General features: G+C 41.0%; 4 protein-coding genes, 1 long non-coding RNA gene and 1 other non-coding gene across 13 annotated transcripts; 4 read left to right on the top strand and 2 right to left on the bottom strand.

Annotated features, from left to right (window-relative positions):
- Positions 1-32,422: 32,422 nt before the first annotated feature.
- On the bottom strand, positions 32,423-62,860 carry TBK1 (TANK binding kinase 1). Of its 4 annotated transcripts, XM_087767652.1 has the most exons (21): positions 62,804-62,860; positions 58,408-58,528; positions 56,485-56,625; positions 55,552-55,681; positions 54,787-54,968; positions 53,804-53,964; positions 51,770-51,880; positions 49,812-49,991; positions 48,074-48,270; positions 46,764-46,822; positions 45,488-45,579; positions 44,983-45,084; positions 42,482-42,560; positions 41,493-41,614; positions 41,289-41,365; positions 40,894-40,933; positions 37,439-37,540; positions 37,252-37,348; positions 36,089-36,195; positions 35,711-35,782; positions 32,423-34,987 (listed from the first exon to the last, which is right to left on the bottom strand). In XM_087767652.1, exons 2-21 carry the CDS (start codon positions 58,492-58,494, stop codon positions 34,936-34,938), a joined length of 2,190 nt encoding a protein of 729 aa, XP_087623778.1. In that variant the 5' UTR covers positions 58,495-58,528; positions 62,804-62,860; the 3' UTR covers positions 32,423-34,935. The 4 variants fall into 4 exon arrangements, 3 of the variants coding, with proteins under 3 accessions (XP_087623778.1, XP_087623780.1, XP_087623781.1); XM_087767654.1 differs by lacking the exon at positions 56,485-56,625; XM_087767655.1 differs by lacking the exons at positions 56,485-56,625; positions 62,804-62,860 and adding an exon at positions 62,740-62,781.
- On the top strand, positions 62,814-74,632 carry LOC148054551 (uncharacterized). Of its 2 annotated transcripts, XR_015706947.1 has the most exons (5): positions 62,814-62,948; positions 64,100-66,030; positions 66,445-66,541; positions 68,234-68,388; positions 73,959-74,632. It is a non-coding gene; the product is annotated as an uncharacterized LOC148054551 (long non-coding RNA). The 2 variants fall into 2 exon arrangements; XR_015706946.1 differs by lacking the exon at positions 62,814-62,948 and having other exon boundaries at positions 63,039-66,030.
- XPOT (exportin for tRNA) lies at positions 68,942-98,525 on the bottom strand. 3 transcript variants are annotated; one of them, XM_087767651.1, is made up of 25 exons: positions 97,729-98,525; positions 93,428-93,561; positions 91,531-91,613; positions 90,336-90,392; positions 88,722-88,791; positions 87,280-87,498; positions 86,520-86,704; positions 85,982-86,150; positions 84,430-84,666; positions 84,060-84,098; positions 80,896-80,958; positions 80,061-80,185; positions 79,578-79,722; positions 79,310-79,429; positions 79,046-79,140; positions 78,184-78,253; positions 77,505-77,743; positions 76,718-77,003; positions 74,651-74,840; positions 73,274-73,390; positions 73,072-73,187; positions 72,533-72,580; positions 71,057-71,128; positions 69,856-69,912; positions 68,942-69,413 (listed from the first exon to the last, which is right to left on the bottom strand). In XM_087767651.1, exons 2-25 carry the CDS (start codon positions 93,485-93,487, stop codon positions 69,387-69,389), a joined length of 2,889 nt encoding a protein of 962 aa, XP_087623777.1. In that variant the 5' UTR covers positions 93,488-93,561; positions 97,729-98,525; the 3' UTR covers positions 68,942-69,386. The 3 variants fall into 3 exon arrangements, with proteins under 3 accessions (XP_087623777.1, XP_087623776.1, XP_087623775.1); XM_087767650.1 differs by lacking the exon at positions 97,729-98,525 and adding an exon at positions 97,513-97,613; XM_087767649.1 differs by lacking the exon at positions 97,729-98,525 and adding an exon at positions 97,204-97,489.
- Positions 98,526-98,651: 126 nt separating this feature from the next.
- On the top strand, positions 98,652-102,363 carry RPL18A (ribosomal protein L18a). Its single transcript, XM_087767656.1, has 5 exons — positions 98,652-98,771; positions 99,205-99,384; positions 100,014-100,143; positions 101,682-101,791; positions 102,217-102,363. Exons 1-5 carry the CDS (start codon positions 98,754-98,756, stop codon positions 102,307-102,309), a joined length of 531 nt encoding a protein of 176 aa, XP_087623782.1. The 5' UTR covers positions 98,652-98,753; the 3' UTR covers positions 102,310-102,363.
- On the top strand, positions 100,758-100,889 carry LOC148054550 (small nucleolar RNA SNORA68). The gene has a single exon (XR_015707131.1). It is a non-coding gene; the product is annotated as a small nucleolar RNA SNORA68 (small nucleolar RNA).
- A 1,659-nt stretch (positions 102,364-104,022) lies between the features above and the next one.
- Positions 104,023-114,367, top strand: KICS2 (KICSTOR subunit 2). Of its 2 annotated transcripts, XM_087764085.1 has the most exons (4): positions 104,023-104,352; positions 106,495-106,568; positions 106,647-106,783; positions 111,610-114,367. In XM_087764085.1, exons 1-4 carry the CDS (start codon positions 104,118-104,120, stop codon positions 112,424-112,426), a joined length of 1,263 nt encoding a protein of 420 aa, XP_087620211.1. In that variant the 5' UTR covers positions 104,023-104,117; the 3' UTR covers positions 112,427-114,367. The 2 variants fall into 2 exon arrangements, with proteins under 2 accessions (XP_087620211.1, XP_009461499.1); XM_009463224.2 differs by having other exon boundaries at positions 106,495-106,783.
- The last annotated feature ends 469 nt before the right edge of the window (positions 114,368-114,836 follow it).

Raw genomic sequence — 114,836 nt, 5'->3', positions numbered from 1 at the left:
GGTACACTGGCCATGGCCACGGCCACTGGTCATGAGGCCCTGTACGGGATATACGCTTCCCATAGAGAGGATCCTCTACCGTTTTCCCAGGCACAGAAAGACAATATAACTGGCTTAACTTACTTACTTCCTAGAGAAATGCTCCAAGAAGCCTGCTAAGAGAATTTCTAAAAAGACAGTGAAACCATCTTGTTACTGGAGTGGCCCTGGGGGGGCCTGAATTAGACCAGAAGATGCAACCAGATGTGCCTTCTCCTTCAAGCAAGTGAGTACGGCCTGCTGGGAAGCAGGCGGTCTCTCTCATTCAATTCCTGCTTTCTACAGCTGTTGCAACCCACTTGAAAACATTAGCAGGCAAGCATGTATAGAAACAGCAAAAGTTGAAGACTTTCAAGTCCTGGTGCTAAAACTAGGCTTCAAGATTTATAATTTAAACACCCACACAGAATTGGAGTCATCATCAGAGGCAGCAACACTCACAGAGCACTCAAAAAAAATTTTGGGTGCTCAAAATCTTGGAAAAATTAAGCCATCATTATGCAAGTGCCATGGTTAGAAAGCTGCAGCATTGTGTCAATTTTTCCATTGCCCATTCCCCTCCTGCACTGCAGAGAAGCTACAAAATCCACCTCAGTTTCCTTCCTCATGCAAATACCTGAACTGCCCTGGGTAAGCCACAATAGGTGAAGTATCCCTCTTCATCCTTTCCTTGCACAATAATAACAACGAACAGAATGTCTGATATACTGCTTTTCAGAAATGTAAGTGATGTTCACGCTTAGAGAAGCACTACACCAAACTAAAAAAAATAATTAACATTAAGATTATTAACTTTCATAGCATCTTAGTATCTAGACTTGTAAAGTAGAAGAAAGAGCACAGAAATCCATGAGGCTTTGAACAGGAATGCAAAAGAAGCAAATGAAAGCAGAAGAAGACCAGCTCATAGAATAGCAATCATTGTATAAATGCATTTTTTCTTCAGCTTTGCTAAAACCTTCATCTTTTGCTTTCACACAGCTGGGAAATATAATTTAGATTACAATCTTCAATTAGTAAAAAACAAACGAAAGCCTCTCAAATGCTCATCTGTCACTACATCTAATATACTCACACATTTTACTAGTTAAATAATAGTCTAAGAATGCTATTTGTGATAAAACCCTAAAATTGAAGCTAAAAATCAAAGGAATATAATTATATATTATATATGTAATATACATATTATATATGTAATTATATAGGTGGTTTATCAAGAAAAGTTAAACTGTGACCTATCTGTAACTTTAAAGAACTGCAGCTTTTTTAATACTAGTCCATGAAAAGTCATTATCAGATACACGACTGTTTATGTTGAATACTGCTTTAGTGAATGGAATAATTTTGAACAGATAAAGTCATACTGAAAAACTGACTGCACCCATATTGCCCTTGATGAAACAGGATGCACTGGGTACAGGAGCAAGTTTTATATTACAATATAAATCAAATGCAGACACAGCACTTCAAAACATGCTCAGTTTAATTGGTTTCTGTGAGGACAAAAAAAAAATCACATGTCCACATACGACACAGAAGTTACTTCTCATGTTTTAACGACTATTTGGAAATGACGGTATTCTTGGAAATGCGTATCTGAGACTGCTGTTTGACTTCTATCTCTCTTACTTCTGATCAACAGAAATAAGAAGGATTACTCTGGATCCTGACTAGAGGATCAGAATTTCAAGGCTCCTCTTCAGAAGAGCAGGACATTGTTAAGAAGACAGTTGAAGTTTGTTTCCCGCCCTGCACTCTCACCAAGCCAAAAAGGGCACCTCAAAGTTTTTGTGCTTTTGAATCACAAGAAATGATTGATATGCATTTACATTAATTTTGTAAAGATCCCTGTATTAGCAGTTGCCTTTTCTTTCTGGCTGCTAATTTTTTCAATCCTGCATCCTAGCATTGTGCAACCCCGAACATTTACATATGCAGCAGATAAACCCAAATCTCTGCCAGGCTTGCAACCCCATCTGTAACAGCCACCTCAGCAGAAGAGATGCTTTAACTCTAATAGAACAGTCCAGAATCCAACCGAAAAAGCTCACCAGGTTTTTGTCTGCAATCATCTTACCAAACATGAGTTTGGCTACTGCACAAAAAAATTTCTGTATTACCAGAGATAATATGATATTAGGATAAGAAGATTCAGAGTTGTTAGACAACTGTTTATCATCTAGGCAGGCAATAACCTGCCTTTGCCACATTCGGAGGGCATTACATTTGCGAAGCAGAAGGGAACAATTGGCCTCTTGGTGAGAAGATGAGAAAACTCTTTTTTCAGTGAATCACTGACCGAGAACTGCAGGGAGGCCCTGAGGAGAAGGTGAGGTATAAAAATCAGCAACCTCCATGAGCCTGGACTGCCTAACATCCCTGCTGCCCAGGAACACATGGACCACATCTCTGATCACGTGTGCCAGGTAGCATAAAATTGGGTAAAAAATAAATTTAGCTTCTCAACTCCAAAACAGGATGGAAAGACAGCCTAAACCAGATTTTTTTCAGTTTCTGCCGCTGGTACCTTTATAAACCTCTAGAACCCTGCAGTCTATTTTAGAGCTTCTAAATATTTATTTTTGTATGATCTTATCTTAACGTGGTTTGTGCCAGAGGGTTGGCTAGATAACTGGTAAACACCAAGACACGAGTTCTATGGACACAGTCATCCTTAGCAGGGGGGTAGTGAGACAGACTCACCAGGACTGACACACCAGGGCAGCTCGCCAGCCTGCCCGAAGAGTGGAAGGAGACATTGCCATCTAGCTGCGCGCTGAAGAACGGGGATGTAGGAGTTTGCATGGATGAAGCATCTTTGAGTGACCGCTCTTAGCCAGGTAAGCTTGCTGGCAACCACTACAGAGAAGGACCCTGACCACTGCAGGAGGATTGTCCGCTCTTCATGCCAGCGACTGGAAAAACCATGCGTGACAAAGGATTAATGCCCGTCTTCAGCTACTAAAATCTACCCTGGTTCTCAGATGCTTAAATATCTCTGAGCACCTGGCCCTAAGTGACGTGGGAACATAAATCCCATTGATTTACTCTGAAGCTATTAAAGAATTAAAGTCAATGTAATCTGTTTGTAAAGCCTGTTTGTATTGTTATCAACATGACAAGCTCAGCCTCAGGTCCTCTCCCTCCTTCCAGCGCTTGCCAACAGGCTCCAGCTAAGACTTGTCACAGTAGACTCTTGCACAAACCTGGGATCCTATACAACCAGCCTATAAACAGGCTAACGCTCCTGAAAACTCCTACACCTCTTTTGGGCAGATAACACTCTGCGTGCAGTCCTATTTACAGTCACCTCTCCCACAGAAACAGAACACCCAGTGTTTGCCAGACCACCCTGAAATAATCACAAAATCTGTTTGCAAACAAGGCTGAAAACATTTACTTCATTTAATCAAGGTAAGGGTTAAAACATAAATTTGCAATAGTGGAAACACTTTAAAAAGCAAAGCACAAGACAAGAAAATACAAGTTTAGATGATATTTACTACTCACAATTTCCCTTATCTGTTTCGGCATCACAGCTAGCTGGAGAGCCGGGCCACGTCCCCTCCTGAGGCTACCCAGGGCTGTCGTGCTTTTGGGGGCTCTTAGATCTACCTGCTTCTGGGAGGGAGGCTGAGGGGCACAGGGCTGAGCTCTCCTTCCCCAGCCTGAAATTCCCCCTCCCTGTAAGGGCTCCCCTGGGGTTAACCGGGCACGGAATTGCCACACAGTAATGCCTGCGTGTGAAGGAGAGGAGATGCCTCATTTCTCCTTCCTCCTTAGGTCCTCTTGATATACAAGCATCCATGGCATTCTTCAGTTAGTTTAACTTCCAGCCTTTAAGCTGACTGCTTGTTACAACCTTCCAAAGAAATGGTCTGAATTGCAACACATACCTTGAGAAACAAGCCTCTTGGACTGATAACATTCCTTTTGCCCTGAGCTTTGACACCAAACATGAAATGATGAAACCAGGAATGGGGGGTTTCAATCAAGCAAGCTTCTGCTTCCCATGTACCTGGCTAGTTTTCTGAGGTCCTCTTCTAGGGACACTGTCACATTCTGCCAAAAACCTTAAGATAACCTTAAGATGTAGTAGATTTTTTAAACACCCTGTAGCACTGCAATTCCTACTGTCTTCCAAAGCTCCACACATGGACATAGCAACCTTTTAATAAACGCAAAGACTAGTAAATCATACCCACGCTTTGCAGCAAACATGAAGGGAATGCATAAGCGCTCAGCTGCCGCTAGCACCTTTCCAGATGAGACCTCAGAGAGGTAACTGCTTGTCCGAGCCAGCAGACAGAGCCTACAGCTCCTATTTCCCCACACCCGTTAGGGGCGGGGAGGCCGAATTCCTCTGTGCAGTAACTTCAGACAAGGGATTAAGAGACAAAACTCGGCAGATATCTTGATGTATCACCTTGTCTATCCTTTCATAACAGACTTAAGAAAGTGCTTTTGTACTGCTGGCGCAGCAAACCACGCACCCAGCACATCCAGGCTCACAGGAGAAAATGCCAGCGAAAACCTGATGGACCTGGAGAGTGACAGGCTCTACTGACCATGTGTGGCAGTGACAAAACCAAGGTACCAGAAAGCAGCTATGTTTCTTCTTCAGTTCAAGAGGAAAAGGGCTACATTTCTGGAACAGAAAACATAAACCTTATTCTCTGTTTCTGATGTTAACAAACTGCGGTGAAGTTATGCCACAACAAGAAAAAAGAGCCCTGTAAATAAAATCCTAGATTCAACCTGCCCTGGAAAGCAACTTACAATAATTTATTTACATTTGATTTCCCATAGAACTACTAATTCTTCCTGTTATGCTTATTTGTGTAAGACTGCAGTAGTCGTTAGGTATCTCTACAAATCACTGAGCGGCACAGGGGAAGAGCACGGGGCTGAGCCCCTGGGCAGTGGCTGGATCGTAGCCCTGGGATGTGCCACACGCAGCACCCAAAGCCAGGCTGGAAGCGGGCAGAGGGATGGACACCAGCGGCTGCCCAGCCAGTGCCAGCTGCTTCTCTCCACCTTTTTCCACCTGCTCCATGAGGCCAAGCAGCTGGAGAGGAGCCATGGTGCTGCACTGAGCTACGCTTGCAGCAGCAACATGGCAGCAGAGTGGCTATGATGGTAAAACAGGAGCTACAGCCCCTTTCCTCTGACAAATCTGCCCATTGGCATTTGGACTTTAACTACCAACCTAATCCACTGGACCCAGTACATTCTATGAAATGCTTAAAACTAGCCCAGGATGTCTTTAAATTCATAGAATCACAGAATCATTTAGGTTGGAAAAGACCTTTAAGATCATCGAGTCCAACCGTTAACCTAGCACTGCCAACTCCACCACTAAGCCATGTCCCTAAGCACCACATCTACAGTCTTTTCAGTACCTCCAGGGATGGGGACTCCACCACTTCCCTGAGCAGCCTTTTCCAGTGCCTGACTACCCTTTTGGTGAAGAAGCTTTTCCTAACATCTGATCTAAACCTCCCTTGGTGCAACTTGAGGCCATTTCCTCTCCTCCTATCGCTTGGTACTTGGCAGAAGAGACCGACCCCCACCTCGCTACAGCCTCCTTTCAGGTAGTTGTAGAGAGCAATATAAGGTCTCCCCTCAGCCTCCTCTTCTCCAGACTAAACAACCCCAGCTCCCTCAGCCGCTCCTCATAAGACTTGTGCTCTAGACCCTTCACCACCTTCGTTGCCCTTCTCTGGACACGCTCCAGCACCTCGATGTCGTCCTTGTAGTGAGGGGCCCAAAACTGAACACAGTACTCAAGGTGCGGCCTCACCAGTGCTGAGTACAGGGGCACTATCACCTCCCTGGTCCTGCTGGCCACACTATTCCTGATACAGGCCAGGATGCCATTGGCCCTCTTGGCCACCTGAGCACACTGCTGGCTCATATTCAGCTGGCTGTCAGCCAACACCCCCAGGTCCTTTTCTGCCAGCCAGCTCTCCAGCCACTCCTCCCCAAGCCTGTAGCGTTGCATGGGGTTGTTGTGACCCAAGTGCAGGACCCGGCACTGAGCCTTGCTGAACCTCATACAGTTGGCCCCGGCCCATCAATCCAGCCTGTCCAGGTCCCTCTGTAGGGCCTTCCTACCCTCCAGCAGATCAACGCTCCCGCCCAACTCGGTGTCATCTGCAAACTTACTGAGGGTGCATTCGATCCCCTCGTCCAGATCATTGATAAAGATATTAAACAGAACTGGCCCCAATACCAAGACCTGGGGAACACCACTCGTGCCAACTGGATGTAACTCTATTCACCACAACTCTTTGAGCCCGGCTGTCCAGCCGGTTTTTTACCCAGCAAAGAGTACGCCCATCCAAGCCATGAGCAGCCAGTTTCTCCAGAAGAATGATGTGGGAAACCATGTCAAAGGCTTTATTAAAGTCCAGATAGACAACATCCACAACCTTTCCCTCATCCACTAAGCAGGTCATCTTGTCACAGGAGATTAAATTAAATTTTTGTAGGGAACTCAGAAAACCCAGCAGCCCAGAGTCCAGAGTGGTGAAATCCCATTCTCCAAGGGAACAGAGTCTGAACAAGGACAGGGCCATGGGTGCACCAGCTCCCTACGCCTGTTTTTCCCTTTGTGGCTGCTTCAGAAAATACATTTGAAATCCACCTTTGACAGAACTAAAGGCACCAGATTTTACATTCAGTGGATGCCTGGCCTGGGAACACATGGCTGCATACAATTCTGAACCACAAATGCGATGCAAATGGGATTACTTTCCATTGAAAGCAATAGAAGAATTTCAGTTTAAAAAGTAAAAAATTGGTCTACCTGTCACGCTGCTATTTTGGGACTTACACTTGCTCTGACTGTTAGTTTCTTTCCAATGTTAAAAACCTAAACAAATAGGGAGAAAAACCCTTCCACCTTAAAAAAAAAAGTGAACGCTCTGTCCTGTATGCAAAACCAATAAAAATACTGCTTTTTGAAAGCGTTTACTCTAGTGCCCTCTATTGCTGAACCCCCAAAACAGCCAGCACAAAGGTAACTCACAAATTAGCTTTTTCCTTTGGTTTGCCTTTAGAAAAAACTGACCAGAAGGTAAGAACTAGAAAGACAAGTATGGCTTAGGCTGAGCTGCCTGCGCTGCTGAGGAGCTGTGAGTTAAGAAAGTCCCTCTTCTTGCTGGAATTAATAGCGGACAAGAGGTACCATTTTCAGTTCACGGAGGGGATGGATTATAGAAAAGTGGTCCTGAGAGCTCAGAAGAGACCTGATTTACCTGCTTCACCTGGCCACAACATTGGGAGTTCATTCTGAATTGCTGTTGAAGGAAGCTCTATTAGGAGAGATAAAAATAGCAATTATATCCTAGCAGGATGAAAGCCAGGCCTTTAACTGACAGCTCACGTGCAATTTCAATACTTGAACTTTCTGCTAAACAAAACCTGCAGTCTGTTATGTTTAAATGTGAGATGGGGAAAAAAGTTGAATCAAACTCATCAAATTAAATGAAGCTTAATACAAAAATATCTGAGCTTGTTGGGAAAAGCAGCTGATCATCTCTAATGCTGAGTACAGCTCAATTCTGAGCATGCTTTTGTATGCTGCATCCAAGCTCAGTCTATGTTTACATACCAGGCTCTCATGTTACATTAGCTCTTTAAAACAGGTAATTCCACACTACTAATTTATTAATGTTCCTCTTCATAAATGACCAATCCACAGCTTTTATTTCACATGTTATAGGTCATCATTCCCACCCTGATAGTGGACCTTGAAGCAGAAGTACGGGAGAGGTGCTTAGTTTACTGCATACAGCTGGTTATCCTCTTTTCTTCCTCTTGTCTTCCTATGAGCTCCCAGGGCAGCAAAGGGACGCAGTGGAGAGAAACAGCATCTTCCAACCGCTATTGCTTGACATCATTGGCAAAGGAAACAAGAAATGTGGCAGCAGAAAAACAGAAAGTAAAATTAAATCTTCCAAAGTACTTCAGAAGAACAAGCCCACAATAGGCATAGGGTGTACGAGCAATTCCTGGTGTTACTGACATCTCTCATGTGTTACGGACATTCACATTGGTAATCCTCATCCAAGCAGTGACTGGGCCCATGAGATGAAGTTCAGTCTCTGAACAGATTTTTTTCTTACATTTATCACAGGCTTATGAAAATCTTAATAACTCTCTGGGTACAAATCAGGATTTTCCTTTGGAAGGGAGGCAGAGTAGGCAAAGAAATTTGTCTTGTCTCATTTAAAACTGGTAGAGCCAAGGAAAAAGGAATTTAGTGGGATGCCACATTCATCTCATCTAATTATCTGACAAACAGAATAAAACAACATATGATGCAATTTTCAAAAGCCACATGACTGGTAAGAGCTGTGAATGATAACCACTATGGAGAAAAACATACCATGGATTATCGGAACACCAACAGTATGCATCTCCCTCGGAAAAATACAGACTCACAAATAAGGGAAAAACTAAACAGTTATTTAATGGATGGAGGATTACACAGAAATCAACAACAGTGAGAGAGGTTTACATATTCCCTAGCCTTTACCAGTATTGCACTTGAAAAACACAATAACAGGTGGACCGGGTTAGACCAAAGATCTATCTAGGCCGGTAGCCCGTCTTGGGAAGAACCTGCCAGCAGATGCTTAGGGAACATGCATACGAAACAAAAGTGAATTTCGAGTGATGGTTCCCCCTTCTTCCCTTCTACTCTGCAACTTAAAACCAATGAGCCAGAGGCTGTATCTGCATCTTTTTAGTTGATATCCCTTGATGTCTCTTTCCTCCATGAACTTATCTAATCCCTTCTCAAATACATTTATGTTCCTAGTCTCCTAAACATCCTGTCTCAGTCAGTTCCACAACTGAATTACATGCATGCGTATGCATGTGAAAGAGTAGTTTGTTTTAAGCTTCTTGTTTGGCCTTTTCATGGCATGGCCCTGACTTTTACGCTATGAGAAATGGTAAATAACTATGCTGTTTTCAATTCTCCACACTGCTCTTATTACTACAGAAGCATATTCTCTTGCAGCTGCCTCTTACCAAGCGGAAAAGCCCTGGTCTGTAGGAGTTTACGAATCTCTTTGATAATCCAAAGTCTTCTCTTGTATCTTCAAATACTACTATACCCGTTTTAAGAGGGCGAGGTGACCAAACTGCTTCATGTGACATGTGGGCACAGCATGGCTTTCTGGGTTTTCACTTTCTTTCTTTCCTAATACTTCCATATATACAGTTCCCTTTTACCTTGAACATTGGGAATAGTCTCTTCAGAGAACCGTCTGCATGATTAATTCTGTTTTCCAAGTGATAAAAGCTAAATTAGAAGCCACTGCTCTATATGTGCAGTCAGAGTTTTCCCCATATGGTTTAGTTTGTATTTATCAACATTGAATTATGTTTTACTGCCCAGTAACTCAGTATGATGTGTTTCTTCTACAGCCTTCTACAGTTAATTTTAAACTACCCTGATGACCTGTTAACACTGACATCCCGCACCCATCTTCTTTTTCATTTTGTTAATAAATGCTTTTTTATTGCAGATGGGGGCACAGCTTCCTCTAGAACTAGGTTAGTACACTTTTAAGCAAATCATACAAGAAAAATTAAATATATGTATATATACTTAAAATGAAAAGAGATAGGAAAAGCACATAAAAAGATGTTTTTGAAAAGGAGACTAGAAACTGAAATCGTGCTTTCACAACACAGAGGATCTTTAAACGGCACACTTCCATTAATAGTCTATGTATTCTTAAATGAACGTTGGACACAGGTTATTAAATGACGATTAAGAACATTCAAATCAAATGGGCTGAAATGTCCAAAGTCGATGAACACATACGAACTGAAAGGACTGCACCGAGTCCTAATGCAGGCATAAAACGTGTATGTATGGTCTGATGGTAAGAGGCCATCATCTCCTACCTGCTTCCAGTCTGCTGCAGTATCCTACCCATCTCCAGCACTGTGTAAATCATAGCCATGAACTAGACATTCAGGAAATAAACAGACAGAACAGCCTGAAAAAGTTGGATCAGAAGTCTTGGTTACCAACCCCAGCAGGTCCCAGCAAGACGCAACCTTGTGTTGCTGGATCCATGCTCCAGAACAGCCACCTGCAGTCAGAAGCTCACCTTGTCTGCTACCGTGTTAGGTTTAAATATAACTGATTTACATCCAAGCTGGCTTCCACTGAGACAGTGTCCTTCTGCTCCCTCTCCCAAACACAGCTAAATAATCCTTCAAATGATATTCCCTTGGAGGCAACCATCTTGTCCACCCATGTGAGCTTGACTGCTCCAGAGCCACAGTTGCCAAACGCCCCTACACTCCATTTATCATCTGTGCTGGGCCAAAACCCTCCATCATTCCCAGAGATGGAGGGGGGTACTCCTTCTGAGTACCCCTCCGCAAGCTCTGCAAACCCTCGCTTGGCCTGACATATCCACCACACCACAGAGCATTGCTCCCATGCACAGTGCAGCTGATCCTCAGAAGAGAACTGGGGCCTCAGTGAACTGTGAGGACTTTTTTTTTACTAAAAAGACAGGAGACCTATAGGTGCTCACTGGACAGTTGCAGGTATCCACACAGGAGACACAGACCTGACTATGGGGACCACAGAGTTGTGACACGCCGCTGGCCTGAGGGAGAAGGGGAGGCAGTGGCTTTCACCAACTGGATTTTGACAAGAACACAGCAATACAGCGACATTACCTGTTCATTAATTTCCCAGCTACGTAGTCTCACAAACGCTAGGTATGCTACCTCTACACACCCAAACTATTCCCAGAATAACTCGATTAAAGAGGTCACATAAGGACACAGGTGCTTACAGCATCAGCCATCATATGTTAGCTGGCCAAACATGAAAATAAGAAATTAATTCACAAATATTTTAAACTAAGCCATTCTAAATTGACTTATTACACTAAAATTATGTTCTCCCTTCCCATATGTGTTATAGATCTATTTTTTCAGCTGGATATATTTTGGAGAGAGAGTTCAAAGGTTGACTTTTATCTTTGTCTGATCAGTTAAACCTTTATATGTGAATTCTTTTAGGAGGTAGCAAGTTTAAGGGATATCACCATACCTCTGTACAGGTTTCCATTTATTTTATATGCATAACACATATTCTTACATAAATATAATTTTATAGTGGACGCTTGACCATTCTGACCAAAAATCCTTCAAAATCAATAAAAATACTAACTTTAATATTAGAGAAGGACTAAAGGGGTAACATACTAGAGCAGAAAAGTCACAAAAAAACCCCAATCAACAGTGAAGGATAAAAATCAACTACAGGCTGTGTGAAATACAGTTATTTTGTCAATAAATTCTCACCTTCTGCCCTCTGAAAGAGCCTTCCAATGTACCTAGCAGGACAGTAGCTCAAATTGATGAGAATCCTCCCCAGCCGAGAGCTGAGAACATGAGCCAGTAGGATTTGGCAAGAAACACGACTACACAAAATTGCCCACCTCAGACTGACTTAATTTGCTTTATTTATTTATTTATTTATTTATTTATTTATTTATTTATTTATTAGAATGGCTTCAAAGCAAGCAGGGTTTACCTCTGGGGCAGTTCTGTCAAAGTAAAAAAAATGACAGCAAGCATTGTGCTTTTCGTGTGTGCCACAGGATATTATGGGATGCTTTTCTGAACAGGTCTGAAATCTGCTTTTCTCCTGTATCAACCCGAAAAATGTCATAAAGGTTTAAATCAATGCAGTTCATGAGGTCATCTCTGCCAGGAGTGAGCATTAGTTGCTTCAGAAAAAAACTGCAAGAAACAGTAACAGTTGCAGGATCTGAGCCGCAAAATTATCTCAAACTAAACCCTAATTGTTAAAAATTAGCTTAAACCCTGAAGCAAGAAGATTTATGTCTCCTTCAAAGCTTTTCTTGTAGCTTCAATTGTCATAATATTGAATATTCTCATTCTTCCAGACCCTCTTTAAATCTTGTTACATTCCTGACCTCAGCAGCATCCTCTGGTAATGAGTTCCACAATTTAATTACCTGCTGAACAAAAAATAAAAAAAAAAATTGCTTTTATCTGCTTTACATTTTTCACCCCTCACCTTATTCCTCTGCTCTGAGACAGAGAAAATAGGAGCTACTTGTCTATTTTGATATTTTTGATCATTGCTTTCTATAGTCTTATCGTGGCCCTCTATGATAATTTCTTCTAATTCCTTTGTGTTTCAGTACCCCTCCCTGACTTCTGGTTATGTACTTTATCATGATAAAACTTGTAGTCACATGATGTGTCAACACAAATTCTATGAAGATGTCGTAGGAAAAAATCCAAACACATTTCAAAGAAATAAAGGCTACAAAACCCTAAATACTACATACCTCAGTTTAAGCCTCTTACAAGATGTTATATACCCATGATTAAACTAAAGGCACTGAAAATATTACCAGCTATATTTAGTGTATTCAGAACCACATCTAAGACATTATTTTAGTCCTTCAGTAAGTAATTTAATCAAACCACTTACTAAAGAGCACCCTCGAATTTTCTTCCTTCTTTTAGAGCTTAGAAAGGAGCATATTAGCTGTAGGCAGTAGTCTGTGACCAACAATGCCAAAGTATCCATCCAAGGACAGGCTGGAAAACTAAGGATTTTTAGGAACAGCAACCTAATTATGTTTTGATAGTTCTTTCTAAAATTGCATCAAATGCAACTTTCTGAACACAGTGACTCACAGCAGTACTAACTTCATTGTCATACTTACTTAAAAACTAATTTTGTGCTTCAGCAGATTTTGTTTCTGGGTCAGGCAGAGAGGACCAGGCACCAAGGTCAAGGCACCCTGAGACACGGAGTGACAGAAGCAGAATGAAAGCAACAAGTCTGAGGGTACTGTGCCAAGGCACAGCGCCCATCTCTTGGTTCAGATGATGTATGATATCATAAAATCTATGACAAAGCGTATTAGAAAATGTAATCTCTATTCTTCCTAACACATCCACATCATGAAAGTTTCAGCTTTGCTGTTGTTAAAACATTAATTTATTTGTTACAGCATAAGTGGCTAAAAACAATCAGTAAGTATTATTGAAAGCTTTAATTATCATCTGGGTTATTCATCTGTGGAAAAAGCCTAGCAATGCAGAATTGTTCTGCTGGCTCATCCTGGCTGACCCAACCAGAAAATTGTGTTAGTGCCAACACAGGAGCAAAAACTGGCAGAAAGACAGAGATAAAGAGGTTGAAAACTTGAGTATGCTGGAGGCAAGGGTAAATCTCTTTGTGTACCAAGGTAATGAGATGGTCACTACTGCTCAGACTAGGCTTATGTGTTGGAGAACTCTCTCAGAAGGACACAAGAGCAACTTGGTTAAAAGTTACAAAAATGTGGTGTTTCAGAGTTAAGGAAGCATGTGAGTAACCTGGTAATTCCTCAAGAACCCAAGCAAAATTCTGGCCACTCAAGGAAAAGTCAGAAATGTTCATGGACTTCAGTGTAGCTAAGGTTTCATACCACTTGCTGTCTTTGTAAAGACTAAATAGGAATTGCCCGTGCAAACAGGAGCTGTATCCCCTCCCCTGTGAGAGGAGCACCAGGGCTTCAGCTTCCAGTTTATTACAGACGTACTTGATGAGATTGGCTTCTGTAAAATTATGAGAAGTTTGAATTGAATTTTCACACTGAGTTTTTTTTCTGCTTGGATGCAACCCTGTGCTAAAATGTCACATTTCCACCGAAACCACAATTTTGTGATAATCATCTCACTGCACAGGTAGAAAAGGACATGTAGGGAGCTTCTGACGCTATTCCCAAATTCAGTTCAAGAAAGATGCTAATACATACATTAAAATGGGGGTAGAAAGGCAACTCTTATTCAAACCACTAGATGTGGAGGGAGATGGGAGAAAAAAACACAAAAAATATTATTTTGAAAGCACTCAAAGTTCACGTTGTTTCTTGTTACAAGTCATGGATGTAACGATTCTTTTGTAGTACTGAGGGAAAAGATAACTGGCGTGTAAACAATTTCACATGTGTGTAACTCAGCTAGCAATTAAAGCTCTCAATAACATTTATTGATACTTTCGAGCCACTTATGCTTTTACAGTAACAAAAGAGATGCAGGAATGATCTGATGTGTTATGAGAACTCAAGATGATCTGATGTATTAGGAGATTACCAATATTCAAACAGAGGTTAATTAAAGCTCTAGTTTTAGTCAAGGAAAATTTCACCACAAACTTCAGTGACCTGGGATTTCCCTCTGGATGTTTGAAACTCGTGGACTCCTTCACATGGGAAGAAGTCACATGTCATTTAGATATGTGGCCCAACAACGTTTCTGTGACAGATTTCAGATGGTCCAACTTGGCCTTCCCCTTTCAGAGTCACAAATCTGTTATTTGAAGTACAACACTAAATCGCTCAGCTGCAGAACTGACCCAAATCCCATCCCATGCAAATGGAAATTTGGTGTTAATGTTGTAATACTTGCAGAATTGACAAGATCACCACTTCGGTCAAAACAGTCCTCGTCAAAAGACAACCAGTCTTGTATAATTAGTCCTTTAAGAAGAACAGAATGAACCCAGCTTCCGAAGCTGTGGCAGCGTATGTTCCTCCACCCCGTCCCCTGAAAATACACCTCAGCCCCAGCTTTAACAGACCACTCTAGAGGGACACAACAGCCTTTGGGCCTTCCTGGTGTTTATGAGAATGCTAATCTGAGAGATGCAAACGCTTCTCCGCCAGGACTGGACGAGGATCAAAGCACTGAGTTGTCATTAGGAGCAATGCCTTTTACTAACCGGTGAGCTGAGCGGTACTGCATTTCAGCTGATAAAATGGAAATGAAGGACAGTGCATCACTGCTGAACACAAGCCCTCTCTAAGCCACTCATTGCTTTCTGTGAACGCTGGTAAAATGAGTTAAGGTCTTCAGACAATTCTGTCTTCACACAGCCTTCTAGATCAATTAACAGATTAAGGCAATTCCAAATAATTTTCTGGCAGGTATTTGAGTCACGTTAGAGCTCCTATATACATACCTAAAGGGAGAAACAAGGTCTACAAAAACAAGACATTAAATATCAGTGACATGAATATTAATATGAATAAATTATATAGCTGCAAGAGAATTCTTCATCTGACCAAGCCTAATGAACCTTCTATTGCATTTCCAAACTATTTTTACAGTTTTGCCTAATGAGCCTCAGAGAATGGAAAAATGCTAACGATGCTGGCCTGGAGAAGTTAACGAGCTGAACAGAAATAAATTATTTTTCCCTTTGAATTTTTTTTTAGCAGGAAAAAATGTCTTAAGAAACATAGCAGCAGACTTACCAGCAGACCTCCAGAGAAGTTTTACTGTTCTCCTCCTCGAACTGCTCAACGATTTAGGAAACCAGTAAAAAAAACGTGCTATCCTCCTGATGGTTTTCCTCAAGTCATTTCTTACTGCCATAGCTGAAAGGGCTCCACAGCTACACCAGGAACAACAGACACATGTATCCAGACAGAGGAAAGCCCATGAATACCCACACAGAGTGCGCTCGCTGTGAGCTCAGCGTCAGCCAGCACGTCTCAGGACCACCTGTTAGTCCTAAATCCCCTCCCTCTCCGTCACGCCGCTCCGAGCCCTCCAGACCTCCCTCTTTATTACGAGAAGCAGCTATATTAATAGATGCTTCAGCTAAAGAAAGACCAATGGTTCAGAGTCTTAACCTGGTACTGTCTTTCCAATGATGTTAAAACAAGACATGTTTTCCACAGGAAGGTTTTGAAGGGCTCATTTGTTCATCTCTAGCTACCTTTTCTAGGTTGTAAACAAATAAACGCCAAAACTGATAGGGACAAGTCCCCTTTCAAAAGCCCTTGATTTAAATCAACAGGATTTTCTCTAGAGAGAGTGCTTCTCAAAGACCTTCTTATGAAGGTTCTTAGCAGTAAATTTAACAGAGATTTCTACAGATACACAGGGTTTTAAAATGCAACTTTACTCTTAATGGATTTTAAGGCAAACATAAGAGTCAGATCATTCACTCCCACGGTTTGCTTAAGAATAGAGCATTTATCAACATATCGCTATCCAAAGAAATTAACGGCACCTCAGTACTTAGACTACACGTGCTTCAAGCACGATACATATTAAATTGTAAATCCAGAGATGCTATGAACTAATATATGCCCCCCACAATATTTATCACCAATTCTAGCACACGTTTTTTAACAGCAAGACTATTCAACCATTTCCCAAGCTTAGTATGATTTCCTCGACTATGTCACAAGTTTCTCTTCAGCTTCTCACATTTTATTTGATTTTTTTTCTTCTGCTAGATCTGAATGGTAGAAAACACTGAAAATCAAGACTAAGGTAATTACAAAACAAAGATCCTTTTATATCAACCTTTAAACTACAGAAAGTAAGGGCTTTGTTACACCAGCTATGTTCACAGAACGCCGTTAATAACTCTTCTAGTATTCACAATGTATTTTTCTACGCCAAAATATGTGAAGTATTTAACCCCATTTTATACATCTGACATTTTTAACATACTGCTGCTTCTCAGGACCAAGCTAGATAGATTGCATTTCCTCTGGTCAATATGTCTCTGAAAACAAATAAACATTTCCATTTATACTGTATCTGCCACAATTCTTCAGCCAGTGTCAATGAAAGAGCAGAAGGCAGGACTCAGGCCGCCAGACTTGTCTCTTGTTCGAGCTCCACCCCGTCATACCAGCAGGAATTTAGTAGCAAAGTGACGGTTTTAGCACAAGTAGGAGGTCTGCCACCCAATCCAGCACATGCAAGGAGCAGAGTTAAAGGCCCAACAGCTAACTTGTTTCTTTCAGGAAACAGCATGGGTTTGAATGTTTAAGAGCATCTGCCAAATACTGAATCAAGCAATGACCTTTTTTCCCTGAAATTTATACATATAAAAATTTAATGAAAATCGAAGTGGCATAAAAAGAACCCCATATTATTTCAGACCATAAGTGAATATATGTTAAGAGGACTAGTTTCATAATTTGACAAAGAATCCATAAAGATATGTATGATCTTTAGCTGGATATGAAGGGCACAGGAATATTTTTTCATTTAACAGAAAACACCAATACAGTACTTTTGTTATACTGGTATTTTATGAGGCTTAAAAAAATATGCAGTAAAACACATCAGAATATAACAATATAAAGGGGTAAACTGACTTTGCTGATGAGGAGCCTGTGGAGGTTTACACCTTACAGTGTTTAGTGCCTTACTGGATCAAAAAATAGGCAAGAGCATAAAACATTGCATATTACTTTAAGGCAAACAGAACTCATTCTATAAAAAAAAGTCAGTTGGATGAATCTGACAATTATGCTATGCAACAAACCAGCTAATGCCAATGAGAACATGGACCTGAATTCAAGCTGAACTGAACAGCAGTGGTAGTTACCCTTGCAGTAATTTCATGACTCCTCCATCACCTTACATTTCTAGGCCGTAGTTAGGCCAAAACGTAGAGCTAATGGACGACAGCCTGTCCCCCACAGCTCACAGATGAGGGGTCTGTGATGATGAGGGGGGTTCCTCTCAACCTGGACTGCTAGCTTTAGAATCTGAGCCACTGTGCTCTGCACAGCAACGAACCGCTGCCAGCCTGCATCAGCTGCATCAGCTGGGCTAGGAAGAGTTCACATAGCCCCTCCTAAGACAACTCTGGTTGCTTACATTACACTGAAGCATTACTAAAGTTAAGAATTCACTGTATTAGAAAGGTACTACACAGAGCTACATGTGTACCTTTCAGTTTACTCTGATGAAGAGATGGTGCATGGAGATGCTTTCCAAGAACGACAGAGGGACCTGAAATGTGAGTGGAGTCACAGTCTTGATCCCTGCCTCCCTTTAAGGAAAAAAGCCATGTAAGGCTTTTTCCTGCAGCAGATTTCAACCCGCAGGTCATACTCTGCTCATCTAAGCAGTGTGCTGGAGGAGGGGAGGCAATGGTTGCTGCCCGCGCTGCTGTCCCACCTGCCTGGGAAGGGAGGTGAGCAGCTGTCCCCTCTGCTATGCAGGCAGCCTCTGACCTCCTACCTCCCCGCAACGGTGCAAAGGTCAGATCTCGCAGGCAGAAACGGCACGCGCAGACTCCACGTGTGTGCCGCCCACCCCACGTGCTCTCCAGCCGCGGGCCGGGATGTGTGGGAAGTCACCACCTTGGCAGGAGAGCCGGGCACACCGCGCTGCTCTCAGCATCTGCCACACAACCCGCTTTCCGCATGGAAACCTGTGCACAGCACTCAGAAAGCAAAGGGGTGCCTGTGAAACGTCCAGCGGTTTAGACACATCCCCGTCTACCCCGACCTACAGAACTACACAACGACCCCGTGGCTGCCTTACTGTAGCCATCCCATACCCACTGCTGGAGCTGAGAAAACTAAAAAAAACCAAACAAACCATTGCTGTTACATAAAATACTCTTAAATGATGAACTGTAAACAACCAGAGGTGTCTGACTGGAAATATTCTCTTGGAGTGTGCCGAGTTTATATAGTTTTAAAGAAAATTCTTTGCTGAGAAGCATTTGTTAGAGCAATGCAGCAGTGCTGAGATAGCATAAAAATGCAGCCTAACAATGAGGAGGAGCACAGGCAGTGGTACCAGACGGGGGGCAGATGCAGAATTTCCTCTGCTCTGGGGCAGAAGAGTATTTTTCCTCAGTGAGGAGTTACTGCCATTTCCACTCCTCCCAGCTCTTAGGCAGCAAGTGACTGGGATGAGCAAAGGATTTCATTTGCTTTGCCTGAACTGGAATTTCTCCATTTAGTCTGGTTTCAGGAACAAAGATCCCCACAAACCTACTCACACTGGGATACTGCGTGTAGGAAAAGCTAAACCTATTAAGGAACATCTACTTGCCTGCATTAGCAAATGTCTCTACCAGCTGAGCTCAAAATGAGGTTTTGCTTTCTTTGTAGGGACAATAATGTACTTGGAAAACAAGGTGGTGTCTTTCCAACCCGTCACAGTGTGGGTATGTGACACTATGCTATATGCCACACCGGCAGGCAGAGTTCAGTGTGGCGAGGTATTCAAAAGCCAGTCTTCTCATGGGTATTTTCCATATCAATGGAGCTTAAACTCCCAGAGAAGAAGGAAGAGACTTCCAGACCTCCATGGGCTGTTTCCCTTCACTTTTTGTCTGACAGAGATCTGAAATGGACTAAAAGATTTTAGCAATCCAGAACTAGGTTATGCAGAGAAACACTGTATCTATGCACTGGACAGAATTGAGTGTGTGAAACATATTTAACTAGAAATTATAAACAAAAGCTGTGAGCTTCCTTAAACCCTGTTCAGCTGTGTGTCAGAGCAAACTTTATCCAAGTAGCAAGAGAGGGGCCCTGCCTAACTAGTCCCTGGGCTTCAGCACTACTGCATTTGCATGACACTGTCAAGACACCGTATCACAGATTTCATACTAAAACATAATTATAACATCACCATGTGTGACAAAGCTATGCAGTTGCTAGGAAGCTTACAAAGAACACAATACAACTACTAAAAGTAAAGAAATAAAAAACTGCTGTATTTCAGCTTCGTTCAGCAAAACTAGCATAATACTTCCGATTTCCAGCTCAGCTGTTCATCCCTCCCTAATCCTAATAAGTAGCTATATTTGTGAGCTTTCTAAAAAAACTTTTGATTCTCAGCAGCTGTGCATACACAAAAAGAAGGGATTAAAAATTAACCAGTGATTGGCAATCTGCGACTTCCAAAACCTTGCCTTCATTTGAAAGATGGAAATTGAAGAACTGTAGTACTCAAACTGATGTAAGACACATTTGTTATCAGATTTAATGACCTATTACTTTGCAGATAACTAAATAAGGTTAAAATAGAATTGTATAGACACCTTTTTAGCTGTGACATCAAAAGTATTTCACATGTTCAATCCTCTGTTATCAAGGCTCCCAATAATTCAAACACCAACAGGTAATAAATGTGATATGAAAGTAAAGAAAACTGACAAAAGAGAAGGGGAAAAATGTTGAAAACCTTACACAACGGACTACGGATGACAGTTATGCTAAGAGACAAAAATACCGTAAAAAGATCACGCAACCCAAACCTTGCTGCACATCAAACTGAACCACCACCAGCTCTATATCACTAGAAATTTCCATCCAACAGTTTTTTCTGAAAAAAATGCTTCTAAACCAGACAAATTGCTATGATTAGAATGACTTTTTAAGTAAAAGAGCATAACATTTGGATGAACACATCCAAAATGGACAGGAAGCAAATGAGCATTAAACGAGCATGAGCAGTTTCAAGCCTTTTCCATAGGCCTAGGGAAGTCTCGCTGTACGAGCAGGTAGTTGGGCTTCGTCTAATTGAATACAGATGTCTGCAGCTGAGCTGGTTGTCATGGCTCCCTTTACAGTCAGTAGAGAAAGACCAGTGCCTCTTGGGCATATTTATTCCTATCTTGCAGTAAGACTGTAAAATCCATGAGATGAACTGTGCCCTGCACCGTTTCTGGAGAAACCAGGATGCCACCGTGAAAAGCAGATCGGAGGCTGGGAGAGTATTGGTCCTTCTCGGCGCTGGCTCTGAGCAGCAGTAGGGACAAGAAGCAGTGTCCTGACTCTTCTATGGCACACCTAGCACATCTTAAATGGAAATCCCTGAGGTTTTTCATGTATGCCATCTCTGTCAGGGATGGAGGACAGAACCCAGAATGATTGAACCCAGAGCAGACAACCAACAGCTGCAGGTCTGGTTTCAGAGCTCTGACATACACACAGGAGCACTCTCCAAATACATCGGGATTTCGGTTCATTTTCTTCAGGCCTTAAGTGCTGGTTATTCAAAATAAAATACGTAGCACAAATTCAGCCTATCAACCACGTCTCAAGGTCCTCCGAGATGAATTGCTTACTTCTACAAGCTACCTATTGGGGAATAACTGGATTTCTCCCCTTAAGAAGTAAGAAGTAGTAGGAAGGTTTCTTCTGAGCAATAACTCCAGTGAAACACATCCTGGATTTTGAGGAAGAAAATCACAGTGCCAAAGCACATTTGTTCACATCTGGTTGGTTCTTATTTCACTCTACAATATATTACACTATCATTAAATATTTTCATATACTGTTACATGAAAAAGAATATCTCTTCATGTATTTCAGCAATATTTCTGCTTGATTCTTTTCAGTATTGTCTGTTGTACCATACAGTTGTTCCCTATTTCATTTCGAATACTTCAACCTGTAAAATTTGTTGTAATTTGCTGTATGTTCTCTTCCAGATGCTGGAAATGTGCAGAGGCAGACAGGACCGGCACAGTACCGTGATGAAAGTGAGTGTGTGAGAGACGGCATATTGCTGTGCTGGTCCAGCTGAGCATCGGGAAGATAATGCACTCCTTCCCGGAGACTGCTGCTGGTACCATGGGATGCACGTTATCATTTTTAATGTAGTTTGGTTACAGGCTTACTGTATGTATGTATGTAGGTTTGTGTATCAAAATTAAAGTTGAATATAAGTTTAAAAAGCTAAATGCAGAGAATAGTAGTGCAATGTGAAAACAACAAATTAGTGTTAATTTTAGCTATATAGTAGATATACTAGTAGCACTAAACTCAGGAAAATGATTGAACAGTCTTTAGGAAAACGACTTTTGTACATACACAGCTGCACAGAGAAAATAAAACTCAAGGCTAAAACTGGAGAGAAGATACTGAGCTTCCTTGTAACATGGTTTGACACATAGGATTTGACTCAGTGGATGATAGACCAACTTGCCTGTGGGCTTCGGGTGACTTTGTGCCAAAATTAGTAGACTTCTCAGTGAGAGCTTGCATGGAACTATCGCTAAGGGAAATCAGATTGGGGAAGAAAAACAAAAACGTGTTAAATGTTGCTAGAACAATAAGTTTATTCATCCTAATCTGATCTGCTTAAGACAAAAATGATTATTTTTTAGGGTACAAGAAAGCTGTGAGCATCCTTCTTTAGATCTCTGCATGTTGTATGACTGATTACATGCCGTTTGCACTTGAAGATGAACAAGGGTGCACCTCGTACATTTATTCTCTCTTAGACGAGCAGGATGTTTCTTATTTTAGCCATGGCAGCTATTAGATAATAGAGTGATATTTCGAACTGGAGTATAAGAGAAAAATACACAAAAGAGATATTGCAGAGCTTAACTTTCATTGTAGCCCTTCATACTTTTTTCCAAGCTCCTACACTCACTGTCAGGCTACCGCACCCAAGCTACTATACATGACATGCTCTTCCTTTACCAAGCAAAATCAAAAAGGCATTCATCAGTACTCAGTATGATGTGGAGAAAACAGGCATGTCTAGCAGCTCATAAAGCCACCCGGCCAAAAACAGCATCGTTATTTTCTTTCTGTTGCGCACACTGCTGACCTGCATTTAACTGTCTGGATAAAGAGATCCATCCAATTGTGCTGGAGGTTTCTGGTCAACGCTACTTAGCAACAGAGAGAAGAGATGACTGCCGTCACTGGACAAGAGCTGAGCTTGGCCAGTGACCTCCTGGGTAACCTTGAAAAACTCATTTCAACTCTCAGTGCTTTCATCTGCATCTGTTTTGCTCGTCGCACTTCAGACCAGGGGCTGCTTCTTCCTGTGCAAGCACACTATTACGGGCTTAGTGTGGCCAGCAGCTCCTATTGCTAACAGCAAATGCAAAAAAAAAAAAAAATCAGAAAAAAAAATTTAGCAACAAACTATGTTATCAAATTATCAAAAAATACATTATCCAGTAAAAATTTTGGTTCTATCTTTCCCCCCTGTGTATTAAAAGCACACATATTGGCAATATGTAAATGGTATGCAAGCAATGTGACACAATGTAATTGAAAAGACACCTGTATCGTTACTTCCCACAATACCCCAAACTCTTGGCCAAGCAGTGCTAACCACCTGTTGAACTTTGAGCATGGTAGGACTGTACAAAACGAACATCGAGACACAGCAAGCTCTCCAAGGCTTTCACGTGACAAGGTCAAGTTTCTCCTTGGCTCCCCAAGGCTTTCTCAGCCAGCAGACCATCAGGAGGTATCGCACTGGTGAGTAACGGCAACAGTTTTATTACTAAGAGCTGCTTTGCTTTTGTAAACAGATCATTGCTTTGATGTTTTATTACTCATCTTGAAGACACCCTAGGTGATGAACACTGCCTGCAGAAATACCTATTTTATCACTTTTTCATTAGCGGACTCCTTTCTACTCCTGTACCAGCTCTCAAATACCAGTTTGTTAGAAACCAAGCCTTAGGGCATCTGGCCTCCTTGCACCCTGCGAGTGAAATGAAACGCAGGGTACCTCGATGTCAGGGTGCCCTGGGCAGGGAGGGCACTGCCCACTCACAGCAGCCTCTGCGGGAGCTCCCTACAGAGCAGCTCCAAAGCACGTGAGGAAACCCACGCAGCATTTTCAGAGCCTTTCCGTGCTGGCACCCGAATGTTATGGGGTGATTTTTTAAATTTTTCTCTTTGCTGCTATGCAACCTGAGTAACAACTGCTTGTATTCTCTGTAGTCTCTTAGGGTTGTATCTGAGACTCCCAAACTCTGAAGGACACCATAATTAATTATTAACCGTTCATGAGGTGGTAAAAATGAGAACAAAGAAAGAGATGCTCAGAGAATGGGTGAAAGCCTCTACGTATGAGAGTGTACGGCTTAGGGGTGGAAGACAGTCCTCACACAGGAACAGAAATGTCAGCGGCCAAGAAAACAGGACCCACAATAACCAAGGAACTCGGTGAGGAGTTACTGTTCTCTGCAAACAGGGGGAAAAAGGGCTCAGCCTTGCAGCAATGGGAGCCTTGCTGTGGCTGCAGAAACCACAGAAATGCCCCAGGAGGCGGAGAGAAACTGAGGAAGACAGCAAGCATTACTCTTGAGAAGCAAGCTCCATCAAAGCTGCTTCTTGCTCTCCATTTCTACGTCTCTTCCTTCCTCCCTGCACCGGGCACAGCAGCCTCCAGCTCCGCCAGCCCTGCGAGCTCCAGCAGATGCCCCGTTGGGGCGGCAGATCACCCGCGCTCCTTCAAACCCAAGAGGGAGGAAAACGGGGCTTTCTCTGAGCTCAGCTCCACCGGCACAACCCAAACACTGTTGGCTCCTGCTGCTCCAGCCCCTATAGATTCTGAGAAAATTTGGTAATTTGGGATTTAAAAGAAAATATAGAAAATTTTGGGAACTGCGCATCGTTAAACAACTCTCCGCAGAAAGAACGGGAAAGGGAAGCAGGCTCCCACTGCCGCTATTTCTAATCTGCCCCCCAGTTCTCACTCTTTAGATAAAACTGTCAGAGGCTCCTTCGACCCTGAACAGTTCTGGTAATTCAAGTTCGTAACTCTAGAAGTAGCTTTAGCAACTTAACCCCCTCATTACATGTGATTAAATATGAATGTAGTCCTACTGCAGAGACAGCAGACAATGTGTATCCTCTTCTTTAAAAACATGAAAAAGTATGTTACACAAATTTGATGGCCAAAAATATATCCTTCTGAAGGGAAAAAAAAAAAATCCCTGCGTTTGCTCCTTCCCTCCACATCTCATCCTCATTTCTGTAAGGGGGAAGCTATTTCTTTACCATTCCTGACAGTTTTGAGCCATTTAGATAATATACCTTAATTTGTTCTAAGGGCATAAAGGCTTGGATTTTTGGTTTGGGTTTTGTTTGTTTTTACAGATACTTAAAAAGCCCTGTAGTATGAGAGCTATACCACATATTAAAACATAATGCTTCTGTTCTTCAACTGCACTAAAGCAGGAGTCGGCTACTGAATATTCAGAGCCACTATAAAAAAAAGTTAGAAATTGAACAAGGCCCCCACCAAAATACCCATTTCAGCAGAGAAAAAAACAGAACACCCTGATGGGCCCTGAAACTGTGCAAACAAAGTCTGAAAAATGGGTAAAAAAGACATAGAGAAGATTCAGTGAACAAAGCTGAAATGACTGCCCAGTAGATTTGAGAGGAAGAGGACACTTGCAGTGTTATCTGCTCCCATGGGCTCCTGCACCTCTGCAGAGCACGTTGGAACTGGAGAGGTTTCTGTGCCGGGACAGGGGTGTCTGCCTGTGCACAGGTCACACTACACCCAGGTAACGTTACAGGCATTATGCCACACCTATAGAGAGTAATGCTGTAGGCAAGGAGGAAACAGGCTGAGGGACATCGCTTTCAACTAGCATTTAAAGGATACCCACTGACCCAACGCTCATCGATTGCACCTTTATAAAGGGCTCCAACCACCAGAAATCTGACAGAAATATTCTAATTTTTCCTTTAGCAGGCAACTCTTTAAGGGCAACTTAACAAATACTCGTAAGCCTCTGTTTGCTTCCTGAGGTCCTTATAGTATTACAATGTACTGGGTCTCCTCACTCCTGCAGCCCCACCAACCTTGGCACATAAACAAAATACATACACCAATACATATGCTGTTGCACAGGCAACATACAGTTGGTAAGAGTAATAAATATCAGTTCATAAAGGTCATGCTTTTAACAAGACCATCTGTGAATTCCCAGTCGTGCCCAGTCGCTTAATACTGGAAAGGAACAACCTGTTTTTCATGGTACCTCTAAATGCCATCTGCTTAAAAATCTTCAGAAAGTTTGAACCGAGAGTCACGTAGGACCTGTAATTTCTCTATATTCTCTTAAATGAATAACAAAACTTCTGAAAAGGCCTAGCAACATTTCTGTTTGGTTCAATGAAGAAGTGCATCTGAAATGAAAGTGTCAAAATGCAAGGTAAGAGAAAAGTTACAGAAATGAAGTAGGAAGTGTAGAGCAAGCAGTCCACAGTAATTCCTTTCACACCCCCGCCACCTATGTACACCCAGTCCGTTGACCAGAATATGGGGAAAATAAAACTGTTCGGAGAGTATTCCAAAGCCTGGCAGTATAGACTTTCACCTAAAACCATGAGAAATGCCTCATTTTTCAAACGCCAAATGATACGGTGAAACAATGCAACAACTCCAGGGCTGCTACGCTCCATCATGCTACACACCATGAAACCATCAGTATGATACAAGAAACTGATAATTATCACTCCAGAGCACTCTCAGATTGAAAGAAAAATTGAGTGTTAGAAAGGAAAAACCACCCTTTACTGTATGTCATTTCATTGGTATAAACCCGAATAATCCCAACTACTTCTGTTTCAATTGACTTTGTGCAGAGAAGTCAGGCCAGGCAATGGCGTTCTGCATCTGCACAGTATCACCAGGTTTTTACCCCAAATAATAGAGGTGAAAAGGTGAATAGCGGAGCAAGTCTGGACTGCTAAACCAATTAAGTCTCTCTTGAAAAGGAATCCAAACAACAGCAAGAGCTCAAGATACTACAAAGCATCCTTTTCAGAGGTATTTCATTACACGTGGCTTTCTTCCTGGGCTGAGGTCCAGAAATATCATCATTGCTTTATTTTTTTTCCAAGTTGCTTGAATAATGTGCACCTTGTGCACTGCGTTGAAACAGATGATCATTCATCTCCTTGAACTCTTTTTTTGCATTCTGATCTTTCTCCCCCAAGTTACATGAAAGTATTTTTTCAATTTATTAGCAGAAGCCTAAAAACAAACTTATGAATTACAAACAAAAATCTCACAGAAGGCAGAAAGACCTTTTCTCGGTGGTTCTTTATTCACTCCAGTGGTCCCACCTCACTTCATGATGTGTAACAAGGAGTGTACAAAAATCCAAAGACGACCACAGCCCCATTGCGAAATGATGAAAGAAAAGTCTGAAGCTGAGCTCAAGTATCTTCCCTGTCCCTGTGGGGAAGGCGGGACAGAGACATTCAAAGGAAACCCCTGCTCCCATGAAGATGTCACAGATCCTTTCTCTCAGACAGAAAAAAGCCTGCACCTAAATACTTTAAAATGACTCCTTTGATGTGCCCTTTGAGTACTTCCCTATCCCAGAGGGAATTTCTCATGCCTTTTAACTCTTATCACCAAATTCAGCACCTCTGACTCTGACCTTGTTTGAGAGCAACGATCTAGTGAGAACTGACTTCAGCCAATATTCAAACAGGGTAATTTAAATAAATATAATACCTATGTCTTTGTGACTCAGAATCATTATGACGATTTAGTATGCAGCTCCCTCTTTATCAGCAGTGGACCATCTGGAAGATGCTGTTGCATCTTCCTTTTTAGATGACATAAAATATAAGTCCCTACCACTTGCGGCCTCTGGAAAACACAGAAATATTTGGGAAACTTTCAGCACTGTCACAAATTGCCAGGCAGCTTAAAATCTTTGAAAGGCACTTGCAATTGTAACTTGAGCTGTAATCTCTGCTTCACAAGTGGATACCCAAAGGGGACTGTGGCATTTTCAGCGGAGGCTACCGCAGTGGCCACAAACCCAGCTGTAGTCCTGGATGTATCCGCTGCAGTTTTTAAGGCCAGTTTAGACGCACTTTAGATGTTGAGCACAGCTGTGCCTGCTGGCTTTTCGAAGCAGGGGACATCTTCTGTATTCACTTACGGAATAGCCCGTGACCAAGGGTGCAGACTGACGTCTGGCCACAGAGCGGACTTAGCAGCTCTGAGCTGTGAGGGCAGCCGGCCACACGTTCCCTCACGCCTCTGAGCTGTCCTGACGCAGCCACCGCTTTCGTTGCCCTCAGCCAACTTTTCAGCCGGATCTGTTCATCAGTCTGGCTTGCTGGTGTGCCTGCGAACTGGGAAAGAACGCAATCCTTGTGTGCTTCAGCTACAGTTTCCTTTCATCTCCATACCCCTTTACAGCTTTTAAGTATTATATTCATGCTAGGTCATAAATGTTGAATGCTTTCTCTGCTACTTAAACAGCAATTTAAGAGAGCAGCTTGAAGTACTATGCCTCATAAAAATGGAGCTTGTCATGAAGGAGAAGGAAAAACATTGTAAGCTGTAATCATCCTGAGAAAACGTTGCTGGAAGATATATAATCCAATGTGACACCTGAAGTTCTGGCCACAGAGCATTTGATCATTAAAAAAAGAAAAAGGTTTTTAAGGTCTATTTTCACATCAGTGCACTATACATCCTGTCAGAACAAATGGTGCACTAACTTAAATGATAAATAAAAAATATTTCATTTTCACAGCCAAAGTATTTCCATTCCAACTGGTAAATGTAAAAATAGAACTACTGTAAGTGTAACAGTGAGAATATTACATCATAACAGAAATTTTATGTCTCAGCAGAGGACAGTACAAGGTTATTACATCTCCCTAGGCCAGAACAAAACAATACGAAAAGACTGACCTTTCTGTCCCACCGTGGGTTTCAAATATCATCTGTTAAACCAAGGCTCAGTGACGTAAATCAAAAGCAAGCCACACACCTTAACATGTCACTCCGCTAGGGATAGCACTAGATTGTCCGAAGAAGCGGGGGAGCGCGGCAGCCGTGGGTGAGGAACGGCCAGTGAAGCGAGCGCGCCCGCCGGGTTCCACGCCGAAACCACTCGCGGGGTCACCACGAAACCCAGTGACGTGGCCAAATGCTCTTCAAACCAAGGGATAGCGAAAGAGGACTTTTCACCAGCACTAGATTATGTATGTTCGCCTGCTGTAAAGAGCAGGTGCTAGCAGGTGAATGAAATCACTGTATTTTAGAGTACACCAGTGGTAATGAGAGCTGAAAAGCAGAAAAGTTGTTTTCTACACAGGGAAAGGAAAATGCACCTTTGCCTACGATGCATCAGAGCCCAGAGAGCGAAAGGACACGTACGCGGTGCATACATGGGGCGTGCCATACTCCAAGGCACAGCCTCCTCCTCCTCCCCGAAGGACCAGGGAGAAGACCCCATGGTTTTTGCCAGAGGTGGGAGCCCACAAGAACCCTTTGCAGCCGCAGTACCTACACCCCCTGTAAGATGTATTACCGTCCCGCTGGGCGGAGATGGAGCGCTTTTACCTGGGTGACGCTGCGCCCACGCCACGCCGTCGCCCCACGCCACGCCGTCGGGCGCGAAGGGCGCGGCTCACAGCCCTCGTGCTCCAACGCTTCATGAGGGGAAACCCAGGCTGCCGCTCGGGCCGGGCGAGGCAGACGCTTCCAGCGCCCCTGGCGCGGATCGGGAGACGCCGGAGCTGCCCCCCCAAGCCGCGTAACCCCCAGTTTCGTGAAACCCGGGACCCCCCAGCCTCCCCCGAGCCCGCCGCCAGCGAGGGAGCGCGGCCCCGCCGCGGCCCGCCCGCCACGCCCGTTTCCCGCCCGCCCGCCGGGGCGCTCACCCGCGCAGCGCAGGCCCTGCGAGAGGACGAAGCGGCAGCAGAGGTCGCACCACGTTCCCGCCGCCGGCGGCCCGAAGCGGTGCGGCGGCTCCGGCGGCGGCGGCGACTCGAAGATGGTGCGGACGTGGCGGGGCCGCGGCGGCGCCGGGCGGCGGCGGCCGACGCCGTACGCGGGGCCCGGGACCCCCTCCGGCTGCGGGAACGTCGCCCGCGCCGCCCGGCCCCGCGGCGGCTTCCCCCGCCTGTCGCCCGGCGCCGCCGCCATGCGGAGCGGGGTGCGCCGGCCGCCGCCTGCCTCTCCCCGCCGAGCGGCCGGCGGTTGCCGCCTCACGCAGATGACACCCGCGGGCGAGGGGAGCGGGGCGGCGGCGGCGGCGGCGGGGTGGGGGCGCCGCGCCACACCGCGCCCGCGTCCTCCCCGGACCCGGCGGCCGCCGCCGCCGCCTCGCCCCCCGCGTCCTCTCGGCACGAAACGCCGCGGGGGGGAGCAGCCGCGGCCGGGGGCTCTGCAGCGCTCCCGGGCCGCCGGCCCCGTTCCCTCGAAAGCAGTTGATGTAACCAGCACTTCTGCCTGCCGTTTTCAAGGCATTCACTCTTGATGTCTGTTAGCAACAGAAGACGTGAAGCGTTTCCAGGAGGTGCGTTTGACTACCGTGGATAAAGCAATTAAGACCTAATATCACGCTGCTTGGGGCGACTCGGGCGAAGTTTCCACGGGCAGCGTTCGGGGGAGTCGCTGTCTTTGGCGGCGGGCGGGAGGCCCCGGCTCCGCCGCCCCCGGGGCGCGGGGGGGGAGGCGGGCGCAGTGCGGGCCCCGGCCCCGCCGGTCGCTCCTCCGAGCCCAGCCTCCCCTTCTGTAGCAAGCTGGCAGCGAGTCACAGCACCGTAAGCGAGGTAAAGCCCGGGTCTGTCAAACCCACAGCTTCAGAACACGTTGTCAGTGAGCTTACTGGTGCGTTCGGCTGTCGCGTCTCCTAGACGTTAGAAACTTCATCTATTTCAATGCAGCCTTGCACAGATTTTAAGTGGTATGGATGTAGCCCAGCCGTAAGGTGTTTTCAGGATGTGGAGATACAGGATTTATGAGCAATTCACCTGCACGTTCATGCGGAGGGTTCCAAGGAATGAAAGTGCAAAAAAAAAAAAAAAAAAAGTGAAGTCTTTTGACCTCATTTCTTTAAAGATTGTAAACCCCTCCTGTCTGCCTGAATCTGAAGCTGCTGTAGGGCTCCCATGGCCGTCAGCGCGGGAGCAGCAGTACGATTGTGCCAGCATCATCTTCTCGCACCGTGAGTTAGCAAATGTGCCTGCCAAGCAAAGCTACGGGCTGGCGTAGCGAGGTGCCGAGCTCGGCTCCCCCCAGCACGGCACAGGGCCGCTCGGCCGGACGCGCTTGCTCACAACCGGCTCTGCAATTGCTGACAAACCCCGCATCGTAGGCATAAACGTGCTTGAGGATGCCGAAGCTGGCACAGGGGGAGCTGGCAAGAGCTGGTGATGCACTTTAATAGGTTCTGATTAAAATGATCTGCCCAAGTTACTTAGAGCAGCTAGTCCGGGAAAGGTTTCCCGTGGCCAGGCAGCGGTGACACAACCCGTACCTTGACGGGAAGGCTGTGGAAGCCCGGGTGGTCACAGACTTCACTGGACGCTTGTGTAAGTTTTCAGGAGCAGAATACAACTTTGAACAACTGCAAACACTGTGTGTTTGTAGCACACCAGCAGCGCTACTTGTTGCTGTCAGTCTTCCTTGTCAACAGGAAACAAAGTTCTCCAAAAGATGCGTGTTTACAAGTACAACTGCTGCTGGCCAGGCTTGTACCAGGGTCAAAATAGCCAACTCCACTGGGGGATACTACCCCACCACATTTTTTTTGATCAGTGGAACAAATAACCAAAAAAAGCTGTTTAGCGCACAGAAAATTAAAAGGTCACACGCAGCCTTGCCAGTGGCAGAATCGGCCACAAGAGCTCCCAACAGTTCACCTGTTCCTAAAAGCCCTCGTCAACCAGTATCGCTCAGTTCCCAGAACACTCTCTTCTGGCACTTGACTCTCTTCATTATTGGAACGATTTTTCCAAACTCGTAGTCTGGATGTTTTTGTTTTGTGCACTACCATTTATATTCATAATCTCTAATCTTTTCACCACAGACACGGTGGTGAACGTTGATCTTCCGTACCAGCCTTTAGATGACTGAAAACTTTTGCTCCCCGCTTCTTCCAATCTTCTTTCAGCCAGCCATCTCCCATTTTTTCCCAGTCACCCTCCAGTGAGTTTTCCAGACCCTAGCCATTCTTTTTTTCTCCCCTAACTTATCTTCAAGCGGCCAGTATCTCTTTTTAATTTTTAGAAGGCAGTTTAAAAGCGCCCATCGTCGGGCTGCTCACAGGTAAGGCAAGTTTTCCTCTGCACAGACTGGGGTGGGCGTCCATCCCGCTGATTTTCAGGTCCCTAGCTAGAAGCCGTCACTGGATTAGCTACCCCAGCATGGCTAGCCAAACCAATTACCCTGCCCTCCCTGGAAGGGAGATCACAGTAACTGCAGGCTATGCAGCTACTGAGTAATAGTTCTGTGTTTAATTTTACCCAAACAAGTTGATGCGACTGCAGTTCATTCCACATCTCCCCTCTTCTAGGCTTCAAGCTTAAAAAAACCCCAGAAGTAATCTTTTCCGTTCAGCCTTTTTAATCCTTGACATAGTATTATATCCAAAATTATTCTGTGATTACCACTTCCACAGTGATTAACTAAATTAGTGCTGATTGAGCTCCACCAGTGCACTGTTTCACACCGAGCAGAGACTAGGAATTTTGCCACCGTTACAGAGAACGAATACTGCTCAGAACACACGTCAGCAGAGCGGTGAAAAAAATAAATAAAAAGGATTAGTGGCTCTACCATATAGCCTATGCTAGTGATTCCGTTGTACAGGCCACGTTTTCTGGACAGCTGGCTGGTGCAAGCTAAGCTGCAATTTGCTACTTCAGATTTCAGGCTTTGTCTTGTCCTTGAGAGGAAATAAAAATTATAAGGTAATACTGAAATTAACAGAAAGTGAAATTATGGAAAGACACGGAAGTAAGTACACACCGTACAATAAGTGGTTGATGATGTATTTATGTCATTAAGTCATTCACTCATGCATTTTCACAATTCATATGAAGAGAGGTTTGTTCAAGTAACAGATAATTAATATACTAAGCTGAACCCCCCAAAACAGTAAACCAGCTTCAGGAGGAAGAACCATATATTACTTTCTATTACTTCTTTTGGCAAATCAGTAGCATGACTGATAGTATCAGGACACTTAGTTTGAGCCAAAAATTGATGGTACAATACGCTACGCTTTGACTTGAAAAATCTATTTGCTTCCTAAGAACGTGATCAGTAGATTATGAACTGACTACTGCAAGTGCCTTAGCTACTGCTTAGTTAAAATTGCTTTAGAAAAAGAAATTTTAGCGAGATTAAGATTACTGATGTATTTAGCAACACTAAAACCAGCAATGTTTAAAATGAACATAAAATATAACAAAACATTTTCAACCATGTAAAAGAATGCTGCGCATACTTCAACATACAGACTATATTGTTACTACAATGAATGTTCTTTTTCAGACTGCTTCAGTATAAAGAAGTTGAAAATGATATATTCCAATCGACACTTGATTTCTTTCAAAATTAGGAGCCTTTGAACCAACAAAGTGTTACAGACATAATGTTGGAAAAAAATACAATTTATGCACGGTTTGAGAGCCCAATTCTTTTAACACTTATGCATGTGTTTTACTGACACTTGGTGAAACTGCATGAACAACGAACAAATGCACAAGCAGGCATTAAACATTCCAGTTAGACATGATTCCGGTATTTTAAAACAAACGGTTAAGAATGCCATGGCTAACCAAGGAAAAACATATAACAAAGTGTTGCACTCCTTTTGCATAGCTAGAGTTTTGGGGGACAAAGCTTGCAAAGAAAGAAGCTGCTCACGTAGGTGTAAAAATATCTGAATTCCCTTTTAATATTTGATTCTCCAGAACACTGGAAAGCAGGTCTCGGACATCAAGGCAGTGAATTTCCTCTTCTTTTAACAATGAAAGAATCAATTATAATCAATTATAAATCTCATAAGTTTCTGTTCAAATATTTTAAAAAAATGCAATGGAAATGTTTTGTTTTCTGACCTGGACAGGGAATAAGCATCACAAAATTATCAGATGCTATCACAGGTTACCGCTGTTTAGTTTATACCTAAATGTTTCACCACTAATTATAGAAATTTCTAAATATAGTTGGTCCAGCTCTTCTTACAGATCTAATAGAGCAACTAGAAGTGCTATGGACACCATTGAACATCCATGGCCAGGTTTCCACAAGGAAAGAAGGAGTCCTGCAATGTTTACTTGTTTCAGACGAAAAGCATGCAAGTACACCTGTAGGATCCAAACAAAGTAAGGGGTGTTTTCTGAGTTTTTGTTTGTTTGTTTTCCTCTTCTCCTTCTCCTCTCCTACACGTATTTTGGAGCAGACTGTTCCATTCTGCAGCTCTGCAACCCGATCGTGTAGTACTGAAAGTAGTAACTACCGATACCGGAAAATAAATATATAGTCTTACTAAATTTTCCAGCTAAGTTTGGTATCTGTCGTAAGTCAGCAGTGGGTGCAGTCCCTTTTCAAGATCTAGAAGGTTAACTTATTTTTCCAATATTCAGTTACCACTGAGGCATGATGCTATCTAGTCTACTGACTGCCCACAAATTCTCCTAATACTGATTTTTAACCTTTTTTAAAAATTATGTCTGCAAACAGGATTCTGAAAAAGTTATTTTATTTTAAGAACCCGCTTCTCTTGTGGTGAACAACCTGATTTCAGGGAAATTCTGAAAATGCTGTACTCTTAAAAAAAAGTTTTTACCATTCAGTCTTGACAACCTGGAGTGCAAAACTTCCATATACAGAGCAGTCAAATGATTACAGACAACATGGCACCAAATACGGAGAGGAACTTAAAAAAATATCATGAATTTGTTTTCTCAAGTAGAAGTGAACTAACAGTTTGGATGTGAAGGAAAGAGAAATGCATTTCCACTCTGTCCTATCTGCGCTTTTAGTCCCTATTCACACTTATGTGAAAAGATCTCATTTAAAACAGTTGTCATGTTCTGTGATGATCAGAGTCATTCAGCTAGGCTCCAAAACAACAGTGGTGGTTAAAGGAAACCCAAAACACCCTTTAAGACTATTCATAATGTTTAGAGTTCTGCAAGTCCTCTTGCAATAAAGACTAAATTGCATTCTGAAAAAGGGGCAATATTCAAAGCAAACAAACTTCAGTTTCATCAACAACACTTTTGCCTTTAGGACTTCGTCAGAGATCCTCCAAGGGGCCAAATTCCCTGCCAGAAGTTATTCTATTCTAACATTGACCAAAAAAAGATATATATTTCTTTTATATTTACATATTATACATATTTACATTTTTTTAATATTACAGTTGCAGAGGGGAAAAAAAAACTGGATACAGATTTATTATCTGCCTTTAAGTGTCCCAACAGTATTTTTTTCCCTTTGAAAAAATTTACAAGTCCTCTTCTGGTCCTTTGAAAGCTAGATACAGTCCACGTTCCGCAGGCCACCATCCATAGTCAAAGCACCAAATCTAAAATGAAAAAACAGTGTATTCTTAGGTGATTGACTAGATTATAGAATCCATCCTTAATTCATTATAATTTATTTATGGGTTTTTCTTTTCCCTTGCTGCATGCCAACACATGCATTTGTATCTAGATTTTGTATGTGAAAAGAAGATAGAAGAAAGGATACTATGCTCCAAGTATGGGACTGGGGGTGGGGAACAAAACAAAACCAATTCAGCTTGAAGCTAAGCTCAGCTCTACCAGCAATTTACCCTAAAGCTTTCAGGAGATCATTATTTTTATATATTTTACCATCATCATAAGAAAAAAAGCAAAGTCAGTCTGTATGTGATAGTGACAGTACCCTCTCAGGATTATAAGAAATATGTTGGCCTCTTTCTCTTCACTTTATTTAAGCAATCTGAAAACTGAAAAATCATTCATTCAGATTGGTATAATTCCATAGTTGTTAAAAGTTATGACTAAAAGTGAGGAGTTAAAAGGAATGAATCTGTCTGTGCAACGCAAACATGCCACGACTGCTGTGTCAGAATGATTTTACAGTAACATTTCAAGGTTTTGAATACATTCTTTTTTTTTGTTACACCTGAGATCAACGGTTCAAAAATATATTTACAGTTAAAGAGATTACAGAATTGTCCCTTAGTGTAAGTTCTGGATCTACAAAATGTACGAAATTAAGCCTGTTCCTAATATCAGCCCAAAAAGAGAAAACAATTGCTTGCCTTTCCAAAATGTGATTGTTCTCAGCCAGCTCTTTAACAACCCCTTCCATTTCCTCCTTTAGTTTCTTCATACTGTAGTAACAAGAAGCAAAAGAAAGGTTAAAATTTTTATAGGGACAGTTATCTGCTATGATCACTCACCACCACAAAGCTTTCAGCAATTTGTCGTAACATACAAAATAAGGGACAGATAACAGGTTGGTTATTTACTAAAAGTTTCCAAACCTGTACCACCACTTTAGCAATATAAAGTTTTTTCTGCAATATAAAATTCTTAGTCTTAATAAAGCAATCACTAAGTCAACTGTAATTTTTTTTTTCAATTCGCCTGTATAACAGGTAGAGAATATTACATCAGTCCAATTAAGAAGTTCTCACCCAAGAGTCATTTCCACTAATGTGTTTGAGCTTGGATAGACTGTATTCATTGTATGTTTCATCCCACTGGAAGCTGCAAACATTTTCTGCGGCAGAGCATCTTGTAACTGCAATAGATAAAAAGGAAATGTAAGTTACAATATAAGCTGTCATATGTATCTTGATGTCCACTTTAAAATCCTTCTTTAAATTCTTCATCGCTATGATGCCTCATAAAATCATTACAATAGTAAGGTGGCTGATATTCCCCAAGTTGAGATCATCATGGCGAGTTTTGTACTGACATGACCTATAGTTCCCTGATTTGTTCCATCTTCTTAGCTGTCTTATACTTCGATAATAAACTCTCAAAAGGAAGAATTATCTATTTGTTATGTTTGTAGATATCCAAAGGCAACAGGATCCTACTCAACAACTGACTTCAGTAGTGCTACCAAAATACAAACAAATAACAAGTAAAATGCTGCTGTCTACCGTTCCTTAACTGCTTTTACACCTATCAGGTGCTTTTCTTTCATTTATATTTCCTTTATAAAGAATAATAATTTTACTGCATGAAAATGCTCTTATTCTTTCAATTTTGAGGTAATTCTGATAAGTTTGCATCCCGCAGAGTCACCGTCCAAATTTTAACAAAACATTTCCTTTCATGTCACCAGCAGCACTGGTTTAGCATGTATCCTTAAGCATGTATCCCTAAGCGTGTATCCCCTAATCCTGAATATGGGAGTAGTGTTTTTATGCTTCGTAAGAGTATTAAGGTAATCCTCTAGGTGCTCAGATACCATTATGACAACAGTTACACAGAACACTTCTCAATGAACCCACATCCATTTGCACAGATTTTTTTGGGGGAATGCTAACATTACAAAAAAACAAACAAACAAACAAACAAACAAAAACCAAACCCCACCAAAACAAAACAAAAAAACCCCCACCAAACTCCAAAATCAAGTCAGGACTCAATAAATCACACCACTCTTTACGCCACTCTGACACCAGCATTGAAGCTACTATAGACCAAATACTACGCCCATGCGGCCCAATATTTTAATACAACTGCATTAATGTAAGACTTACTATAAACAACACTATTGACATTAAACAATGTGGAACAGTCTTTTATCTATGCAAACACTGTACATAATTTTGAAGCATTCTACCTCATTTATATAATCCTGGTACTTGGATACCTCTTCTTCAATATCAAAACACTGGTTGGTGAGAGCCAGTAACTGCTTCCTTGTGTGAAGCATTTTCCTAAAAGAAAAAAAGTTTTCTTTTAAGAGTTTCCTTTTATAAAAGTGGTGCAGTGAACATTACCAAATATTAAAGAAATCAATAGCTTGCCTTGTCCAGTCCTCAGCCTTGTCCAAAAACGCATCATACTTGCTGACGCATTCATCTTTGAATAGAGCTATGGCTTTTGTAGCATGCAAATACAACTTCTGCCTGCAACACAGAAACAACCGGAACAGTGTTAAACTGCTTTCAAAACCCTGTTCCTCTAACTTACTTTCTGAAGCTTGGAGAAGAGGTATGTGGACTTAAAATCCCTTCAGCCAACTTTATTCATGCTGTTGTAACGTATAAGAATTCAACACACTGCATGAACTGACAGTTTATGTTTCAGAAATATTCCCTAGCAGGGAGAAAAAAAAAAATCTGAAGCATTTAATTGCAATTATTTGTATATGAACAAACGGTCAAATGTCTTCTCCGAGTCAGCATTTATCCAAGCAGGTGTACTTAAGGAAAAGGGACTCTAAATGGAAAGGACAGAAATCCTTATTGTTTCTTATTTGCCTTCTGCGGACACTTGGAACTTCCAGCATATATGAATAATACTTTGTGCTGAGTAATACACATGCAAGAAAAAAACAGGACTTTTGTGTCAGCTTAAATCTATGACAAGAGAAAAAAGCAAGCAGATAAGGACAGGAAAGCAAAACAAAACCCAGTTCTGGTTAGTGTCGCAGACAGTAATCCCAGTGTAACTGCCTTACCATGCTATGCATTGCACCAGTAAGCAAAACTAAGGGATACTGGGACACTACAGTCTAACACCTGCTTCTGGTATTTCATTAAGTCTTGCATGATAGCTATTGGTTAATCAAATTCTGCCTGGAGTGTAGCTGGATTGTCATCAGGCAGGCATACCTGTCATTCGACCAGAAAAAAAACCTGAACTGAGTGCTGCTCCCTTGTCTATCTAGTGGTAAATATTATGAAGGCCAGCCTCTGTTGCCAACGGCACACAGTTCTTAACACAAAACACTGCCATTTCTCTCTGGGGTGAATCAAATAAAATAAGATGCAGTTAGGGTCTCAAAGATACTGGAACAATCCCAATACTGGAACCACACTTGCGGTAGAAAATATACCAGTATTCAAAACCATGAAAATGAAGCCTATTTATTTAAAGTTATTCACATATTAATGCAAGGACACATTCAGTAGTAGAAAAAGCCCTAAAATTTCTTTAATCTGCCCAAGGGAGTGCAGTTTTAAAATGAGCTATGGATTGTGTCCCAACGTTTGCCTGTTTTCCAACCATATCCTTAAGAACATATGATGAAATTATCGCTCACATTAAAGTTCAGTTCTGTGCTGTTACAGGGCAATGATGCGTCCAAGTCTCTTTCAGCATATCAAGATCTGCCTTACAGGTTTCCTGCCCCTACTGTCCTTCCTCTTAAGACAATCTCCCCTCCACTTGGCAGTTATCCTATTGACCTTTCACTATGGGAAAATCAAGTGGCATGGTTGTGAGAACACCAGTGCCTTCTGCATGTTTCTATCTGTAATTGTCAGTGAAACCACACTACTGGCAACAACAACAAGAATTTTTTAGAAAATTACAGAAGCGGTGTCTAAACTCATATAGCACTCAACAAGGTCTAGGGAACCACTCAACTGACCGGCCACTAGGAGAATAACTTTAATTAATTAAACACAAGTATCTAGCATCATTTGAGGTGCACAAGGATATCCTGCCCTGCTTCTGACTGTCCATCCAGAAAGGTGTAGGTTTCCCATTTGTCTCGTGTCCTCCTTCCCAGTCTCAGAGCATGTCTCAAATACCTTAGAATCATAGAATTGTAGAATCATTTAGGTTGGAAAGGACCTTTAAGATCATCAAGTCCAACCATTAACCTAGCACTGCCAACTCCACCACTAAACCATCTCCTCAAGCACCACATCTACAGTCTTTTAAATACCTCCAGGGATGAGGACTCCACCACTTCCCTGGGCAGCCTGTTCCAATGCCTGACTACCCTTTTGGTGAAGAAATTTTTCCTAATATCCAATCTAAACCTCCCCTGGTGCAACTTGAGGCCATTTCCTCTCCTCCTATCGCTTGGTACTTGGCAGAAGAGACCGACCCCCACCTCGCTACAGCCTCCTTTCAGGTAGTTGTAGAGAGCAATATAAGGTCTCCCCTCAGCCTCCTCTTCTCCAGACTAAACAACCCCAGCTCCCTCAGCCGCTCCTCATAAGACTTGTGCTCTAGACCCTTCACCACCTTCGTTGCCCTTCTCCAGCACCTCGATGTCCTTGTAGTGAGGGGCCCAAAACTGAACACAGTACTCGAGGTGCGGCCTCACCAGTGCTGAGTACAGGGGCACCATCACCTCCCTGGTCCTGCTGGCCACACTATTCCTGATACAGGCCAGGATGCCATTGGCCTTCTTGGCCACCTGAGCACACTGCTGGCTCATATTCAGCTGGCTGTCAACCAACACCCCCACGTCCTTTTCTGCCAGGCAGCTCTCCAGCCACTCCTCCCCAAGCCTGTAGCGCTGCATGAGGTTGTTGTGACCCAAGTGCAGGACCCGGCACTGAGCCTTGCTGAACCTCATACAGTTGGCCCTGGCCCATCGATCCAGCCTGTCCAGGTCCCTCTGTAGGGCCTTCCTACCCTCCAGCAGATCAACGCTCCCGCCCAACTTGGTGTCATCTGCAAACTTACTGAGGGTGCACTCGATCCCCTCGTCCAGATCATTGATAAAGATATTAAACAGGACCGGCCCCAATACTGAGCCCTGGGGAACACCACTTGTGACGGGCCACCAACTGGATGTAACTCTATTCACCACAGCTCTTTGGGCCCAGACATCCAGCCAGTTTTTTACCTTAGGGCAACTTAAATAGTATTAGGCATCAGTGTACGAGGACCTGAATTGATCCCCAGACAAGTATGGCAGCACGAGCAGAGCAGCTGTTTACAGCTGCTCAAGAGTTAGTCAGTAGAGTCAGTGAAGCCTAATGGGAGTCTAGACACCCAGGTTACATACAGATACTTAATGTGGCCACCTCTCCTAAGTGACAATTTTAAACAGGCATGGAGAACTGCATTAAAATTTATTTTGTGTGCTATATTTCCTGGAAGATTAAATCATTCTAGAATGCCATTCAGCTAGCCCGTATTTTATTAATCTGTAGAAAATTATCTCTGCCTTAGTTACAAAGTCACTTTACTCTTACTGAGGGCTTTTTCCTCCCTATAAAAACAGGAAAAAAAAAAATACTTCCTATAAGACAGTTATGCCCAGATAACAAACAGGTATTTCACATCTACATTTAGAAGGTCTATCAGTGAAGAAACTCCACTGCCAGAAAGCACCTCATTATCATATGCTGGCACCCCTATGTATTTAAGATATTTAAAGGAAATGTTTTACAAAGCAATCCTGAAGAGGTTATAATTTACAATAAAAATCAACAGAAGAGGTTATTGGCAAGAGCACCTGAAGGACCTGAAAGCAATCATGGTATTTCCCAAAGGTAACTTCAAAACTTACTTGTCAAACTTGTGAATTTGTTCTTCATTATAAGGAAGCCCTAGGATCAGAGCAGATGACAGACATTACCAGTTTAATTCTGTTAGTTGTATTTATGTAAAACTCCACTAAGCTTACCTATTTCCTATATGGTTTCCTTCTCCTATCCTGGTAGGTAAAAGTGGTCATTTACTTTTTTTTCTCCTCTCCAGTCTTGCAATTCAAATTCATGAGATTAATAGCGGCGTTTCATTCATATGGGCTTTAAGACGGTACCTCGCTAAGAAAGACCTACACACATATTCAATGTTGCTGCCTAACTCTCCATTCCTGGCTCCAATATCCTAGTGGAACAAGGACTGACCTGTCCTTTACATTATAATTTATGTAAAAAGTGAATCAAATAAGTTACTTACTTCGTTCTGCTTTGTCTTTTTTGAACTGATAATAAATATCTGTGATGGAACATAGCAGCGCCTGCAGCCTTTCTGGACTAGAGTGACAAAAGGAAGAAAATAAGATATTTTATACATAAACTTAAGTACCTATTAATGAGTTTTATGAACTACAACTCAATGTAGAATTCAATACATATTAAAACAATCAATACAGTTACTCACTTTCTGTCTTTTGGATGCATGCCTTCCTGATTTGCCCAGGTGTCAGCCAGTAAACCACCAGGAGAAAGTTTGTTTTTGATGTCTTGAAGACTAGTTTCTATTGTGCCTTGAGAGCTGGAGAGCTATGTAAGGGCAAGAAAGTTCAGTCTTACCACTGGGTAAAGTAAAAAATTACTTGAGACTGAAAACAGACTGAGCACATTAATACTATAGACCCATTTGTTTCACTGCCCTTCATTAAAGAAATACGCCCAATTATCTGCCGAGGCTTTGCTAGAACATGGTGTTATTAAAGAAAGAGTCATCTTTGATGCTGGCATTTCTGTTAGTTAATGTTTATTTTCTTTCAGCATCCTGAACAATAAGTTTCTACTTTTCATATATTCCCTATTTACTTCTACACTTGTTCTTTTGGTTTGTTAAGAATTCATATAATGACTATCCACATAATTCATACCTTTCTTTCTCTGCAGTTCATACAACCTTCAAAATAAAAATGCACTAATCAACTTTCGCTTTTAGAATGGAGAACTTTATACCTGCTCGCAGGACACCAGTGCCTAAAGTTATTTTCAATTTTTCCTTACTTGTCTGGAAAATGATGCAAATTCCGAAGCAGATCATTGAAGTGTGTTTGTGTATGTATCATTTTAGAAAGCCAACAAAGTAGTTTAAAATTTGTTAAGGAAAGGGAAAAAAACTTCAAGTAAAATATATTTTGTTGTTATAATTTTTTACTTGAGTATTTTAGAATATGAGACTGTGTTTTCAGGAACTTATTATTTTCACTACACTGGGCTAATAAAAAGGATTTACTCTGTTTTCAGAAAGATATCCACATCTCAGTATGGGCATTTTAACAACCTTTGACAGTCTAGAAATGACTTTGAAAATTCAGAGTTATTCACAAAAAATCTGTGTTATTGTGTATTGGCTTTTTCTTTAGAAACACCATTTTGAGAATGACACGGCCTTTGTAAGATACTTACACGCAACAGTTTTGTGTGTATCTCTGAAATTTCATCCACTTCTGATGCTTCCAAGTTGATCTGCATCAAATTCTCATATCTGACCACAAAAAAAACCCCACAACCCACAGTTAAAAAAGAAAATAAACAAGCAGTGAATACACTCAAAATATTCCTTGACTCTAGAGATTAACAATAACTACCTTTTCTTTTATATGAAATACAGTATCTGTCAAGCAGCAACCATGAAACACTGACAACCTTTAATGGCCATTAATACTATAAACATTTTAGTTATGAAAAAAAATTCCTTGAATTTTTTTTCCTACGTTTGAACTGTTAAAAAGAAGTTTGAAACTTTCATTCCTGACTTTTTTATTCTATTCTCCTTACTTGTACTCAACAGGCAGTGTAAAACTATTTCCTCTCATCAAATAATTTTTAAAAGGTTACCAAACGAAAGTTACTTAAAGTAGTCAACGACACACAACAAACTAATACTCCAGTGCACCAAAATGCTTTTCTGTGGAAACTTATAGGAAAGGCAGAGTTACCAAAACCTTGCGTTGGTTGAACTACCAAAACGTTAAAGGCTGGGTTAATAGCACCATCTGTTCATATTGATACTTTCCGTATGACCTAGCTCAAGTGCCAAGTAAATCATTCAGGATGATATTTTTCATGTTACAGTCGCAAGCACATTTTATTTTTAAAGACACCATCAAAACCAGCTCAGCTGCTTTCAAAAAATACATACGTTGCCCAAGTTCAATACTTTGTTTACCTTTCTTTGTGGGGACCTGGCAGAATGCAGGAAGAAGCTATCTGGACCAAATACAGAATAAACAAGAACCAGTCCTGTCACTTAGTGTAAATTGGCTTGAAGGAGAGTTTGGATTACAGCCCTGATGATTTCTAACTAGGCTACACAGGTATACTATTATCTTGCTAGTTTCACTGGTTGTTTTTTTTTTTTTTTTTTTTTTTTAAAGTAAGTAACTTAAAGCCCAGGTGTCTCAGTTTGTACATGTTTGGCATGCACACAGCAAATATGACAAATCCTTGGGTATCCCTAATACATACAAGCTGTTCAATTCGCATATGCATAGCAGCTCCAACATGGCTTAAGTCTATTCTTAAGTCTACTCTGCAAACCTAAGAGCTCTACATGTGTGCATTAATCATCTTGTGGGCATCTTCATTTTCAGAGCAGCTGGGAAGCAAGTTTAGAGAATCCTATGACCAAGACAGCATTTGGGGAAGACTGGCAGTAGGTTGAATAGGAAAACAACTACCCATAGGAGAATCCTCTGAAGAGCTGGGGTTTAAAGTTTGTATCAGGCTGCGTAAGAATAACGCACCTTAAAGACGGAGCTAATGCTAGTTTGTGGAAACTGAACAAAATACTGCCAGGACACTTTAAAAGTGGAAAAGAATGTGACTGAGAATTGGACATTGAGTGGGACTTAGAGACGAAACAAAGATCAGGAGAGAGAAAAAATGAAACTTGGAGGGAGAATTCAATGGTGCAATCCCATCTCCTACAGACAGCACTTGACTGAAAGAGGTAGGGCAGAACAGTCTGACCACTGGAAAACATTGGCTTCCTTGGAATGGAAGACGAGAAATAAGGTGCCTTCTGTGGTCTTTGAAACTTGGAAGTCTCCTATGCTAAAAGATAACAATCCTTCAGTTGCTCCTTATTATAAATTTTGTCAGTTTTAAAGAAAGCACTCTAAAAAACTTTCTACTATATAGATCTAAATGTGTCCATATGGGCAACAGTGAGATTCTGTGATACAGACCTCTGCCATTTGAATTAACCAAAATAGACAAAAATAACATAATAGTCAGTCACTTAAAAAAATGACAGAAGTAGAATTTCCTGTGCAGTTTACTTTTGGCGTCCCTATGTGCATGCACTGTGATCTAGTGATATCCTAATGCAGCGTTGTTTTTTGGTGGTTTTGGGGGTTTTTGGGGGTGTTTTGGGTTTTTGGGGGGTTTTTTTGTTTGTGTTTTTTTGTTGTTTTTTTTTTAGCTGCTTTATGTTATATTTCAACATTAAAATTTCTTCCATGCAGAAAATGCTATGGTCTTAAAGCTGTAAAAGGGGCAGTATTTAAAGTTATCCTTAATGAACACACACAAGCAAACTCAGTGACAAAAGCACTACAGCACTAATGAAAGGAAAGCTACTTGATTCTTTGTACAAGCTTTACTATAGCTTCTAAAGTCAACAACAGCAAATGAGCTGAGTCAAAAAAGGAGAAAAGGTACACATGCAATTACTACTCCATAGTAATTACTTGTTCCCACTACGTTAAGCAGCAAAATTAGCACTCCAATTTGAGTAAAGCATATTACTGAATCTGCTTAAGTCACTGCCATCAGCAAATCCATGCTGATTCAAATTTAATTTTTATATGCAAAAACCCTGTAAATAAACATAACTTAAAATACCTCCGTCATTAAAGATGATAATGACAAAACAACGCACTCAGTGTAGCGCTTCTACTCACATTTTCTCAGCTTTCTCAATGTTTCTGCTGCAGAAATCCAGCCTGATGACAACCTCTGTCTTTTTATGAACCATTTCATTGTAATCATCCTTGATTATTTCACTGAAAGAGTGAAGCATTAGTCTATAACAAAAGTATTCAACTGCCATCTTACCAGCAATCAGTAATACAATATACCTACAGTAATAACTGCTAGTAAGAATTGCTTTCAGTTAGAGATGTATAATTCTCATATAAAATTATCTTGTGCAAGCTGTACCTGCATGTTACCAGAGGTTAGATTTAAGTTATCCACAGAAGAAAGTCAAATTCCAAACACCTAAACCTTATTGTCAGAAAAAATGATTTTTGTTTCCTTAATGACAGAAAAGGAAAAAATTCAGAAAGCCTGTTCATATTCAAGGAGTAAAGAAAACCTCCCAAGATACTGGGAGATCACAGAATTATGTATTCTCAATTTAAAAAAAAAAAAAAAAAGTGCAATGAAATTCAATCAGTTGCTTACATTAGCCATCGTATTCCTTTTCGCATCAGCTCCTGGTAAAGTAGCAAAGAACTGGCAACTCTACAGGCATAACATACAATACCTGTTACTGCCTGGTGGAAAAAGCAGACATTGTTACTAATCTGGCATTCTCTTAACAATTGTTTCAAGTCAATTAATCACAAGAAAGTAACACAGATTAATAAAAGAAAGATTAACATGAAGATGGTAGTTTAAAATGCGTAACTTTGCCCAAACTTTAGTCGGGAGATAACCAAGCACTCATTATGGAGACAGAGCTAAACATGGTAATGCGTTTTTCCAGTTATGTTGAAATAATCTGTTAGGGATGAAAATAAGTCTCTTTTAAACAAAAATGACACCACTTACTCTCGGGATTTACTTTAATTTCTGGAAAGTCACAAGTACATTTCTTCAGTAGTTTAGGAATTAAACACATACATTTAAAGAAACTTGTAAAAAATGACACATTTTTAAATTCTAAGGCTAGGGACTCCATTCATTCACCTAATTCCACTTACAAGTTTGCTCCATTATTTAGAATTGTGAACAAAGTTTCCGAAATGATAATTTACAATATTTTAATACTTAATATCAACTGACGACTTTCTGTTTATTAATTTTAAAGACTTCTGGTATTCAAAGAGACATATACTTTCAGGACTGCCATGCCTGAATACAAGGCTCCTCAGCAGCCAGTATTTTATAGGCATAGTATAAATGGCAGTCACAAAGTCAAAGCATGGCAATGTATACATTCAGTAATTTTAGAAAAATGACTGAAAGAATGAAACATCCTCTACTTGTCTCCCACAGGTTCTGAAAATTTGCAAGAGAGGCAACAGAAATTCCACTCTCCTGAAGAGTCCTAGAGACTCCTCTCTATTGAGAGAAAGATGAAAATTATTTTTCTTACGTTAAGTTTTGCACCATCACAGGGGATGTTATGAATCTTCTAACTACCTTCAGGACTCCCAAGTGGCAGGCTCCTTTCCCCCCCATCACTGAATTATGCAGTAGCAAAGCACTTGGACTTTAGAAGGCTGGTTTTTGGGTTTGTTCTTTTCTTAAAAAATATACAAACATATTTTGCATACAAAGTATGGCTTTAATATACTTTTGGAGCCCTTCTTAACAAATACATTTCTGTCAATCAGAATCCTCACTAGCATATTAAAAATAGTTTCATTAACATTACTCATCTGAAAATCAAGTAGCTTTCATTTCAGTATCATTATCTGAGACAGGTATATAAATTAAAACCATAATTACTCACTTTAGCCATACTGGCATCTCCATCCAAATCATAACGTTGATGTACTTTAGGAAGTAAAACTGAAACATAAAACAAACATCTGTATTTTCTTATTTTCCATAAGAGACTTCAAAAGTTCACACTGTTCCCCCACCACCACACTGTACACTGTTTTTATGTGTATCTACGTGGATTTTCAACTAATCTGTTACTGCCAAGCCTTTTAATATCGTGTGGTTCTCATGCGCACCTTCAAAACCAGCCTTTGTCTTAAATGCTTTAAATAACTTGGTATCTTCAGCAAACTGCCTGTCACTTCCTTTTCCAGACTCGCTTTTGAACGTGCTGCACAGCACAGATTTCATGCAGGCCTCCACTAGCGATCTCTCTCCACTGAGAAAGCCAATCATTTATTGCTGTTCTTCAGCTTTGTGTTCTATGTTTGCCCGCATGGGAGACCGTCCCCTCTCATCTCACGGCTGCTTGGTTTCATTGAGACTCTTAAAGGCAGGACTTCACCAAATAGCTTTTTAAAACCTAGGGTAGCCTCTATCAGCTGAATCTCCTTTGTTCTCATGCTCACTGACTCCTTCAGAAAGCTCTGACACAATATAAAGGCCCTGTTGATCCTTCCACAAACAGCTCACCTACCCCCACACTCTTCGGCACCTCTGTGTGAGTGCCAGCTGGCCCGAGCAGTCAGTACATAGACATACTGACAAAAGCAACACTGACCTCTCAACTGCAGGCATGTCCTCCAGCTCAACTCTTAAAAAGGGCTCTGGCACAGGACTTTCTATAAGCCTCTCAATGATAAATGGAAATGAAAAAACTTAATTTTTTTTTTTTTTGTTATGGCATTACCTTATCCTCTAAGCCAAGGTTAAGTTATTAAGACCTCCTCTGTTAACTGAAAGGTTAACCAAATTCATGACAAATAAAAGAAAAAAAAAGCAAAACTTGAATTTCCACTTAGTAAGTAATGGAACAAAAGAACCAGCTTTGAATTACATTCTACAGTGTTCCTTTCTACTTGTTGAAAGTGTCATGCTTCAAAAAATTTCCGAACTCCATATGCACCACTACATCTTAACACACAAATGCTCAGGTTCACAGCACTAGGAACATTACAAGCAGCTACCGCTTCTGTAAAAATATGCCGGATACTCAGCATTTTTGAAGAAAAATTGGACTGCATACTTAGAACTTCAGGCATCAGAAAAACTTTTCAAACACTATTTCTAAGACATAACGGACATAAAACGATAATGAAATAATCCAAACTATTTACGAAAGATAGCTGTAAGAAAGGGGAAATGACTTTCATATACCTTCTTCATAGATTAATCCAACAATGTTCACAGCCTCTCTGCTTACTACAAAGATAGGATTCTCCTCAGTTGTTCTGGGGAAGTGCTGTGCCAATCTGCCAGGCTCTAGTATTAAACGCCGGCCTTCATATATCAGTTCTTGATTCTGAGATGGTATTTTTGTCTGTTTGTAGACCAACTCATGAAATATAGCAGCTCTATAATACAAACAATACATTCGGTAGTAGTTAAGACTCACTACAATAGTTCAAGAATACAGATTTTGTATTAAATAAAAATCCCTTTTACTTCTGATTAATTAAGAACTGGTTTTACATATAAAACATTTGACTTATAAGCAGAACAAAAAGCAGCACACTGGCTAAGGCTCCAGGTTGCTCTGTTACAAAAATAAATGCTATTTCCTGCAAAATATCAAACTTGCCTTTCTACCTCTGATTTTCCACCAAAGCACGTCTGTGTAAACAAACTCGCTTTGGCCTGAAGTCTGAAGGTCAGTAAAACCAGGCAACACCAGAGGAGAGGAAGGAAGCACACTTTAGTTTTCTCAGGCATACCCATTTCTTCAAAGGAGATGGATGGTCTCTCCAAGAGAGAGTCTGGTGTTTTACATGTCAAAAAGCACACACCTTAAATTCAGCCTGCAAGCTAACAGACAGCCAGATTATCTCCTAAAACAGCAGTGATAAGGAAGACAAAAGACACTTGGTATTTTATTTCCAGCAATCAATGGATACAAGGCATAAGAATTTATAACAAACCTCCCTGCCCCCCAAAAAAAACCCAACAAACAAACAAACAAAACCTCCCACAAAGAAGAAAAACCTTAAGCACGCTAACAGGAAGGACCAATTTGCCTCCTGTGCAGCACTAGTACACTGTCACTTCTTAATACTACAGCTAGTATATAAATAATCATAAAGGTAAATAATAATAAAATAAATTTTAAAAATAAAGTACAAACAGCAGTTTGAGCTACAAGCAAGATTCCTCTGCAGAGATAGTATTTGGGCTCTCTCAAAATACAAATGACAGAATAGAAAAGAAAATTGGAAAACACCAGAATTGTATTTACACATTTGATGAAATAACCATATCTGTTCGCATATTAGAGAATAACACATGCTCTGTATTACCTGTAATAAGCCAAAGAAAAGGCACTTATTTTTCTATCAAACTGTAAACCAGACATTACAGCTTCTAACATCAGGACTTAACAACCATAAAGTGAACTCCATATAACTCAGGATCCTAAACTGTACCAGTTACAACTTCAGAACTCCTGTAAGACTTTAATGTCAGACACAGATGACGTGCACATTTTGTATTCTTGAGGACAGGATAAGAAAAGCAAGAGTTGAACACAATCTCTGGAAAACTACTTTGTAAATAAGTAACATATACAAATGTGGGATGAGTTGGTATCCATTAAGAACACGGACACATTGTAACATGTCAAGAATTAAGTCTGTGTTCTGTCACTGACTAAGACCAAGTTTAAGATCAGTTGATTTGACCTTCAATGATTTTGGTTTTATTTTTGGTCAACATGCTTCTATGCACGGTGACTACACAGGAGAATTACAAGCTTTCACTTCCTCAAATAAACTGCCAAGGAAAGACTACTGAATTTGTAACACTGGTGATCTGAGGTCACCGTACTCTTTCCCTGAGTAAGAGCAAAGTAATGAAAACAGAGACAGAGAGAGAGAGACAGAGAGAGAGAGAGAACACTTACGTATTATAGCTGTGAATATAAACTTTGTGCAAGGTCATCTGCTGTAGTGAAAAGATGTGGATTATTATTCGGTGCAGTATGTCACTTGTCTCTGCAAAGAACTGGTCAAATCCCCAGCATTTTTCCTGGTCTGCTTCAAGAATATTCGCAAGGACAGGTGTGAGCAGAACTTGCAGGCCCCTAGAGGACACCAGGAAGAGATAAGACAAGTTGGATCTACTTGGATCTTTGCACCTTGTAATCAACTGCAATACTTAATTTGACTTGTCTCATGAATGCAAATCTATTATCCCTTGAAGAATACTCCAGTGCTTTTTTTTTTCCCCCGCTACTGAACAACAAAATGTTCAATGGTAATGTGCATTGTTTTTCATTAATACACATACTTTGTCTCTTACCTTTTTAGGCTCAACTATCAAGTATTTTTCCCTTGGTATCCGATAAATTTCACAGGCATTGGAAGAATGGTACGCAATTTAAAAAGTCTACGTTGTAGAGCAAAGGTCACCTTCTACCACTGCTGGGCAGTAGTCTTTTATCCAGCTCACCCTACACACTCACCACAGTTTATCACTTTGAAGGAAGCTACTGCCATTTATGGTTTGCTGGCTGAGCTGCTTGTGTGAGCACACTATGTTGCTTTCAATCAAAATCAGCTGTGTTAGCAAAGACTCATTATTTAAATTGTCAACACTAACAGAATTCATCCTGATTGAGATGGGGCTGAATAAGTACTCCACGCATGCAGCTGCAAAGAAAAATGTGCAACTATTGCCTTACAGTCATTACTATTCTAGGAGAAAGGCCAGCTTATATTTCTTGTATTTCTACTTTGAGAATCTGAATTGCAAGGAACTTCATGGATCCTACTCCTGTGTTATCATGAGCAACTTCTTCAAAGTTTTAACGTTATGTACACGTCAAGCCTGAATCCAGCGGTAAAACTGGTAACATTTTGAAGTGAGCTCCAGTGGCTTACAAGCACACTGATGGCCTCCTTAGAGGTCAGTGGATGCTGTGCTCAAACTCACTTTACTACTAAACTTACAGCAGTAAATACTGTTTAAATGCTACTTGAAAATATTACTGTAAACAGATGTTTAATGAAAAAATCTGCTTCCTTTATGATTTCAAGCACTTCAATTGTATGGAATAAGCAGAGGAAACAACTGAGTAGTATCATGAAAAATACATGTAAATTGCAAGTTCTGCACACTATAAACTAATGAATTTATGTAAACCAGACTTTCACTTCAATCTACGTATTTGGCTTTCAGAAAAGTTTGTTTCCAGAGTCTGTTCACAGAACAATTTCTTTCTCCCTTCACTAGAAAAGAGTAGTAACTTTAAAGTACTGAAGAAGTCTCAGGAAGATAAATAGGTAAATGGGTTATGGGAGGTGTTTTTAAGATCATATTGAGATTAGATCTTCCATGGCTCTTCCTACTGAGTATTATGACATATGAAGCAAAATATGATGATAAAAAAAATTTAAAAAATACTATGAGAATATGTTAAAGTGTGCTGATGTGATTTTTTTTTTCTGGCAAAAATGCAAGTCTCTGAACTGACTTTTCTTACAATTTCCTTCCTACTGCCTAACCTTTGTAATGTCTGAAGTCATGTTCTTGCAAGAAAGGGGGGCCATCAATTCAAAGTTTATTAAATCTTTATACTCTTTCCTGAGGGTGGCGGAAATATAGTAATAATCTTTCTTCTACTTATACCACTTCAGATTCTCAGGTGCTCATTTGTAAATAGCAGTCATAAAATTATTTGGACAGATGGGAAGAAAAAGCATTTGATAACCTAATAGTAGACTGTACCAATCTACTGAAGAGTTCAAAGAAAACAACTGCAACAGTCAGATCTCTGTTCCAAAGACCCAATCCTGAAAGAATAACTGGAAAAGCCCAATCAAGTAGCACTGAAACATTTTTTGAGGAGTTCAAACTTACTTTGAAAGACTACAAGAAACAGGCATCTCCCAACTCCACTCAATTGGTCCATTTTCTGCTTTCTGTATTCCAGAAATAGCACCAGAAGGCTTTCCAGTGATTATTTTATACCTGTGATACATTACAAAAATATTAGACTTCAACCACTACCTCTTATACATACATAGGTCTAGTAATTAATCCTCAAAGGGGTATCAATAATATAAATCTAAACACCAGGTTGGCCTAAATTTGTAGGTGGTGCAATAATTAGGAAGCTTCACTTACACTTATGGTGCTAAAATAGTAAACAATGAAAAGGAAACACTTCGGGCTATGTTGGAGAAGCAACTTTGTCTACCTCAGGTTTGGGAAAAATTTAGGAGAGATTTCAGGCATCACTGAAGGACGGTGAAGCTTTTTCACAAGTATTAATTAATCAAAATCAGATTTCCAAGGCAGTTCAATTTAAGCATTTACATAACTAACTTCTAGCATGTTCCATGGCAAGAGATGACGTTTAGCCACGACAAAGTCACTTGGGGATAAAGAAGGAACAGAATGTGGGCTTTGAGAAATTACTTTAACTTGGAAACATCTAGCATTTGGATACAATTTGGCACTAACTTTGTACTGAACAGGCTAATATTTCTCAAATTTCTCATGAAACGAATCAGAAGCAACAGGCTTTTTGCAACAGAAAATTTCAGTTGTGCTTCCTCTTTTTGGAGGACAAGGTACATACAAAACATATGTTCCTTGCTTCTCTCTGAAGAAGATAAAACAAGAATGTCTGTGGGATAATCACAGGACGGGCGGTTCCTTAAACTAAGAAAATTGGAGTCAGCTTTGCAAGGAGTACCAGAACAGAGATGTTATTGGCCTGTTAAGAGTTCCCAAATACCACCTTCCTTTATTTTTTAAATGCAACGCACAAAACAACAACTAAATAGAACTAGACTGTGATGAAACACGAATCAATTCCAACCAGCATGTCATAGACACAACTTCTGTTTCCCATTCAGGAGATAACCCTGTTATCTTCAGCCACAGTCCACAACTATGCTACTCAAAAAAACATCAGTCTCACGGGTAGTGCATGCATTTCAAGACTGCCTGGGAAGACAATCATTTAAAGAACAAAACTTTGCAGCACTGAAAACCCATTTCAGAATACCACAAATTTGCCTGAATAGCCAAGTTATATATACCACGCTGCAACAGACCAGCCTAGTGCCATGGTGAAGGAAAGACATGGAAAAACACCAGTATTTTGGGGGAACTCTGATGCTTAATTCAGGTCTTAAGGTGCCACACAGTAAAATCCTTGTGGAAGCAGAATGTTTGTACTGGTTTTGGCTGGGATAGAGTTAATTTTCTTCATAGCAGCTCATACAGTGCTGTGTTTTGGATTTGTGACCAAAACAGCGTTGATAACACAGGGATGTTTTAGCCATGGCTGCGCAGTGCTTACACAGCATCAAGGCCTTTTCTACTTCTTACACCGCCCCACCAGCGAGTAGGCTGGGGGCAAGCAAGAAGCTGGAAGGAGACACAGCCAGGAGAGCTGACCCCAAGGGATATTCCATACCATGCGACATCATGCTCAGCAATAAAAGCTGGGGGGGGGAAACTTGCCAGGGCAGCAGTTGTTCAGGGACTGACTGGGCATCAGTTGGCTGACAGTGAGCAATTGGGCTTTTTTTACATCACTTGGTTTTGTTGGGTTTGTCTTCCTTTGGGTTCAGGGGTGGGGGTGGGGTGGTTGTTTGTTTGTTTTTAACTTATTAAACTGTGTTTATCTCAACCCATGAGTTTTCGCGCTTTTACCCTTCCAATTCTCTTCCCCATCCCGCTGCGGGAGAGTGAGAGAGTAGCTGTGTGGTGCTCAGCTGCCTACTGGAGTTAAACCACAACAAAGTTAAAGAACATTTTTCCTTAAATATTTTCACTATTTTAATGTTTACTATATGTGTGTAGGATTTTTTGATAAAAAGCATTCCATGGACTGACTCAATTTACGAACAGATAAAATCCTCCTTCTAAATTACCTACATCACTTCCTTGTTTCTACGAGGTCCTTCAAAAGGTCGAAAAGGCAAACTCCCTGTTGCAGCATGGTAAAAGGTCACCCCTATGCTCCACAGATCAACTGTTGCTCCATACTTTTTCTGATGCTCTTTCCTCAAAACTGCTCGCTCATACATATCAGGATGCTAAAGAGAAAAAAAATAGAAAACAAAGAAGTTAGAATTGCTTTATGAACAACAGAAAGAAAAAAAGCTCAATCTATCATTTCACAGCAAGATCATTTGTCATTCTAGACTTTCAGCTCCTTAATCAAAAAGCAAAGTTACCTGGTATCACAGAATTTGCTTAAGTTATTGTGATAGAATATCACAAAAGTGTTCCTAGGTATGATAGCCACTTTTATTAAAGGTTTGCAAAAAATATTTTAAAATTTAGCTAAAGACTGACTACTAGAATAGAACATCACTAAAGAAGAGGAGAAAGTATTCCTCCAGGTGATCCTGAAACAACAGAAACCAAATTGGAAAAAGATCCATAGCAGATGAGAGTATCAGTTACAATACTGCATGTGGGAAAACATGGCAGGAAGAAAATTATGCCTAAGATGACTGTATTGATGCTTCTCCGCCTGCCTCTCTTTGGTTAACTAAGATGTCAAGTGGATCTCAACTACACCTAACATCATCCAAGTAGCTCAAATACAAACTGAAAAATACCTACAGAGATAAAGGCAAAGACATTCATAACTAAAATACTGTTGTTCTTCCTTTCACACAAGCCAACAGTGGAAGTTGGACCTGGAAATTATTTAAAGGCTACTGTGCTCAGATCAGCAGAAGAACTGGCACGACCCAAGGTGAAAAAGGTGGAAAGTTATAAAAACAATTATAATACCAAGGTTTAATACTAATTCCCAACAGTCTGACCTTCACCTATTCAACTCTCATCACAAAGGGCCCCGGGCTTTAAACATTTCTTCGACAGAAAGTGAAATCGTATGGGCTTACTAAATACTCTTCTGTGCCATAGAGAGAAACAAATTGTTCATCGTCTTCAAGTTCTCTCGCAGCACCAAAGTCTGTAAGTTTGTAAACAGACTGACCATCTTCACCTATAACACGCATTATATTGCCTGGTTTGATGTCACGGTGCACTATTCCATTCTCCCGGAGATGATTCATCCCAGCCACTTCAATAAAAAAGAAAATAATACAGAATTTATGTATACATCTTGACACAGACTGCACAAGCACTGAATTGTCACTGAGGCTAGGAAGACATATGTTTACTTTCTCATTGGGAAATGGGAACGAGAAGGGACACTCAATTAACAAAAAGACCAGGACCAGAGAATTTTGTAAGCATTTTCACCTTTTTTTCTTTCGAACAGCTAAATTACAGTATTTCTTGCTCTCAGAAACATCTTTCCCATAAAGTAATGGAAGAAAATTTTATAACAGGCAAACACAGGTAAACCTTATTATTTTTCTAATTTAATCTTCTGAGATTAATTATCACTAGGAATCAGTCCAACATGTAACAAATAATCTTGAAACAAACAAAAAAGAATTATAGCAATGCTTTAAATAGAAATGGCTTCTTAATGCAGCTATCTATACCAATATAGACATAAATAAAAGATGTGACTCCATATGACCACATTAATTTGTTCAATTATTCAAATTCCTCATCTCTTGCTCTTTCTAGATAAACAAAACAAGTATGAGTTCCTTTCAGTCAACAAATTAGACTAAAGAGCAAAGTCTACATACCCACATCTCTCAAAACAATTAAGAACTCAGACTCTGGCAAACCAAAGGCATTAGACGGCTCCTCTAAAACTGTATATAAACTCCCACATGGACAAAATTCCATAACTAGTACTTTGTGTCTAGTCGTTGTCTGTAAAAAAAAAATGTAAAGAGATAAGTCTGTGACTATTGTGAAAACACTGTCAGAAATTACATATAACCACAGGATCCTACTTTCAAAAGAAAGAAAAATAAAATCTGTAGCTAGATCATAAATCCCATTCTGGTGATCTTCTTCAAAAGAAGTGCAGGTGAATTTTTATATTGTTTCATATATTCTAACTTGGACGGGGGAGGAAAATTAAGAAAGCCTCAAGTCCTAGGCAGTTAGAGGGTGGACAGCAGTACTGATAAGCGGACAAATGAGAAGCTACAGCACGGAAGAGCAGAGGTCCATCTTTCCTCTTTACTAATCTCAGCATCTGGCTCATTTGAGCTGACGAGTCTCAGTTTCAGCACAACTACGGCAATTCATACTAACATACAGTTCTACATGTCCTATGTCATTATTTTAGTTGGTTGCAAAGCAAAAGCATAAAACTGTCAGGATTACTGAAACACCTCCAACTATCAGTAGGTATTAAATATTCATACATGTAGATAGCTTAAAAATCCTAATTCAAGATAAAGCTTAGGACAGTGGCTTCTCGAGATGGCTTTGAAGAATCATAACCTATGCCTAAACACTGAAAGCAAGCATATTCTTTCAACAACAACAACAAAAAAGAAAGAAAAACAAAAAACAGTCATGGTTGGGTCAGAGTATTTATATCATCATATATGTTACCATTCTTTAAAAATGTAACTTTGTCCTCTATAGTAAGGGTAAAGCAAAAAGACAGTTACTGTGGTTACTACCATGCATCTCAGATCACAACTACAACAATTCATTACCTCTTCTTCGATGGCAAACAATTTGACAATGTTCTTATGATTTAGTTTCTTCAATACTTCAAACTCTCGCATCTGAACATCCACAGGACGAAGGAAACTTATACTGTTAAATACTTTGACAGCATATAAATCCCCAGTTTTCTGTTCAAAACAAATTACTAATCAAACAGAAGCATAAGACTGTAAATGTACACATACCCATTATCCAAGCATTTTGAAATCTTCTGTTGTGCATACAAGCATACCCAAGACTAGAAATATTTCAAAATAGTATTTTGTGTTTAGGTGGAAATTAAGATTCTACTAAAAAAAATTATGTATATATTGGTTTAGTTTAATATAGACTAGAAGCAAACAGACTAGCAGAATGGAAAGTCAACGTTAGCCCACAAAATCTAAGCGCTTTTAAAAAAAGAACAGTTAGTGTAAGAAAGGCTACACATTTAAGAATGACCCATAAACTTAGCTGAAAAACAATTTTTCCGCAAGAGGTAAGCCACTTGCACAAATCAATAAGAGACATGCACATACTACAGTTGAGAATCTTGGCTTGCTTAAGAGACAACTTTCAGAAGCTGAACCTTGCTCTCTTTTTCTTTATTGTCCTGTTTATACTGATAAAGCAGTATTTTGTTTTTTCAAAGAAGGCAGTGTTGAGCACTACATACCACTCATGCAAAATCCTGAAGCAATTCAAACCCACATAATAAGTGACAGGAGCCCGGTCGTGAGCTTAATCAGAGACTTAAATTCTCAAGTGGGACTAAGCCCCAACATGCTCAGGCACCCACAGCACCAGCTGAGAGTGCAACTCCTGCCCCTCTTAGGGGAAAGTACCTCCCTGTGCCCACTCTAGGAATAAGCTTACATTAGCAGTCATGTGTATGACAGATTCTTTCTAAGGACAAAGTCTTCCTGTGCTTAGACTAAGTGTGCTGTACATCACACTTACGTGCACTACTGGTGCCCAGGTAAAAGTTTTCTCCCATTGACAACGAGCTGCAGGTCATGCGCTCAGACTAGTGAGGGTGATGAGAGGTGCAACCATGAAACCATAAGCTTTACAGGGGAATCACTCTGTGCTGAAATTCACTCACCCAGAAAAGCACATTAACTGCTCGATTATTGCTTAGTGTTGCTTCACAGCTAAATGTGGAACCTAGAAAACACTGTAGCTTATATATAACTTCATACTGATTTCACACAGACTGTCATTACTATGGCTGTAACTAGGCTTATCTTCATTTTGTGAGGCATACTGTGAAATTCACAGGAATAGAATGACCCGCACAAGTAAGGCCATTTTAGCCCCTTGCTCAGGTTACAACATACATATCAGTATACCATTTAGATGGCAAAAGTGCTCAAAGATGTCCTATTTTGTACCGATTACTCAAGGCATGTCACCAAGAAGATGGTGTCCTAGACACGTATGAAGCATTGACTTATGGACAAAGACTAACAGCAACTTCATCCAATACGATAATATGTTAAGAATATTACGGTACAAAATCATAAAAATCACAAAAAATGGGTTTTAAAAGAACAGGAAAAAACTACGAAAAGAGAATTTAACAAAGACAAAAGTGACATATCATGTAATAAGAACCAATACGACTTTTATTCCTATTTAAATTCTTAAGCAAAGAGTATTTGAAGAATGGAGGAATGAAGAATTAATAACAGTTAATATTTTACAAGGACAAATAATACAATATTAAAAACAAATCCTCAGAAATAACTGTATAGAACTCTAATTCAATGGATAAATATTAAAAACTAAAAACTAAGTATGAATAGTTACAAAGATACATTCGCTTTAGGCCTAAATCTTGAACAGTTTTCCGTTGATTTCATGACGCTACTCACATATGAAAAAGTTTCGGTTTTACATGTTACTCAGATTAGTAATTCCTCACAAACCTTATGTCGTCCCCGGAAAACATTTGCAGTAGCTCCCTGTCCTAGAATGTCAGACAACAGCCAGAGGTAATTGGAAGTGCTCTGCATCTTGGCTCGTTGATTAAACAGTTTTCTTTTTCACCTTAAAAACAATAGGTTAAATATATTGAATTATAATTTAGTAAATACATGAAAGGGACTTATTTTATTTAGAAGGGAAAACAAACCCCAACCACAACTCCAAAGACATACAAAAATAATTAAGAACAACCAAGTAGAGGAATAAGAGGTGGAACAAAGAAACAAACCCAAGCTCAACAATCAGAACTAACGCCATAGACACAACACCTCTCTGCATCTGAGGTCTTTACTCCCCAAACTTTGTTTGAAAAATCAACTGGAAAAGTGAAAGCTTTATAATCCCTTTTCTGTTGTACACAGATGTTTAAATGATACAGTACCAAAAACTATAGGAAAGAGTAAAAAAACACCTGCGCAAGGTCTTCTGAAAATAAGCAAGACCTGTAATCGAATTCCATTATTCGGTATTTATGCCAAAGAACAGACATTAGAGATGATGACAGATATGTATACAGATCTTTTAGATCACTTTGGCTGTGGAAGTTGCACTTCAGTACAACTGTAAAGGAACTGGACTAACTACTTACAAAAAGCTATTTTTACATGAGCTAGATAAAAGTCACAGTTAACACAAGTATTTTCAGCTACTTGCTAGAACCACCGATTACTACTTGAAGAAATTAAGGGACATTTCTCTCATTTCTAAAATTTCACATTTGGTATGCCACATCATTTCTAGAGAGACAGCCTGGCTTCTGATCCTTCCTGAAATGTAAACTGTCAGATACTCAGGTCTTCACAGATTCAAAAGAAATAGGAAAAAAGAAAAAACAACAACAACTTTGACTAAATTAAAAGGGTTAAAAAAAACCATTAGAACTGCCAAAACAGCAGGAGCTGCAGGTGAATATCCTTACCTTTTTGGTTTAATTAAAGCACTGATTTTGTCATTAAATCTAGCGAAAGGCTCTAAGATCAAAGACGTAGCTTCCTGCATATGAAGAATCTTAAGAGCAAAACAGCACCTGGACCAGGAGAAGGTCCTACAGCAGCAGCCACCTTTCCTCACAGCCTCGCAGGGGTCCCTGCATCTGCCTGTGCTAATTGACAAGAAACAGCTAACTGATACTCAAAGGAAACAAAAAAGCCTTTCCTATAACTACTGGAAGAAGAGGTATGACAGAATTTCCTGTGCATGTCTGTTACGAGAAGGTGGTTGGCGCTTTCTGAGAGCTCCCTGCTGCACAAGATGACACCACCAGAAGCCTCTCAGCATGCACCGTGGGAGAGCGGAGGAAGCTGCGCGCCAGCCACTGCAGCACCATTTGCCCGTCCCGCTCCAGCAGCCAGCTGAAGCACCCGCCTTTGCACTGACCCTGATCGTACCCATGCCATGCTGCGAAGCGACAGAAATTTTCTCATGACTTTGAACACCTTTCTCTATGTGTAGTGACTGCGGATTTCATGCTTTCGTTTAGCTACTTGCTCATGTAAGATGTAGAGTTTCTTGCAAAGCTGTCCCAAAACATCCAGGCTATGACATATAGCACGCAGAACGCAATGACACAGTGCAAAGACCTGATGTTACTCTAAACTAAATTCAGAGTCATGCAGCAACATAATTTTAAAAATCTAGATAAAGTTCTTAATGCCTAGAGAAGGGAAGAAAGGTTTCGTCTCAAATGTTAAACAAAAAGTTCAACACCACACCCCAAACCCTTAAAATTCTCAGTTAACTCTGACAAGACAATTTGCAATAGTAGAATAAGATAACTTCTTCCAGCTGGCCATTACTGTAGATGCCAAAGAGATGATGTCTCTGATGCAGACACAGAAGGTAAGGAAGAGGTCTCCAAGGAAATAATGCATAGCCCACTCCGTAAACCATTTGTAAAATCTCTGAATTAAAAAATTCCTCACAATTAAAACCCTGCTTGTAACAAGGCAGCTGGCACATTACCAGTAAACGTGTATTTTGTCATTTATTTCAAAGCAACATTCATTACACTCGAACCAAGACGCAGAAACATAATAACTCCTTTCTAAGCAGACAGAAAGTGCGCAAAAGGATCGAGTAAACAGTTTACTCACCAATGTCTATTCAAATACTAAAAATTTTAGCAGCCTATTAGAGACTGATTTATTATGTTGCCCGAAGTGCTAAAGATGAGGTAACTTATGTATCAGATCAGCTCTCTTCCTTTACCTTCTTACTTTCTAATTAAATTTGCATGAAGGTCAATGGGTGAAAACAAAACAAAAGGACAAGTCTGTGACAGATGAGCTTGAATATCACTCAACAGATTTAAAAAAAAAAAAAAAAACAAACCAGCAAGTCACTAATGGGTTCTCAAGGTCTGTTTTTTTTTTTTTTCACTCGTAAAACTACAGATAGAGTTATGCCAGTATTAATCCCAGGGTACACATCCAGCGCCAAACCAAAGTCAGTGTTGCACTATTACACTTTTTTTGTCAAAATAGTATTTTTGTAATAATAACAAAGTCTACCCTCTCTTAGTAGAGTCTTCACTTTTAAGGCATGAAGTCTCATTCAGCTTCAATGTTAATCTTCAAATTATAATAATTTGATTCTATAACTTATATAACATGTTAGACCTCCTTTGATTTAATACCTTTCCTGTCTTAGACTGATTCAGAACTGATTTTTGCTGAACACTCAGCATGTTGAGTTTTCTTTGCGTATCTTCCATTATCTTCCAAAATCAATTCACTAAGAGTTTCATATTCAAAAAAAATATACCTCTAACTGTATGATTGGTCCTGTCACTAGATTTAATGTTGAACTTTGTATTTCTTCACATCCCGCTTATCGTCACTAAGTCTGACACTAGATGAGTCAGAAGTTCTTCACATATATCTAAAGATATTTCTCCTACCAGCAGTTTGATTTATTGTCCCCCATGATGCCATTAGCATTTTAAGGGTTTGGGGGCTACTTTTTGGTTTTGGTTTTGTTTTGGTTTTTTTTTTTATATTTTGACTATTTTTCTGCTTCTTTATTTGTCAGCAGGGGGAACTGTAATAGAAAAAGACTGCATTGCTAATGTGATTTTTTTCAAACTCCCAATGCTTTGAAGCAGGAGTACTAACTGCTTCTAATTAATACGAAGAAGTTTGCTGTTACCTCAGGCATGTGGGACAGGCACACAAAGCAGGTACTTCCCCTGTTAACAGCTGCAATGTACAAGTTCACCAGGCAAGTAGGGACAGAAGATGAAGCGAAGTGAAGGCTCTTTCTGTCTACACGCAAGATCCTATATGCCACCAAAGCCGACAGGCAAGGTGCTGAGGTTCTGAATAAATGTTATGCTAGCATTATACAGTCTGGTAAATATGAAGGTTTTATACTTCCCTGGATGCCCTCTCATAACGCCTAGAAAAAGAAGTTTCTCTCCCTGAAGTTCCTGCTTCCTACCCCTGCTTTCTTCACCTAACCTCCTTCCGGGAGTTTCCAGCCCAACAGCTAGTATCTTAATTATCAAAATACCCTGCCCTGGGCCACACAAGGTGCTGCTTGAACCCATATGAAGCCGCACACGCTCCCAAAGGCCTGCAAAACAAACGGCAAGCCTGCTGCTCATCACCACTGCTCCTGGCGTTTCCAGCCCGTAATGGGGGAAGAGGACACGGCCTCTGTCAGGGACGGCAGCTCCTGGAAAGCTATGGAGGGCCACAGGCTCGCCTGAGCCACCCAGCCGGCTTCACACTCAGAAACGTGGGGTATGGAGGGCACGGCACCGGAGCTCATCTCCACAACACGACATCCTTCCTGAAGTAAAAGTTTAACAACTTCTACAACCACGAAGGCGATGCCGCTACCTGAGGAAAGCTTCATGCAAACCACTGGCAAGCACATGCTTCGCTTGGCTTTTTTTTTTTTCCCCCTTTATAAAAGTAATTTAGACGGGTCGCATCAACCACGACCTGCCGACATTCACAGCGATAAAAGCCATCGACATCGGGGCAGGGGACGAGCCCCAGGCACGCCGCCGAGGCCGCAGGCCGGCCACCGCCTCGCCCCCCGCCCCCCCCGCCCCGGGCGGGGGCCGCTCCGCGGGGCGGCCTGCGCAGCCGGGCCCGCTGCTGCCTCCGGGGGGCTCCGCCGCCGCCGCCGCCCGCGACCCTCCTCGGGAGTCGGCAGCTGCCGGGAAGGCCCCGCCACCGCCCCGGGAAACCGAAACCACCTCGTCCCGGTGGCGGCGGCGCGTAGGGAGCCGCTTTCCCTCGCCCCTATGCGCCGCCACCGCCCACCTCAGCTCGGCTCGACGCGGCCTCCGTTCACCCTGCCCTGCCCACCGACCCCGGCCCCACGCACCGAGCCGCCTCTCGCCCTGCCTGCCCAGCGCCCCGGCCGCTTCCGGCTTCCTGCAGCGGCGCTGGGGAGGCGGGGCGGCAGAAGCACCGCCTCGGCCGCCGGCCCGGGCCCTTTCCCGCCTGGAGGTGGCCGGCGGGGAGCTGAGGTGCGGGGGTCGGCTGGCAGACAGGGGCGGGCGCCGCCGCCCGGTATGGGGTGGGGGTGGGGGGGGGGGGGGTGAGGAGCGGCGGCGGCCGCCCCTGAGGCGAGGGGACCGCGAAACAGGGAAACATCTGGGAAACGTAGAAAAGTGGAAGTACGGTGTTCCTTAAAAACGGTGACTCCGGGTATTTTAGCTGGTGTGATGTTCAAAACGAGCTGAGAGCGGTGCCGGTGAGGATTTCCGTGGCGATTTTTTGCTGCGTAACCGCTTCGGCGGCGGTTCCCTGTCGTGGCGCCCCGCCTGAGGCCGGGCTGCCCGAGCTCCGCTGGCCGCTGTGAGCCGCCCCTCACCGGCCGCTCTTTCAAGGGGCGTCCAGGGGAAATGTTTCCCCGCCCCGTGTAATTTCTCTCACTTTCACCCTTTTTAACCCTCACGAAGTCTTGGTATTTTTCATATATTCGTGCTCTTTGATTATTTTTTACTTAAATGTCTTAAAGCAGAGTTCCTTGCTAATTTATCCCTTGCTCTTTTCTTGTCTGTCCAGTAATGTTGCTGTTCCAATAATGGTCTATATAGCTTGTGTAAAGAAAAATATTGGTAACTTTATAATTTATGCATAATGAAATTTAAACATAATTATAGTGGGAAAATAGTCAAAAGAATTTTTTTTTTCCCCAAGACCATCCTCTTTTTGATCCTCTGCATTTCCTGTTTGGAATTACCATCTTCCCAAGTCTTACAAGCCTGTTCTCTTGAGGAACTGGCACATAAAAGATAGCAACCTTCTCCTTCCAGGCTTTGTTTATTGTTATTATCTTACCTTTCTTAAGCTTTATCACAAGTCCAAACTTCCGCTGTTTCACTTGTTCCAGGGCACCACGCTTGTTCCAAAATTCTGCTTAGTGAAAGTGATAAATTGACTTTGATACATTTTATGCTGTTAATACAAATGCTTAATTTATATTCCCTGTTTGTTGGCATCTGAGCTTTATTTCGTAATGCTTCTGCATTATACAGGGAACAGTTCCCCACCACATTCATGTTCTGTCCTTGCGTCTTTCAAAACACTGCAGCGCTCCTCAGAAGTTCCATGGTTTATTTCTGCTACCCTATCCTCTGTACCCAGTTTTGCAAGCCATTTTTTTTTTTGTCAGGTGGATACCCGTGAGTCGGCTTCGTCTTCTTCAGAAATAATTAATTAGATCGTTCATACGGATTTTAGCAAAAGCTCTCTCAAAATCAGGAAAACACCAGTGAATTTTTATTTTTATCTTGAACGTGTATTTGCTTCCACTTCTGAATAAAACCAAGCTGTTGGCTCAGTATCTTGATGCTTTTTGGAACTGGCCTTTTTAAATCAGTCTCATTCAGGCTGGACAGGACTTTGGGAGGTCTCTGGTCCAACCACCTGCTCAAAGCAGGGTCAGCGCTGACTTCAGACCAGGTTCCCGAGGACTTTGTTGGCTTAAGACCTAGACTATCTCAGCTCCAATGTCACCCTGCCCCCAGTCTTGAATCAACGAAGATGATTGATACAGTTCACATGATTCAAATTGTCCATTTTTTTAGGGTATATTTGTAACATAATCAGTGATCCTTATGCAAGGAGGATCTTCTCTAGCCTTTAAATGTTTCACAGTTTGAATCACAGGAAAATGGTACGTTGAATATAAGAATAGGAAAAACAGACACCAAAAAGGAAAGTGCCATTACAGTTTCACTCTAGAAATTTTTACTTTGCTTTCTTCCACTTCTTTTCAATGTATTAGTAAAACTTTTGGTATTCCTCACCTCTCCTGTATTTGGATTCTCATTCACGTCCACAAATTCAGCAGTCTGTAGCTATATACTATTACATCTCTTCATCCTAACAATACGGCTGTAGGAATTGCAGCTAAAGCTGGCATGTTGCATACAGTGTTCTCACACATGTAGCTGCGAATGCCAGAACTCAAAAAAGAAGAAGGTGCTGGGGGAAAAAAGTCAAACTGAGCATAGTCAACCAGAGCTAAGAGCATTAAAACAGGCAAAATACAGTATCATCTTCTTGGGACCCTCTGGGCAACCTAACAAGATGATAAGAACAGGGGAGAGTGGAGATCAAACACAGCAGATATTTGCCAAGAAAAAACGTCTGACTGAATTATTTAACTTCTAAAAATTTTGAGTGAGAAATTATGTTTTACCAACCTTACCAAAAGGACAACCGCTAACTTTACTAGTAAGTCAGGTGAGAACAGTAACTCTAGAAACTCCTAAGCAAGTTAAACGTTGTTTTTCCTATATCATTAATGAATTTTCTAAAGAAAACTGAAGCTCATGAGTCATTTACTCTTATAGTCAAACTGCTTTCTGTATTTGATTTAAATATTTATGAGGCATCACAGCTGAACAGGAATAAGCAAACCTATTCAGCAGCCAACTTCACTTCAGCTGGAACTGCCTTTCATTTTTCCAAGTTACTTAAGCCATTTTCTCTTCTCTGTAGTTTTGCAGAGAGGGAAGGGAAGCAATTCTGTGATGGAAGACAGCTCTTAGTTAGCTTTGCCTTGTTTCCAGCTTGCCACCAGAGAATTCATTCCGAAGCTGTTTACAACATGTACAGATTAACACTCCTAAGCAAACCTTAGTCCAAAAGTAGTCCACAAATTATACTCTTCCTCTTGTCCCATAGTTATGAAGCCATCTAGGAGAGTTCAATGGAATAATGGCTAGTGTTGATAGTAGAAAAACATTATTAGATTAAAAAAAAAAAAATTTTGTTCTGGAGCCTAGTATCTCCCGCTTTTCTGAAATGCCTGGGATGTATATAGCGAACAACTAACACATGAAGGAAGAACAGAGAAACAGAACATTTGGTTTCCTGTTGGCTTAACTCACTGAAATGGCACAATTGGAGTTCAGTAACTGCATGGCTACAGTGATGCTACAACTAAATGGCCCCAGTGGCCAACTGCTGCTGAATGGGGCTTGCTCCCTTCACCCCTACCCACACATTACGGCTACGTTCCTCGAATCTGCAGTAGCACTTGTCTCACTACACAGCGAGAGAGCTCCAGCTGGAAAACTGTGTCGCCCCCAAAGGGTGAGTAGCTTTGAATTTATTTTTTAATAGCTTTGAAGTTTTTGAAAAACTTAAACCCAGTTATTTTGCAAGATCAGCTTTCCGCCAAGAATTGTCTTATGGAATCAGACAAGTGCTAATGCTGACAAGAGAGGGGAAAAGGGCAGATTGCCTCTCTGGACAGCAACTAGCTGCTAAAATGTCTTACCTGCATTGATAAGCCATTCCCTGAGAAAAATTGTCCCTGACCTCAGCTTGCATGGAATTTGTTGCCTCTACTTCACACCAGGAAGAGCACTTGCAGGCCTGAAAGCTTATCTGTCTTTAGTAAATACACTAGCTTGTAAATAAAAGATACTGTCTTTCTGCAAAGGGTGCCTTGTATCTTTAATTAAAGACTTGCAGCTGTGTTTTCTACTTAAACACACTTTACAGGCGGAAATCCTGGTGCGCACAAAAGGAGGAGTTACTAACATGTTTTATGCGCCTGCAGTCTCAACGGGCATTTTGAACAATGCAGTACACAGCAATGGTAAGTCATACAGGAAAGCTGCAGGTGGTTGTTTGGTGCAGCCTTTAAATCGGAAGATCATCCATTGTCTGAAGAAGGAAAGCACATGAATGTTAACCTAATCTCTCAGTGGAGTGTTCTTATCTCTCTCATCTTTTTCTTCCTCTTCTACCCCACAAGAAATAGTTTTTGTAATATGTTCAAAGCATCTAAACACTGCCTGAAGAATCTAGCTCACACTCTGAATACATGTTGCATCACCAGATTTCTCTTTGGAGATAACAAGTAACATGCACTTCTTAGAAAAGATTAAAAAAAAAAAAGGCACAAAGCAGGAATCCATCTCTTCAAAATAAAGATACAAAAACTCATCAATTGCCTTTCTAAACCTTGATTCTTTGCAAAGATAGTTACTAGGCACTGCATACCCAACTGCGCTATAACAGCTGCAGACCTGCGGTCTCTGCACCACTGAAGGAAATTGCAGAAAAAATAACCTGCTAGTAGCCAGAATCAGTGTTTGCACGTTTAGATTATTGAAAGATATAGAAACCAACCCACAGATGCTGTTTAGCTCACACCTTGCATAATCCCTGACAGTACACTATTCTGATTCAACAGGGTCAAAGCACAGGAAAGTAAACAATCCTTTTTGAATTCCTCAGGCTGAACCAAATTAGTTTCTCTGAAGATCTAGACTACCTAACCATTCATCCTACAGGATACTCTCTCAATCACGGATGGAAGGTCGGGGTCCAAGTTTAAAATGCAGCCAGGCCGATGGCTCCCTCCCACGCTCCGCACTCTCTGCTTTATATCCGTTCTCACTTGACACCACCCTAGCAGGTGACATGCTTTGAGAGGGAAGTGTTTCTGCCACCGCAGCTTCCCAAATAGCTCATTCTGGGCTTAGGTGAACACCAGGTTTGGCAGAGGGGAAGCTACAGGGGGATGGCGGGGATGAAGAAGGAGAGCAGCCTCTTTTGGCAGTGGGCAGTTGAAAGACTTTTCTCACGAGGGTGTAACCTTGATAATAGCTAAGCCATGCTCTGTTTGACAAATGACAGTCAATTGTACTAACAGAATAAGTGCAGGCGTTCTTCCTGCTTTTACACAGTACTAAAAGCAGAAGTACTACCCTTACTTCAGAAGGCAGAAGTCTAAATCATGTATGAAAACTAAGAGTGACTCCATTACAATGACACTGTAATTTAAAACCAAAAAACTTTGCTAAAGACAGAAGAGCCCTACATTATTGTTTCCTTCATAATCTGCCTAGTGAAAGCTCTTCCTTCCGCTGCCATAACTGCAGGGGAAGGAGACCAAGCCCAACAGAGAGAAGGCTGACAGCAAACGCTTGGTGACAGCTCCAGTGGCCAGGGGTGCAGCCCCTTCAGCTGGGAGGTGCAGGAACACAGCAGCACATGCAAAGCACCAAGTCAAAGATGGAAGGCTTCTAGCGCTGCAGGAGAAAACAAAATGGGATACTGGACCCAGGGGACCTCTAGCCTTGGTATGGCAGCAAAGGGAGGGAAACGGGATTGTGAGACTAGGAAGTCTAAAAAGCACAAGCACTTAATCTGTGATAAAACAAATCAAGTAACAAGAAACTTTTGATTAAGTGTAGAAAAATCGGGAACAAAAATCTTATAGAAGTGATACTGTCCCATCGCAGAGTAGTAAAGGTAAGCACCCTCCACTTTCTTCCCTCAGTGCAAAGGGAGGGAACGGCAGTGAGGATCCTCAAAACATCACCATACTCCACTCCTGGCTGCTGTTCCTGATCCACCTCATTTATTTTCCGTTTAAATTGGATGAAGAACCTGCACCACACAGTCTAGAAAAACGCTCATCTGATTATGCTAGAGGTAAGTCAGCTTTTTACTATCAACATCAGTTCTTGAGGAAAGTATTAAATCCCATGAATGGGAAGACACCTAGCTTCCCCCTGCCCCTATGAAATAGCTACAAAAACTGTAATGTCATAGAATTAAAGGCAAAGAAACAAACTGACCAAGCAATACATTTTGGGACAAAAGTAGCCACGCTCTACTAAAATCTCTGTATAGACCATTGACCCTACTGAAACACTGCAGTGAAGGCAATTCTTCCTTTCTGCCAGCATCTTCCACGTGCAGGACTGCAATACAATTTAATATCCAAGCATCAGAAAAATTGCCAGGTTCTACTCAAACGTAACAGCCAGAAGGTTAAAGAAAGCTGTAGCTTCTAAAGATTCAACCAAAATGATTCAAGGAGACTTAACATTTCACCGCATAAAATTTTATTTTTTTTATAAAAAAGATAGAACCGGATGCTACTTTTAAATGAAATCATTTATTAAACCCATCTGTTTTATAGGAGGTATATATATATATTTTATAATTAAGACAACTTCAATGAAATGACTATCTACAAGAATGACTTTGATTGTTTTATTTTCATGTCACCATACATGAACAAATGAATTTTGTCTTATGAAAACATTTTACTCCGTATCAAAAATGTACACATTTTAATAACCATTGCTATGGTCTGAAGGGATTTTTACATTTAATTTCAAAAATAAGTGTCATTTCATTGCTGTACGTGTAACAGCATAAGCTTAAATCATCCTATACATAATAAAAGTTTGTGTAGGTATACAGATAATTTTTCATGTTGTCACATACCTTCATGTTTGAGACACAGGTAGGGGAATTGCATTTCTTTTTTGCGAAAGGCTAAAATACGTACTGATGTGAGCACAAAGCAACGTTTCTTAAAAACAAAACCAGTTTGAATGGCACAAGGGTTAGCGTTTTTATAAATTAACAACCAGAGTTCTGGATTATGGAAACAGGTACATGAGATTCCAGTACTTTCCTTAGGGCTTCGCTCTCTGGAAGAATACCTGTTAAAATTTATTAAAAAAAGAAAACATTTTAAGACAAAAGAAATAAGACATGGAATGGCTGAGGTGTAAGATAATTAGTTTGACAGAGCTCCTTTCCTTGTTTAACACACTGGTTAACACACTAGGTTCAAGGATGCGACTTGTGCTATTTGATTACACTCACACCCTCAAAAATGAGGTATTCTGACACACTGTCTACAATTATAGCATCACTTTTTTGCTATTTCAACTACTAAACATAAGCCACAAGAATATCAAGCTACTGAGGAGATGGCAAGGTGCCGAGGATAAGTGACAATTCTACAGATGTAGGTTTGTTGTTGTTGTTGTTTGCTCCTTCTTTCCAAATAACAATTTTACTTCAGGTCACTACCACAGCTGAGTTGTGTGACAAAGTTCAAATGGAATTAAAAGCTATTTAAAGAAAAAAAATCTTTACCTTTAAGTAATTTTTAAAAACTTTAGCATCAGGCTGCTGAAGTGCTTGACAGAATTCCTGTAAGAGAGAATAAAGAAATACTAAATAACTAAATGAAGCAACAAGACAACCTGAGATATGTTAGGAGCATATAGAATACCTTGTATGTAAAGCCATTGATATTAGTTTGTATTTTCCCTAATGTGCAACCAAAGAAAAGCATGTTATGGATAAAAAATTGTAACAGGCTATGACAGGCCAAGTGCATTCTGTGGTGAAAAAACCTGTATTTTCAAATACAGGATAATCACATGCACTTTTAGCTGAATAGACAGAAACAGGACTATCTGCAAGGACTGCAATCAAGGAGATTCTAAACCTTTAACTTTTCCAGTAACTTTTGGTGGCTTTGAAATGAATACTTCAGATGAACATTTAACACTTCAGTAGCATTATGTACATACTAAGTGACTCTAGCAGGACATGTCTGTCACTTGAAAAAGTTATAATCTTAGATCAGAAAACATTGGGGCACCAGCAAGAGGTAATACTTGATCCTTACATATATTTAACACCACTTAAAAGTTCTACAGTTTAAGTCTTATAACGAGTATAATTGTCTCCTAATGCAGCAAACCCGATTACTATAGTATCCAAATTAGTTGCAATGAAAATTAAGTTGTCAGTGTTCATCTAACAATTTCTTCATGGCAGTGTTTACCACATGGCTAGCAATGCTTAATGTTGAGACAATGGTCAGGTGTAAAGTTTCACTTTTGAGAACCCTCTTACACTACTCCAAATTAAGCACACAAAACCCTCACACTTAATGTTGTACATCATTTTTGACAGTAGAACCAGTGCTGTGGCTTAAATTTCTGTAGTGTTGAATACAGCCTTTATCATCACATTTTCTATACGTTCAACATTCTTCGTTTTACTTTTGAGTTATTACATTAAGTATTCTGATCCTTTTTCCTCAAGTTAAAATTTGAATTAAAGTAGGAAGATTGCTTAGACAGTCACACACATTGGATTCTTTTTTGCAAGGTACTCTTGCACTAACTTTACTCCTTATGCTAAATTAATCCTATTCTGATATGCAATATCAGAATAAGTTTTACTGAGGGATGGTAGGAGGTTAACTTTGTCAGTATTCATTTTGTTCCTATTTAACATTTATGACTAAGAGTTTTCCAAATGTACTTTTAGGAATTCCTACCTGAATTATCTCAGGAGCTACTTGCAAAGAAGGCAAATACTCTTGCTGAAGATACTGAATGCACTCAGGACCCTAAAGAGAAGCAGTACATAATTTATTCAAGTATCTTTTCATAGAAATGGGAAGTCATAGCCCTATACTGTATGGTACGGAAGAGTTTGAAAACAGGTGGTCTACATGAGTATTTTACAGACAAGTTACACGTATCAAATACCAAATGCTCATGTTATTTTCAGCTGTTAGCAAATAAAAAAGATTTATCAACCTTGGCATTAAGGATTCTACTGCAACCTGGTATCTTTTGTTACACAGCAGCAGAATGCACTGAAAATTGTGCTGAAATAAGAATTACAATACAGCCAGTCAGCTTGTGACATGTCAAATGTAAAAGGTAGCCCTAATTTCACTAACATATGAAAGAAAAAAAATATTCGGCAATTAGTATCTGCCAACTGCTTTACCAGTAGCCAAGTACCCCTGAACATAGTGTTTCTCTTCTTGTAACATTGACTAGCAGACAGGTCTGTTTTGGTTAACACATTAGGTTTTGTTTTCTTTATCTGCATTTATCAGATACCTCTCACCACAAGAGAGGTTACATACACTGGCAGCATACAAACATGACCCGATACATCTACCAGGGAAAGTGAATCAACTTTATTAATTCACATATAAGTTACCCTAGAACTAGAACATGGCATACAGTTCAGATGAGGGGAAAAGATTTCAGATCATTTTCCCATATTTGCATCAGTAAAAGCAGCAGTATTTGTAATAGGAAGTTATTTCATTTACTAAAGCTTGATTTCCTACAGGTTCCTCTCTGCTTTTGGGGAAGAAGGAACAAACTCAGAAGCTCTCCTCAATTAAAACACAATTGCTTCTCTACCAGTTTATAACTTCTTACAATTTTTGTGTAGTTGTGACTTTTACTTGCATTTGACAGAAGAGTTAGCCAGCAAGTTAAAGGGTATAGCAGGAAACAGTAACACGAACATAGAAACTGTTTCATTTTCCATTAAAAATGGAAATATGCTCTAGTTTTTTAGTTGTTAGACAATGCAAAATTCATTTTTTTCCATAAATGTTTTTCAATCTAGTCTCCTACTCATCAAAGGATACCTTTGGTTTTCACAAAAGTACTCTACAGTACATCTCTAATTGCTCTTCTATGTCAATTTAAGTACTACACTGAAAAGTGAAAGAATGCAATTGATTAAACACAGCAACAATAAAGCAAGCAGATTTTTCTCCTTAATGAAGAGTCAATATTTTGCAGTAATTTATCAAGAGGTAGAACTACTGGATCCTGTATCCCTACACAGCATTATAGTCATCCTATTACTTTATATAACAGTAGAGGAGTAATTTGCCCAAGTAATACCTAATTTTTAGAAAATAAAAGTTCTAGTGCTGATAAAAGCACTAGAAAGAAACCTGCAAGAGTTATTCCCTGCAAAGTATTATGAAGCTTACCCTTTTGAGATGAATTGTTTTTAATGTCACTGCACATTCTGATAAAGCCTGCAATGCAATACATAACATTAGACTTTTCGATTAGTCTATCGGTTAAGTATTTACAATTATTAACGAGGCCCAAAACAAGGGCTAGTTCATGACATTATTCCCTCATTTCTCACACAACGATGACAGCCTCAACCTTCCAATTTTTGTTCCACTCTAACCAGAAAAATTTCTGTCACAGCTGAACCCAAAATGAACTAAAGAACAGCCACCTGGTGTGTGTTCACTTTCACTGAACATTAGCTAATAAGTAATATAGGTCAGTGTTAAATACTCAGATCTGCAATTCTCTAACTTGATTTTGAGCATAGGTGAACTACAGAATACAGTACCACAATATTCAATAATTAATCATCCAGGTACCTCAATTAAAAACATAAGGGATTTTATTTGTGAGACGACGATCTTTGATACCACATGGCCATTGTAGGTTTCTTATCTTGAATCTGCCCCACAAGAATGAAAGCAAAAAAAATGTCCATAATACATACCAATACTGTCTGGGCATCTGCTAAGTCAAAAGTTTGCTTCAAAGGTGCTAAGAAACATGCAGGAACAATGTGCTTGTAGACAAAGTCTGCAAAACCTACTGGTCCATCTTTACCTCCTGAAAAGAAAAAACAACATTCCATGTTCTATTATTGCTTCATGGCTAGTAGCAGCTGCAAAGGAGTTATGGAAAGACCATCTTACCCCAAAGCTCCACCAACTTAGAAAGAATAATAAAACAAGTCTTCTGTGCAATAGGATCTGGGTAATCCACTGCTCCTTGAATGACAGTGAACAACACACGCTCCACATTCTCTGCACCTTAAACACATTAAAATGAGCTTGTCATTTCAACTTGCAGCCTAAAATGTTTCTGTAGTCTTACACTATTTTATATAAATACTGACCTGGAAGATATGCTTCAACTTCAAAATAGCTCTTTTTTGCACAAATCTCAAATATTTTTGGGAACTTTCCCCTACGATGCAAGACAACTCTTATTTAGGTTATAATTGGTTTGTGTTGGGTTTTTTTGTTTGGTTGGTTTTTTGGGTTTTTTTTTGTTTTGTTTTGTTTTTTAAAGTTTGGAGATTTTAGTTGCTCTTCTGGCCTTTAATACATGCAAAGATGAGGGGAGTACTTTGACCTGCTTACAAATACAAGTTTTCTCCTCTCTACCCAAACCTGGTAGAGTTAAAACTCAGCAGCACTGAAGTAGTTCGCTTATCTTCCAATATATGGAAAGCTATTTTTATCACGCTTCAAATCTCTGCGCTGTGTCTATACTTCTGTTTGACTCCTTTAAAAATTTCTTGGCCCATCACAACTACCGAAGTGCCTCTTTTGAGAAAGCTCTCACTACTTAATGCCACCCTTTCCTTTCCCACAGGTATCACCATCATTTTAGGATGGGGGGAAGGACATCTGAGCTCCACCCATCAGGTGAATCACTTTAAAGTTTCTCAATTCTCTAGCCCTTTTGATGGAATACAAACCAAGAGAATTACTTAAAGAATCAAGCAACTGGACGTTCGATTTAAAATTCCTGCTATGAAAAGCACTAATTTGCATTTGGCCACTAAGGGTGAGGAAAACCTGGTAACTACATATGTAAGTCATATGATGCCTTCTACCACAGATAACAAGACCAGGTGATAGTAATAAAAAATTACAGAAGTTACTGATGTGTCCTTCAGAAAATGAGTACTGGCAGCTGTGAGTGGTCTTGCCCAACAGTTTGAACATTGCTATTCATTGTTATATATTGTATGATCTCCGATTCACCAAATACAACGATACATGAGGATGTATTATACATCATTCTTCTCCTTATAAACACAGTGATCACATATAAGCTGAAAAGATCAATAGGAAGAATATGCCTATTATAGCTAGATTTCACAAACCCAAATTCTTGCGCAACAAGTAAGCAACGGGTAAGTTGAATACTGTATTTACATTAGTCCATTCTACCTTAACAAAGTTAATAATACTTGACACGAACTAGGCTAATGATTTCAGCAGACAAAACTTAGATGAGAATAACCATAGTACTATCCTTTGAGAAACTGAACTAGTTACCTTGATTAGCTATGACTTCACTCATTCCACTGCCAGTTACTGTCTGCAGAAAAGCAAAGTAACTCCTCCGTAACATTTGTTTTTCTAAAGCAGCAGACTGGTCATTTTCTTCTGCTGGAAGAAGCAACACCTCAAAAATAGCACGAAGTAGTGGCATAAACATCTGTTGCAGAAAAGGCGAAACCTGTGTCTGTGGAGATTGGAAGAGGGTATCAACTCAAACAGTTACAGAAATTGAACATTTCGAAATGAAAACTTAAGGCTTATTACAATTCTCAGCTTTGATTCACCTTTAAAGTTAGTATTCTCATGTACCAACTACTTATAACAAAGTGAATCATGTCAGGGTCACCATGAACATCACTGCATCTTGACTTACACGCCACCTATTTCAAGTCTTTTGTACATATCTAGCCCCATCTAGTCTCATTCTAGGTACGAACAGAAGCTTTTTCAGCATTTCTCATCCTTCTCTTCAGACAGACACGATTTCAAATCCCCTGAAATATCCAGAAGGGCTATTGTAAAGTCACTGTAGTTACAGAAAATGCATCTCTAAGATGTTGAAACTGACAGCAGGCCACCTTTTGTAGCACTTGTCTTTAAAGACTGCCTAACAAAAAAAAGTTTTCCTGAGCTGAAATACTGCTGGCATTACAAAATAAACTTGTCATTTATGTCCTACTTGCAGCGAGAAATATATGTAAGGACACTAAATTAGTTGAACACTCATGAATTGAAAAACTGAAGGTGCATGCTATTCAGCCACACCCTAGAGTTCCATGAAGAGGTAACTCACATGTTCATTTCTTAATGCTTAAGCAAGTACAGTAAAGAGAAGATTAAAGATAAAGCCTTGAAAGTATTCAAGGTGAGACTATTGAAGCTAGGATCTTTATTTTAACATATTGTAATAAGAATGGTACAGTATCATACAAAGTTAAACATGCACCTGAACATGGTATTTGTCATCTTGCTCCTGTGACTTTTTTTTTTTACTGTCTTTACCTTACACAGACTATTTTTAATTCTCTGTTCTCTTGCATTGCTTTTAGCATAACTTGCAAGAAGGACTAGAGTAATAAGTCTTCCTCCCTAATCTCCGAAATACTTGATTTTTCAAAATTCCTTCTCTCTGCTCTGCAGATGGGATATTCCAAACAGAGGTCCGCATGCTAGATTCACGCAGGTATATTATGGCTCTGTTCCGTGGCTCACAAAACGCACTTCACTTTCAGTAATTTTAATTTTGCATTCTGCCGAAAGAGTTATTTAAGCCTATTTAAAGGGCTGCTTAACCTTCTCATACAGCAATGAATTTCCCATCCCATTCACAACAGCGCAATATTCTTGTGGCAGCTCCAGGGAATGAACCTCAAGTAACAGTTTAGTAACTTCATATATTTCATTGACTTCATAGTTGAACTGTTTGAAACCAGGAAGCTCTCAAAGGCTACACTTAAGAACCTTTGCTAGATAATCAGTTGATGGTGCTACTCCCACTTAATACGTATCCCATGCCACCAATTCAAAACCAGCGTATTTGTCGACCTATTTTGAACAAAAATGCATTAAGCCTCAGTGTATATTTTTATGCAATAGCACTGCATCGAGATCTTGTAAATCAATATTCCTCCCTATATGCGCATCTGACATTTCTGTATCTCTATGTCCTGGAAATGCCATTATAAGAAATGAGAAAATTCACTTCAGATCTTGCATAGTTTGTAATGTGACCTTAACACTGTGGTAGGGGGCATGAAGTTAATTGTGTCAATAAAAAAATAATTTTGTGCTGCAAGTAGTATTTTATTTTAAAATATTAAACCCAAAAATTTAGATGCAACATAAAATTCTGAGACTAATCAACAAAACCTACTCATTTAATCACTGCGACTCCAGCAATGTACGACTGTGGTTGAAGACTATGCTTCCCAGTACTACCTTAGAAATATACTTATTTATGAATTGTGAGATAAGGTTCTGACACGTCGCTATTTTTCTGGAACCAGAAAAGAGGCGATATCAGCAATACTTTGACCCTGAAAAGCTTATGCAATATCATACCTTAAACTTAGCTGTTATTTGGTTTATAAGAGGAATGAATTCTTGAAGATCTTTTGCTTCACAATCTTTAAGCATGTGTTCAGAGGCAGAAGGAATGAACGGAAGAACTTCTTCCTCTAGGCAAATAATCATGCGGTGAAGGAAAGTGCGGACACCACTTCTCAGAACTTCCTTTTGTAATGGACAACTGAGAGCTGGCAAAAATGTTTGTAAGCAGTCCAGATAAACCTCTGAGCAGCCACATTGTTTTACAGTTTGCTTATTGCTGAAAGCCTTGCTGGTTCGGCTGTAAAAGCAATACACCAAGTTTTATATAAGCTTACGTTCCATCACAGTGAAGAAGCAGTAACACTGAGAACAACATATGCTTTAGAAACCATGCACTAAGCTAGAGTATTACATTTCATGAAATGGGAGCCAAACACTGGAAGTAAGAAACAGAATTATTTGATATGAAGTAGCTACACTTTGGCAGTTTTTGGAGAATTAAATTCTAGTAATTTACAAACAACATATGATTAGAATAGCTCCATACAGTTCTTGCAGGAAAGAAATACATGCTGGTTCATTATAAACTTGCTCAAAATTCACTGCGTCTACATCCATAGCAGCCTTTTCTAAGGGGACTTAACTCATTTTCTGGACTACCATAAGAAATTCTACAATCACTGACGATTTTCTAGGTCAATAAAGCACAGGTAGAAACTCAACCCCTCCTCCCAATAAATCCTTTATATTTCCCTTTTACGCAAACCAGAAACACACAGAATCACTGTGCTGTACCTACCTAGCGAACCCAACAGCATGATTGAGACAGTCAGCCAGAGCCATCTGTCTTTCCTCATCTTGTGCCATCATCAGTTTTTCTAACAATACTTTGAACTTCTCCATCAGTGGAGTCAACAAATTCCTCATTAGAACTTGTTTTCTTTCTGCAGAGTATTCGCTGTTAACTATTAATACTCCAGCTGTTTCATAAATGAAAAGTTGATCATCACTGCTTAACAGAGCCTGGTAACCATTTTCCTAAAATGGAAGATAACAGGAATAATTCACTACATGTCCTGTATCAAAGTTGTCTTCTCAAAGTTTAAAGATACTACTCTTCCTTTAATCATGCCTAAATAATCTCTACAGTACATATACAATAATTTTTTTCTCTTCCTACTTAAGTAGAATTGTCAAGTACAGGTAAAAACATAATTGAAGGAACAACTATTCTTATAGAACTCAGATAGCCTTCTGTATATACCCATCTCTAGCCTATACTCCCAGGAACCCACATAAGCAAGATTATTAAAATTAGGTACAAATGTAAGCATGCGAGTGATCTCACACCAAAAAAGCAAGACAATTATTTGCGTTTCAATGTTTGTGTGCTAAGCTTACTATTCAGTAAGTACTCAGGCACACCGATGAATAAGTGCAAGCCCTGTTTATTACAAAAACCCACTGTAAATACTCACAGGAGGAGAAAGTTCCAGCAGGTCTTGTATTCTATTCAGAACATCTTCAATAAAGGGATTCATTTGCTTACTGAAGTAAAACAGAAGTACGTAACACTATTTAGAAGCATGTGCATTTTTACAAGTTTCCTGGTACTTTATTTAAGCTGTAAAGCTAGACACTAAACTACCTTCTCAATATAGAACTCCCCTTTAAATATCAAAGCACTGTTGTAGAAAAATTTGGCTTAGAGATATGGTGCTTGTGGCAGGCCAAGTAGATACATGGCACAGTGGGAAATAAACATTTCTTTCTTTCCCCTCATTTTTTTAAAACATGCATGAATAGCTTCACTCATCTGAGTGAAATATTTTCATTAGGAGTTGAAAAATAGGATCATTCTGAAAACTGAACCATCTTGGAGCTTCTCCCGCATCTACATTAAATACATGCCTGTGAAATAAGACCAACAGGACAGGACTGTTTGAAGGGCTCTAATACAGTGAGTAAACTTCCATCAGTATAAATTCTGTAAATATTCAGAATTTGGTCAGGGAAGAGTTACTCTTGGGAGTCTCCAGATCCCCTCACTCTCAGCTCTACTTACTGAGGAAAACCAGAACAGACATTTGCATTGCTCATCAGTTTTAACATTCAAAGTAAGCTAGGCATATGCATTCGAGTTTTGTGCTGTGACAAGTTTTTCCACTGCTACCTTAGTATTACACAATAGGACAACCTTGCTAGAGCACTGTTTTGATATATTACTTCATTGCAGTCCATTTGAAGTCCAGACTGTTTCAATGACAACCGTGATGTACGGAAGGGCTATGCATGGTAAATTCGGTGCAATTTGGATATATTTGTAACAGCTTTACTCACTTAAGAGACTTGACAAATCTGGAAAAGAGGTAAGCTGTTCGACTTCGTACTTTGGGACTTGTATGTCGAAGACCACGGTGATCTAAAAACGCCATCTGCAATCAAGAAAGTATTTCAGTCTTAGAATCCCTGAACAAGGCGGGGAAAAGCTAAACATCCAACAATTTAAGAAACCCTGCTTCTTTAGTGACCTTCAGGAAATAAGAAAATTTCCCAAGTCTAAAGAACTTATCTAGTCGAAAATGTAAAAAAGATGAAACTTACTAGAACAGTTGGAATGTGCTGAGGTTCAACAGCAAAGAATTTTTCATATCTAACCACTGTTTCAAAGAATTCCAGCGTCACTGATGTATGTTGATAGGCACTAACACCAGAAGTTACCAGCTACAAATAAAAGCATTAGCAGGTTAGTACTTTAGCCATTTATAACGCCAAACTACAATGTAGGTGATGTGTTGGTAATTAAGACTAGCCATTTGAACTGGAATGTTCATTAGCATTTTTAAACAGCTCCCACAACACACATGCTTACTGTTCTCATCATGTCCTGTAAAGCTGTAGCTTTTGTAACATCACCAGAGAAGTGAGCACCATGAGATACAGGAAGAGCCTCAGCCAACATATACAGCAGCCTTATTGCTACTTCTACTTCCATAAATCGCGTAGTCTGCCAATTCCTAGAGAAAGAATATGAAGACCACGTTAGTCTGTAGTAACTTATGAAATAATCACAGTTCTATCATGTTACTATTTTTTTTGAGCCTTCTTCAGATACACAGCATAAAAAGGGCAGATTTAAACTAAGAAAAATGCTGTAAGACCTAGGCAGTATTTCAAGATGCTTCTGGAAGACTTTATCCACAAATACAGCACCTCTCCAAAGGTGGCAAAGCTTCACCTTGCTACATCACGCTTATGTTCATTACAAACTCTCAACATTACAAAAGGCAAAAAAAAAGCTAAGAACATCATGTAAACAAGTTAAAAAAAAAAAAAACAAACACCAACAACTTACTGAAGCGTAGTGTTAAAAACTCTGCGGACAGATGCCAACAGTAACTCTGGTGAGACCTGAGCAAGTCTGTCCAGCAACAGTTTCAACTGTTTTCTGTACTCCACAAACATTGCTTCATCTTCACCCTAGAAAACATTCACATGTCAGTGAAGTCCATATTTTCATGTTTAAATTAATCCACAACCTTTTTAGACAAATTATGCCTAAAACAAAAATGTGTACACACAAGAAGAGTACACCACACTCTGAGAATTCAATAATGCTCACCCTATGCTCTTGCAACATAACAGCAGGCTTCTTTTTTGACTGGTTGTAATATGTTGAGATCCACTGCATTCAGTCCAGAGACATATTAAAAAGGCTTTCCAAACTGAAAACTAGCCAAAAGTACAAGAAAGAAAATGCTCTTGGCAAAGCCTTATTGACCCAATTCTTGAAAATTGACTCACTTCTCAAAGGCGTTCTTTCTCAGCATCTAGCTTAGTTTTAAAATTAAACTGACAGAAACATTTATGGTGGACTGCACAGAGTTTAAGTTAACCTTTTTAAGACTATAGCTCTCCAAACATCCTGGAGCAAAAGTAAGTCTGCCTAACATATGCAGTCATTATCACTGGCTGACAGAGAGGTAAGCATGGGAGGAAAGTAAAATCAAAGACCTTCATGCCCCAGGGTTAAAAAAGCTTTCCACATAGGAAAAAAAATCAGCCTACAGAATTTTGCTTCCTACCTTCAAACCCTTAGTCTATGAAAAACATGGATTTTAAAAGCGTGAGCAAGTTTTACTATATGTAATTTAAGTTGCATTTGTCTGTTTATTCATATAACACAATACCTCATTTTCAAAATTATATTCTTCATCATATGTCAACTTCTTCATAACAGCCAACATGATTGCCTAAGATAAAAACAGAACTGTAAGCGTAGAAGCAGACAAGTGATAAGAAGCAACAGTTAAAATCCTACAATAAAAGAAACGTTAAAGCAAGTGTTAAATGTTTACAAATATTTTAAATCCCATTTGAATCATTATTTTCAGAGGTTTAGCAGAAGTAACAGTCCAAACTAAAATAGATGGATTATATCCAAACAATACACAGATGCCATTCCAGATACACAGTATAGATGACTTGGAGCTCTCAGTCTCTGACAGTATTATCTGGCTTTGTTTCCTGCTTGTAATCTGTGCTGATCAGTTCACACTGAAAACGACAATTACGATGACTGAACCAGGCAGAGGAAGCTAAACAGGTTGTCCAAGAGCCTATTCTAAAGGGGCAGGTCAGCTTGGCTGTAACATTAACTTCTCTAATAGCTCAACATCCTTGAAAGGTTTTTTTTGGGACAGGTTAACAAGCTGAATTGGTTCAGGAAAGAATCCAAGAGTAAGAGCCAGGAACAGCAAATAAGAGTAAGAAAAGCAAAACCTTCCCTTTTCAGCAGCAGCAAGTTGTTAGATCAGTTAAAGCTCTGATGTGCAATTTCACCTTAGTAGGGACTACTAAGTGAGTCCTAAAACAGGAATAAAGATTTGATCTCGTCTCTACTGGAGTCTCAAACTCTAAATGTATCACTTTGATCTTACTAGTTCAGGTTTTTAAAACTCTGACTTAATGTTTGAAATACATGGAGTACTCAATTCCATTCATGCTTTCCAGGACGGACAGAAATTGGACTGACACACAGAGTTAGCTACAACAAGTGTTTAAAAACCTATTACATTTTAATTTTCACTTTAGTTTAACAGTTTGTTCTGGGGAACCTGCAAAAATGTCTATTAAATCTAAATATTCCAAATGGACAGAAAGCTATTCTGAATAATTAAAACTGAATCAGAGGCAGATCATTTGTACATCTATGACAACAATGAAGTGTTAGAAGTCCAAAAGAATATTAAGTAGCAACAAGTAATGGGGCAGGACGTATCCATGCATCTATTACAAGGAACAGGTTCACTGAATATTGGAGAAGACTCAGGAGAACTATAACAGGTATTTGATCAGCATTACAGAGCACCTCATCCCTATACCTACTGCCACGTGAAAAAACAAACTTATGCCTTTTTTTTTTTTTCCTCATATTGGTTAAGTTCAGTAACCAACAGCTTTTATTATAACTATAGCAACTGAAAATGCTGATCATATCAGCAAGAACTTGATTAGCATTTTGCAATTCTCTTCCAATACTGGAGGTTCTGAATGCAGACAGATGTAAATTTCAGGCAAATAAACAAGAGAACAAGGTAAATTAAAAAAAACACACCAAAACTTTTGACAAATGAATCATGATTACATATTTTTAATTTTAAGTGCAAAACCTGAAGTTCTTTAACATCAAAATGGAGCAATGAATTAAACTTAGGTTACTGAGGTGAAATTCTTGGTGATCTTGCAGAAATAGACACTTGTAATACTTTGAGGAAGAACATGGTCAACTAGCAAGAATGTGATCAGGCTTTCTATTGACATGAAGTGTCAGCATCATCTGTGAGAAGTCTCTGCTTCTCTGTAAGAAGTGATATTAAGGAATTAAAAGAATTGCAAAACATTAATGTGATATGCTTGTAGCCAGAAATGCTTAGAAATACCTGCCATTTTAAGAATTAAAAATGAGATCCTGCTGATGAGAAAAAACTTTGGGACTTCAAAGGCACAACAAACAAGATCCCCTTTTTTCCTGTTCAAATAATGAACAAGTTGAAAGTGAGAACTTCTTAGGTACAAAACTTTAAAGGAATGCTGCTAAGCACAGAACTTAAAGCTTAAGACAGACAACAATAAGATTTAGACTATTTCCAAATACTTTCTCATTATGAGTTGGATGAAAGCAGAAAGATTGGTATGACCACTTCTCAGTTTAACACAAATCCTCAAGAAGCGCTAAGTAAAATTAAGAAATAGTTATAATACGGAGTTCTTCAGTAGGAAAGCAAGTTTAAGAAAACAACAGATTTTGGGACAGTAACACATTCAAATTTCAAGCGTCTTAAGTGCACTGCAGTAGTAATTTGGTTTGATCCAGTTATAAGAACAAAAGAGACAGTAACAAAAATACAAAGATTCAGTGATGTTATCAAACTTCTCTTATTTTGTTAACTCATGCAATTTAAACAGACATTAGACAAAACCAGATCAAGATAATCTAGACGACAGTTATCCAAATTCAACTTTTCATGATAGAAGAGGTACAGAATTCAGTTTTCTTTGTAAAGGAAAAGGAATCACAACTGTCAGCTGTATGAACTTATAAAATACCTGCACCAATCTAACCAGTTCAACACCTAAATTAGTACACCCACATTGGTGCAGAAGAGTCATAGGAAAACAGTATTAAAAAAGGACTGTGCTGAAAAACACGAACAAGTTTACTACCTCCAAAACTGGACATAAACCTTATTTATTAAATTTAATGCTTTATATATAAACTTAAGCTTATGTATACACTTAGGCATATAAACTTAAGCTTAAAGTATAGTTTAATGTAACACAACATATATTATAATAAGTACAACTGTTATATTTGAATTGCAGCTTCTTTCATAAGTTTAACTTCTGATACTATCAAGGGTCGAATTTTATAATAACCCTCCCCGTACTTCTTCCAATCCTTTGGAATTAGGACAGGTTTTAATAAAAATACAAAGCTTCAGGAAAAAACGCAACTTTTCTTCTATCTTGATTTAAGAACTTTCTATCAACAGTACAGACTGTACAGGAGCTTACCAACATATGCTTAAGGGTTGCTTGGGAAGACCAGCTCTAAAATAGCTTTCATCTTCATATACAATTCAATATAGGTTTACTATTTAAAGAAACAGCTGTAGTTACTTAGCAGAAGATGGAACATACTGTCCTTACTTTTAAGTCTTCCCTTTTAATTATTGTCACACGCACATTTTAAAGCATATAAATAAAACATGATTTGCTTCAGCAAAATGAAAGATTCTGACCCAACATGTTCTTGAAAAAAAAGAATCTCTGGTGAAAAGAAAATACTTACCTCTACATTAGCTTTTTGTTGGTCTGAAAGTGCAGAAAGCTGTAAAATAAATTTCAAGTGTTATTTTTTGTATAGTAACTCCTTTATTACTATCTAATAGGAAAAGACAGGTTTGCTTTTTTAACAGCCATATGACCTGCAAGCTTTCTTTCCACTTAATGCAAGATTTAACCCAATTCCTTCAGATTTCTAAACAACACTATAGAAATAGCACGACCACAGCCATTAAAGATACTGAATGCTAATTACTAAAAAAAAATATTTTGCAAGTCAGCTTGCACATAGTATGAGATTCATATATTCCCACAAAAAGAATCAAACTAAATCATGTGTCAAAAAGTGATATTAAATTGAAGTCAGACATATTTACTTGTTTCAAGATGTGAAGGTAGTCATAACAAAAGCCAATGATATTAGATGAGATGTCGTCATCTTCGTGAATTAGCAGTTGCAACATTAGGGCCACTTTTGCTTCAATAGCTTGCAGAGTGTCTTGAGCACTCTTCATATCACCATTTTTTATCAGTTTAGTCCAACTAGCTATTAACGCTTGCCCCATCCCATTGACCAGCTTAGAAAATCTGGCCAGAAAATCCACATCATCTTCCTGCAAGAAAAGACATCCGATTAAAAATACTAGCAGAGCTCATGTTTAAACGGCGTGAGCTTACAGACTGTACTATCCATGCCTAGTACGTAGAAGTAAAACCAACATTTGTCTCCTAGATGGAAAGTACAATTGCCTGGTTCATTTTCCCCGGGGAATGGAGAGAGACAAATTAAAGCAGTGCCAGATTTGGCTGTCCTCCATTATAGAACAGTAGCTTGCTTCATCTCTTCAGATTAGTTTGTTTCTCTTTTACTTTACAACAAGAAGCAGGTTCAAAATAAAAGCAGAAGCACATACCTACCATAATTTTAGGCTGTATAAGAGGAAAATCTTTTTATGGGAAAACTTCAAAAGAATTAACAGCTGTAGCTCACTTCAGAAATACTGATAACGAGTAACTTTCAGTACTGCCTGTAAGAGTTAATATCAAATATTTATGGCTTGCTTTTGCAGAAATACATTGATCAGAATTGAGAAAAATCCCTAGACCAGTCACCCCAAACAAATGCTTTTCCCGCTGCCATAACTGCACAAAAGCAGAAGAATAACAAGTCTTCCTCGGGGAGACTGAGGTAAGATTTTTAGAGGAACACCTCCTGAATTGATGAATGCACATTTTCTGCATTCTAGTAGGAATACAAATTTGACAAAGGCTTCAAAAATGAAGAGAGAACTGCCTTGCAGTCTAAGGACTACAGCTTTATAAGGACCGGTTCCTCTTTCTCTGTGGCAGGTAGCAAACAGCTGTTCCTCAAACACTGCAACTGCCAGGGAACGTGTGTTTGGTTAGTACACTTATTCTTCCAGCCTACAGATAAGAATTTCAAGCCTCATGTCTGATGGGGTAGACATGTAGAACAGCATATGTGCCCTTAAGAAAGCTCTTTCCCCTACTAATTATGCACAGCTGATCTAATGTCTCACTCAAAAACTCTACCTGGGCTACAAAACCTATTATGGAATCATTCAGAAGAGAAGATTCAAGGCAACGAAACACAGAAGCAGCATTAGCAGTAAGCACAACATGCTTTAGGAGAGGAACAGAGGAGTTACATAATACCTTGCTTCAAAAATTAAAAATTCATGCTGAGGACAAATGAAATGCAGTGTGTTTTAAATGAATAAGGAATATTAACAACAAGCTGCTAATTTAAGTATGAGAAAACCATAAGAAGTGTTTAGCTTTGATACAGAAGCGCAACTAATTCTCCCTAATCTGTAGACGTAGTTTTATAGTTTTCTGTTCATTTGCTTATTTAAGAACTGTTGGAAACCTATGACTCATGCCTATTGTAAAAATCAATATACAAACCTGATCAATACTGAAGAGGCCAGCAGACTGCAACACTTGACATAAAGATTCAACCAATTTTGTTTTATCAATTGGGTCCATTCCCTTATTTACAATTTCAAACAAACAATCACAGGCTTCTTCCCGGAGAACTTCCACAGACATGTGACCTAGCAGCATATTTATAAACCTTCAGAGGAAAAAAAGTTTATTTTTATATGTACATAGTAGCATTGTATAGAAGCTTTATATTATTTGTGTGCATATTTACAATGGCTTCTTTTTATAAGACAGTTTTAAAGTCTATTTTACTGACTAAACCCAGCATTTTGTACACCTTTAAGGAGAACCCTGCAAATTGTGTAGTGTTTATTTTGGCCATTATATCAGCTTGCCTTGCAAAGTCACTCACTCTACTAAAAAAAACCCCAAAACTCTAAAGTTTTATATAGAATTAAAGTCCTTTCTCAAAGATGAGTTTTAATTCTGTTTCACAGAAATAGAGTCAGCACGCTATCAAGGTTATTTTTGCAAAGACAGTCCATCAGAAAACCCCTACCTTTCATTGGCTATCAGGCTCAAATCTATCCAGGATACATAAGCTCCAACTACTTCAAGGCACTGGCATGTCAACTCTGAGTTATTATATTGATAGTTTTGTAAGATTTGGTACCATGATTCCACCAAACTTGGAATGCACTGTTCCCTCATAGTGTCTTTTAATAAGGTGTTCCTACGAGCCTCCTATCAATACAGAAAAAGGATAAATCAGTCTTGTCATAGATTAGCATCTTGGCAAATTAGTAGCATTTTTGTATCCACTACCAGACACCACTTGTCCTAGCAAGATAAATAAATCAGACACCCAAAGAGAGCACATACTTCTTGCAAGAAATAAAACCAAAATATCCTAGTTTTTGCTATTTTTTTTTTCTACCACAATGCCCAAACACTGAAGAAAGGCAGACAAAGGCGAAAAGTCCTCTAGATCATTAAATGGATTTTTTTATGTTAGGACTCCTTAGAACAGGCACTAGAAGAAATTAACATTTTAAAATGAGACAGTCTAACATTAAATTGGCTAACTCAGTCCATTCATTTTGGTTTGCTAGCTCTTCAACCAAAAAATACATTAACTGAGAAGTATGAAATCATAAAAAGCATTAAACAACATATGGCTTTTAGATCTAAACCACCTAATGTCTAAGGCAGAGTTGCCATAGGAAAAAAATCAATATCTCTGCAAGTCTTCTGCTCTAATTAAAATATGAGAACTTTTTGGAAATTTACAACAAATGTTTTGCAAAATAATAACTTGCCTCTGATGTATGAACAACATCCCGGTCTACCAGCTCAGCATCAACAGCCATCAGGATTCTGAGGTACATATCCACGCCTCGTGGATTAAGGTCAACTACTGATAGAATATCAAAAAAAAACTTGGGCCATTTTGTGAGATATTCAGTAACAAAAAGCAATGCAAAGACTTGTGCCGCTTTGTTGCGAATAAAAGTCTTCTCAGGCTGGGGATTCAGCATCTGGTAGAAACAAGATATTTTATTTGTATATTCTTACTAAATTTGAGAACAATCATATATGCTTGTTGACCTCTGTATATAATGTACTACCTCTCTTCCTGGCTAAGATCACAATAAAAAGCCTTACCTTTCCAAGGATTTTGAAGAAAATTTAGCTAAATCATAATGAAACAGGGAAAACATTCTCTCTGGGTGATACAGTCCTAAGCCTCTCATTCAGTACTAAGACATTAATTGTACTATTCAAAGACTAAAAGCTAATTTGTCAGTTTGGTGAAAGGAGTAAACAAGAACTTCCAGAAAACAAGTTACAGTCCTCTTCTAGCTAGCTTGTGCCTATGTTAGAGGTTAGATTTAGAAACTTTCTTTACTATTCTTAAAGCTAAGCTCATTGGGGCAGGGGGAAGGGGAAAATCTGTCACTACCAATTCCCCCCATCCCCCACCCTCTCTCCTTCCCCTTTTCTATAAACTCCTCCTAAATGGAACAGCTTGCCACAAAGAGAAATGAAAAGCAATTTAATCCCTTTCACAATGATCTGTTCTTTTTCTAGTTGTATTATATTCCATTTCCTACCGTTAAGTTTTCTACAAACAAAGCAACTATGTTAATTTCCAGTGCAGAAGTGGAATGATAACTAGATAATGGCAGGTATAGGCAGACTTGTTATCAGCCCACTTGATGGTTCTGCTGGTTGCCAACCCTTGAGTCCAACCCTACTACATGTTCAGCTACAGTAACTAATTCCACAAGAAAGAGTAGCCAATACTCTCCCATAGTATTAACAGAGGAGCGTTGCTGTTCATTCATAAACATCTCCTAGTTTGTAAGTAGACAGGAGTTAGGCCAGGAGGGTCTTAAAAACAGAATTACTGCTCCTCCTTTAGACACTCAGGAACATCAGGAATCCAGATTATCTCTCTCTAAAGGGAAACACTTAATACTCCTTATTTCACACATAACTGATTAAACCACAATCATGATCTTGACATACAAGTTTTATATTTAGTAATAAGTTCAAGCACAGACTTCTTTACAACATCTGATTTAAAATACTTCTAATAAAGATTAGCACATTAAAAGCTTTTAACCATCAGATACTATATATCTTCAGGAAGCCATCTTTAAGCTCAAATGACAAATTAAACAGCCCACACTCAATGCCTTATGCTAGCCTACTAATAAGCCTACTATGCAAGACTGCTGTGAAGGGACATACTTACCTGTGCTTGCAGCCATGTTATGAGTGTTTCCCTAATTAGCTGCTGCTGGACTTCAGTAAGTTCAGAGTATCTGAAACGAAGCATAATGAGATCAAAATACAACTGCTTTATGACAAGTGCAACATTCAGTAAGGCATAAACTCTTTTAACATCACACATGACACTGCACATTAATGTAAACGAAAGGTTCCTAGAAAAGGAATTTACACAGCTATTTGCATGCTGAAATTTTGAATCAAAGACAAAAATAAAGAAAAACATCTTCCGCATATTCATGGATTACATTTTGAGGCACTACTGCCTTCTGTACTGGAGGAGCTTGAAATTTTGCAGGAAGGCTGCTCTATCAGGGACAGGACTTATGACCCTAATAAAAATACACATTTGACCATAAGCCATGGGGAGAAGGAAGAGACATTTGTATATGCTCAAACTTGTTTACTACACATTGAAGACTGTCAATAGTGAGCACAAGGAAGCCCTTCACTGATCTGACCTACGGTACATTTATTATCAGACATATGTCAAAACAAAAAAGCAAACAAGTAATTCTGCTTTACGTCATATATATAGTCTTGGCGAAATTTGACATTATACCCAGCCCACCTCAAATACTACCCATACAAGGTGTTCCTTCCCAAGACTAGCTAAGCTGAGAACACTGTCCTTGCAATAGATCTAGTTGTAGGTTTGGTACAGTCCTCAGCAAGAATGACTGCTGAATGTGACTCCAGTGTTCCTGTCACAAGTAACTATTCATTAAGGAAAAGAAAAAAGCAACCCCACTGAAAACACTCAGAGAAAATAAGAAGCAGGAAAACAAGAGAAAACATACTGCAAGAAGCAGGTGACAGGAATGGAACAAGCAGAGGACGATGGACAGTGAGGTAAAATCAGGTAAATAAAAATCACAGGAAGTTAAGTCTTCATTTTTGCTCTGATACGTAATTGTGAAAATCAGTCACAAAATACATCTTATTCCTACCTAAAGCCTGACCCACATGTTCAGTGTATTGCAACCAGTCACGATGATATTCCAAGAGGCAGACGCCTCTGCCATGACGTTCAAGTCCAGACCAATGGAGCCCAAAGTGTGGAAAAAATATAGTCCCATGCAAAAAAACTTATTATTTCAAAGTATTTTTTCCTAAAATTATGATTCTATGAAAACACCACTCAGTGAAAAGACTGCTTTCTCTTAACATCTCTGCCATGGTTATTGAATGAATAGGTCTTTGTCTGAAGTCCAGGACTCTGTACTGAGCAAGGCTGCTGCCTGCAGGACTCTCTTCTGCAAAGATCAGTGAGAATAGAGAGTAAGGCTTGAATCTCCATAAAGGAATGGCTAAGTCAGTTTCAAGAAATTCTTGGTACCTGGGCCTGTGTTGGGCCATACACAGGTGTTAGACTAGCTAAGTACAGCACGCTGCTCAAAACCCAACTAGTCCTCTCCCAGGAAAGGTGAAGAAATACAAGAAAGTCCTCTGGACCAGATTAAAGCCACCTCATCAACCACACTGAGATGACAGATACCATTTTAAGTTTCTTCGCAAGCAAAATAAAAAGGGAAAATTAAATAGATGTATATGGCTGGTATCAAGAAAGATTACTCACTTGAACTTAATTTGATGTTCCAGAACTTGAAAGCAAAAGAACTTGATGTGATCATCACTAGAAAAGAAAAGAAAATTCCGTTACTGGTGGCAATATGGTACACTTCTCTGGGAATAAAAAAAATTCCTCAAATATTACAACCAGGTCGTCCTTTTGGCAAATCAAGAATTACTGTGCACCATAGAAAAATGCTACTGCTATTACTTCAAACCAAAAATGACAAATACTCGAGCAGATCATCTGGTAAAAATGAGCACTTGTTAAACTAATATTTATGTTTGATATTATAATCTTTTCTTCTACAGCTACCAATTTGTTATGCTTTCATTTCAGTATTGAACATACAAAATTACAATACCTATTGTATCCTGCCTTTATAAAAATCTGTCAGGCTTCAATAATATGTTCGGGGTCCACTAGTACACTAAGTGCAAGTTGTACACTGTGTCTTGAAGAGCAAAGCTAAAGACAAACTGAGGTATAGATTAGGAAGGGACATTCCACATCCTATACAATCTACACAAGTTTGTCTTATTATCTAAAAATTGTAACAATCATAATGTATTTTGGTAAAGATTATAAAATGCTGTTTTCAAATCTTGTGTGGTTTTGTTTGTTCCGACTCCATGGAGTCAGATTTTTTGATAAATCAATTACAGAAAAAGCATTCACTATAAATCACTGTTGTTATTCAGGAGATATATATCCCTCAGTTTCCTTCCAGCCTAAATTATTCTGTGATACAGCAGCAACCTAGTATTTGAGATCTAAATACACAACTTTGTGCAAAAATACTGGTGACTACACACTCTTTGCATCTTGAAAAATGGGATGGCCTGTTCCGTAGAATAGGGGCAAGGAACTACTTCTGAGATTACTGCATATAAAGCCTATAGTCTCACAACAGGAAGTTTTCAGCACTCCTCCCTCCCCAAAAGACAGCACTAGAACTCATTCTTTTTCCCTAGATTTCATAAAGCAGCAGTCTTTAGGCTACTAAATTAATATGGAGTTTTATTTATACATTGCTCTTCCTTGAAAAGCATTATACAGAAACCACAGATCAACTACGATACTAAAAATACGAAGACCATATTAACCTTCAGCAATTTAGTTTGCCTGTTATGCTGTAGAGCCAAAACCAGACCCAAACATATTGCTAATGAAAATAAGCAATGATTCTTATCTACATTACCTGTATATACTCTGAGCTAACGCTTCTGCGCAGACTTGCCAAGCATCCTGAGATATCTTCAGCTGCTCAAAGTAGGCTAGTGCCTGCAAACATCCAAGTTTCTTTTTTAAAAAAGGACAAACAAACCACACAGCAAGACATCTAATTCACACTTAAGACTCACATTTAAAAAGCTCTCCTTCAAAAAAACCAAACTATTTGGATACATCCAAGTATTTGTATGACTCCCTAATTACCATAACACAAGAGTTTCTTCAAATACTAATATCATAGGTACCCATTTCCACTTTACACGCAATATAAAGATTTTTGTTACTGGAATATAAAAGGCATAGAAGCAGAAATGTCGAGGTTAGAAGGGACCTCTGGAGACAGGGTCGACTAGAGGAAGTTGCTCAGGGCCTTTTCATTTGGGTGGACATCCACATTCAAGTTAAAATTCCTTCCACATATTCTAAAGAGAAAGTGATTTAGATTTTTCGCTGAAAACTCCTCACTGTTTTTGTTGCACCCCTTTGGCTGTATTCTACACCTCAAGCTCAAGAAACTTGCAAACACTGATCACCTGACAACTGTCAGTTTATGAATCTATTACAGAGACTGGAAAACACTTGTATCAAATTTTAGATAATCAAGTTGCTTATCAGAACTTCTAAATAGCTTTCGACAACAGTTAACTTGATCTAATTGCTTTAAGATTTAGTGTGGCCTGTTATACAAAACAGTAAAGTAACTTTTGAAACGGAGATTAGGTAAACAACATTATTTCAATTCTATGGATGCATGTATTTCAAGAGGCTGTTGGGTTTTTTTGGTTTTGTTTTTTGCATTAGTTCACAATTGTTTCTATTCACCAAAGTAATTTCGCAAAGTAATTATTCAGTGAATTGAAATAAGTTCTTAAAACAAGAATTCATTTTCTTATACTGAAAGGTTTTACTAGAAATTGTTTGATACTTCCTTTATATGTTACATCTCACATGATTAGTGAAAAGGTAAGTTGCCTTTTACTATAAAATATTTCAAAATTAGCCAGACGGCATAGTTAAAAGGTCAATAAATCTAAAAGCTTCAAATTTTACAGTGATATTCTATTAACAGAACACTAAAGATTAGCTATATCTATCCTTTCAAAAAGGACAAACACCCAGAACCAACATATTTAACAGGCTGCTTAGCAATATTAGGCTGCATCAAACTACATTTTTAACTTACTTAGGCATTTCAGGATTCGTTTTATGAACACAAAACCAAGGTATTAACATCCTCATTTCTGAAAGATTTTTCTGGAGGTTATATTGTAGACAGTTGAATCAACTTGATAATCAATCAGTAAGCAGAAATATTTAATCATTAAATAGTTACATAAATTGTAATGCCTTTTTATAGGAGCATCTCTCTTTTACAAAGTAACTGTTACCCACATATCATGATTACTTTCTTAGCCTACTCTACACTAATACAAGTTTCACTACAGTGAACAACACACATTTCATTAAAAGACACTAAAGGTAGGTAATCCATTAAAATAAAAAAAAAATCTAAGAATTAAAAGGGCAGTTGCAAGCAACTCATTGTTTTTAGTGGCTGCTTTGCATTCTATGGGAACCTACATAAGGAGCTGAGCAACAAGTACAAAGAATTGAAAGGACTGACAAAGTCAGAGCCCAGAAAAATGAATTCTATGCACTTTAAGTGTAATTTCACAGAATTGGTGACACACGACCTTCAGCTTACATGTTTGCGACATGACTTTGTTTTGTACTTGCCACCCTGAACCCTACGTATTGGTTAACAAAAAAAACCCCAAACCCCCAACCTCCCCCCAAGAAAATCAGACTTTTGCCCTGATACAGCACCCCCGATTATTAGAGAAATAAGCAAGTTAATTACATACTCTTTGTCTGAAGTCCGCATCAGCATTTGGGTTTAGCCCTAAAAGGGCTTGTTCATCCATCTCTATTGCTATACTCTTTGTTTCCTGCTCCTAACTGGTTTCCCCACTTCTTCTAGAGGGGAAACTAGGATCATCTGCAAACACGGAAAGGGAAACTTTATTTGCTCAGCAGAATAACAAAAATTAAAAGGACAGCAACCACAGAAGTTTGCCCACAAACCTCAAACACATAGTATGTACTCCACCGAAACATGAATGTGCATACTTCTGATAGAGATATCAGAATTCTAAGTCCTTTAATCACCTTTTAATAGTACTAAACTTCTTATTGTATAAGGAAAATTTTAAGTGTCCATATATTTCAGTTCTCTTGAAAAGATCTAATAACATCTTAATTAACAGAGAAATGGCATGATGTGTACTACTCAACAGAAAGGCTTGAACCCAAATTTCAAGCATGCAGAGAAGGTTTCAGCAAGAGATGACATAAGCATAAATCTGCTACTTAAATGATAGACCACTGTATTTTTTTCCCCACCACAAACTTCACAACTGGAAAAAAAAATCTCTACTCATCTCTAATATTGTTAAGATGCTTCATAAACCCATTTATGAAGTACTTCCCCTAGGGGGGCAAAGCCATTAGGAGGTCTTTCTTCTAAAGCAAGAGCACACAAGAGAAGTGTCTTAGAAATTAACCACAAAATACATCATACTGAGTTGTTAACAAAGTCCTCTGTTCCTGCTAACGGGTGCTGATTTACTAGCAACGATTTTTATTTAGAAAAGTCAGCGTAAAACGAAGAGGCAAGCCAGCGAAATGTTCTAAAGATGATGCGCCTCTACAGGCTGTTCTGCAATGCTCTGGTAAAACACAGTGGATTAAAGAAAATAATCTTTGTCAAATACTAGGATGCCGTTAAACAGCAAGAGGGGACAAAAATGCATCTATCCTTCAAAGCTCCACACCCCCCCCCCATAGTAACATAGTTAATTAGGCCTGAAATAAGGCCTTGTTACGTAAGTACGTAGGAGGTAGGGGAAAGGAAGATAGACAAGAGGAAGAGATGAAATACAAAGGAGCTGTGGTTTGAAGCTGCCTACATGCCTATAGGTAGAACTTCTGATTTCTTAGTATTGCGTGTCTTGTGCACGCTCTGCTGTTCACCCTCCCCCACTGGAAGAAAGGTGGCACAGTGACAACTGACAGCAAGCACGCCTGCCTGAAAAGGAGAGCCCAAAATTTAATGCGGTAACAGACAGACATTTCTATAAAACTCATTACAGAACACACTGTAACAAAATGCATCATGAAAAGCAATTTAATAAGTAAAATTGAGTTCGTACCAAAAAAACCTGCAGGTTGCAGCAGTATAGAAACCAGAAAATCTGGAACAAAGCGATGACTCGTGGCAAAACAAGCTTCACACACTGCCTTACGACACAGAGCAATCCCGCTCAGGGTCAAAACCCTTCGGGATTAAAGTTGCTCTGCTGAGTCTTCTCCCTCTGCGTTCCCAGCCCCCAGCTTGTTTTCCCCATAATCAACATCCAAACCAGACAGATTAAAACAAAGGTTAAATGCTGCGGGAATTTTTTTTTTTTTTCTTTTACAGCATCTTTCAATTAGGGTCTGGTCCAGAGTTATGCAAGTAAAACTATTTAATATACAGAAGCATATTTTTGGCATATTTTCCTGCTGATATCACTACATTATCTGCCCAAAAGGTAGTAATCTTCTACACCTGGGTGACAAGTTTTGCTATTAAAAAAACCTTGCTCAAACATGTATTCTTTTCACTTGTTTAGCTAACAGCAATGCCAATCAGTTCTACCAATTTTGCATGTGCTACATGAGCACATTTAAAATTTCATCTTCTACCATATATCATTTTCTAAGAGTTTCAGCTTGACTAGCCAACTCTAGAAGACAATGAGACAGACTATTTGAATGAGCCTTTTGAGCTAACAAAAGGTAACAAAAGAGCTTCTCATGCTATATGGTTTTAGTTAAGCAGGTAGCTTTCCCACCACAAATTTACCAGCCAGCTACACTTCAAAAGCAAAATCGAACCGCAATTTTAATAGTACTTGCAGTTCGCAAAATCCATTACAAGATGTACTCATCTGTAACACCAAGTATATCACTAAAGCAAGTTTTATTTATAAAAAAATAATCAATAACATTAATAGTTAATATGCAGCTGTACAGAAAGTATCATCTTATTTACATAGAGACGCTTTTTTGTTAAGCAGTACACTATGTTGGGTGGCAAACTGATCTTACTGTAATTAGGAGGGTGCAGTTCCTTAACAGTGAAGTCATACAGGTATACATATCTCTCATCAGGATAGTTTATTCCCTTTCACATATGAAATACTTATAAATGTATTTGATAGTAGAGACTGCTTTCGTACAGGAAAACAGGAAAAAACGTAGCCACGCTTCAAGTGGGGAAGATTGCCCAGTTTAACAATACTAACGTGGTCAAAGGTGCGTAACTTGGGTCCAGAGATGCGCTAATAATCAAAGCATTTAGAGCATTTTAACTAGGAATGCTAACCATGGGAACAATTGGTAATTAAAGAATACTGCATTTACAGCAGTGGTTTTAGGTATTTACAAGATCGTGATAGCACACAGGGAGCCAGTGACATGCTTCATTTTAATCCCCTCAAGTTTTCTCTCTAATACAACAAAGACAGTAAAAGATTGTCTTTCACGTTCTTTTTTTGATCTCTGTTTTGCTTGCTGCAAATCGTGAGCATGTTTACAGACTCTCAGGCTCTGGAGCCTTTACGCTCGCCAAACACGCGGTCAGAACGAACAGCTGTGTGATTAGAGCTACTTCGAGAACTTCTCAACTGGACGAGGAAGTTTTTCTTAGGTCTTCATTTCAGGCACATTCTTACTGGCCAGGAATTCCCCGTCAGGAGCAAGGTCGCCTTGCCGCCCCCCCCCCCTCCCCGGCCCCAGGCTTGGCCGAAGAGCCCGGCCTCCTCCCGCCGGAGAGCCAACCCCGGCCGCTCCGCCGCGGAGGCCGGTGGGGCACTCGCACCCCACCGCGGCCACGTCTGCGGCGAAGACACCGGGGCTGCAACTTAACCCCTTCGGCCCCTTCCCGGGGCCGCCGCGGCGTGACAAAGCACTCCTCCTCCGGGGGCCCGGCCGCGCCTCTCCCGCGGCGGGGAACCCCCGCACCGAGAGCGGCGGAATATGGAGGTGGGGGGAGGTCCCTGCCTCCCTCCCTCCCGCCCCTCACGTTGCAGGCTAAGAGCTTACGGTTACTTCCTTCCCCCACCGGAGCCATAACGGAGGGCGGCCACCGAGGCAGCTCCCGCAGCGGGCGAATGTAACCGCGCCGTACGATACAGCGTGCCTTAGGAGAGAAAAATCCCGATGCTTTCGCACGCACCCCCAGCCCCCACCGGCTCACGGAGGGCCGGCCCCGCGGGGACCGGCCGACTGCGGCACCCCCCGCTCTCCCAGCAGCGGGGCCGGGCGGCCCAGGCGGGCGGGGAGGCTGCGGCGTCCCCCCCGCCCCGTTCCCCAGAGCCCCACAGCTGCGGAGGAGGCGACGCCGGGCTGACTAGAACCGGCCGGGTGACTCGAGGGGGCCCGCCGCCGCCGCCAGCTCGGCGGCGAAGCCCGCGGGCGCCCACGCCGCTCCTTCCCCGCCGCGGCCCCCGCCAAGGGCCGGGGAGGCCCCGCTCCCGCCCCGCCACCGCCGGGCTGAGTCACCCCGCGCCGCGTCGTGTCCCGCCGCCGCCGTTACCTTCCCGGTCACTCCTCCATCGCGGCGGCGCTGCCGGCTCCCACCCCCACAGCTCCGCGGCCGCCACGAGCATAGGGAGCGGGCCGGGCCGGGCCAGGCCGCGCCGCCTCGGCTGGCGGCGGGAGGAGGAGGAGGAGGACGCCCAGGGGAGGCGCCGCGCGTGCGGAACGGCCTCCGCGCCTCCGGGAAGGAGACCGGCCCCCGCCCCCGCCCCTCGGCCCGCCCGCGGCGGGGCCGCCGCAACGCAGGACTACGGCTCCCAGCGTGCCGCGCGGCGCCGCCGCCGCTGGCCCGTCCCGCCGCGCTCACCTCCCGCTCCGCCGAGGCGGCCCGCCGCGGGGCACGCCGGGAGGCGCCGCCGCCCCGGCCCCGCCGCACCCTGGGAGCCGTAGTCCCGCCCCCTGCGGCGAGCGGGCGTGGCCTCCGGCGCCCCGCCCCCTTCCCGGCATCGCGCCGCCGGTGCCGTCCCTCGTCCCCGCCCGCACCCCGCCGCCCCGTAAAACCAACTGCACCGATTTTACAAACCGGGACCCGCTGCGGGATCCGGCATCCGCGCTTTGTCAGCAGCAGCGAGGCGGGGCGGTGGCGCCCGCACGGGCCCGGGCTCTCCTGCTGCAAAAGCGGCGGCGCGGGCTCGTCCGCGAGGAGCCGAGTCCCCCCGCCCGTGCCTGCCACCGGGACACCGGGATCTTCCGCAAATCGTTCTGCCAAGCGATGAACACGGGGGGTTTGCGTGGTTAGGCGCGTGCGTGTCCGTAGCATCAGACTTGAAGAAAAGACTAGATGCAAATAACCGCAGCAACAAGCTGCGGCTATTTAGAAAATCGTTACAGCATCTGTCAAGGCAAAAGCCATTCGCATCTCACGGCTACGGCACCGCAGCTTGCAAAATCACGAGGGGCGCAACACTCGGGAGACCGCAACTCGCCGTTACTGCAGAACCGCTTCCAGTTCGCGGCGCACGGAGCGCACGTACTCGGGACCAGCCGTGAAGAGGATCCCACCAAACTGGGGGGGGGGGGGGGTCCACAGGCGCAGCCTCACGGTAGCCAGCAACCCCGGTCTCCCACGGGACCACGGGTGAGAAAGGTTCCCCCGGCAGCCCTCCATGCCCGGCTACCGCCCCGCGGGGAGCGCGGTGCTGGCTGGGGCCTCCCTGCCACGTCCTCCGCGGTAACGCGAGCAGGGCCGGCGGGAGACGGAGCCACGCACAGCCGGGCCTCTTCCTACCGGGGCCATGCGGGTCCGCGGCCACGGTGCCGAAGAGCGGGTCCCGCGGCACCGCCGGCCCCGGTGCGCCGGGGAGGACGGGCCCGGGGCGGTGCCCCCGCCGCGCGCCCGCGCCGCGCCACGCCACGCGCCCCCGCCGGCCCGGAACCCAGCGCCGGCCGCCGCGGGCGGAGACTGACGGCTGCCTCCTCCAATCGCGCGCTGCTCCCAGCCAATGGGCGGAGAGGACGGGCGGGGGCGGGGCTGCCGGCGGGCGGGTGACGGGAGGCGGCGGCGCACGCGGCCTTTCCTTTCCTGCGGGCCGCGGAGGAGGCAGCACCATGAAGGCGTCGGGCACTGTGAGTGAAGGCCGGGGCGCGGGGGGCACGGCCGCCACCGGGGCCAGGACCGGGACCGAGGCGACCGTTGGGAGGGCGGCGGCGCGGGCTTGCGGCGCTCGAGAGCGGCCTGTGCGCGTCCAAGCGGCCCTGTCCGGCCCTTGAGGGAGGCGAGCGGCCAACATGGCGGCGCCGCCGCTCCCGCAAGACGCGTGAGGAGGCCGCGCCGCCCCTGGGCGGGGGCCGCGATCGGCGGGCGGCACGGCTGGGCCCGCGGGGCGATCCGACTGGGCCGGTGGGCTCTCTCTTCCCCTTCCCCTGGCCTGGCCGGCTCTCGCCGCGGTGTTCGTACGTGGAGCCGCGGTGCCTTCGGGCGGGGGTGGCTCCGCGGCGGCTGGGCCGGCGGCGCGGAGGGGCTCACGCTGCGGGCGGCCTGTCTTTCGTCTCCTTCCAGCTGCGGGAGTACAAGGTGGTCGGGCGATGCCTGCCCACGCCGAAATGCACGACCCCTCCTCTCTACCGCATGCGGATCTTCGCTCCAAACCATGTTGTCGCCAAGTCCCGGTTCTGGTACTTCGTTTCTCAGCTGAAGAAGATGAAGAAGTCTTCTGGAGAGATTGTGTACTGTGGCCAGGTGCGGGATTAAAAACCTAAAAAAGTGGGAGATTTGTAAGGAATTCCAGCTGGTACATGTGGAAGGAATTTATATGAAGCGCTGTTCTTGGGGATGAGGTTGCAATTCATTTATCCTTCCGTTGCTGTGAAGCTGAGTGACAAATTCGGTTTTTCAAAGTGGCAGTATTATGTCCGGTAAACTAAACAGAAACTTAGTTCCCAGCACTTCAGAGTTATGAACTATGCCACCAGTCAGTTCTGCTCTCTGGTTCTTATGCTTGTGTCATTGTGGAATATGTCTTTTAAGAGTCATCTGGACATTCGTAATCCTTAGGAAGTAGATATTTGTATGCTTACGCTCATCTGCGTTGGTGCTTAAAGGACATTTTTTAGAGCTGAAATCTTGTGTGTATTTTTCTTTCCACACCGAATTACTAAAACTCTTCACTCTGAATTACCAAGACTTGAATGTAGCTATGTTGGTGTGGGGAAAGAGAGCAAATAGTTGTTTTTGACAATAAAACGTACCACAGTGGTTTCATTAGAGCTCTAAAATATTTATTCTTAAACTTGTAAAATGCAGCTCGTAAAATGTAAACTTGTAAAAAACCTGCCTCTAACTACTTTTGTGCTCTTCTGTAATTCCAGGTGTATGAGAAGTCCCCTCTGCGGGTAAAAAATTTTGGTATTTGGTTGCGCTATGATTCTCGTAGTGGAACTCACAACATGTACAGGGAGTACAGGGATTTGACCACGGCTGGTGCTGTCACTCAGTGCTGTAAGTACATGTAACTGAGGTGTAAAATGGTAGGACCAGTATGTAAGCACAAGATTAAATCTTAAACTGCGCATAAAGCGTGCTGACTTGATCCACGGTAAGATAACTGACACACTGGGAAAATAAAGTGGGGAGTTCCTGGAGAAGTCCGTAGGTGTTTATGTGGGATGTATGTAGTATCTTATTCGTTACCACTCTTGATACAGTTTCTCTAGCTGAAAATCTTCCCGCTTCATCTTGGTCTGACTTTCTACAGCTCTAGTAATGAGTTTTGCTATACAGAGAGTTTCATGACCTTTTGTGTGCTGTATATATTTTGCGCACTCTATTTATTGTTTTAAAACAATTGAGTATATCTTCCCAAGTCTTGTGGAGAGAGTATTTCAGATACCGTGTGGGACATACTAGCATCTGTCCTTTGGAGACTAAGTAGAAAAAAAATCACCGGGGAGGGGGGGAGGGAATCTGTGTTGCTCCAAGGCCTCATTGCCTCGGTTCAGGGAGAATTAAAGGTTGTTCTGCTTTCAGTCTGTTATGTGAGGTACTTGAGGGACAGACCATTTGTATAGCTGATGCTGTTGATATTTGAATCCAAAGTGTTATAAACCCTACAGAATGCACATAAAAACCCAAAGAATATTGTTCTTAATAATGATATTCTTGTCATGTGTGCAAATATTAAATGTATCTTGTCGCCTTTCAAAAGCTGAAGTGCTGTTGAAAGTGAAATTTAAGGTTCTACATTAACTTACAATGGTTCCTGTTAATTAACGTACTGAAGGACTGCTTAAGGGGCCTGAGAACTTAATTTGTCACGATACAGTGGCTTTGATACCTTTTATGTTCAAGAATACTTCTGACAGGTAAGTTTTTGATAGGTGTGGTAGATCTTCATGGGAAGCATTGTAAGCCCGGTAGTATTTCAGCAGGCGTATCTCGTGGAACTAGCTGTGGACATCATGGTTTGAAGACAGTGATTTTCACTGCTGCAGGGAGGAATTTTCAGGTAGCCCATGTACCGATGGCTTCCTCCTGTTTTGAAAGCCTAATTATGTGGGCTAAATATCAATTCACATTTCTGTTGCTTGTCAATTTTAAGAAGAGTAAAGATGACCTCAGATCCTGCTTCTACTTGCACCTTCCTTTTGGAAGGGAAATTTTTTTTTAAGTTCACTTGTCTTTCCTGTAATCATATTTCAGTGTTGATTCTGAATCACAGTTTTCTTGTGCAAGAAATGAAATAGTGCCACATAGATTACTTCTGTACTTGCCTACCTTGAAATCAGGCAAGAAGAATAAGATGGCGCTTTCTTGGAGGAGTTTGGTTGTGAATTCCAGGAAGAATTTGCTGCTGCATGTCGGTTCTGTCATGCTTCTGCCATCACTTTAGATACTAAAACCATTACCATTAATTAGAGTTGACCAGAAATTTTAAAAGTTGTAGGTGGTACTATAAACATTTCCTGAAAAGATGGTAGTAAGATTTTTTGAACTGAAAATATCTTGCAATTTATTTCTAATGAGTTCTCCTGTTACAGACCGCGATATGGGAGCCCGTCATCGTGCCCGTGCTCACTCTATTCAGATCATGAAAGTTGAGGAAATTGCTGCTAGCAAGTGCCGTAGACCAGCAGTCAAGCAGTTCCACGTAAGTGAAGTGACACTGCAGTGCCTGGTGGGTCCCGGTCTGACACTGGCCTGGAAGGGGGGAGCTCTCTTGTCTGGTACAGGTTTGCTTTGCAGGCAAAAATAGGGAAGGAATGAAACTTGCATGCGTAGGTTTACAATTACGTTATATTATGATCAAGACTTTTAATGCTAGAACCATTTGAAAAGTCAAACTAAAACAAATACGTGTTAACGTTGCAGAAAACTTGCCTTTAACAGGCATTTCTTTCAAAAAGAATTGCAAAACTAAGGCATCTGTTAGCTCCTATGAAGTATATCTAATCTGTGGATGCATTACTTCTCTGTACATAAGTCAGCAGTTGAATATAGCTTAGCTATTTATTGCAACCTATTTTCTGTTGTTCCTCTAATACCTCAATTAACAGAGAAACGCTTTTCTTGCAGGACTCTAAAATCAAGTTCCCTCTGCCGCACAGGGTTCTGCGCCGCCAGCACAAACCACGTTTCACCACCAAGAGACCAAATACTTTCTTTTAAATACGAAAATGTGCTATCAATCAACTCTGTGTTGTAATAAAGGTCTTATTTGAACCTTTGACTCCCAGTTGTCTTTTGGAAACGGTGTCCTGGGTACCTAGGAGTCCTCCTTCCTACTCTTTTATTTTCTCTAAACTATTGGCAGCCTACTATTGACAGCCGTGGTTGCCTTCAAACAGGTACTGACTTAAATTACCAAAATATCCCATCAATAAACCAGAATTTTAATTACCAGCTTTCCAGGTCAGAGCAAGTCTATTGTCGAGCAGCTATAAAATCCTACATTCATTTTGTCCCTTAGGCACAGTAAGTAAGTAAGCAAATACAGTTGAATTCAGGAAGGCGGCAGCTTTTTGTGCGTGCAGAACTCAAACTCGTCAGCTGTAAGAATAAAGACCTCATAACTTCAGTTAAGCTACTTCAAGTTTTAGGCATTTAAAGCCAAGACTTTAGTTCTAACCTGGACCTTCTCAAGAATGTTACACACCATTCTGAATTAACTCATGTACATGTACAGAGGTGCCTGCACCTAGAAATGAAAAGTGACGAAGGGCTTGGCAGACTTACTTCTGATATTAGACCAATTCTTCTGATGAAAATTAATTTTTATATCCAAAGCCCCATTTACAATATAATGCCACAGTAAAAAAAATGTGTTGCAGACGCCGTGTAGTTAAGTGGAGTTAAAAAGACTGCTTCACACCTAAAGACATTTTTTGCTTCTGGTGCCTATTTTAAATTGCAGTGTGTTTTGAGTGTTTCCTGGACAAGAGGGAGGCAGCTAGTTCCATTAGCACAGCGGTGTTGCCCAGAGTTAGAGAGCTGGTGTTGTGTTTTGCCTAGATGTCAGCTTAAAAACAAATGCAGGCACGAGTAGAGTGCAGGGAAATACTGTCCAGAGAGGAAACTGGGAATGTTTTAGTTTCGGAGTAGCTGGAGAGCTGCATCTCAACCAGGCGAGGAACTGCCTCCTGGATGTCAAGCAGGAGCCTGGCTCGGTGCGAGGGGGGCGGCCGTGCCACCAGAGTTGGACCAGTCAGTGCTGCCACAACAGCCCCCCTTCTGCGGCCTGGTGCCGCTGTGGCTCAGCTCTGCCCTCCTCCTCCTCACCCCCGCGGTGAATCGGTTCAGGGAGCTCATCTGCCCAAAGCACGACCTCAAAAAAAAAGGGGATTAATTTGGGCAATTCGTGATCTCCCGGTCGCAAGGGAGGGGAAACTAAACACAAAACGTTTGGACGAGCCGGTCCTGCGGAGTCCCAGCAGGGTATGGCCAAAGGGTGGGAACGAGGTCGCCTGCAAGACCTTCTATTTTGGAACTTTTTGACTGAAAAAGCAATTTAGCATGAAACTGGGCTTCAGATTTAAGCTTCATAAAAGCCAACGCGGCAGGGCGGAGGAGGGCTGGTTACAGGGGGCAGCACCAGCGTGCCCTACGGAACCGGCCCACCGCCGGCCAGGAAGTCAAACACGGTGCTTGCCCGCTGGCTGTGGCGCCCCTCGGGCTCGGGGCTTCCAGACTGCCTGAGTGACGCCGCCGCTGGAACTCCCCACAGCTTATGGCGTCGCTCGACGGAGCCTCCGTGACGAGGCCAAACGGCCCCGCGCGCGGCAACCGCCCAGCCGTTAAACGGAGAGTGCGAGCCCCCGCCCGTCACGTGACCAGGAGCAGGCTCCTCCCCGCCTCGCTTCTCACGTGACAAGGGCAGGAGCGTGAGGGGAGGCGGCGCGAGCTTCTTCCCTCACGCGGCCGCGGCGCCGGACCCGGAAGTAGCGGCCGTTGCGGAGGCGGCGGTACCGCCGGGCGGGATGGGGGAGTCGATCCCGCTGGGCGCGCCGGTGCCGGTGGAGCAGGCCGTGCTGGAGACCTTCTTCTCCCACCTGGGCATCTTCTCCTACGACAAGGCGAAGGACAATGTGGAGAAGGAGCGGGAGGCCAACAAGAGCGCGGGGGCCAGCTGGCTGGCCCTGCTGGCCGGGCTGGCGCACCTGGCCGCCGCCGAGAAGGCCTACCACAGCATGACCTTCCTGGGCCAGAAGCTAGGTACCGCCCGGCCGCCGCCCCTCGCGTCCCGGGGGGAGGGATCCCTCTCCGCTCCCCCGCCCCTCGGGCCCCCGCTCCGGGCCGCCCCTCGCTCAGGCCCGAGGCCGCTGCCCGCTCACGGCCCGCCCCGCGTTTAGCTCCGCGGGTGTCGGCAGCGCGGTAGGGAAGGGGCGGCTGCCGTAGCCCTACAGGGTGATCTGTCAGCCGGCAGTTGCACAGCGCTAGGTTCCCGAGGACCCTGGCCTCGCTGAGCTGCGTGTCTGAAACACAGGTGCTGGGTCAGCAAGTGTCCGTGGGCCCAGTGAGAAATCGGCTCTGCCGTTTGGGCTACCCCTAAAGAATAAACAAGAGTGCAGGTGGCACAGTGGCTGTGCGAATAGGTACATCTCTTTATTGGCTATCTACCTGCCGTTCCCAAGGTATAGCCAGAAGTGTTTCTGTACTGGCATGCTCTGGCTGAGATTCTGGCAAAGGTGAGCTCAGTGGGGTGACCAAAGGGTTAAAGCTTTTTCACGTCACAGTTCCAGGGCCTAATGTTAGAGCTGCATATGTGTAAGTACTCGGGGATGGAAATAGCCTCCTAAAAGTTGTTATTCATGTAGACTCTGCAGGATCCCAGGAAGTTTTGGCTACAATCTTGGCTGCTTCGTGCTCTCTCAGTATGTGAATAGAAAAATCCCAAACGGGCACAGGATGAGCTGTCATCATGTTGCCCTCTGGGCAAAGCTGCTTATTTTCTCTTTGAACTGCAGACTGGCATGGAAAATGGATCAAGGGATCCAAGTCTGATGTGTAATGCGGTAAAGCATCAAGAAAATTCTGCTTTGGTGTTTAAGTAGTGACTTGGAACTGTTCCATAAGATCTTTACAGACAAAGCTCTGTCTATAAGGCTGACTTTAAAAAGTGAATTTGGTGCTTGCAGAAAGGATAATGTTGACAACAGAAGGGACAAAGTTTTGTTTGTTTATATACTTCATGAATAACAAATAGATGATTCTTCATCATGTCCATGACTTGGGGGCAACTCTTGGCTTAGGAAGGTAGCTATTTCGCCATGATAACCAATTCTCTGCCTTTCTGCCTCAAATTGCTAAGGTCGCTTTTGAACATTAGATGTGTAAAATGGATGTGAAAAGGACTATCCACCACTACAAAACTTATAAGCAGTTTCAAAGTGGAACCTAAATTTGGAATCTCTTTAAAGTTCTGCAGATTCAGTCCCTGTGATCCTTGCTCTGCTGCAGCTGTTGAGTGCTGCAGTGGCACATAAGGCCATTCGTAAATAGAAATTATGAAGTAAGGTTAGTAGCCTTGTACAGTCTTTTGGTAGCATCAAAGTTAAATATCTTTTACTTTGACCCTCTACTTTTGTCTTTTTTTCTTTTTTAAATTCCTCGTAGTGTTGAGCAAGTAGAGAGAAGCACAGACTTCTTTCCCCTCATCCCCCTGCCCGCCCCCCCCCCCCCCCCCGCACTCCCCCAGTTTTAGTTGTGGATTAACCTGCACCGTGGTCTCACTGAGATAAACTGTGATTGTTTTACCTTTGAATTCTGGTTTACATTAAGATTTCGTAGGGACTGGGAACATTTGGTTTGTATGCACAAATGTCACATGGTTCCCATTTAAAGGTTGCTTCGCAAATTTGAGTGCTTCATGATTGAAGAGCTATTCTTAGGGGAATTCTCTTGAAAAAATCCAGTGTTATTAATAGGAGTGGAGGCTATTAAAATTTCATGATGACTTGATTCTTCTGACTTCCACAGATAACAGTATTTCCAGGTCATGTATCATAGAAGTAAATTTAACTGAACCCTTGTTTTCTGAGAGGTCACGCCATAGCTGAGGCAGATGTGAGGGAGTTGAAGTTTTGCAGCAGTTGTTGGCTGCAGAGATGTGAATTGGGACAAGCGTAACTTGCATGAAATTACATAAAGTGCTACTGATATATGCTATGTGTAATTCAGTTACTTGCAAAATAATACACTGAAATTTGTTTCTTGAGTAAAAAAAAAATACTGTGATCAAACAACACTTAGGAACACCTAGGGGAAAACAAACATGGTTATATACAATTTTCCAGTATTGCTGTCTATCTTTGCTGTCCCTGGATTTTGGTAATACCTCCATATTTATCTGAACAGGTGGTCAGTCATTCTTCAGCCGAAAGGACTCCATCCGAACCATCTACACATCTCTGCATAATGAGCTGAAGAAGGTGGTGGCGACGGGTCGCAATGCACTAGGAGGAACAGCTCCTCACTTGGAAGAGCTGCTTTCTCACCTGTCTGAACAGCTCTGTTTTTTTGTTCAGGCTCGGATGGAAATTGCTGACTTCTATGAAAAAATGTACACGCTCAGCACCCAAAAGTTCATTAACTCTGAGGAACTGGTAAACATTTTGGAATCCATCTTAAAGAAATACAGCTCAAGGTCAGTGCTTATTTGCTAGCAGTAAGTACTCAGACACATGATTTGTAATAAATTATGTTGAGGTTCAAAGCAAGCCTAAAAACTTTGCTGTCCTTTGATTGCTGAGCAGCACAGCCCCTTGCATGAATTCGTGCGTGAAGTCGGTGTTGGTCAGCAGCATCAGACACGCGAAGTCTCAAAATATGACTCCTCTGAAGAAGAAAAATAAAAAAGGGAGAGTGTTTCTGCTCCTCATGTTCTAGGAGCCGTCTTCCCTATTCCTTAATTAATACTTTGCATGTTCATGTTCAGCAGAGAGGAAGGGTCATTTTCCATATAAAAGACTTCTTGCACTTCTTCGTTAGGAGTGGAGGGGAAACAAAGACTTAATTGCATATGGACTTCAGTAAAATTGATAAGCAAATAAAACAGATATTTGTGTGACAATTTTACTTCAGTCTAGAATGTATGTCTGCTTAATTCTAAAAGCTGCACCATCGCTATTTGGTCTACCAAGTAGGGTTTTATGGTGATCTGTTGTCACTTCTCTTGAGAGGTATTAGAGCCAGTAGAAGGAGCACCTCTGAGTCTTTGGTCCCTGTCATTGTGGTTTCTTGAAGTTAACATCTAATAGTTCCTGTTAAAAGAATCCCAGGATGTTTCTAAATGATTCTGGGATGGGTATTTCATATATAACACATGTGAGCCTTGAAAGTGATCGCAGTTTAAAAAAGAGAGAATTTTTGAACGCTTGTCAACAGACTCATATTCTAGCTCTTTATTTTAAAGCAAAACAAGGTAGCCATTGTAGAAAGATAACTTTCAAATGTAGTTGGATTTTTTGAAATTTGTGTTAGTGAAATAGTGTCTAAGACAACATTTGGGGAGAATATTCTGAGGTCTTACTTTTTCAGTTATGATTTTTAAAGTGTACGCCTAGGAAAAATCAGAATAATTCAGTGCTGCTTTCTGACGTTCCAAATCTAAGCATTGCAGCTGACTCCCTTATTTTTTTAGGAATAACTTAGGCAAATTGCTATGCAATTTTGCTATTTGAAAATCAAAACTAGTCTATATGATCTTCGTAGTGATTGTTTTGCAGTTCTTTGTTTGTGAACTCTTACAAGATCAGGGCTGTTAGTCCAATGAAAAATGAAACTTACATATTTTTTTCCTTGGTAATAAACATTAAAAAGTAAAGTTAGGTAAGTTTGGGGTTTTGTTTTTGTTTTTTTTTTTTAAAGTTGATTTATGTTGTACACTAACCATTGCCATCTCTTCTGAGCATGTGCTGAGTCAACGGCACTGTTAAAAATCTGAAAACCAAAACTGATATTTGGACAAAGTGACTGGAGATTGTTATATATGAAATGCTTTACTATGCTATTTAAATAAATTTCAGTGACATGTCTGTACTTCTAAGGCATTATTATAACCTCTTTAAAAAAATAAGCAATGTCTCCCTGGGAAAAAATACTGCTGATCTTGCTTTGCGTTAATGAGCAGTCTCTAAGATGGAGACATTCTAAGGTGCTGTTAGAGCTAATTCAGTAGCTGCTGAGTCGTCCTCCCCAGTCACGTACAGAATATTTCTGAAAAAAGTGGGGATGATGATATCTTCCTTTAGTCCTTCCATTAGTTTCTTCATATCTCAGATTATTTTCTGGGGGCTGTTGTGCTGATGTGTGCTGGCTGGAAGGCATTTCTCTTTTGCAGTCTGTTGACCCAATCAGGTGAAAGGTCAAATAAACTCATCCTTACCCAGTCTCTTCCCTCTGTTAATATATTCCTCACTTGTAGTTGAGGATGTCTGCCATTATTTCAGCCAACTGTGCTAAGGCCAGACAGGGCATCCGTTCTGTAGATAGGTTCTGGCCTTGGTTTCTTTCTTTTACATCTAAAAATAGCTGTTCAGATAATGTAGAGCAAATAAGTGCTTGCTGGTAAAGGAATGACAGAATTAATTGACTGTCAACAGTCAGGTCATATTGTCTGTATCTGAAAAATCATTAACTCTTGAACAGTTTAAAGCTATTTTCTTCCTACTTATTGCTGACTTCTACACAGCCAATACTAGATATTTTCCTCTCTGTTTTTCTATAGAATACAGCTGGAGAAGTAAATTTTCCTGAAACTGTTGGTTTGGGTGGGCTCTTAACTGAAATAATTAAAACAGCATCAGAAGCAGGATCCTTTAAAAGCTTAGTATAAAATGAATAAGTAACTAGTAAACCTATTCTGATGGAATTATTTTTAAGTGTTAAATGTTTTTTCATCTAGTCAGCATTTTGTAAATACATGCATGCATGTGTCATCTATGGAAGGAAAAAAAAAAGCTGTAGAAAAACGAGGCTTCTTTATAGTCTGCAAAACAAAACTGTAGCATCCCTCTGCTTTTGAGAATGATGGGGGGGGGGCGGGAAATCAATGTTCCAATGTGTTTTTAAGTTCTTAACACTCTGGCTTATTGAAATATTGTAAAAACCTGTCTGGCTTACGCGGTACTGAACTCAGTCAGATGCTTCTGTGTTACGAAAGTTAATTGCAGCCGATATACTGAGTACATAACCTGTTAGTTTACTCTGCAACCATATCAAGCTTCTTGGCTGTGGCTGAGGTGTGTATTTTTGGATTAAAACAGTTTCGCAAATCCTGCTGTGTAGCGAAACATGAAAATAGCCAAGAGCCATGAAGCAAAGTAGAAGTGGGAAGCTATACATCATAATGTTAATCCAGGAGATCTGGCAGTGCTGTATTAGTAGGAATTTTTTAATTGCTTTTAAGGATGAAGAATAACCTTCTTGGTCTGACTGCAGGTGTATTGAATACACTGTGCACTTGATGGGAATATTTGGAATAAATAATGTTGCATAATGCTTTTTTTTCCCCCCTTTCTAATACATGGCAACAAACCCGTTTTTCTGCTGAATACCGAAACCTTTGGAAATACATAATGTTGACTGTTAGCAGAATATTATTTTTAATTGACTCTTGTTTGTTCAAAGAAATGTAAATATACTCTGGACTTCTCAGCTCACCAAAGTAGCCAGTAATCACTGTATCTCAGCTATAGCAGGTAGATATGATGATTGCTGACATGTACTGTGTACAGAAGGTGGCTGGTCACCCAACCTAGCCTGTTTGCAGAACATGGTGCATCAACTGATTTATGATATTCATCATTTCATTTTCTTCAAATAAATTTGGACTTGCATCTTAGTAGCAAATCCTTTCAAGATGTGTATTGTGGCTGTAAAAAAAAAAAAAAAAAAAAGAGACACTTAAAAATAGTGATATAAAATTGTAGACAAGTTTCACAAGCCTAAGAATTAATGTTTTGGCAAGAGCTTGATGGAAAATCAAAGAAAAAATAGTGAAGGGAGAGGGTATGAAAAGCCTAAAATTCTCATTCTGTCTTCTGGTCCACAACAAGATTAAGTGTTTTGGTTTTGAACTAAGTGTTTCCAAAATTGATTATATGTATTGTGTCCTGGAAACTCAGGTGAATAATGGAGTCACTTCCACTTTGTCTGAAGATGAGCCGTTACAGGTTGGAAGGATTCAGTATAAACTTCTTTGTTTTAAAGCAATAACAAGACCCAGGATATTTTTCTGAAGTGAGGGGATAAATCTGTCTTGTCTTAAGTGGAAACCTCATCAAGTCTTGTCTTTGAACTATTGGTTGTTCTTTGTTGAGACCTCTTTAGGAGTCCTAAATGCCTATTAGCGAACACATTTACTAAAAAGGCCACTTTTGTCTTTGCTGAAGACTCATTCTTTCTAAAGTTAAGTATTTAGCTTTTGCAGCTGGAACAGTTTTGCACAGTTTGAATTAAGTGTGTATCTGTCAATGATGATGTTATAAATTTGCAAGTAGTTTGAGTATCAAGGGAAGGGAGGTAGGCTGGATCTGTCTCTTTTTTCCTGATGTTTAGAAAAAATAAAGTGAGAAGAGAAAGCTATAGAATGGATCTATAAAATTGCATTTCATTGAGATTTGTTCTAGTAGTAGGATCACTCTTGTGAATAAGATGTGCAGTGGCATTTCTACCTGGTAAATGAGGTGGTTTGCTTTTTTTTTTTTTTAACATTTCTTACATTGAGAGTTGATTTTGACCTGAATTTTTAACGAGAGAGAAATTGGTTGTTACAGCATCTTCATTGTGATATGATGAAATCCTGCCAAATGTTTTTCCCCTTCATTGTTTTTAGTACACTAGGGTTTGGAGCTTGAGACCTGGTTCATTGGTAAATACAGTTAATCATGGTTCCATTGACTAATTTCCCATCACAATTTTATTGTGAGTTTAAAAAAAACAAAAAGAAAAAAGGCTCAGCTTGGCTTCCTCATAGCATTCCTATACAAACAGCAAATTTATAACATAACTCCTTTGATTTAACTTAATGTCTTACTGCTATTCCAGAGCTATCAAGACATATTTTACCACTAGAAGGGATTTTAAATTGTAACAAAACCACCTGAAACTAGAGAGAAATGGTACTATAGTAGTTCATGGATCAAGATAAACTGTGATTATTGTTGAACTGATCAAATGTAACTCCCTTGGTTTGATAGAGAAATGTCTGACAGGTTTGGGTTTTTTTTCCCAAATTTTTTTTCCCACACAGAAGTCCTGTATGCTCATTAAAAATATCTGTCCTAATTATGTTAAAAGAACAGTTTTTAAAAATTAACAAGGTTCTTAAATTAACAAGGTTGTTTTTTGGTTTACCCTTTACTCTGCATTGATATTTGGTCTTCTGTCTGTGAATTAACAAATACTCTCTGATTATTTCACTCTTGTGTACAGCAGTTCTCATGTCTTGAATAATGTTATGTTTTCTAGGTTTCATCATCCAATCCTCAGTCCTCTTGAAAGCAGTTTCCAGCTGGAAGTAGATGTGCTTGCACATCTCTTAAAGGCTCAGGCTCAGATCTCAGAGTGGAAGTTCCTTCCATCCCTGGTCAACTTGCACACTGCTCACACAAAACTACAGACTTGGGGCCAAATTTTTGAGAAACAGCGAGAGACCAAGAAGCATCTGTTTGGAGGGCAGTCTCAGAAGGCTGTACAACCTCCGCACCTCTTCCTCTGGCTCATGAAGCTCAAAAACATTCTCCTTGCCAAGTTTAGCTTTTACTTTCACGAGGCCCTTAGTCGACAAACAACAGCATCTGAAATGAAAACTTTGACTGCTAAAACAAATCCTGATTACTTTGGAAAAATTTCCAGCTTCATCCGGAAGTATGACGCCGTCAATGTTTCCTTAATTTTTGACAATCGTGGATCAGAGAGTTTTCAGGGACATGGTTATCATCATCCCCATTCTTACAGGGAAGCCCCCAAAGGAGTGGATCAGTACCCTGCAGTGGTGTCTCTGCCCAGCGACAGGCCTGTTATGCACTGGCCCAATGTAATCATGATTATGACTGATAGGACCTCTGATCTCAACAGTTTGGAGAAGGTTGTTCACTTCTACGACGACAAAGTCCAAAGCACGTACTTTCTGACTCGCCCCGAACCTCACTTTACCATTGTAGTCATTTTTGAGTCCAAGAAGTCAGAAAGGGACTATCATTTTATTTCTTTTCTCAATGAAATTTCACATTCCCTTAAGAACTCCAAAGCTTTTGCAAGCTTGAAGCCTGGATCCAAAGGGTAAAATACAAACTACTGGTGGTATGCCAGCCTTGGGGGAGCTGTAGCTTTCAAGGATTAGATAAATTCATGATTCTCAGAGTCTAATTAAAAAGGAACCATTATTTTTAATGTTATAAGTTCCTTTTTTTTTTTTTTAAGCTAACAGACACTTGAAGAAAAGTATTTTTGGGCAGCACTCAGTGGGATAACTTAATTGTGGGGTGCTAAATGGCCACAATAGGATTTTTTTTTTTGTGTGGTTTCAGTATGATTTATTTTTTCAGTTCACAACTTTGTTGCCTGTATCAGAAAGGAATATATGCACTTTATCTTAGTCTGATCATTAACTGACTTCTACAGAGTTTATTGAAAATGTGGTGAGAATGGAAGATACTATCTTTTCAGAAAACTGCATTGCCTGACAAATTATTTCTGGGAACTACATGCTGATACAAGGGAATATTAAAAAAAATGAAACTGCGAGAACAAATTTTAAATAAAAATATAAGAATTGCAAAAGGCACCATTGTTAATGATAACTTAGTTTTCAAATGGTTTAAAATGATAATTGAGGTCTCTTGCACTCTGTTCAGCACCACTCTCTATTCTGAACACCCTCTGTCATAAAGCTTTGTCATTGCTCCAGAACGCAGGCTGGGGTGAGAAAAGCTGCGGCATGGGCTGGAAGGCCAGTATTCGCTGGAGTGTTGTGACATTCTGTGTCCAGTACCAATCTTGGCTCGGGTTAACTGAAGGAGACAAGCCGAGGTTGAGCAGGTATTCTAGAAAGAACAGCTCCATGGAAAAAGCAGCAAAGCTCTTTTCAAATTATGCTTTTGTTTGGTTACCTTAAAAAAAAAAAAAAAAAAAGGCAGTAGGAAATGCCCATTGTAAATGAGTTATTTTCTGATTTGCTGTTAGGGTCAACCTGGATTTGTCTTCAGGTTTTTATTTCTTTCTGTTCAGTTTTAAATAATGTTACAATTAAGCCAAATCACTTTTGGAATTTGGATTTAAATATCTCGCCTATGCAGTATGTTTACCTCATTCTAAAATGTCTTCTTCACCACTAACTTCTAGGCTCCAGTTTGGAAAAAAATATGTTTTCTAGTTACCCTGGAGGTGCTTTATTTTGGAAATTTTTGAATGAAAATATTTCCGAATACAAGAAAAGGGTCAATACGGCTGTACCTGTAGCCTTATATTGCATGATTCTTCTGACCGTTAGCTATGCAGTTGTGCAAGCACTTTCATGGGGATTCAGGAAGAGTGATACGGGTCTGCTGTATGATGTACGTAAGTGTAGTAAAGTTAGATACTTAGCTGACACTATGTGAGGTATAACATCATCAGGTTTGTTTTAAAAGGGAGTTTAAGTCAAAATGTTGGTTTCTGTTAAGACTGAAATATAAAATCTACCATTGCAGATGTGGCTTTTACTGATCCCTTTCTCCCACAAAAGGTTATGATAACTTGTCTTGCCTCTTGCTGCAAGTACCGATTTCTTTACAATCACATAAGCATGTTCTGTTCTTGAAATGTAAGCTCTGACTTTCCACTTTGTGCCAAATAGAGCCTTCCATGCTTTTCTACAATTATATGTTTGTCTGTTGTGAATATCTGTGCTACTGCCTTTCACCTGAAGTCTTAGTCTGATTGCAGTATCACTCTCAAAAGTTTAGAGGCTGTTCTTTGCTGTTGGAAGATAACAGAGTTGCAAATACGCTAGCAACTGGAGGACACCTGGTTGTTACAGCATTACACTTTGCAGCTTGAATTGCCCTTTTAACAGGACAAAGTTGCGAATAACAGTATTGAGAGAGTTTGTGTGCTTCCCCCTGTGGGACAGTGACCTTGTAATAGCGTTGTACTATTGCCTTCCTCAGCCTGAGTAACAGAAAAGAGGCTGTCACCAGAACCGATTCCCAGTCTTCAGCAGTGTAATAAAGTGTTGCACAAATTCTGTCTGCCTCAGTATTTCCCCGTTGTACTAGCTGTCTGTGGGAAGGGGGAGAGGAGGCTGGGGGAAGAGACCGCGTGTGGGTACAGACACCTTGCTCATTTCTGAGTTGCAGGGAGCATGTTGGAAGAGGTGAAAGAGAAATCTGCTGCCCTTTGGAGCAGACCATCAGCTTTTATCGTTTGCTGAAATGGCTGGAGGCCGTTCCCAGTGGTTTTTGTGGGGAGAGGAAAAGGAGACAACTCTGTTTGGCAGACCTGGTGGTTTGCTGCATGCTCCTGCCACTGTTTTTGGCAAGTAGTGTCTCTGGGAAGGGATGCTAGGTGATGTTTCTGTGGAGGAGGAGAAAAGAGACTTGCTTTGTCCCTTGCCAGCGGTGGGGTTGTTTGCTGCAGTTTTCTCTAGAGGCTCTTGGGGAAGCAGCCAGAGGAGCCATCCGACTTGTGGGTAAGAATTACTGAATATTTAGACT

The sequence above is a fragment of the Nipponia nippon genome, unplaced genomic scaffold (assembly GCF_047370975.1).
Source record: "Nipponia nippon isolate SJK-2023a ecotype South Korea unplaced genomic scaffold, ASM4737097v1 scaffold_3, whole genome shotgun sequence".
Classification (NCBI taxonomy): Eukaryota; Metazoa; Chordata; class Aves; order Pelecaniformes; family Threskiornithidae; genus Nipponia; species Nipponia nippon.
The sequence above is the reverse complement of the archived record's forward strand: the minus strand, read 5'-3'. Positions and strand labels throughout refer to the sequence as shown.

Excerpts from the sequence above, each read along its gene's own strand:
- TBK1 (XM_087767652.1), bottom strand. The coding sequence starts at position 58,494 with ATGCAGAGCACTTCCAATTACCTCTGGCTGTTGTCTGACATTCTAGGA. Across the intron at positions 51,881-53,803 it reads CGTAGAAACAAGGAAGTGAT|GTATAAAATAATCACTGGAA; the intron begins GTAGGTAATTTA and ends AATGTATCACAG. Across the intron at positions 36,196-37,251 it reads ACCAGGATTATATAAATGAG|TTACAAGATGCTCTGCCGCA; the intron begins GTAGAATGCTTC and ends TATCTATTGCAG.
- XPOT (XM_087767651.1), bottom strand. The coding sequence starts at position 93,487 with ATGGATGAACAAGCCCTTTTAGGGCTAAACCCAAATGCTGATGCGGAC. Across the intron at positions 79,723-80,060 it reads GTTTTTAACACTACGCTTCA|GAATTGGCAGACTACGCGAT; the intron begins GTAAGTTGTTGG and ends TTCTTTCTCTAG. Across the intron at positions 77,744-78,183 it reads TGCTGGAACTTTCTCCTCCT|GAAAATGGTTACCAGGCTCT; the intron begins GTGAGTATTTAC and ends CTTCCATTTTAG.
- KICS2 (XM_009463224.2), top strand. The coding sequence starts at position 104,118 with ATGGGGGAGTCGATCCCGCTGGGCGCGCCGGTGCCGGTGGAGCAGGCC. Across the intron at positions 104,353-106,494 it reads CTTCCTGGGCCAGAAGCTAG|GTGGTCAGTCATTCTTCAGC; the intron begins GTACCGCCCGGC and ends TTATCTGAACAG. Across the intron at positions 106,784-111,609 it reads TTAAAGAAATACAGCTCAAG|GTTTCATCATCCAATCCTCA; the intron begins GTCAGTGCTTAT and ends TATGTTTTCTAG.
- RPL18A (XM_087767656.1), top strand. Across the intron at positions 100,144-101,681 it reads TGGTGCTGTCACTCAGTGCT|ACCGCGATATGGGAGCCCGT; the intron begins GTAAGTACATGT and ends CTCCTGTTACAG. Across the intron at positions 101,792-102,216 it reads CAGCAGTCAAGCAGTTCCAC|GACTCTAAAATCAAGTTCCC; the intron begins GTAAGTGAAGTG and ends CTTTTCTTGCAG.